At 41.8% G+C, this 144,179-nt stretch overlaps 2 protein-coding genes and 1 non-coding gene across 8 annotated transcripts; 2 read left to right on the top strand and 1 right to left on the bottom strand.

The window, feature by feature from the left end:
* Window positions 1–5,859: 5,859 nt before the first annotated feature.
* On the top strand, window positions 5,860–5,966 carry LOC112909633 (U6 spliceosomal RNA). Its single transcript, XR_003233138.1, has one exon. It is a non-coding gene; the product is annotated as a U6 spliceosomal RNA (small nuclear RNA).
* Window positions 5,967–28,623: 22,657 nt separating this feature from the next.
* On the top strand, window positions 28,624–96,453 carry NLRP3 (NLR family pyrin domain containing 3). 6 transcript variants are annotated; one of them, XM_025985586.2, is made up of 11 exons: window positions 28,624–28,707; window positions 30,237–30,466; window positions 30,619–30,947; window positions 34,197–34,295; window positions 34,780–36,553; window positions 38,651–38,824; window positions 40,805–40,975; window positions 42,529–42,699; window positions 91,985–92,155; window positions 92,616–92,786; window positions 95,772–96,453. In XM_025985586.2, the coding sequence occupies exons 3-11, from the start codon at window positions 30,671–30,673 to the stop codon at window positions 95,959–95,961; spliced, it is 3,198 nt and encodes a 1,065-aa protein (XP_025841371.1). In that variant the 5' UTR covers window positions 28,624–28,707; window positions 30,237–30,466; window positions 30,619–30,670; the 3' UTR covers window positions 95,962–96,453. The 6 variants fall into 6 exon arrangements, with proteins under 6 accessions (XP_025841371.1, XP_072617251.1, XP_072617249.1 ...); XM_072761148.1 differs by having other exon boundaries at window positions 28,680–28,707; window positions 30,619–30,851; XM_072761147.1 differs by having other exon boundaries at window positions 28,680–28,707; window positions 30,403–30,466.
* A 15,088-nt stretch (window positions 96,454–111,541) lies between these two features.
* OR2B11 (olfactory receptor family 2 subfamily B member 11) lies at window positions 111,542–112,501 on the bottom strand. Its single transcript, XM_025985598.1, has one exon. The coding sequence runs from the start codon at window positions 112,499–112,501 to the stop codon at window positions 111,542–111,544; it is 960 nt and encodes a 319-aa protein (XP_025841383.1).
* Window positions 112,502–144,179: the final 31,678 nt, after the last annotated feature.

The raw sequence follows: 144,179 nt of genomic DNA on the forward strand, positions 1-144,179 counted from the left end.
CTGTTCTCAAGGACGGAGGAGTCTCCCTAGATCCAGGCTCTGCCTCCAAACATACCATTCCTCTTAAAATGCCACTACTGTCCACTCCCAGCCACACCCCTGCCCTCACTTTGGACATGGCACGGTGCACTAAAAGGCAGGGGGTGGCAGCGTGTGATGACTTAATAGGGCTGCCGTAACAGAATACGGTAGACTGGGGGGCTTAAACCATGGGAAATCATGTTTTCACAGTTCTGGAGGCTGGAGGTTGAGCTCACGGTGTGGGCAGGGTTAGCTTCTCCTGGGGCCTCTGTCCTCGGCTTGTTGATGGCCATCCTTCTGTGTGTATGTGTATGTGGTGGTGGTGGTGTGTGTGTGTGTGTGTCCTAATGTCTTCTTATAAGGTCATCAGTCCTATCGGATCAGGGCCAGTTCAAATGACCTAATTTAACTGTAGTTACTTCTCCGAAGACCTTACCTCCAAAAAGGGTCACAGCCCAGGTCCTGGGGATTAGGACTTCAACCCAGGAATTTGGAACAGCACCGGGTCCAAGAAGGAAATCCTGGGATGCCTGGGTGGCTCAGCGGTTGAGCGTCTGCCTTCGGCTCAGGACGTGATCCTGGGGTCCTGGGATCAAGTTCCACATCAGGCTCCCTGGAGGGAGCCTGCTTCTCCCTCTTCCTATGTCTCTGCTCTTTCTGTGTGTCTCTCATGAATAAGTAAATAAAATCTTTGAAAAAGAAAAAAAGGAAAGAATAAAGCGGAGACATGTGTCCGTCTGGATACTGAAGCGTTTTAGAAAGCAGAGCTAGCACACAGGCGGGATGAGAAAAACACATCTTGATGTATAGGCAGTGATATATATGTCGTATCTTCTCCATCCATTACCTGTGGATGGGCACTCAGCTTGTAGCCACATCATGGCTGCAGTGAACCTGGGAGTGCAGACATCTGTTCACCATCAATTTCATTTCCTTTTGATATATACCCAAAGGTGGAATTGCAAGGTCACATGCCAGTTCTATTTTTAGTTTCTGAGGAACTTCCCTGCTGTGTTCCCTCCTGGATGTACTGATGTCCACTTCCACCACACTGTGCAAGGGTAACCAATTTCTTAACGCTGTAAAATCTCCACTCCCTCTGCCTTTTTTAGTCTTTCTTCTTCTTTTTTTTTTAATGGAAAGTCTATTAAAGATTTTATTTCTTTATTTGAGAGAGAGACAGAGCACAAGAGAGCATGGGGAGAGGTGGACGGAGGGAGAGAGGGAAGCAAACTCCCCCAGGATCAGTGGGAAGGTCAGGGGTAAGGGGGTGAGGGCTTGATCCCAGGACCCCGAAATCTCGACCTGAGCTGCAGGCAGTTGCATCACCGATGGAGCCAGCCAGCCACGTGCCCTCATTAGTGGTCTTCTGATTAGTGGGTTTGTGGGTACTTAAGACATTTGCATCTCTATTCCTCTCATCTGCCTTAGAACTTGAGTCCCGGTGATACCACAATGTTCACAGTAGCAATATCCACAACAGCCACACTGTGGAAGGAGCCTCGATGTTCATCGACAGATGAATGGATAAAGAAGATGTGGTCTGTATATATAATGGAATATTACTCAGCCATTAGAAAGGACGAACACCCACCATTTACATCAACGTGGATGGAACTGGAGAGAATTATGCTGAGTGAAGTGAGTCAATCAGAGAAGGACGATCATATGGTTTCACTCATATGTGGAAAATAAAAAATAGTGAAAGGGATTATAAGGGAAAGGAGGGGAACTGACTGGGAAAAATTAGAAAGGGAGACAAACCAAGAGAGCCTCCTAACTCTGGAAAACAAACAAAGGGTGAGGAAGGGGAGGTGGGTGAGGGGTTGGGGTAACTGGGTGATGGGCTCTGAGGAGGGCACTTGACAGGATGAGCACTGGGTGTTATATGCTGGCAAATTGAATCGAAATAAAAACAAATGTAAAATAAAATAAAATAAAATAAAATAAAATAAAATAAAATAAAATAAAATAAAATAAAAAACAAACAAAAGGACCTTGAGTCCTCGAGCAGAGAGGAGGACACGGGGCTCAGCAGGAGGCCACAGGGCTAAGCAGCGCTGACACAGTGGAGAGGCAGGGAGATGCAGAGGCACAAAGCATGCAGATTTGCAGAAACCCCACTTCGTCCTGTGGGTCCCAGAGCTGCAGCTGTGCCCCCTGCAATAACCTCCTTGATAATGGTTTGGAGACAAAACCTCCTCTGCTTGCTGGTTGACTGGAACTGCATGACCTAAACCCCTAACCACCACTGAATTAAGACAACCCAAACAAACCCAGCAGGCATATTTTTCATCCCTAGAGTGCATCGCGTAGAGTTTCCACGTGAAAGATAGTTCGGTGGCCACAAGCAGCTGGTGTGTGCCATGCCCTGCAGCAGCCACCCACTGTTCTCACACCCACAGCAACATCTGAACCCATTTTCCCGAATTCCAGGTCCATTTCTCTGAACAGAAAATGGACCATCTTTGTGGGATGACTCAGGCAACTTCTTTTCGTCTGGTCCTCCCTAATATATGCTCCAGATTCTTCTATAAAGTTCCAACAAAAATTTTGATTGTTTTTTACATAGGTCAGGGATAACAGGGTAATGCGTAACAGTGTGGTTAGGAGGTGAAGGCAGCAGGCGATGACTCGGGAGACATGCACTATAGATGTATACCTTTGGTTCCTAAATGTGGCCCAGAGCCTGGGGAGTCCTGGCAGCCTGTAGGGGGATCTGCAAGGTTAAAACTTCTTTCATGGTAGGGGTGCCTGGGTGGCTTAGTGGGTGAAGCGCCTGACTCTGGGTTTGAGCTCAGGTCATGACCTTAGGGTGGTGGGATGGAGCCCTAAGGCTTGGGTCTGTGTTCAGTGTAGACTCTGCTTCAGATTCTTTCTCTCCATCCTTCTCACTCTTGTTCTCTCTTAAATAAATACACAGAATCTTAAAAATATACTTGAAAAACCCTATTTTCATAATAGTATTTTTCACTCTCAGAAGGGTGCCAGGGAATTTCGGGTTGCTATATGATGTAGGATGTTGCGACACTGGATACAGAGAGAGCTGTGAAACTTCAGCTGTTTTCCCATCCGTCACACCTTCAGCAGATACGCAAAATGCAAAACAGTGTTACTCCCCTTATGAGACATTGGTTTGTTTTGGGAAACTTCTTTTTAAGAAAACTGCATTACTTAGGTTCACATGTGTATTATTGTTTTAGAACACATTAATGATTATGTGACATTTTTCTCCTTCCTAATTTATGGCACCAGAAATCCTGATGGACAAGATCCTTACACGAAAGCCCCCGGGGTGCACATTTCTGAGCGTGTAAAGGGGCCTTGTGTCCCAGTCTGCTGAGAACTGCTGCCCCAAGCGAGCCAACCTCTCCAACCTCTCCAACCTCTCATCCTTCCCGCGTCGCGGTTACACAGAGAGGCTTAGATTGGATGGTTCCCAACGTCCCTGTATTTCTGGGCGCTTGAAGGCGACGTCCCTAGGCCTGCAGGCTTGCAGTGGCCTCCTGGTGTCTGGGTGTCGGTGGGCACGACGAGGAGGTGGGTTGCGGGCCGGAGGCCCCCAGCCCCGTGCGGCTCCGCCGGCTGTGGCTTCCCCGTGCGCGTTATGGTTTGTTGTGGTTGTTGTTGCGCTCGGTTAGGAGGAACCGGGCGGGGGCCAGCGTGTCCCACAGCTGACCTCCATCCAGATCTAGGAGGACGGGGAGCCCAGGAAGGCACCGCCGGGGGTAGGTCGCAGGCTGGAGACGGCGTGGAGAAGTCAGGAGCCCCGCAGGTGCTCGTCGGGGCGCACGGAGGTCCAGCGCAGGACGCGCCTGGTGCTGCCCCCGCAGTCCTGTACGCCCGCCTGCGGGCAGCTCCCCCGAGACCCAGCACCTTCCTGGGGCATCTGGCTCCTGCCCTGCGTCCCCGCGGCTTCCAGACCACGAGGGCTCTTTCCTTGGTAAGGCCTCTGCCAGCCCCTCCTCCCTCCTCCAACACCCCTCACCCCCCCATACCCTGTTTCTCTCTTTGTCTCCGTCTCTCCCTCGGGGTGAGGCTGGGAGGTGCACGCCCCAGACAGCCGGACAGCCCGGAGCCCTACAGGCGGCAGTGGGGAGCATCTGGTCCACCCCTGCTGGACCAGGAGCGCAGAGGGCACCTGACCCAGGCAGCCGCGGCTGGCTTTGCTTAGAGTCCTGGGAGGGAGGGAGGCCTACAGAGACAGAGACAGGGACAGAGACAGAGACAGAGACAGACGCCAGGGACCGGCTCAGCCTGCTGCCTTTGACCCCCGTGCGAGATGGGGCTGCACTCAGGTTCTGGAAAGGAGAAATGCCCGCAATGTGGGCAGGAAAAGTATTGCAACAGCGGTGTCAGGCCACTTCTATTTTTTTGTCCTCCCCCCCCCCCCCACTTTTTTTTTGTAATTTGAGAATCCCAGTGCATTAAAAGAAAGGAGAAGAAATGACAAAGCAGGGTTACAAAACTGGGGTGTTTTAACGGATTACCTGGAATAGGCCCGAATTTACGTTTATTCAAGGTCCTTGGCAGGAATATTTTATCTCTATATGCACAAAAAGAAGACAGCCATGGGGCTCTCTGCTCTGGGCAGAATGTACAGTTCTGTTTCCCAGCACAGTAATCTCACTTTGGAGTCCAGATGAACTCGACACCGTGTTAATGAGGCGCCTGAGCAGCAGTTCTAGGGGGCAAAATCTTCTGATACCTGTTGTAGTGGTAAGGAAGCATTGGCAGGACTGTCATCACAGGCCCTGGCAGTAGGAGGCAGAGCTCCTGCTCAACTCTGGATACAGCAAAGAGGGCTGGGGGCCAGCCCTGAGAGCAGGGAGGGTGGCCCAGCTGGGCTGAGTGAGCTCCCCAAACCCACCTAACAGGATTCCAGCTGAAGACCCCTGGGGGCTTAGCCTTCCAGGAGGTGCTGAGAAACCTACTCAGATCCAGGGTGACCACAGAGCCAGCCAGGATGACTTAGGATTCTTGCTGGCCAGGCAGCCAGATTTCAGGGTTTCAGGGCTCAAAGGAACCCAAGTGAAGTCTAGTCAAGGTGAGACACTTTGTCACTGGTCAACATTACCTGAAAAGCTGGTGTTTTTGTTTTTGCTTTTAAAAAATCTCCTACCATACTTAGAAATACCTTGCAATGATATATTGTGTTTTGAGCAAAAAATTTGCAGAAATATGAAAAAAAACTAGAATGCTGTATTGTAGGTAATATGGCCTGGAAATAGGCCTGTGCTTAAAATTATGTGTGTGAAATATATATATGTCTATCCACACTTTTATTTTTATTTTTTTTAAGATTTTATTTATTCACGAGAGACACAGAGAGAGGCTGAGACACAGGCAGAGGGAGAAGCAGGCTCCTTGTAGTGAGTCCGATGGGGGAGACTCGATCCCAGGACCCTGGGATCACGCCCTGAGCTGAAGGCAGACACTTAACCGCTGAGCCAACTGCTCAGGCAACTGCTGAGCATTAAAAGTGCACTTTTAATTTTACTTTTATGTCTATTATTTTTTCCAGCTTTCTTGAGGTGTAGAACACATATGACAATGTAACGTCATGTAAATTTAAGGAGTACAAATTGTTGCCTGGATACATTTACATGTCACAAAATGGTCACCACCACAGTCTTTGCTAACACCTCCGTCACAGCACAGCATTACCATTTCTTTTCTTGGTGAGAATAGTTAAGATCTGTTTTTGCAGCTTTCAAATATGTAATATGGTATTACTGACTATAATCCTTGTGTGCTGTTGGTGGAAACATAAATTGTTCCAATGACTTTGGAAAAAAGAATGGAGGTTTCTCAAAGAATTAAAAATAGTATGACCACGCACTCACTTCAGCAGCACATACACTAAAACTGAAATAATGTAGAGAAGATTAGCATGGTCCCTGTGCAAAGACGACACACGAATTTGTGAAGCAGTGCATAGTTTTAGAGAAATTCTCACTCCAGTTAATTCATATATTACTTGACATTTACATGTTTCAGGGTTGGGATAAGTCAAACTCCGTTGGTCCATGTGGCCTCATGTCCCAGCACCACATCAAACATCAGGGCTATCTTTTAAGCATGAAAAAAGTAAAATAAAATGACCATATCATCTCGCTATCTCACTTCTGGGTATATATCCATGAAAACATGTTATCGAAGCAATATCTTCACCTCCATGGAGCATTTCATATTAGCCAAGATATGGAAACAACTCAAGTGTCCACCAATGGAGAATAAGTGACCTTTTTTTTTTTTAATAATTTTTATTTATTTATGATAGGCACACAGTGAGAGAGAGAGAGGCAGAGACACAGGCAGAGGGAGAAGCAGGCTCCATGCACCAGGAGCCCGACGTGGGATTCGATCCCGGGTCTCCAGGATCGCGCCCTGGGCCAAAGGCAGGCGCCAAACCACTGCGCCACCCAGGGATCCCAATAAGTGACCTTTGATCTGGTGTGAGGCTTCTAATCTCCAGCATCACAGAGGTGAGGACACTCCATGCTGCCCTGGGAATAGACAGGCATCCCCATCTGTCCTGGGATTATCCCTGTACATCCTCCCTAGCCCTGAGGACTCCCAGCCGTTTCATGAAGAGTAATCATGGGTGACATGATGATGGGGCCATGGGGGTCCTCCTACCACACACTTCTATCATCCCTCCATCCATCCGGATCCTTTTTCCAAATACAAACTGTGCTGCTTCTTACCAGCACCTGTCCTCAGAGGTGGGACCTGTTTATGTTCTGTGGATTTGAGCCTTTGTGTTCTTCACATGGGACAGAAGGATTTGTCGTCTGAAAAGACAATCCTAGACTAACTGGCAAGCTGGGGAAGTCTAGTTTAGGGCAAGAGTCCCTCCCTAATTCCCCTGCTGTCCGAAGCAGGCCACTTGCCCCAGAGTTAGTTCACCTGACACCAGTTTGCCCAATGCTTGGTCACATTTGCCCTGAAATTGAATAACTCAGACTTAGCTTTCACATATTTTAGGATAGTTTCAGCACTTTTTGTGATTTTGTCTAATCAATGGCATTTCCTATTTGTCTGCAATTTATCATTAAAAAAACCATATTCAATACATTACCTGCTTTATTCTCAGGTTACTAATAAAGAAACATACTTTTCAATACTTAATATGTGGCTCACTATATGTTCCTATTTGACCCTTCTCCTTGAGGTTTTGCTCTTCTTAAATGGGCATTAATCAGTGTTTGGGTTTACCTATTAGGATGAATTGTAGGACTGCCTAGGGCTTGCCTGCAGGAGGCCACATTCTTTTTCAACTAGTGCTTGTTTACACCTGGGTTCAGATCCTGGAAAGGGCTCAGATTTTCCTGCTGTCTTTCTGTTACTGTTTTCTAGTGTCAGTGCATTATTGTAAGAGAATTTTCCGTGTGATTTAAATTCTTTTACATTTACTGAGATTTTTTTTAATTGTCCAGAGCAAGGTCTACTTTGATAAATATCCCAATGTTCCAAGAATCCTTGAAAAAAATATGCTATTTTCGGGTGGAGTGTTGTATATATATCAATTCAATCTAAACTGTTAATTTTGGTGTTCAGTTCTTTTATGACCTTGCTGAATTGCTGTCTATTCTATTGACTCCTGGGAGTCAAAGTCCCAATTGCAATTGTACATCTATATATTTCTTTTTTTTCTTCTTTCAGTTCTATCAGTTTTTGCATTTTCTTGTTTGGAGGTTTTTTTTTAAAGTATTAATTTTTGTATGCTCTATCTTTTTTTTTTTTTCCTATTTTAGCTTTTCAATCTACCTCTCATTGTATTTGGAACTACTTTGTTGTAGACAGCCGTGGAATTGGAGTATGACAGGGTGGTAGGTGGGGTGGCTCCACTGGAACCTAGGGGTGTCTGTGTCTTGCAGTGCTATTTGAATGGATATTGCCTTCCCAAATTTCCATTTTTCAGTCACTCTCTTCCTGGTGCTTTGATGAAGGGCAAGAGACTTCTCTTGCAACTTTTTTTTTTTTTTTTTTTTTGGTCTGTTGTTGGTGGTTCTGAGTTGCAGATGTGGGGAAATCTTTTTCCTCTACCTTTTAAAGTTCTCGTTGGGGGCCCCTGTAACAAAAGACAGATTAACAAGAGAAAATATTACAGATTTATTTAAAATGAGTTTTACATGGCCTGGAAACCTTCACGAGGAAATTGAGGTCTGAGGAAGAAGTTACATCTGAACATTTTTATAAGAGGTTTGATGCAGAGTGGGAAGTCATGGAAAGATGTGAGAAGATAACAAAAGGGTATAAGCTTGGGTAACGTTAAAGATAAGACTGACAGTTATTTCTCTAGCAAAAATAGGTTCGTTCAGGAGTAGCAGAGAATTGCACTTGGTACAAATGAGCTACAGCAAAAGCACAGCGACGTCTGCCAGAGCAGAGAAGCCCTCATTCACAGGGGAAAGGGGAGGTTGTGCATTGAATTAACTGGCACTTTGAAGCACAGTGGCTTGTTTTTGGCTAAGCTGAGACAGTCTCTGGTTGGCTGGGCCACTGTTGAGGAAGGAGGGAAGTGATTGTTCCTCCTGTTGGGCCGCACAGCACAGGAGTATCCACCCCACTGAACCTTGTGACTCTGTTTTTCTCATGTTTCCCTTTATTAATGTTCACAGCCGAGGGCAAGACATTGGGCAAAACTCCACAAGGGCCAGTTCATCAATTCTTCCCTATGTGCCTTTTCTCCTCCAAGATGAGAATGCTCCTCTTCTCTGGGGACAGTGAATGCACCTGTCCCATGAGGGTTTTATGACTTGCTTTGGGGGAAGGTCAGAAATTCCTTCGTGCACCTGCTCTTTCTTAATTCCATCAGCTGACATATACATTTATGCTAAGATGCCACATTTTGGTGCAGGGTGTCCTGAACTCCAACAGAGGATTTTTTAATGCTCTATCCAGGATAGAAGGGAGGCAGTGAAGAAACCCAGGGCCCTCACTGTCCTGTACTCATGATATCTCAGGGTGGTCCACCTTCTGTAGAACTTTCAGAGACTTCCTATGCTTTTTTTATTAGGATTCTTTATTGTATAAAGGAAGACTTGGGATGGAGTTACTTCATCTTGGTTGAACCACAGGACCCACTTCAGGTTTTAAAATAACCTGTTTATTACAGTATAAGCCACTTCATTCTTTTTAGCAGCTATGCAGCATTCCATAGTATGTATCAGATTTTATTTAAATTGTAGAATAGCTTTTTATTGAAAATAAACTCTGTAACTTCCAGTGGGACTTCTATCACTCACTTTCCTTTAGGAACACCAACAGGTCCCAAAGCAATCTATACATTCACTGTAATTCCTACCAAAATACCACCATTTTTTACAGAGCTAAATAAACCTAAAATTTGTATGGAACCAGAAAAGACCCTGAATAGCCAAAGCAATCTTGAAAAAGAAAAGCGAGGTGCCTGGTGGCTCAGCAGTTGAGTGTCTTTGACTCAGAGCATGATCCCCCCTCTGGGGATCGAGTCTCACATTGGGCTCCCGGTGCGGAGCCTGTGTCTCCTTCTCCTGTGTCTCTGTCTCTCTTTGCATCTCTTATGAATAAATAAATAAAATCTTTTAAAAAAGAAAAAAAAGAAAAGAAAAGCTGGACTTCACAATTCTGTACTTCAAGTTGTACTACCAAGCTGTGATCATCAAGACAGTATGGTCTTGGCACAAAAACAGACACATCGATCAATAGAACAGAATAGAGAACCCAGAAATGGTCAACTCATCTTCAACAAAACAGGAAAGAATATCTGCTGGAGAAAAGACTCTTCAATAAATCGTGTTGAGAAAATTGGACAGCCACATGCAGAAGAATGAAACTGGACCATTCTCTTACACCATATACAAAAATAAGTTAAAAATGGATGACAGACTCAAATGTGGGACAGGAATCCATCAAATCCTAGAAGAGAACACAGGTAGTAACTTCTTTGATCTTGGTTGTAGCAACTTCTTGCAAGATACATCTATGAAGGCAAGGGAACCAAAAGCAAAAATGAACTATTGGGACTTAAGATAAAAAGCTTCTGAAGAGCAAAGGAAGCAGTCAACAAAATTAAAAGACAACCTACAGAATGGGAGAAGATATTTGCAAATTACATATCAGATAAAGGGCTAGTATCCAAGATCTATAAAGAACTTATGAAACTCAACACCCAAAAACCAAATAATCCAGTTAAGAAATGGGCAGAAGACATGAACAGACATTTCTGCAAAGAAGACATATACACCGACAACAAGCAGGCTCCATGCAGGAGCCTGATGTGGGACTTGATCCTGGGACTCTAGGATCATACCCTGGGCCAAAGGCAGGGTTTAAACCGCTGAGCTACCCAGGGATCCCCATGGCACACCTTTTGTATACATTACAAATAGAGCTGTAGGGTAGTCATAGAAATAGATATACTGGTTCAGTGATACAACAATTGGTCAAAGTGTGACAACACTCATGACAATTAACACTCCCAAAGGGTCGTGGTGGCTGTTTGACCATATTCTTGTCAACACCGTGTTTTACAAAATGTCATAATTTTTTCTGAAATGTAAAAGGGCAATTTCTTTTTTCAATTTGTAATTGTTTAAGCATATTTAAAAATACTTTTTAAAAAAATTTTACTTATTTATTCATGTGAGACACATAGAGAGGCAGAGACACAGGCAGAGGGAAAAACAGGCTCCAGACAGGGAGCCCGATGTGGGACTCGATCCTGGGACTACGGGATCACACCCTGGGCCGAGGGCAGGTGCTCAACCACTGAGCCACACAGACATCTGCATATTTAAAAATAATTTTATAAGGCATTTATATATTTGTCTTTTCAAACATGCACTGCATGTTTAAATTATTTCCTATTGAAATGTTAATCTTTATTGGGTTGAACTGAAAGAACGTTTTATGTATTTAAAAAGTGACTCTTGGGGCACCTGCTGGCTTAGTTGGTAGAGTGGTCAACTCTGGATCTCAGGGTTGTGAGTTCGAGCCCCACATTGAGGGTAAAGCCTACTTAAAAAGAAAAAAAAGTAAAAAGTCACTCTTTGTTGCTGATAGTATATTCTAATTTTGTCTTTTTTATGGCTATGAAAAAATGTCTAGTTTTATTTTATTTTTTTATTTTTAAAAGATTATTTATTATTTATTAGAGAGAGTGAGAGTGAGAGAATACAAGTAGGGAGAGGTGAGGCAGAGGGAGAAGCAGACTCCTTGCTGAGCAGGGAGCCCAACTTAGGGCTGATCCCAGGACTCTGAGATCACTATCTGAGCCCAAGGCAGATGCTTCACCAGTGGAGCCAGACAGGTGACCATAAGATAATATTTTTGTTGTAAAATAGTATCAGTGCCCCCAGATGAAACTCACAAACTGAATCATGAGGAACAAAATAAAAGTAATAAATAAAGGAAATGTCGTTTGGCTGATTCCCCAGACCCAGTGGGCCATGTCCGACAGCAGCTATGCGAGCTGGGTATTATGAACTGGTTTGCATACGTCAGTGTGTGCATCTGTACACACAACTGTGTACACACACTTCCCCAGGATACCAGTGGTCGACTATGAACGGGGGTGTACATAAAACTTTAGAAAGTGTTCTCGTTTCAAATTGTAATTTTCTCTTTCCTATAAAGTGAAATTCAAATCAATCTGTATTAATAGTCTGTATTAATTTTTTTTTTACAACTTTCTTATTTTTTTAAGTCATCTCTGACCCTAATACCCTGAGATCAAGAGTCACACACTCTTCCAACTGAGTCAGCTGGGCACCCCTATTAATGCTTTTTTTTTTTTTTAAACGATCCTAAAGTTAGAACCTTTTCTAATTAGATTAGCATGAGTGTAAGTTATGTAACTTACATTGAATATCATGGATATGCTCTAACTTTAAATTTTAAGAAGAAATACCATTGGAATTATATCGATCACAGCCGATTTTAAGAAATCTCCGTGAACTACAAAAGATCACTTTGAACATCATGTTTCTTATGATATGTATATTTTCACAAAAGTTCTATGAAGTATTTGTTTAAAACTTTTTTATCAAAATACTTGGAAAATTAGAAGCTTCTTTTTAACATGTGTTGATATGACTTGAGTTATTATTTTCAAAAATTAAGAGCCCTGGATCTACCTGTAAATCTTTTCACATCATATCATTTAAGCCTTTGTTTGTGTTATTATTATCAATTTACAACTTAGTTATTACTTAGGTTTTCTTTATTAGAATGCCATCAATGTGTCTGCTTTTATGTTTTCAAAAAAAAGAATGTTTGCATAATAGTATAAAAAATAAAATAAAATCTTTCACTGTCAAAAAAATAATAAGAAGAAAAAGAAAGAAACTACTACCCCTAGTGTGCACAAAATGAGATGGGATAAGAGCACAGCAGGACAAAAGAGGTTAGATGTCAACCTTATTTCTCCACAGAACATCAGCTGCCTAAGGTCAGCAGCTCCTGAAGAAGATCTGTCCATAGCTTTCTGGAGAAACCGGATACATCCAGTAAAGGAAATAACTTACCCTTATTAAAAAAAATTAAAATAAGCCCCAGTGTGGGGCTTGAACTCTTGACCCTGAGACGAAGAGTCAGCTGCTTGACTGACTGAGTCCCCCAGGCGCCCTGTGAAATAACTTATCCTTAAATTTGGAGTATTTTCAATAAAATGCATAGTTCCATACCCAGCTCCACAAGAGAAGCTCCTCATCCCTAGTTTATAAGGCTCACCCATACCCTCAGATCTGTAATCTATTATTTCAGTGCCTCACTGTTGGATATAATGACAATCAAGGATCTAGAGACATTTGAAGAAAACCTGCAAGATGACAGAAGAGAAAAGTGAGAGACAAAATCACACTAAGGGAAAACAGTGAACAATACATGTGTAGAGATAGCTAAACAGAAACAGGATGTTATGAAGTAAGAATCACTGGATAACTAAAACTTTTACAAGTTGAAATGCTCATAGAATTAATAAGAAAATGGAAGGGATAAAAGCTAAAGTAAATAGAATCTATTAGAAAGTAGATATAAATGATGAACAGATGAAAGAGCCTGGGTGGATCAACCCAGAAAGGCCTACAGAGTCAATCTTTTTTTTTATATAAATTTATTTGTTATTGGTGTTCAATTTGCCAACTACAGAGTCAATCATTGAGATTTTTAGGAAAACAAAGCAGAGGAGATTGGGGGAGGGCGGCACCATCAAAGAAATTACGTAGGAGGGTTTCCAGTACTGACTGGCGTTCCTTTTCACTTTAAGAGGGCTCATTGAGTATCAATGCATAAAAGATGCAATGCACATTGTTTTGAAATTTCAGGACCAGCAAAGAAATGATCCCATAAGCATGCAGAGAAGAGGAGGAAATGAGCAAAGAGAAAGAAGTCACATTTAAACTGACAAGGATTCAGACATCATTGTGTTTCTCAAAAGCAACATTGGATGCTGTAAGGATTATCAACTTAAATTTTTCAACCTGGATAAAGTATCAACATAAACACTGTCCAGCATGAAGGACTCTGGATATTTACCTGATGATCATTTTCTCCAGGAGCTTCTGCAAGGAAGTGAATCAAGAAAGAGAAAGCTATGGACCCTGAGAATGAGGGCACTGCGTCTGGTCACTCAAGGAAGAGTCGTAGGCCTAGAGAGAAACCTGTCCAAGCTATATGAGAAGAAACGAGGACCTGGATGACAGTTTTTAGGAAAATCAGACAGAGAGAGAAAGAGAGAGAAGCACTCATAGGATTCATGGTTTGATAGCACATATAATAGAATGTCCAGATACTTCAAACAAAACAAAACAAAATCATGAAAAAATGAAGGTGCTTATCAATCATGAAAAATAAGAAGTATAAGCAGATGAGCTTGGCCCAGTCCCTGGCTTTGCAGTGAAGAGTGTGAGCAAAGCCATAGGTTCGTAGACATTGAGTGGCTTGCCTTACTCTACGGTGGGATATTTTGGGAGAGCAGACAGGAGGGAAGGGAAAAATAGGTGCGAAAGATTGACATGTACATCTGTCGTAAAGAGAAGTGGACAATATCTGAAATTGAAGGATCAAGATATCACAGTATAAGCAAATTTAAAAGCAAAGATATGAAGGGAAAGGAGTGCCCACATCAATAATAGAAGGTGCCCCTGAGAGTGGGATGGGATGGGGTTTTCACCCAGGTGCACGTGATGAAAAGTCTGAATCCCACTGGCTTCATTGTCGTTGTTGCTTGCATTCGATTCAGAGGAAGGTGATCAGGTCAGGATGTCGCTGAGGCCCTAGAGTCTTTCAACTACTCGTGTGCAGTCTTCCTTAGCTTGCCGGTTTTGGTTTCATAGATTCAAGACATCGCTCGTGGCCTTGGATTCTGCAGCTGCACTCCTGGCAGGTACAAGAGGAAGGACAAAATCCAAGAGGCGCACTCCAGTTGTCTTCCTTTTTGTTAAAATAAGAATTTAAAGCAAAATAATAGTTTTATCGCTATCCTGTTACCTACATACTATGCCACTCAGCTAGTTGTAGGACACAGTTCAGAAGTTTTTAATATATTTGTGCAGTTGTGCAAACATCACCACAACTAATTTCGGAACACTGTCATCACCACAGACGTTCTTGTGGGGAACGTCCTGTCCGCACTCACAATCAGTCCCCGTTTCCTCCCGAATCCTTCATCCTGGGAAACCACGAGCACGCTTTCTGTTTCTGTCCACTTGGCCCCTGGGGACAGTGTGTGTAATTGGAATCACTGTGGTCAGCTGTGAGGAGCTTCTTTCTCTTCCTCTGTGCTGAAGAATCATGCCTGTCGTTGAGTGGTTAGTTTTCATTACTGAATAATATTCCACTTGTTGTGTTCAGCCATGCAGCCATCGACGGACGTTGGGCTGCTTCCACGTTAGGCTGTTAGGAATACCGCGAACATCCGTGTCGAAATTGCCAGCGTGGAAGTCCTGCCCTGGGTGAGCTGGGCGCAGATGCGCGGGACTCACGGGCGCAGCTTGCCATGCCAGGGCAGAGACAGGACCTTGTCCTTTGCCACTTGGACTTGAGGGGGTGAGAAGTACCGGCTTGCCGAGACAATGCGCCCCACTATGGAGACATGCAGGCAGACGAGGATGTATTTTCTTGCCCTCATTCACCCAGACTGGAGCTTCCATCCTGCCAGGAAGGGGGCAGGGCAGATAGGAGGGGAAGGAAGCAGCCACTCCTGCTCGGGGCCACAGCTCTTCACCGTTTCTGGAAGGCTTAGTAGATTTTCTTGGGTAAACGCATCTGCATTTGCTGTCTAACTTTAGGACAATTTCCAGAAACTGATTTCTGCACCCACTGGGGGCTTGGGCCCATGACCCCAAGATCAGGAGTCACACACTGGTCTGACTGAGCCAGCCAGGCGTCCCTCCAGAAACTTTCAAATGGTTGTTATTTTTCCACATTTCCCCCCTGGTGGTGGTTTTGCTTGGGAATAGGTCGGTGGGGCCCCTTATGCTACCATTCCGGAGATGGAACACCTTCCCCGCCTTGTAACACTCACGATACTTTATTAGGCCATTTATTTTTAAATCATAGTCTCAAAACCCCTTGTACTGAAACATCAAATTTCAGTGTAAAGCAAGAATGTCTGCTTCTGGCTTTGATTACCAGCAAGTATCACACAAAGCCGTGCAGCAGAAGTGAGTGTGCAAGCTTGACCTGGAGACATGCAGCTGTGTGAGGGCAGGTGGCCAGGGCAGGTGAGCCCATGGGGCTGAGACCCTGGCCAGAAGGAGTCACCGTGAGATGCACCAGCAGTCTCAGCCACTTTCCTCCTTGGGGGGTGGTGCAGGAGGCCGAACAGCATGGGGGCTAGGAGCCTGGCGTCCTCACAGGCCAGCCCTCCTGCAGCATCTCAGCTTCTCGGGGAGCACACTTCCAGTGCTCTTCCAACTCCAGTGTCATCAATTAGCTTCTTGTAAAGGTCACAGGTTAGCATCCAGGTGAGGAGGCCCTCGCAGTGAGGCCCAGCGACGCCCTGAGTGCAGGAACTTCTCTGGAAGTGGCACTTGCTAAGAGCTTTCTAAAAAGGGCCACTTGGTCATGTCTCCTAAGATGTCATTGGGCCAAGGCCATGACACATGGCTGGTCCAGTCCCTTAGGGAGGCTGAGCACAAGCAGCCTCCCCAGGGATGTGCATACCCACATGTGGAGGGGAGAGAATGGCTTAGCAAGTTTGCCAGCCATAGGAGGCTTCCACTTTAAAAGCATGTGTATGAACCATTACAGAAGTTAATTTCAAAATAGGAAAACAGGCTCAGAAAAAAATTAAAAAATAAAATAGAAACAGAAAAAAATAGGAAAACACGCTCAGGTCCTTAGCACGTCGTTTTGCAGTGTTTTCTCCTTCTGTTACGGATTGGCTGAAGTTTGCACTCTAGCAGGGTTGTTCCTTTGCTTTCCTTTTTTTTCCAAAAAGCAGGTGCTGCGACAGTGTTTTTCAGGTTTTTAATCTATGTAAAAATGTTTTCCTTGACTATTTGCTCAATGAAGGTACTGTATTGACAATTCTTGAGCCAAACTTTAAGATTCTGATTAAATGATGCCAACAAGTCAGTCATGTCCGTGGGCAGCTTGGTTGCAATGCTCTACAGATGCCTCCATCTGTTTACTTTTGCCCAGAGGATTATTCTCAGTCTTTGAAAGATACATGCAAAAGTTGTGCGTCCTTGAGACACACTGAGGCATTTCATTTCGTAGATTCAAACGTTCCTTTATTTTAGGAAGGTTTTCTTTAAGTCTTTGCTTTTATTTTCCCTCTTTCCTATTGTATCTGCTCTTGTCTTCGGGGACAAGATTGATGTACACGTTGGATCTCCTTTTTCTTCGCATCCTCACCAGCACTTGCATCTTGCGTGGTTGATTCTGACCCGTGTGAGGTAGTATCTTCCTGTGGTTTTCATTTGTGTCCCTCTGATGATGAGGGACGTGGAGCATCTCTTCATGTGTCTTGGAGAAAAATGTTCATTCAGGTCCCGTGCCCCCTTTTTGATCAGATTCTTTTTATTTTCTTTACTTTTGGTGTTGAATTACGACCTCTTTATATGCTTAGATATTAACCCCTTGTTAGATGCACGGTTTGGAAATATCTTCCCCATTCTGTAAGTTGCCTTTCATATTTTTGTGCTAAAGCTTTTTAATTTTTATTTTTTTTTATTTATGATAGTCACAGAGAGAGAGAGAGAGGCAGAGACACAGGCGGAGGGAGAAGCGGGCTCCATGCACCAGGAGCCTGATATGGGATTCGATCCCGGGTCTCCAGGATCGCGCCCTGGGCCAAAGGCAGGCGCCAAACCGCTGCGCCACCCAGGGATCCCTGTGCTAAAGCTTTTTAATGGCTGTGCCCCTTCCTGGAGGCTCTAGCGGGGAGTTCTTTCCCCGTGTATTTCAGCTTCCAGAGTCCTCCTCACATGGGATCTGAACTCCTCCCTCCACACCTGAACCGTCCAGGGTCCTCTCTCTAACTTGCTGCCAACTGACAAGCACGAGTCATGCCATCTGCTGCGTTGATGGCCCTTACCTGTGACACTCCTGGTCCCTGAGGATTGGCGCGTGGATATGGGTAGGGGGCATCATTTGCCTGCCACCTCTCTCCACATGCTTTGTTCTACGCTATTGCATTGGGTTGCTTTCCGTTATCTTCCATTGGCCAGATGCCTTTCCTCCTGAATTATGTTTGCACAGTTTTCATGATGGTTTCCTAAAAATAAAATAAAATAAATATTTTTTTAAAAGACAGGATTTTTCCTGGCCTAGCTAGCACACATCCCTGATGATCCTGTGGCTCTGTGAATTTGTTTGTTTGTTTGTTTGCTTGTTTATGTATGTATATATGTATTTAGTATGTATGTATTTATTTATTTATTTTTGGCTCTGTGAATTTGGATGTCAGAAAGTTTAATCTCACTTTTCTATAACCAATGTGGGCCATACAGCCCAGTAGCGTCCACAGGTTGCCAGCATTTGGCACCCAGAGAAGCTGCAGCCCCGCTCTGCTGGCTTGAGTGTTAAGAAGTGTTCTTAACTCACATCACACTTTCATGCCCCAGATTTTGGGTGATTTCACTTGGACTTCTCAGCTGAGCAACATCAGTGTGGGTTGGGTTCGTGTTCTTTATGGTCTCTCTGGCACTGGAAACAGACACCAGTAGCTGGTCCCTAAAGCCTGCTGGTCCTGCGGCACACGGGGCTTAGAACATGTTTGGTGGAAAGTGGACAGCGGGCCTTCTCCTTCCGAGGATGGTGGGCCTGGAGTGGCCGCTTCCACCCTGGAGACCCCTGGATCTGCTTGATTTCCCTGTGTCCCTGTGCACCCCAGCCCTAAGCTCCACATGTCCAGGGACCTGCTCATGCATGGTGACCTCATAAAGCAGAAGTCTTTTCTCAGTTTCTTTCTCATTGTCCTCGGGTTGGTTTCAGAGATGACACAACAGGAAGTTCTGCCCTCCTCAACAGGAAGTCTTTTCAGCTTTTGGCATTACAATCTTTTTATTTTTTATTTTTATTTAAATTCAATGAATTAACATATGATGTAGTATGGGCTTCAGAGTTGAGGTCAGTGACATAACACCCAATGCCCAGGCATTACTCTCTTTTTAAAGTTGCTGAAGTTCTTTAGAACAAAGAGACAGCACTCAGCCGTGTGCCATGCCACGTGATGCAGGGGTGTCTTCCCCCATGCAGCTACCTCTCTTAGGGGTGACCCACGGGGTGAAAAGATACCTGCTGTCTACTTTCCAGTCTTTTCTCTGTGCTTATGTTCAAATGTCATGTGTTCAACCCATCAGCAATTTATGTAGGGTTTTTCTCTTTTCTTAATTGTGGACAAGATGTAACACGTGAATTTATCACACAGACCATTATAAGTGTATAGCTCAGCAGTGTTGTATATGTTCACGTTATTGTGCAACCATTACCACCATGCATCTCAAACTGGACCCCTGGACCCACTCGACAGCTCCTGCATCCCCTCCCCTGGGTCCCATCACCCAGAAATGTTGGGGAGCACTCATGGGGCAATAAGCACAGTTGGAGACCCATGACAAGTGTCTCTGATGTTCATGCTTAGAGCTATTCTACACAAAGGCTTATGGACAGGGGCAAAGGCTAAATGTGAACAAAACAACTATACAAATATGAGGCTCAGGCAGTTCACATGGCCAACTTCCCTATTACAAAGCAGGAATTGAGAATTTTTTTCATGATCACCAGCCACATCTTTAATCCTTATGTCCACTGTAGAGGTCTCAAAACTGGAAAGCCATCTCAGCTGGGGAGGTGGTGGCCTTGGCGGTACAGGCCGCAGAGAAACAGAGGAAGGGCGCAGTAGCAGCATAAGGTGCTGGCACTGGGCTTCTCCCTGCAAGAGCTCACAGGCTCTGTGATGCAAAATCAGAACCATTTTTCTTAAGCCTGCACGGTTTTCATGCAGCACTGCCCCCGCCAGCCATGTCATCTTCCTGCCATGTGACTTCTTCATCAGCTATAGGTCATGGCGTGGTCCTTTTCAAGGAAAGCCTGGATGACTTGGGACCCTGTCTCCTGTCCCTTCCCTTCTTCCTGGTGGAGGGAGGACGTCCTGCTCCTGGGCAGCTGTGTTAGCTGGGCCACCAGTCTCCCTCCCTGCTGCATCTGGCACCATGTCCTCATTGACCTTGGGTCCTCTGGGATTTCTGGTAGTCTCAGAATGCACACTCCATCCTTGGCTCTGGGCCAAGTAAAGTTTTGTGTATATGTCATGGCCTGCTCACCTGGCATCTCACGTACCACTTGGTTATTTTTGAAGAGAGATTTCTCTGAGAGGTGTGTGCTCTTTTTGAGCTACATTTGGGATAGTGAGGCATGCTTTCTTCTCTGTTCAGATCTCATCTACTACTAGTAGCCTCTGTAACGCCTCATCCTGGGGATCACACCACAGGTGTATGCTTGGGCTCTGGGTCCTTACTCAGGGACTATATTAATCAGGGTTCTGCAGAGAAACAGCATTGGTAGGATGTGTACATTTATATATGCCTAAATACAGTAAACTGAATGTGTGTGTCTCCCTGAAACTCACATGTTGAAACCTAATTCCTGATGAGATGGCATTTGGAGGTGGGCCTTTGGGAGGTCTTAAGTGACTAGAATGTGCTTAGAGCCCTTGTATAAGATCTCAGGGAGAGCCCTCCCTCCTCCTGCCTTGTGAGGGCGCAGTGAAAGATGGCCTCCTATGAACCAAAAATCAGGCCCTCATCAGGTGTTAAATCTGTCGACTCCTTCATCTTGGACTACATGGCCTCCAGAACTGTGAAAAATAAATAAATAAATGCTTTTTTTTTCAGTCACCCATTTTATGGTCTGATATTTTTTATAGTACCCTGGACAGATGCAATATATACATATATACTGTACATATGCCATATTTACATATTGATCTATACTTATCTATCTATCTATCTATCCTCTATCTATCTGAGAGGATTTTAAGGAATTGGCTCATGTGATTGTGGAAGCTGGCAAATCCAAAATCTGCGGGGCAGGATGGAAGAAATGACGTTGCAGTTTTGTTTCTACCTTACAGGCAGAACTCCTTCTCCCTTGGGGTATCCCAGTTGTCTCTCCTAAGACCTTTATGGTTACATGACTTGATCTCATCTAAAATATACCCTCACAGCAGCATCCAGGCTGGTGATTGACCCAACATCAGGATACCATGGCCTGGCCAAGTTGACATGTTAAATTGCCCATTGTAGGGACTTGCCACTTCACCAATTCAGGCTAGTGTTAAAATTTTCATATTTTGAAATTGTTCTTACATTACCTCACAGTCTTCCTTGTGCGATAGTATGAGATAAAACTTATTTTCTGATTTCATAAACGCTTAGGCTAATGGGTAGCTTAATGGGTCATCATTCTAACTTGGAATTCAGAACTGGCTGAACACTCCTTATTTTGTGGCCATGTTGCTGCAGAGAAAACTATGATGAGCAAATAGTATATAAATTTATTTTTTATTGGTGTTCAATTTGCCAACATATAGAATAGCACCCAGTGAGATGAGCAAATAGTAAAGGAAGGGGAATGGCAGCCAACAGGAGAGCTCTGGAGAAATATTTCATAGTCCTTGGATGCAGACACCTGCCCATTAGCACAGGCACATTGTCAGCAATATTGTGCCTGTACTAGTGAATCTTAGCTCAGAATCAACGCCAGGAAGTGGAAACTCAGAAGAATAGTCAGATCTCAAAAATGGTATCTACTGTGTCCATCTAAGCTTCTGGGTAAAGGAAAAGGACCATTATTATTTAGAGGATTGGTATACTGATGAAGGCTGGAAGAATAGAGAAACCCAGCTGTCTGTACATTCTATTTTGAGGTGACCAAAATTCTACTAACTTGCTACATGGTTTAGATAACATTCTTTCTCTCTCTTTTTTTCAATTACAAAGTTACATATACTTATTGGGAAAAAAGTCAATTAATGAAGAAATGTACAAGATAACAGCATTCTCTATTACTATAGAAAATAAATATCCTCTGCATGCTTTAACCTCATATTTGTAGTTTCAAATATAGTTTTTCCAGATTTGTCAACATATGTATTAGTAAGTGCATATATATTTTTAAAAAAATAAGTAATATCATATATACCTTCAACAAATTGCCAAATTTCTAATAGAATAATAGCTCTGCAGGAAATTTTTAAGGTTCCCAAGCAATAGAAGTTAAGCTTCAGGCAGCCATTCCAGATAATGAGAAGAGTTAGACCAGGGCTAACAAATAAAATTCTACAATTGATACACATGTCCTATTTGGTGCTCTCTTAACATGTGGCTGTGGAACCTTGAAAATGCCACTAGTATAGCTCAAACTGAATCATTCATTTTAATTAACTTAAATTTGAAAAAAAAAACACAGAAATATAGACAATCATGAGGAAATATTATGAAAATGATATGTTAACAAATGGAACAATTTGGAAGAAATGAACCAATTTCTAGAAACATACAAACTATTGATATTGAAACAAGAAAAAAATAGAAAAATGTGAATAGACCAATAAACCAACAAAGAAATGGAATCAGTAATAATAATAATAATAATAATAATAATAATAATCTCCAAGAAACAAAAGTCTGGGGCCAGAGGGATTCACAGGGGAATTCTACCAAACATTTAAAGAAGAGTTAGTACCTCTTCTCAAACTATTCCAAAAAATAGAAAAAGAAAGGAAACTTCCAAATACATTCTATGAGGCCATTATTACCCTGATACCAAAACCAGATAAAGACCCCACTGAAAAACAGAACTATAAGCCAATATTCTTGGTGAACATGGATGCAAAATTTCTGACAAAATGCTAGCAAACTGAATCTAACAGTACAAGAATCATTCACCACGATCTCGTGGGATTTATTACTGGGCTGCAAGGGTGATTCAATATTCACAAATCAATCAACATGATAGACTACAGCAATAAGAGAAAGGATAAGAACCATAACATTTATTGATGATAAAAACCCTTAACAAAGTAGTTTTAGAGGGAATGTACCTAAACGTAGTTAAAGCCACATATGAAAAACCCACAGCTGACATCATCTTCAATGGAGGAAAAACTGAGAGCTTTCCCCCTAACGTCAGGAACACAGCAGAGATGCCCAGTCTCATCAATGTTGTTCAACATAGTACTAGACGTCCTAGCCTCAGCAATCAGACAACAAATAGAAATAAAAGGCATTCAAATTGGCAAAGAAGAAGTCAAACTTTCTTTCTTCACAGATGACTTGGTACTCTAGAAAACCTGGAAGACTCCAGCAGAGAACTGCTAGAACTCATACAGGAATTCCATAAAATCACAAGATATAAAATCAAAGAACAGAAATCTGTTGCATTTCTAACACCAACAATGAAGAAGCAGAAAGAGAAATCAAGGAATTGATTCCCTTTGCAACTGCACTGAAAACAATAACATACCTAGGAATAAACCTAACTAAAGAAGAGATCTATACTCTGAAAACTATGAAACACTTCTGAAAGAAATTGAAGATGAAACAAAGGAATGGAAAAACATTCCATGCTCATGGATTGGAAGAATCAATATTGTGAAAATGTCTGTGCTACCCAAGGCAATGTACACGTTCAATGCAATCCCTATCAAAATATCACCATTTTTTCAGAGCTAGAACAAACAATCCTAAAATTTGTATGGAGCCAGAAAAGACCCCAAATAACAAAGCAATCTTGAGAAAGAAAAGCAAATATGGTGGCAGCAAAGCTGTGATCATGCAGACAGTATGGTCCTGGCAAAAACAGACATCTAGATCGAGGGAACAGAATAGAGAACCCAGAAATGGGCCATTAACTCTATGGTCAACTCATCTTCGACAAAGAAGGAAAGAATATCCACTGGAATGAAGACTCTTCCATAAATGTTGCTGGGAAAATTGGACAGACATGTGCAGAAGAATGAGAATGGACCATTCTCTTATACCATACACAAAGATTAAACTCAAAATGGATGAAAGACCTAAATGTGAGACAGGACTCTATGACAATCCTAGAGTAGAATACAGGGAGAAACTTCTTATAAGACATGTCTACAAAGACAAGGGAGACAAAAGCAAAAATGAATTACTGGGACTTCATCAAGGATAAAAAGCTTTTGCACAGTAAACAGTCAACAAAACTAAAAAACAAGCTACAGATAGGAGAAGATATTTGCAAATTACATATCAGATAAAGGGCTAGTATTCAAGATCTATAAAGAACTTATCAAAGTCAACACTCAAAAAGCAAATAATCCAGTTAAAGCATGGGGAAAAATCATGAATAAACACTACTCCAAAAAAGACAACCAGATGGCCAACAGACAAATGAAAAGATGCTCAACATCACTCAGCATGAGGGAAATCCAAATCACAATCACAATGAGATACCGCCTCATACTTATCAGAATGGCTAAAATTAACAAGGTGGTACAGCCACTCTGGAGAACAGTGTGGAGTTTCCTCAAAAAGTTAAAAGTAGGGATCCCTGGGTGGCGCTGCGGTTTAGCGCTTGCCTTTGGCCCAGGGCGTGATTCTGGAGACCAGGGATCGAATCCCACATCGGGCTCCCGGTGCATGGAGCCTCCTTCTCCTTCTGCCTGTGTCTCTGCATCTCTCTCTCTCTCTCTCTCTCTCTCTGTGACTATAATAAATAAATAAAAATTAAAAAAAAAAAGTTAAAAGTAGAGCTAACCTATGATTCAACAATTGCACTACTGGGTATTTATCTCGAAAATACAAATGCAGTGATCCAAAGAGACACCTGCACCCCAGTGTTTATAGCAGCAATGTCCACAATAGTCAAACTGTGGGAGGAGCCTCCATATCCTTCAGCAGATGAATGGATAAAGAAGATGTCTATATACACAATGCGATATTGCTCAGTCATCAGACAGGATGAAATCTTGCCAATTACAGTAATATGGATGGAGCTGGAGTGTATTATGCTAAGTGAAGAAGTCAATCAGAGAAAGAGAAACACCAAATGATTTCACTCATATGTGGAATTTAAGAAACAAAACAAACAAGGAAAATTAAAAAAAAATAAGAGGGAGGGAAAGAAAACAAGAAACAGACTCTTAACTCTAGAGAAGAAATTGAACGTTACCAGAGGGAAGGTGAGTGGGGCGATGGGTGAACTAGTTGTGTACCTGTTGTGATGAACACTCAGTAATTGTTGAATGACTGCATTGTACCTGAAGCTAGTATCTCACTATATGTTAACTAACTGGAATTTACATAAAAGCTTAAAATAAAAAAAAAAAATCCTTAGAAAAGTGGGGGGAAAATAAATTAGAATTTCATTAGACACAGGTGGTAGTGGCTTCTGGAGGGATCGTGGAAGGCTGACAGATGCCAAGTGGCAGGCATCCCTGCAGACTAAGAATCTCTCTTCCAGGAAAGCAATGTGGCTTCTCACTGCCGGGGGTGGGGTGGGGTGGGGAGGAGTAGCGAAACTGCTACCCAGAGGTGATGATTAATGCATCATGTTGTGCCCTGCGGGTAGAAGGAGGCGGGAGCTGGGTGAGGACTTGGAGGTATACACACCCGGGGTGGAGCAGGATTTGGGGTGTCCTGCTTTGTCCTTACTGCTTGGCTTGGGCTTTCCAATATAATCTGACTTTCATTGTTTTGGGTCTTTGTCCTCATGTCTGGTGTCTGGATTTTTGGGTCAGAAAAATCCATGTGGCATTTCCTGGCTCTGCTCCCACCTGCAGAACCAGGGCTTGCCCTCCTCGCACAGCAGCAGTTTGGGAGCGCGGCTGTCTGCTCTGGCCTTCTGTGTTTCCCTGTCGCCTTCGGCCGGCTGTGGTCCCTGTAGCTTCCATCAGTCACTGGAGTCCCAGACTGTTTCCTTTGGTTCTGTTTTGGTTTCCTGTAGTTTGTTCAATGAGAAGGAATTTGTGACAACTTTGGGTTTGCCTTCTGGCGTGAGCTTTGAGTGTTTAGTGGGCTTTTCTTTGGTGCACAGCGTAAAACCGTGGTTCTCCATGCTGCTTTTGGATGAAGCTTGAACTCAAAGGAAGGTTTTACTCCTGAGACTCCTGAGACCATCCTTGCTTATTATTTTTGTCGACTCTCATATTCCCACACCGGAAAGAGAACTTGTGTCAGGACTCAGAACATGCAAAGCATCATGATTGTGTTCTTGTCTAGTTTTCACGTGTGATTAGAGCATCTTTCCAAAGTTCTGGACTGAACTTTGAACAGTGTGTCTTGCATTCCATCGGGTAGCCCACAGCCGGGAGCACGAGCAGCTGATGGCAAGGAGGAAACAGTATAGATGCCCTGAAGGCTGGAAATCACCTGCTCCTCTCCAGTATCCCGAGGATTAATGTCTCTAAGTCATTGCATCTAGTTCAACTTCATGGATTTTCAAATTATTTCCTTAATTTCCCTACAAACCAGTTACAGCGGCTTAACACGTCCAGCACCGATTCTCCCAAGTGCCAGGAAGGAGGCAAAGGGCCTGGAGCCGTCACGTGCAGCCGCTGGCAGGACCGGTTGGGAAGACAGTGTGGTGGTAGTTTCTCCTGACACAGCCCAGCCACTCCGCCGTGCCCAGGTATTTTCTCCCAGGAGACGGAAGCCTGCATAAGAAGCTGATGTGAGTGTTTACCATGGCTTTGTTAACAGTTGCCAGAACCTGAACACAACCCTGTGTGTCCAGGTTAGTGTGGGATGGCATGGTTAGTGTGGGAAATGGACAAAGTCACCATGCTCTGTGCACAGTGGTCAGTACATCCCTGCGGGGAGGGGTGGAGATGCTGCGGTGAGGCTCCAGCAGGTGGGAGTGCCTGACAAGCCTGCTGCCTGAGAATACTGTTTCTGTGACACTCTGGAGAAGCACAGCTTTAGCTGCAGAAACCAGGTCGGTGGGTGCCCAGGTCGGTGGGTGCCCAGGTAGGCAGGTGCCCAGGCCAGTGGGTGCCCAGGTTGGTGGGGCCCAGGTAGGCGGGTGCCCAGGTCAGTGAGGCCCAGTCTGGTGGGTGAGGACACAGCATGGCTACCAAGAGGGACAAGAAGTCAGGGGTATTGGAAGTGCCTTGAATGTCAGAGGTCCTGGTGGTTTGATGCCCTAGGTCCTGCTGAGAAGTCCTCCGTCTATACAGGAAGAGGGCAGGAAGTTATCCTGTGTAGAAATTCAGCTGATCCACTCACTAAATTTACACAAAGAAAAACAAGGAAAAAATACTCAGCTTATAGATTTGAAGGATAGACTTAAAAAAACAACACATTTTATTTATTTATTCATGGAGACACAGGGAGAGGCAGAGACACAGGCAAAGGGAGAAGCAGGGTCCCTGCAGGGAACCGGATGCGGGGCTCGATCCTGGGATCACACCCTGGGCCAAGGCAGATGATCAACCACTGAGTCCCCCAGGTGGCCTGTTTAATTTTTTTCTAACTCATATGAGTAATATGTATTTATTGCAACAAAATAAAATTCAAATACCCCAGAAAGATTTAAATAAAAAGAGAAAATGCACTGTCATCCTTAAGAGAAAAGTTAAAGTCCCTGGCTGCTGGTGCACTGTTTCCTTCTGGGCGTGACTGGTGTTTGTGTGTGTGGCAGGGCCCTGAGGGCCCTGAGACTCCTCGCAGAGGCGGACCAGGGCACTCACATATGCTGTCCTGCGCTGGCTGCGGCTGCAGGAGGTACCTCTATCCCCTCCATCAGGGCCTCTGCACACCGTCCAGTAACAGTGCAGGTGTCGGGATCTAACCACTGACACCAGCGTCTCTGACTCAGGTCCCTGTCATCACTTCATTTGTTCAGTCCTTGCAAGAACCTTCTGCAATGGATGCTATCGGCACAGAGAAATGGACTCGCTTCCAGTGCTGCCCCCTGGACGTGGACTCTCATCCCTCCTGCTCTAGGCCCCATGCTGGCCCGAAGAGCTGACCTCCTCTCCCTCACCACGCTTGCTCTATGTACGCGGGCCATCATCACATTGTGGTCCTGCAGCCGCCACACGTGCCTGGAAACACGGTCCCGGTGCTGCTTGGTCCTCTGGCTCCTCTGGGGCAAAGCAAGGCGTCCCTCCAGGCTGGCATTCTTGCCTGGCACCCACTGGGCGCTCCGTAAGTGCTCACAGACTAAGTGAGTCCATGAGTCTAGGAGCAGGGTTTGTGTCTGCCCCAAGGAATTGAACTTAGGATCTCGGAGAGATGGCCACACTCCCATGTCCGCTGTGGTATTATTTAGAAAAGTCAGATACGGAGACAAGCTAAGTGTCCACAAGTGGAAGAAAGGGTGAAGACGGTAGGTACACATGTCTACACCACATGCCATGGGGATTATTCAGCCACGGGGAAAAAGGACATGCTGCCATTTGCAACAACGTGGGTGGAGCTGGAGGACGTGAAGTGTGTAATATCACTGTACGTAGACTCCAAGTTCGTCAGAGTCACAGAGACAGAGAGTGCAAGGGTCAGGGGCCCGGGGCTGGGAGGGGGCAGTGGGAGGTATCGGTTGGGGGCACGCAGGCTATGTGACGCCAGAGGACTAAGTCCTGGAGATGGGCATATGGCTCTGTGCCCGCAGCTGGTCATTCTCTGCTGTGCTTGGAATACTTGCCAAAGGGCAGGTCTTGTATTAAGGGTTCTCACCATACACACTGAATAGCATTAAAACAGCAACAATAATAAAGGGGCGGGAGGAGACGTTGGGAGGTGATGAGCATGGCCTCGGCAGAGGTGAGGTTCTCACAGGCGTATCCTCAGTTCAGAAAAGCAGTTGAGGACGTTGACAGGTGGTGCACAGAGCCTTTGCCGACCAGCAGACTGTGCCTGATGGCTGGAGGGCCAGGCATGCTCCTGATGCTCTACTTGCCAGCCCCGGGGGTCCCCTGCCCCACTGTGCTCACTACCTTCACAGCCCTCTCATGGCCGCTGGGAGGCCCAGGGGGACACCCCGCCTCAGGGGCCCCCGAGAGCACGGCAGACGTCTCTGGCTATGGCCAGAGATAAGCACGCTGCTCACTGGTGTGGAAAATCCACAATCTGAGTAACTGTTAGTCTCCAACTTGGTGATGCAAGCTTGTTCACTCCATGCTGAGGCCACATCCTTCCTGCCCCTGCTGGGCTGTGACCACTATAAATTCATCAAGTTTCCTCTTGGGCTGTTTCTGAGGCTGGTGTCCGGGTGAGTCTAACTCTGTGGAGCTGCATGGCTGCAAGAGTGTGGGGAGAATGAGGAGGGGCCATGGAGAGCCGGGGGTGTCCTGGTTAGCACACTAGGGATTCTCTGGCCAGCTTCCAAGCCTGCCCTTCCACGATTCTGGAAAACCCTTTTTTGTTTTTCATTACTGGGTCCTAGGCTTGTGTGCAAGTGTGTGCGTAGGGACTGGGGAGTGGGGAGGGGGTAGGGACCGCCACCACAGCTCACACCCACCCCTGGGGCGGATTTGCCCAGCATCCCCCCAGGGAGTGGATGGAGGGGATGTAGTGGGGATGTGGATATCCTGGACACCGCAGGACACAGAAGGCAAAGGTCAGGGTAGAGCGCATGGGGCTTAGAGGCTGGGGGGCACAGAGGAGACGTAGAGTCCTGGTGTGGATGGCAAGGCCGACGGGGGTCCTGGGATGGTCCACAAAAAAGGTGGGTCTACCTGGACATGCCCCAGCCCACCGCCAAACGAATGAGGAATGGATTTGGTGGGTGCATGGAGCCAGGAGTGCAGGGCAAGATGAAGGCACAGGGGAAGCAAGCATGCTTCAGGCCTTGTGTACACACACTCTCTCCTGCAGTCCCACCCTTCCTTTCCCTCCTGTTAGCGTCCCTCATTCATGGCCTTGGGTTGATGTTGTGCTTTCCCAAACTCAGTCATGTGGCGGGATGGATCCCAAACAAAGCCAACATGCTCATCAGCCCAAATCTTGGAGACGCAGAAGAGCAAGGACACAGCAGCTGACCTTTGCTCCATGTGGAACTCTGCATCCCTGTAGAAAAGCTGAGACCCTGAGCTCTAAAAAATGGTGGGCTGTGCGTGGAAAATGCTGGGAAAGTGGTTTGTTTTTGTTTTTGTTTTTTGCCTTTTAACCACCTGTTTTATTGTCTTTGTTCTTTTCTGTGTTTTTCTGAGATACCTCGTTAAGTGATGGAAGAAAGAATCACATGCTTTTTCTTGCTATGAAAAGTAGTATTTAGGGACATGAATTCAGAAATCAGTGCCCCTGACCTAAATCCTGGCTTTGAACCCTTTTTTTTCCCTGCGAAATCCTGGGCAAGTCACTTAGTTTCTGCTAAGATTCAGTTCCTCTTCTGTAAAACGGGTCTAGGCATATGTGCACCTCCTAGGGCTTCGGGAGAGTTAGATGCACAGCACATGAGTGCGGCGCCTAGGCTGGGAGAGGCTCTCAGTCCCCGTGGGCTCTAATGATGATCACAATTGCGAATGTTGCAAGGACACCTCAGGGAAATGTATGTGGTCATCACCTCCCCCTACGCACCTCGAGCGTCACCCACTCATCGCTATCGATCAATAGATGGATGGATGCGCAATTGGAGACCTCCCCTGTCCAGGCGCGTCTGTCTTCTTCCTCCGTCCAGCCGTGTGCTGCTCTGTTACTATCGTACTTACTCATTTCCGGGGTCAAAACAGAAATAGGGAACCAGAGCCTTTCCAATGGAAGGAACTTAAAAGCCATATTTTCCATTCTGTCATTTTATAGATGAAGAAACAGAAGCTGAGGAAGACTTTGCCTCCGGCCATTCCTCAGTAACCAGTGAGAACAAAGTTCTCCCCGTGGTGCACTGTGGTGGCTTAAGGCTGCAGGTTGGGCTCACAGTATTATCGACATGGTTCCCTGTGCGGGTTTAACCTCTGTTTCTCTCCAGAGGGACACTGTTCTTCCATGGCTCAGGACAGACTCCTGAGTCAAGCCAACAGGAAAACGTTCTGGTGAGTATTTGGGTCATTTTTCAAAACCTCATTATGGTTCGATTCTCTATTTTTTCTCCTTATGTTCTGGGTTTTTCGTGGGTTCATTCTCTTTCAAGAGGGCAGACTTTTAGGAAGATTCTGCTTACCCATGTGCTGTTTTCATCATCCAGCTTCCTGGAGTGGACCTATGCCCAAGGGCCCTGAGCCGAGCTGCAGAGGAGCATGGCAAGCGTCCGCTGCAAGCTGGCTCGTTACCTGGAGGACCTGGAAGATGCAGACTTTAAGAAATTCAAGATGCACTTACAAGACTATCCTTCTCAGAAAGGGTTCAGCCCTCTCCCTCGGAGTCAGACAGAGAAAGCTGACCACATGGATCTGGCTACTCTGATGATCGACTTCAATGGTGAGGAGAAGGCATGGGCCATGGCAGTGTGGATTTTTGCTGCAATCAACAGAAGAGACCTTTATGAGAAAGCTAAGAGGGATGAGCTGGAGTGGGGTGAGTGGAAGATAGACAGCATTTTAAAAAATCGTGATAAGATACACGTGACATACAATTACCGTCTTAGCCATTTCAAAGCTATGGTTCAGCAGCATTAAACACATTCACATTGTGCAATCTCCACAACTTTTCTTTGTCTTGCAAAACTCTGTACCCATTAGACAACAATTCCTGTCCCCCTCCCCTAAGCACCTGGAACTACCACCTTCTATCCTTAAGAATTTGGCTACTCTTAGTATGGTTTATGAACAGCTTCATAAAGTATTTGTCTGTTTGTGGCTGGCTTACTTTATGAGGCATAATGTCCTCGAGCCTCATCCATGTGGTCGTATACAACATTATTTCGTTCTTTTTCAAGGTGGGATAATATTCCAGGGTATGGGTATGCCAAATTTTGTTCATCTATTCACCCATTAGTGGACATTTGGATTGCTGTTAGCTTTTGATTATTTTGAACAATACTGCTAAGAGCACAAGGGTACAAACCTCTTTGAGACCCTGCTTTCAATTATTTGGGGGATGTGTTCAGAAGTGGAATTATTGTATTATATGATGACTCTAGGTTTCATTCTTTGAGGAGACACCATGATGTTTTCCATAGTGGCTGCCTCATTTTGCACTCCCATCAACAGTACGAGGGTTCCTTTTTTTTTTTTTTTAAAGATTTTATTTATTTATTCATGGCAGACACACACACACACACACACACACACACACACAGAGAGAGAGAGAGAGAGAGAGAGAGAGGCAGAGACAGGCAGAGGGAGAAGCAGGCTCCATGCAGGGAGCCTGATGTGGGACTTGATCCCGGGTCTCCAGGATCATACCCCGGGCTGAAGGCGACACTAAACCGCTAGGCCACAGGGGCTGCCCGTGTACAAGGGTTCTAATTTTTCCTCATCCCCATCAATGCATATTTTATTTTATTTTGTTTGATAGTAGTTACTCTGATGGGTGTGAGGGGATATCTTAGTGTGGTTTTGATTTGCATTTCCCTATCGACTAGTGATATTGAATGACGTTTCATGTGCTTTTTCACCATTTGTCTATCTTTGGAGAAATGTCCACTCAACTTTTTTCCATATTTCAGCTGGGTTATTTGTTTGTTTGTTTTTGTTGTTGTTGTTGACTTATAAGGGTTCTTTATATGTCTTGGATACTAACACTTTATCATATATATGATTTGCAAATATTCCTCCCATTCCATGCTATTCTTTGATGCAATGAAGTTAGTATTTTGTTTTTTAAAATAATTCCTTTTATCATCTTGGCTTTATTCTGCCTTCCTCTTGTAAGAGGGCCATGAGAAGTTGGAGGAAAGCAGTTTGCTATTTTTTTAACCTCCTTTAAAAACGGAATTTAGGGCTTATTTACCCCTAGGACCTGTGGACATGTTGGGGGTGAAGTTTTTTGCTTTCTGGCTTGGTGTTCTGATCAAGGGAAGAGCGCAAGCAAGGGCTCAGAGGAATCTAGAAAATAACAGGATAATACGGTTGAGCTAGTGGGAAAGGGGAGTAAAAATGAATCAGCAGATCAGGAGAAGCACAGCGAGTGGGACAGCAATAAGGGCACAATGAGGGAGAGAAAATGATATGCCAGCATGAGGCAGGGGTGCATAGCAGCAGGATGTTATAAACAAATTGTATATAATAACAGAATTGTAATTGTGTCAGTAATTATATACTCACTAACCCAATTAAAGTATAATGATCACAGCTACACAAGTCATTCATTAGGTAGTTTTTATGGATTTTGGTCATTCCTCATAAAAACTCTATGAGACTGGCTTTTTTTTTTTTGTAGGCTCTACACCTCAACAGAGGGCTTGAACTCACAACCCCTAGATCAAGAGTTGTATACTTTACCAACTGCACCAGCCACATACCTTGAGGCTTTCGAAAGAACTTTCAATTTCATTACTCAATGAAATACTTTAGTCACAAAAAGACAAATGCCTTAAGACGTCATTTGTAAGAGGTACTAGAGCAGATAAATTTGTAAAGACAGGAAGTGGTAGCCAGGAGCTGTAGGCAGTGGGGATTGGGGAGTTGTTTAATGGATGTTGAGTTTTAGTTTTACAAATAAGAGATAATTCTGGAGATTGACCAACAAAGCGAAGTGAGCCTGAAAGAGGTTCTGGTTGCCCAAGGCTCTGTTTCAGTCAGAGCCCAGGCATGAATTCAACACTGGATGTGTCTTTGGCTAGAACCTGACTCTTCATCTCTATGTGCTACCTTGGCTTCTTGGGCTGTGAGATAGAAGAATGGTATCTGGGGTTAGAAGCTTTTTTTTTTTTTCCCCGAGGGGGACCAGGTTGTAGGGTTAGGCTTCAGATATGAATTAAGTCATGGTTTTGGTTTGAGTTACTGTTCAGATTTTGTTTTGTGATCAAGTTGCCAATAGCATTTGCATTCAGAATAAGTAGACACCTGCCAGGAATCTTTTATTTTGCTCTTGGGATCATGCTCATCTAAAGTTATCTCCCAAATATTTCCCCTGGTGCTTAGCACTTGTTCTGTTGTGCCTGTATTTCTCCAATGAAGTGCCTCTTTGGGATGTGTAATTTAGTGACTGTTTAGGTCTATGAATGTCAAATGTAGATGCATGTTGGAGCTTTCAAAATATAATGGTGCTGGTCCCTACCTCAGATAGAATGAAAAATAATCACTGGCAGTGGATTTTTTTTTTAAAGCTTCTTAGGTGAATCTCAAGTCAGGGATTCACTTTTAGACAAAACAGCTTGATAATTCTCAGTCTTGAAGACCCAGAATGTGGGTATGATTAATTTCAGGCATTTGGGGGCAAGGGAGGACAATCCTGTTGTCTCATAGCCTCTTGGGGGTATTTAGACATTTAGCGTGGGAGTGGCCTCAAAACAAGGACACCAGGGGAAGTTTGCCAAAGACAAACAAGGGTAAGAGAAACGTTGCCTGTCTCATGTGTTTGCTGATTGATTTCTTGGCTTGGGAGAGATCCTGAGACTGGATACAGTGGGGGCACAATGCTAGGTGGGTGAGTGACACCCATTGCTTTGAAAGTAGGAGTGCATGAGTGCCATGAACTGGATGTTCAACTGTACCCCTGTCATCTGCAACCCTGAGCTATGTTTTTGTTTGGGAGATGTCTGAGATAGGTGACTGCACTGTGCCATGTGCTGAGTACTGAGTCTCAATTACATCACCTTAGTCAGGAGTCCTGGTTTTTAACTTTGTATTTCTCCCTCCTCCCTGCCTTTTTTTCCCCCAGATAATTCACATCTGGAATGCCGAGAAGAAAGCCTTGAAGAGGAGTGGATGGGTTTATTGGGGTACCTATCCAGAATCTCTATTTGTAAAAAAAAGAAAGGTAAACAGTGGGGTTAGTGCTTCCTATTGGGTTTGGAAATCCAGTTTTGAAAGCTTGGTCATTCTGTATGTTCCTGCTCCTTGGGGAGCAAAGGCCCATTTCAGGAAATCCACTTTAGCTGAAGAAACAAACCAGTGTTCACATGGCTCCTTGCAGTCCCAGAACCAAGGGGAGGTGATTGAGTGTCTCAGGTTCTAAAAGGTATGCGCTGCAGACTACCTAGAGGAATAAGACTGAATAAAAAGGATTTTCTGGCAGGTAACAGGGCCTCTGGTACTTTGCTGTTCTTCTGCTCAACTGTGTATTTTGTTGAAGATTTTGACGGCCTAGATTTTCTGGGACGGTCCATACCCACACAGTGAAGAGAGTCTGCACCTCCTTTTTCTTAACTCTGGTCATCATTCCCTATGGACCACAGACCATTGTCAATAGCTCATATGTGCTTGGAGTTCTCCCAAAGTTTATCTTTCTGTCTTTGCCCCAGATTACTGCAAGAAGTACAAAAAACACGTGAGGAGCAGATTCCAGTGTATTAAAGACAGGAATGCCCGTTTGGGTGAGACTGTGAACCTCAACAAACGCTACACTAGGCTGCGTCTCGTCAAGGAACACCAGAGCCAGCAGGAGAGGGAGCATGAGCTCCTGGCCATTGGCAGGACTTCAGCCAAGACGCTGGATAGCCCCATGAGTTCCCTGAATGTGGAATTGCTGTTTGAGCCTGATGACCAACACTTGGAGCCCGTTCACACAGTGGTATTCCAGGGATCGGCAGGCATTGGGAAAACTATACTGGCCAGGAAGATCATGTTGGACTGGGCGTCAGACAAAATTTACCAAGACAGGTTTGACTACTTGTTTTATATCCACTGTCGGGAGGTGAGCCTCGGGACACGGAGGAGCCTGGGGGACCTGATTGTCAGCTGCTGCCCTGACCCAAACCCACCCATATGTAAGATTGTGAGCAAGCCTTCCAGGATTCTCTTCCTTATGGATGGCTTCGATGAGCTGCAGGGTGCCTTTGATGAGCATACAGAGGCTCTCTGCACAAACTGGCAGAAGGTGGAGCGGGGAGACATTCTCCTGAGCAGCCTTATCAGGAAGAGGCTGCTTCCTGAGGCCTCTTTACTCATCACCACAAGACCTGTGGCTCTGGAGAAACTGCAGCATTTGCTGGACCGTCCCCGTCATGTGGAGATCCTGGGTTTCTCAGAGGCCAAAAGAAAGGAATATTTCTTCAAGTATTTCTCAGATGAGCAACAAGCCACAGAAGCTTTCAGGCTGATTCAGGAGAATGAGATCCTCTTTACCATGTGCTTTATCCCCTTGGTCTGCTGGATTGTGTGCACTGGGTTGAAGCAGCAAATGGACAGTGGCAAGAATCTTGCCCAGACATCCAAGACTACCACTTCAGTGTATATCTTCTTCCTCTCCAGTTTGTTGCAATCCCACAGAGAGACCCAGAAGCACCAAGTCTCTGCCAGCCTCCGGGGTCTCTGCTCGTTGGCAGCAGATGGAATCTGGAACCAGAAAATCCTGTTTGATGAGTGTGACCTTAGGAATCATGGCCTTCAGAAGGCAGATGTGTCTGCTTTCTTGAGAATGAACCTATTCCAAAAGGAAGTGGACTGTGAGAAATTCTACAGCTTCATCCACATGACTTTCCAGGAGTTCTTTGCTGCCATGTACTACCTTCTGGAAGAGGAGGAACAGGGAAGGATGAGGAACCTGCCATGGAGTAGTTCCAAGCTTCCCAACCGAGATGTGAAGGTTCTTCTTGAAAACTATGGCAAATTTGAAAAGGGGTATCTGATTTTTGTTGTTCGTTTCCTCTTTGGCCTTGTAAACCAGGAGAGAACCTCCTACTTGGAGAAAAAATTGAGTTGCAAGATCTCTCAACAAATCAGACTGGAGCTGCTCAAATGGATTGAAGAGAAAGCCAAGGCCAAGAATCTGCAGATCCAGCCCAGCCAGCTGGAGTTGTTCTACTGTTTGTATGAGATGCAAGAGGAGGATTTTGTGCGAAAGGCCATGGGCCATTTTCCCAAAATCGAGATCAGTCTTTCCACCAGAATGGACCATGTGGTTTCTTCCTTTTGTATTGAGAACTGTTGCAGGGTGGAATCACTTTCCCTGAGGCTGCTTCATAACTCCCCAAAGGAGGAAGAGGAGGAGGAGGAAGAGGAGAATGAGAAGGAAATGCAACACTGTGATGTGGATCACTGTGTCCCCCTAGATCCTCATACCACCTATGCTTATCGGTAAGGAGATTTGGCTTCCGGCAGGTGTAGAATAGTAGTGCTGGTCTCCATCTTCTAGCCACCTTTCTCTGGGCACTTGCTGTCTCTCCCTGCTTCTCAACTGTCTTTAAAATGTGGCTGCCACAGCTACATAATAATGCCACCACCACTCATTTCTACCAGACACCTTCAATGACAGAGGTTGACTAGTAGGGGAAAGGAAAGTGGACAAATGGGTGAGGAAAAAGGCAATGAAGAAAATAAACAAATGATTGGTGGATGCCAAGTCAGTGCAAGGTATTCTGTGGGGTAGAGAGTTGAATAAAAATGTTGTAAACTCAAATTGCTTGTAATCTACTTGGTAGATTACATACTGAATACTAGTGCTAGTATTCAGTTAATACCCAAGGAGCAAAACAACCCCAGTGACTCTCAGGAGCACAGAAGACAGAAGGCCTTTAGTGCTGGGTGCTGAAGGGAGGCTTCTCAGAGGAGTGAGGTTTGAGCCTGCCTTGAAGGTTTGGTAGGATATGGGTGAGTGCAGGAGAAGGTAAGGGGATTTTGGCAGTGGTGTCTGGTGTCTGAGGAACAGATTAGGCAGGACACTATGGGGAGGGACATGGTTTCATTGGAAGTTATAATGAGGGAAAATTGAGGGTAACAGAGCTGGGAAGGAGAGGGTGATTTTAAGTCCCACATTATGTTTATAACCAGGAAGTCACCAACAGCACCCTCTTCAGGGTCTGTTCATCAATATTGTAGGAGATCAGAAGCCAGTTGCTGTGTCTGAACAGCAAAACAGTTCAGTTGCTTGACCTCTGAAGTCCCTGCTTGGGAACTGCCACAGCTATGGTGGGAAGGTGGATGCTCTGTGAATGCTTGGGTTTAACCTGCCTAGAAAACACTTGACATGGGACAAAATTAAGGAGAAAGGGGACTGGTCCTTCCACCAGGGATCATGACTTTTCAACTCCCTCTCTCATGCTTGGCACTGCTACCAGGACAACCTTTTTATTTATCATTCAATCATCAAGGACCACCTGCTAGGGCTTCAGCATTAGCTAAGACCTGGCCCTGCTCACAGCAACTTAAGGTTCAGTTGTGGAGACAGTTGGAAAACAAAGATGGACAGTAGAGAGAGATGGACTATGGCAAGAACATCTATAGGATGTACCAGAAACGTCTGGTGGGAAGCCCTTGACCAGCTGGCCTCTGAGAGATGGAGCATGAGAAACCCAAGTGTGGGCAAAGGGTGGCTTGAACAGAGGGAATAGTGGGTTCAGAGGGCAGAGGTGGTGAAGCAGGGTGTGTCCCTATAATGGCAAATAGTTTAGGGTAGCTGTAGAGGGTGAGAAAGAGAAAGTGAGGGAAGGAAGCATATCTGCTCTATAGGGCCCTAAAAACTATGCTGAGGAGAAACCTGACCAAGATCACACAGAGCTGTGAAGAAGGCTTGCAGAGACTCAGACTAAAACTCCTGATGAAAAGCCTGACACTCATCTCATTAGATGATAGTTACCTTCCTCTGAGGGCAAGAGCTTGCTTTGTGTGTTCCAGAACCTTCTAAAGACCAGCAGCATTGGGCATCCATCCCATGCTTGTTAGAAGTGCAAAGCTGCATGTCTAATTCTAGACACACAAAGTCAGAATCTGCATTTTAAAAAGAGCTGCACATTGGAACCACTGCAAGTCTTAAGAATATTGATGTATGTGGTCCCATCTCAGAGATTCTGATATTAGTCTCATGGTGTCACCTGGCCTAGGGATTTTTGGCAGCATAGCTAATGCTATTATGCAGCCCGTGTGAGAACTGGTCTCTGGGTCACTTAGCAGAGTGACCAAGGCCATGGGCAGGACAGCTGACTGATGAGAGAGGGAAGAGAAAGACACCTGGGGGAGGCTCTGGAGGGTGTGCAAAGGCAGCAAGTCACAGACTCATGCTATTTCCATAATAGAGTGTGCAGGATAGTCTTACCAGGCCACCCCCTCCCCTCCCGCCCCTGGCCTTTGTTATTCCTCAGTAGGCCATTTGTGGTTCTGTGAGTCAGCTCTTAATCCTCAGGAGGTCTTTGTCTGAACTGATTTTTCTTTTCTTTCTTCCTTGTTTACAATTTCTAGGTTGGTGAATTGCCAGGTCACTGTCAGCCTTTGGCAGGGTCTCTTCTCAGTCCTGAGCAGTAATTCACTGAGCCTCACTGAACTGAATCTCAGTGACAATGCTCTGGGGGACCAAGGGGTAAATGTGTTATGTGAAATGCTCCAGCATCCTGGCTGTAATATTCGGAGATTGTGGTAAGAACCTGTGTGTGTGTGTGTGTGTGTGTGTGTGTGTGTGTGTGTGCGCTCACCTGTTGCATGTATTTATGAGTGAGACAGAGAGAGGAAGACCCCAGATCAGTGGTTTATTAGTTTTCTAGGGCTGCTATATAACAAAGTACCACAAACCAAGAGCCTCAAACAATAGAAATTCATTATTTCATAGTCCTGGTGGCTGGATGTTCAAGATGAAGGTGTCATCAGGGCTGGTTTCTTCTGAGGCCTTTCTTACTGACTTGTAGATGATGGTCTTCTTCCTGTGTCTTCACATGGTCTCTGTGTTCATGTTGGCTCTCCTCAAGGATACCAGTTGTGTTGGATTGGGGCCTGTCCTGATGACCTCATTTAAAGCCTGATTTCCAAATAAAGTCACAATTCTGAAATCCTAGGGATTAAGACTTCAACATATGATTTTTTTTTGGAGAGGTGGACACAGTTCAGTCCATAAGAAGTGAGAAGGAAGAATGGATCAGAGGCCAGTTGTTTGGGAAGTTTCAAATGGGGAAGAAGGTAGGGGAAGTGAAAGGCCTGTGTTGGTGATACAACGAAAAGCGCATGACCTTCATGATCTTCCATTTCCTCACTGGCCATCCTCATAGATGAGAATTGGAGAGTTTTGTCGTATACAATGGCTGCTTGGGCTGGACCTCATGAAAATATTTTGTATAAGGGCACTTGGATGGCTCAGTGGTTGAGCATCTGCCTTTGGCTGAGGTCGTGATCCTGGGGTCCTGAGATCAAGTCCCGCATTGGGCTCTCTGTAGGGAGCCTGCTTCTTTCTCTGCCTGTGACTCTGACTCTCCCTCTGTGTCTTATTTAAGCATCTAATCACACTAGGGCACCCACCAGGGCATTTAGGTAAGGGAATGGTATAATGCAGGGTAAATTACAAATTCTTTTCTTACCTTCAAGGCTCTGGCTGGTTTTGGCTCTTTACTTGCCTCTCTGTCTCCATCCCACACCAGTCTCCTCAACTGCCCTGGTGGGTGCCCCTGTGTGATTCCAGAGAGGGAGACACAATGAGGGAGACATGGGTGATTCTGAGATATTTTGGAGGTAACCAGGGGTTTAGTTACGCATTTACTTCTGGTTGGTGTGAAGATAGTAGCAGAAAGGAAGATTGTTATTTATTTATTTATTTATTTATTTATTTATTTATTTATTTGAGAGAGAGAGAGAGAGAGAGATCACAAGCAGGGGGAGGGGCAGAGGGAGAGGGAGAAGCAGGTTCCCCACTGAGCAGGGAGCCCAACACGGACTCCATTCCAGGATCCTGGGATGGTGACCCAGCTTCACTGATGGAGCCATCCAGGTACCCCTGGAAGACTGTTTAACAGGCTCTAGGATGATGAATTATTCACCTAGAAAGGAGAATGTTGTTCTTGCTCTTCTGACAGGGACACAAAGTGTTGTTATTGGTGGTGATGGTGATAATGGTGTGTGTGTGTGTGTGTATATGTGTGTGTGTCGTTGTAAAACAAGTCAAGAACTAGAGATTCCTGCTGTTTCAGTGTAGGTGGGGGGCTGGTAATTGATCTTTAAACAGAACAATGGGAACAGGATTGACAAAGAGAAGTAGATGGGTAAAACCCTAGAGAGACAATATCCACCTGAAGGATTTTCACAGTGAGGAATGTGTGATGACGAGGTGGAACACACAGGTTCACCACCTTTTCCATTTATAAGACAGGGACATGCCATGTACACATTGGAGAGCTGACCATTATTTACATAGAGAGTTCACTGAGCCTGGGAACCAAAGTCACACTAAAACTCAGGCTGCATACAGGCATTCTGATAGGATCACACTTTCATGTAACTTTCATTAAAATTTTCCTTTTGTAATGTGAGAATGCAAATGCCCCTGTTTGGTGCTGAAAACAAGCACAGATCAGAAGGCAGTGACAGAGAAACAGCCTGTGTTCTGATGTTTCTGCTTCTGTGCTTGGCATGAAGGTTGGGGCAGTGCTGCCTTTCCTATCGGTGCTGCTTCAACATCTCCTCGGTCCTGAGCAACAACCAGAAGCTGGAGGAATTGGATCTCAGCCACAACGCCCTGGGAGACTTTGGAATTAGACTTCTTTGTGTGGGGCTGAAGCATCTGTTCTGCAATCTGAACAAGCTTTGGTGAGTCTGAACTATTTTCCTTCACAAAGCGTGAGCTGTGGCTTCGATGAGTCATGATGGGCTACAGTTTTCGCATGAGAATGGCCATCACTGTTCAGAAGATTTCCAGATGTTGATCAATAATTCAGTCAGTTATGTTTATTGTGGGAAGAGCCACATACTAAGCCTTAGGGAGGGAACTTAAAGAATCAAATCATGCTCGCTTTTAAGGTATTTACAGTCTAGCTAAGAAAGTAAAACCAGTGTGATGCATTGCTCTGGAAGAATTTTGGGAGTTGATGACAAGTTCTTGGTCTCCATGCTAAGCAAGAAGAGAGGTGCTAACACAATACAGACACCTGGTATTTTATGCAGCCTTTCATTTACTGCTTCTGGGAGACTTGAATTTTTTTTTTTTTTTTTTTTAAACATTTATTTTTTTTTTAATTTTTATTTATTTATGATAGTCACAGAGAGAGAGAGAGGCACAGACACAGGCAGAGGGAGAAGCAGGCCCCATGCACCGGGAGCCCGATGTGGGATTCGATCCCGGGTCCCCAGGATCGCGCCCTGGGCCAAAGGCAGGCGCCAAACCGCTGCGCCACCCAGGGATCCCGAGACTTGAATTTTGAAGAAGAGAAAACACTTGAAAATGGTAGTGACGATTCACACCCATTAGGAGGACTGTTATAAAACAAAACCAAACCACAAGGGTAGATGAGCATGTGGAGAAATTGGAACTATAACGCATTGCTGATGGGAATGTAAAGGGTATGGCCAGTGTGGGAAATAGAATGTCAGTTCCTCAGAAACATGACCCAGCAATTTTACTTCTGGGTAAAGAGAGTGAAGTCAGGCACCCAAATGTGTATTTGCACATCTGTGTCAACAGCAGCATTATTTACAATAGCCAGAAAGTGGAAATACCTCAAATATCCATTGATGAATAAATGTGGGTGGGATTGCGGTTGGGAGTCAGGGAATGTGGTACAGACATGCATCCATCCTTAACAGGAATTTGGACACATCCTGCAATGTGGATGAACCTGAAAGACATTAAACTAATTAAAATAAGCCATACATAGAAGAGCAGATATGTACAATCTCACTCACAGGAAGCACCTAAAATAGTCAAATTCACAGAGACAAGTGGTAGAATAGTGGGTCCCAGGGGCTGGGGGAGGGAGGTATGGGGAGTTAGTGTTTAGTGGACACTGATTTCCAGTTTGGGAAAGATGAAAAACTTCTGGAGATGGATGGGGGTCACAGTTACACAGAGAAGACACTTAAATGCTCATGAACTGTACACTTAAATTGGGTTGCAATGGTGAATGTTATGCCATGTATATTTTACACTATATGGATTAGTGCAGGGACCCGAAGAGATGTAGATTGGGCATGGGCTGGAAGGTGTTTCCTTGGTATTATGCCAAAGGAAAGGAAATAGAAAGTTTGAGTAGTTTGGATGTGCTTCCCACGTGCGGACTGGACTAGAGGCAGTGTCAGAGCCAGCGCTTCCGCGATTCACAGCTGAGATGAGGGAAGTGAATGACACTCTGCCATCTCTGTGGAAGGTTGGTCAGTTGCTGTCTCACACCAGCATGTTGTGAGGACCTTGCATCTGTGCTGAGCACCAACCAGTCCCTGACCAGACTCTACCTTGGGGAAAATGCCCTGGAAGATGAAGGAGTTGGAGTTCTATGTGAAAAAGCAAAGCACCCACAATGTAAACTTCAGAGACTGGGGTAAGTCATTGTGGGTGTCTCAGTGGAGAAGCAAACACCCCCTCCTTAGGGATGTAATGGGAAACACGATGGGGTTTGCTCTGTGAAAGTTGGTCAGATGGAATGGAGGGTAGAGAACTGAGGAGCCAGTATGTGAGGTGGTTGCAGGTGCTAGATACTACTTTCTACTGTAAGGTATTTATGACCCCGAACTGGAGATTCTTAGTGAAGGAAACTGTAGGGGTTGTTGAGCCCAGGCCCCCACTTGCTCCTCAGACACTCACACGGATAGTTACTGGCTTCACATGTGAACACTTCGAAGCACACCAGTCATTGCTGCCCAGTGAAGCCACAGCAGGAGGACAGAGTTGTGTCTATGCAGCACCTTCTTTAGTTTCTGGGGTTGGTCCTTGTTTCACCCCCCAGGGCTCTGCTGAGAGATGTTGATCTCAATTCCCCAGAGACCACACTCAAACTCTAGGCTTCTCCTCTCTTGCCTGGACGTCTCTGAATTCTGAAGAAGGATGCGGCTTCCCAGCTTCGCCTATGTAGTCATGCTGTCCCAGGAAGGGCTGCTCTGTTCATGTCCCTCTGAGAAGTATACTGCCAAGACCTGAGCCTGATACTCCTAAAGATATGTGGTGGTTTTTTCACCCCCTGTGGCAGGGCACTGTGTTGTCACAGGGGGCCCTGTGGTTTCCTTGTTCTTCTGGCAGGCACATTGCATCACAACATCATATTGGAATTCTGTAGTAAATAATAATGTGAAATTCTGGCATGTTTCCTTGCTTCCTTCCTTCCTTCCTTCCTTTCATTATTTTTAAAATATTTATCTATTTATTTGAGAGAGACAGAGAGAGCGAGCATGAGCAAGGTGCCAGCCATGGGGCTCCATCCCAGAACCCTGGGATCATGACCTAAGCCAAAGGCAGATGCTTCACTGACTGAGCACCCCAGCACCCCTCTGGCATGTTTTCTAACACTAACAACCAAATCTCTACAGAACCCAACTGCGTGTCTCACATGTCAGTTCAGATCTGACACTATATACTCAGAGTTGGCGCAGACCCCACGGGTCAAGAGCCTAGTCCTGTATGCTCCCCATGCTGGCAATGTCAGATACCAATGCAGGTAGTGGGCACAGTTCACTTGCACATCTCTCTGACTCAGCTATGAACTGGGGACTTCCGCAATCCCCTCTCAGGTTTGAAAATTTGCTAGAACAGCTCACAGAAATCAGAGAAACACAACTTACATTTATTATAAAATATATTATAAAGAAGCCAGATGAAGAGTCATATAGGCTAAGATCTGGAGCGCAGGGACTCTGTCCCCATGTAGTTGTGGTGGGCCACACTCCCAGCACACAGATGCTTTCTTCAACCTAGAAGGTCTCTGAATCTCATTATTCAGAGTTTACAGAGTTTAATCTCTGGCCTTCCTCCTTTCTCCTTCCTTGAGTTTGGTGGGTGGGGCTGAAGGTTCCAATTCGCTAATCACTTGGTCATTCTGGTGACCAGCCCCATCCTAAGGGCATCTATGGGTCTCACCTTCAGTCACCCCATTAGTATAAACTCAGGTGTGCTCAGAGGGGGCTCCTTTGAGTTGCAAAAGAGACTGCTCCACTTTGGACATTCCAAAGGTGTTAGAAGCCCTGTGCCAGAAACTGCATATATACATATTTCTGCAAACCAAACTGCAAACTATACATATTTCTCATTACGACACATAATCATGTACCTAAACATGATCTTTATATGGGTTATCTCAGCTGGCCTCATAAAGATTATGCCAAGTAGATATCAGTGTCTCCAACTTCAATAGGAAAAAATAAGGCTAAGAGAGCATAAGACATTTGCCCAAGGACACCCAGATCGGAGGCAGTGGAGCATGTGCAAACACAGCCCAGTGCAGTGCACTGCCTCATGATGTCGGGTCTGTCTAGGGGGCTTCCACGTCCTGCTTCGTCAACCTGCATGGGCCTCACCGTCAGCTCTGCTAGGTGTCCTCTTACCTTTCTTTTGATGAATTGTTTAGGCATTTTTGAATTGTGGTTCTGTCAATGTTATCTATCTACAATGTTATCTATCTACAACAAGCAAACCGTAAATGTCTTTGTTCCCATTACTGATATGAATACAAATCCATGTCAGCACCAAGACATAATAGAGCAGGGAGGGTCTTCACTGAGAAATAATCCCTTAATTCATCCTTACAAGCCACATGTGGTTACACACTGTGTTATCCTTCCACCTGTCCCATCAACCCACCCACACATGTCACTGTGCCTCTGTCCTCAAAGAACACTGTATCCAACACCTCCACATCCTCTCAGCATGATTCAACCTCAGCAATTTGGCTTCTGCAACTCTTGGTTTGTTCAAAGGTGTCCTTGGGCCTCTTTACTTGTGAGCACTCTGGGGGTTTGCCTGTAGGTGCCGACAGTAGCAGTGAGTGAGGCAGACCAAGAGTCACTGCTTACAGGGGGCAGTGCACCCCAGACAGCAGGCAAACAATGTGTAATACATCTATGGGGTATCATAAAACCTGGAGTTGATGGTGAGGGCTGCTTTCTTGGCCAGGTGGGCAGCAAATGTCTCCCGAGTGGCCTAGGATCAGGTACTAACTGCAGGGGAATTGTGAGCTCTGAAGGAGCCTGGGGAAAAGGAATACTCCAGGGAAAAAAGAGAAGTGGAGAGACCCAGAGCACAGACTCTCAGAGGGCCCTCAGTGGTGCCGGTTCTTTTTTTTTTTTTTTTGATTTGTTTTTCCCATTTTTTTTTTTTGGGGGGGGAGTGGCTCTGGTTCTGACTTGAGCAGCCTCCCCAGTCTTTACTTAACATCTGTTGCTTTTCATTTACTCATCACCTTCCTCTTGTTTTTGGAGAATTACTCAGTCTTTCCTGCTATTTCTACAGCTTCTGCTTCTCTGGGTCCTGCACTGACTTCTCTTCCTGTGGTATGGGGATTTCACCGCTGGTTTTCTTTTCTTACTGATGTGTGTACCCTCTCTGGGACCACTCCTGTGCCCCTTAGCTTCAAAAACATTGTGGATAGAGATAGCTCTGAAAACAAGTCTTAAACCCACATATGATTCATTAGCTTTTCTTTTCTTTCTTTCTTCTTCTTCTTTTTTTTTAAATAGATTTAGATGTCTTGGAGCAGTTTTAGATTCACAGCAGGATGGGGAGGAAAGTATGGGAATTTCTACATACTCTTTCCCCACTCATGCATAGATTCCCCTGTCATCAACATCACTGAACAGGGTGATACTTTCGTTATAATTGAGGAGTTGATGATACATCATAATCACACAAAGTGCACAGTTTACATTGGAATTCACTGTTGCTTATGCACATCGTGTGAGTTTGGATCAGTGTATGACCGCATGTATCTACTACTGTAGTAATACAGAAAGTAGTTTCCCTCCCCCTTTTCTTTTTCCTTACCACTTTGGATTCCTTTTTTTTCTTTTTTGTCTGATTGCTACAACTAGGATTTCCAGAACTATGTTGAATAAAAGTTGTGAGAGTGGACATTCTTGTCTTGTTCCTGACCTTAGAAGAAAAATTTTTAGTTTTTCACCATTGAATATGATGTTAATGTTATCTGTGGGTTTTTCACATAAGGCTTTTATTATGTTGAGGTATGTTCCCTACAAACCCATATTGTTGGGAGTTTTTATCATGAATGGATGTTGTATTTTGTTAAGTGATTTTTCTGCATGTATTGAGATGATCCTATGGTTTTTGTCCTTTCTCTTAGTAATGTGATGTATCACATTGATGGGTTTGCAAATATTGAAGTACTCTTGCACCTCTGAATAAATACTACTTGACCATGATGAATGATGTTTCAATGTATTGTTGAATATTTTGTTGAGAATTTTTTCATCTATGTTCATCAGTGATATTGGCCTAAGCTTCTCTCTTTCTCTCTCTCTCTCTCTTTTTTTTTTTTTTGGTAGTGTATTTTTCTGGTTTTGGTATCAGGGTAATGAATGAATCTGGAAGTTTTGTAATAGTTTGAGAATAGGTATTAATGTTTCTTTAAATGTTTGGTAGAATTCACCTGTGTCTGGACCTGGGCTTTGTTGGTAATTTTTTGATTACTGACAAAATTTCATTAATTGATCTTTTCATATTTTCTATTTCTTCCTGATTCAATTTTGGAGAAGTATGTTTCTAAGAATTTATCCATTTCTTATAGGTTGTCCAACTTGTTGGCATATACATTTTCATAAAATTCTCTTATCTTTATTTGTGCTTCTGTGATGTTAATTGTTATTTCTTCTCCTTCATATCTGATTTTATTTATCTGACTCCTCTTTATTTCTTGGTAAGTCTGGCTAAGGGTTTATCAATTTTCTTTATAGTTTCAAAGAACCAGCTCCTGATTTCAATGATCCTTTCCATTGTTTCTTTAGTCTCTATTTAATTTACTCATGTGCTGATCTTTATTATTTCCTTATTTCTACTAGTTTTGGCTTTGTTAGTTCATCTTTTTTTGCTCTTTCAGGTGTTAGGTTAGGCAGTTTATTTGAGATTTTTCTTGTTTCTTGAGGTAAGTGTGTATTGGCAGTAAGCTTTCTCTTGGAACAGCTTTTACTGCATACCAAAGATTTTGGGTTGTTGTATTTCCATCTGCGTTTGTCTCCATGTTTTTAAAAATTTCCTCTTTGATTTTATGTATGACCCATTAGTTGTTTAGGAGAATGTTGTTTAACCCCCATGTATTGATGTTCTTCCCAGATTTTTTTTTTAACACATTTTTTTTTTATTTAATTATGATAGTCACAGAGAGAGAGAGAGAGGCAAAGACATAGGCAGAGGGAGAAGCAGGCTCCATGCACCGGGAGCCTGATGTGGGATTCGATCCTGAGTCTCCAGGATCGCGCCCTGGGCCAAAGGCAGGCGCCAAACCGCTGCGCCACCCAGGGATCCCTCTTCCCAGATTTTTTCTTGTAATTCATTTCTAGTTTCATACTGTTGTGGTCAGAACAGATGCTTGATCTAACTTCAAGCTTCCTGAATTTATTGAAACCTGTCTTGTAGAGAATGTTTTCTATGTATTTGAAAGAATGTATATTCTGCTGTTTCTGGATAGAATGTTCTGTATATATCCATTAGGTCCGCCTGGTCCAATGTATTGTTCAAAGTCACTGTTTTCTCATTGATTTCTGTGTGGATGATCCATCCATTAATGTAATTGGGGTGTTAAAATCCCCTATTATTGTATCACTGTCATTTTCTCCCCCTATGTCTGTTAATAACAGCATTGCATTTTAGGTATTCCTATGTTGGGTGCATAGATATTGACAATAATTGTGTCCTATAATTAGATTACTCCCTTTATCATTATATAGTGCCTTTCTTTGTCTGTTGTTATAACTTCGCTTTAAAGTTTATTTTGCCAGATATAAGTATTCCTTCCCTGGCTTTTTTTTTTTCTTTTTCTATTTCCATGGTATATGTTTTTCCATCCTTTCACTTTTTGTCTGTAGATATCTTTAGGTCTGAAGTGATTCTCTTGCAGGCAGCATATTAGATGGGTCTATTTCGTTTTATTCATTCAGTCAACCTATGTCTTTTGATTGGAGTGTAGTCCTTTTACATTTAAAGTAGTTATTGGTGGGACGCTGGGTGCCTCAGTGGTAGAGCATCTGCCTTTGGCCCAGAGCGTGATCCTGGAGTCTCGGGATCTAGTCCCACATCGGGCTCCCCTCAAGGAGCCTGCTTCTCCCTCTGTCTATATTTCTGCCTCTCTCTCTCTGTGTGCCTCTCATGAATAAATAAATAAAATCTTAAAAAAGAAAGTAGTTATTGGTTAGCATGTATTTACTTCCATTTTGTTAATCTGGTTAACAACATTTTGTTTTCTGGTTGTTTTTGTAGTTCATTTCTTGTCCTCTTGCTCTCTTCCCTTGTGGTTTGATGGCATTCTTTAGTGTTATGCTTGAATTAATTTCTCTTTATTTCTTGTGTATTTATTATAGGTTTTTTATTTGTGGTTATCATGTGGTTCATATATAGCATTTTATGTATATAGCAGTTTATATTAAGTTTTTGGTTGCTTGAATTTGAACACATTCTAAAAGCACTATATTTTTACTCTGCATGTGATATGTATAGGATGTCATATTTTATCTCTATTCTTTCTTGTGTGTCTCTTGACTGGTGTTTGTAGATGTAATTGATTTTACTGCTTTGGATTTTAACCTCCATACTGTCTTTATAAGTGATTAATCTACTTCTTTACTGAATATTTGTTTTTATCTGTGACTATTTCCCTTTTAAAATTTTCTTATTTCTAGTAATGGGTTTTTCTTTCCACTGAAAGCATCCTCTTTAACATTTCTCATAAGGTTGGTGTAATGGTGATGGACACCTTTAACTTTTATTCATCTGGGAAATACTGTATCTGTCCTATTCTGAATGATAATCTTGCCAAGTAGACTGTTACTGGTTACAGAGTTTTCCTTTCCAGCATTTTGGATGTATCATGCCACTATCTTCTGGTCTGCAATGCTTTTGCTAAAAAAATGTAAAATTCTTTTGATCATACCTAAAAAATTTTTTAGTTTAAATTCAATTTGACAACATATACTATTACACCCAGTACTTATCTTATCTTAATGCTTGTCACCCATTACCACACTACCCCATCAACGTCCCTCCAAAACTCTCAGGTTCTTTCCTAGAGTTCAGAGACTCTCATGGTTTGTCTACCTCTGTAATTTTTTGCCACTCAGTTTCCCTCCTTTCCCTTATAGTCCCTCTCACTATTTATTATATTCCCTTATATTCACTCATAAGTGAAACCATATGATGATTGTCCTTCTCCGATTGACTTACTTCATTCAGGATCATAACCTCCAGTTCCATCCACATCAAAGCAAATGGTGGGTATTCATCCTTTCTTTTTTTTTTATAATAAATTTATTTTTTATTGGTGTTCAATTTGCCAACCTACAGAACAATACCCACTGCTCATCCCATCAAGTGCCCCCCTCAGTGCCCGTCACCCATTCACCCCCACCCCGCACCCTCCTCCCCTTCCACCACCCCTAGTTCATTTCCTAGAGTTAGGAGTCTTTATGTTCTGTCTCCCTTCCTGATATTTCCCACACATTTATTCTCCCTTCCCTTATATTCCCTTTCACTATTATTTATATTCCCCAAATGAATGAGACCATATAATGTTTGTCCTCCGATTGACTCATTTCACTCAGCATAATACTCTCCAGTTCCATCCACGTCGAAGCAAATGGTGGGTATTTGTCGTTTCTAATGGCTGAGTAATATTCCATTGTATACATAAACTACATCTTCTCCATCCATTCATCTTTTGATGGACACTGAGGCTCCTTCCATAGTTTGGCTATTGTGGATATTGCTGCTAGAAACATTGGGGTGCAGGTGTCCCGGCGTTTCATAGCATCTGAATCTTTGGGGTAAATCCCCAGCAGTGCAATTGCTGGGTCCTGTGGCAGATCTATTTTTAACTCTTTGAGGAACCTCCACACAGTTTTCCAGAGTGGCTGCACCAGTTCACATTCCCACCAACAGTGTAAGAGGGTTCCCTTTTCTCTGCATCCTCTCCAACATTTGTGGTTTCCTGCCTTGTTAATTTTCCCCATTCTCACTGGTGTGAGGTGGTATCTCATTGTGGTTTTGATTTGTATTTCCCTGATGGCAAGTGATACAGAGCATTTTCTCATGTGCATGTTGGCCATGTCTATGTCATCCTCTGTGAGATTTCTGTTCATGTCTTTTGCCCATTTCATGATTGGATTGTTTGTTTCTTTGCTGTTGAGTTTAATAAGTTCTTTATAGATCTTAGAAACTAGCCCTTTATCTGATACGTCGTTTGCAAATATCTTCTCCCATTCTGCAGGTTGTCTTTGAGTTTTGTTGACTGTATCCTTTGCTGTGCAAAAGCTTCTTATCTTGATGAAGTCCCAATAGTTCGTTTTTTTCTTTTGTTTCTTTTGCCTTCGTGGATGTATCTTGCAAGAAGTTACTGTGGCCGAGTTCAAAAAGGGTGTTGCCTGTGTTCTCCTCTAGGATTTTGATGGACTCTTGTCTCACATTTAGATCTTTCATCCATTTTGAGTTTCTCTTTGTGTCTGGTGCAAGAGAGTGGTCTAGTTTCCTTCTTCTGCATGTGGATGTCCAATTTTCCCAGCACCATTTATTGAAGAGACTGTTTTTCTTTTTTTCTTTCTTTTTTTTTTTTGAAGAGACTGTTTTTCTTCCAGTGGATACTCTTTCCTGCTTTGTCAAATCTTAGTTGACCATAAAGTTGAGGGTCCACTCCTGGATTCTCTGTTCTGTTCCATTGATCTATGTGTCTGTTTTTGTGCCAGGACCACACTGTCTTGATGACCACAGCTTCGTAGTACAACCTGAAATTTGGCATTGTGATGCCCCAGCTATGGTTTTCTTTTTTAAAATTCCCCTGGCTATTTGGGATCTTTTCTGATTCCACACAAATCTTAAAATTGTTCTAACTCTCTGAAGAAAGTCCATGGTATTTTGATAGGGATTGGATTAAACTATAAATTGCCCTGGGTAACATTGACATTTTCACAATATTAATTCTGTCAACCAATGAGCATGGAATATTTTTCCATCTCTTTGTGTCTTCCTCAATTTCTTTCAGAAGTTTTCTGTAGTTTTTCAGGTATAGATCCTTTACCTCTTTGGTTAGGTTTATTCCTAAGTATCTTATGCTTTTGGGTGCAATTGTAAATGGGATTGACCCCTTGATTTCTCTTTCTTCAGTCTCATTGTTAGTGTATAGAAATGCCCCTGACTTTTGGGCATTGATTTTGTGTCCAGCCACATTGCCGAATTGCTGTATGAGTTCTAGCAATCTTGGGGTGGAGTCTTTTGGGTTTTCTATATTCAGTATCATGTCATCTGTGAAGAGGGAGTTTGACTTCTTTGCCAACTTGAATGCCTTTTATTTCTCTTTGTTGTCTGATTACTGAGGCTAGGACTTCTAGTACTATGTTGAACAGCAGAGGTGAGAATGGACATCCCTGTCGTGTTCCTGATCTTAGGGGAAAGGCTCTCAGGTTTTCCCCCATTGAGAATGATTTTTCCTGTGGACTTTTCCTGGATGGCTCTTAAGATGCTGAGGAATGTTCCCTCTATTCCTACACTTGGAAGAGTTTTGATCAGGAATGGTTTTGATCAGGATGCTGTATTTTGTGAAATGCTTTCTCTGCATCTCTTGAGAGGATCATATGGTTCTTGTCGTTTCTTTTTTTGGTGTGATTTATCACACTGATTGTTTTATCAATGTAGAACCAGCCTGGCATCCCAGGGATAAATCCTCCTTGCTCATGATGATTAATCTTCTTAATGTATTGTTGGATCCTATTGGCTAGTATCTTGGTGAGAACTTTTGCAACCATGTTCATCAGGGATATTGGTCTGTAATTCACCTTTTTGTCTGGTTTTGGGATCAGGGTAATGCTGGTCACATAGAAAGAGTTTGGAAGTTTTTCTTCCATTTCCATCCTTTGAAACACTTTTGTAGAATAGGTATTATTTCTTTTTTAAATGTTTGATAGAATTCCCCTGGGAAGCCATCTCTCTCTGGACTAGTTTCTTGGGAGATTTCTCATTGCTGCTTCCATTTCCTTGATGGTTGTTCATCTGCTCAGATTTTCTATTACTTCCTGTTTCAGTTTTGGTAATTTGTAGGTTTCCAGTAACACATCCATTTCTTCCAGATTGCCTAATTTGTTGGCGTATAGTTGCTCATAATGCGTTTTAAAAATCATTTTTATTTATTTGGGATTGTTTATGATCTCTCCTCTTTCATTCATGATATTATTAATTTGTGTGTTTTCTCTTTTCTTTTAAATAAGTCGGGCCAGGGGTTTCTCTATCTTATTAATTCTATCAAAGAACCAGCTCATGATTTTGTTGATCTGTTCTACAGTTCTTCTGGTCTCTATTTCATTGAGTTCTGCTTGAATCTTTATTATTTCTCTTCTTCTGCTTGGTTTAGTCTATACTTGCTTTTCTTTCTCCAGCTCCTTTACGTGCAAGGTTAGCTTGTGTATTTGAGATCCCTCCACCCCCGTTTTTTGAGGGAGGCTTGTACTGCAATGTATTTCCCTCTTCAGACCACCTTTGCTGTATCCCAGAGATTTTTATCAGTTGTGCCTTCATTTTCTTAGTTTGAATGAATCTTCTTAATTCTTCTTTAATTTTATATTTGACCCATTCATCCTTATCAGGATGCTCTTTACCTCCATGTGTTTGAGTTTCTTCCAAATTTCTTCTTGTGACTGAGTTCTAGTTTCAAAGCATTGTAGTCTGAAAATATGCAGGGGACAACCCCAGTCTTTTGGTACTGGTTGAGACCTGATTTATGACCCAGCATGTGGTCTATTCTGGAGATGGTTCCATAGGCACTTGAGAAGAATGTGCATTCACTTGTGCTTGGATGGAAAGTTCTGTATATATCTGTTAAATACATTTGGTCCAGTATATCATTTAAGGCCTTTGTTTCTTCGGTGATGTTCTGCTTAGAGGATCTGTCTTTTGCTGGAAATGCCATGTTGATGTCTCTTACTATCGATGTATTACTATGTAAATATCTCTTTATGTTGGTTATTAATTGATTGATATACATGGCAGCTCCCACATTAGGGGCATCAGTATTCATGATTGTTGTGTCTTCTTGTCGCATATACCCATTAAGTATGATATAGTGTCACTCGCCATCCCTTATTAGAAAATGTAATGTATCTGATATGAGGATTTCTACCCATGCTTTTTTTAATATAAATTTATTTTTCATTGGTGTTCAATTTGCAGACATATAGAATAAGACCAAGTGCTTATCCCATCATGTGCCCCCCTCAGTGCCCATCACCCAGTACCCCCCCCCCACCTCCTGTTCCACACCCCTTAGTTCCTTTCCCAGACTTTGGAGTTTCCCATGTTCTGTCTCCTTTCTGAAATTTCGCACTCATTTTTTCTCCTTTCCCCTTTATTCCATTTCACTATTCTTTATATTCCCCAAATGAATGAGATATAATGTTTGTTCTTCTCTGATTGACTTATTTCACTCAGCGTAATAACCTCTGGTTCCATCCACGTCGAAGCAAATGGTGGGTATTTGTAGTTTCTAATGGGTGAGTAATATTCCATTGTATACATAAACCACATCTACATTATCCATTCATCTTTCCTATTTTTTGAAATGATTGAAAATTATTTTTATTTTATTTTATTTTTTTAATAATAAATTTATTTATTATTGGTGTTCAATTTGCCAACATGCAGAATAACACCCAGTGCTCATCCCGTCAAGTGCCCCCCTCAGTGCCTACCACCCAGTGCCTCCACCCCCCACCCACCTCCCCTTCCACCACCCCTTGTTGGTTTCCCAGAGTTAGGAGACTTTATGTTCTGTCTCCCTTTCTGATATTTCCCACCCATTTTGTCTCCCTTCCCTTCTATTCCCTTTCACTATTATTTATATTCCCCAAATGAATGAGAACATATAATGTTTGTCCTCCAATTGACTCATTTCACTCAGCATAATACCCTCCAGTTCCATCCACGTTGAAGCAAATGGTGGGTATTTGTCATTCTTTTTTTTTTTTATTTGTTTATGATAGTCAGAGAGAGATAGAGAGAGGCAGAGACACAGGCAGAGAGAGAAGCAGGCTCCATGCACTGAGAGCCCGATGTGGGATTCGATCCTGGGTCTCCAGGATCGCGCCCTGGGCCAAAGGCAGGCGCCAAACCGCTGCGCCACCCAGGGATCCCCGGTATTTGTCATTTCTAATGGCTGAGTACTATTCTATTGTATACATAAACCACATCTTCTTTATCTGTTCATCTTTCGATGGACACTGAGGCTCCTTCCACAGTTTGGCTATTGTGGACATTGCTGCTAGAAACATCGGGGTGCAGGTGTCCCGGCGTTTCATTCATCTGTATCTTTGGGGTAAATCCCCAACAGTGCAATTGCTGGGTCATAGGGCAGGTCTATTTTTAACTCTTTGAGGAACCTCCACACAGTTTTCCAGGGTAGCTGCACCAGTTCATATTCCCACCTACAGTGCAGGAGGGTTCCCCCTTCTCCACATCCTCTCCAACATTTGTTGTTTCCTGTCTGTTAATTTTCCCCATTCTCCCTGGTGTGAGGTTGTATCTCATTGTGGTTTTGATTTGTATTTCCCTGATGGCAAGTGATGCGGACCATTTTCTCATGTGCTTGTTGACCATGTCTATGTCATCCTCTGTGAGATTTCTGTTCATGTCTTTTTCCATTTCATGATTGGATTGTTTGTTTCTTTGGTGTTGAGTTTAATAAGTTCTTTATAGATCTTAGAAACTAGCCCTTTATCTGATACGTCATTTGCAAATATCTTCTCCCATTCTGTAGGTTGTGTTTGAGTTTTGTTGCCTGTGTCTTTTACTGTGCAAGAGCTTCTTATCTTGATGAAATCCCAATAGTTCGTTTTTGCTTTTGTTTCTCTTGCCTTCATGGATGTATCTTGCAAGAAGTTACTGTGGCCAAGTTCAAAAAGGGTGTTGCCTGTGTTCTCCTCTAGGATTTTGATGGAATCTTGTCTCACTTAGATCTTTCATCCATTTTGAGTTTCTCTTTGTGTCTGGTGCAAGAGAGTGGTCTAGTTTCATTTTTCTGCACATGGCTGTCCAATTTTCCCAGCACCATTTATTGAAGAGACTGTCTTTCTTCCAGTGGATAGTCTTTCCTCCTTTATCGAATTAGTTGACCATAAAGTTCAAGGTCCACTTCTGGGTTCTCTATTCTGTTCCATTGATCTATGTGTCTGTTTTTGTGCCAGTACCACACTGTCTTGATGACCACAGCTTTGTAGTACAACCTGAAATCTGGCATTGTGTAGCCCCCAGCTATGGTTTTCTTTTTTAAAATTCCCCTGGCTATTCGGGGTCTTTTCTGATTCCACACAAATCTTAAAATTGTTTGTTCCAACTCTCTGAAGAATGTACACGGTATTTTGATAGGGATTGCATTAAACGTGTAAATTGCTCTGGGTAACATTGACATTTTCACAATATTAATTCTGTCAACCAATGAGCATGGAATATTTTTCCATCTCTTTGTGTCTTCCTCAATTTCTTTCAGAAGTGTTCTGTAGTTTTTCGGGTATAGATCCTTTACCTCTTTGGTTAGGTTTATTCCTAGGTATCTTATGCTTTTGGGTGCAATTGTAAATGGGATTGACTCCTTAATTTCCCTTTCTTCAGTCTCATTGTTAGTGTATAGAAATGCCACTGACTTCTCGGCATTGATTTTGTATCCTGCCACACTGTCAAATTACTGTATGAGTTCTAGCAATCTTGGGTTGGAGTCTTTTGGGTTTTCTAGGTAGAGTATCATGTCATCTGCGAAGAGGGAGAGTTTGACTTCTTCTTTGCCAATTTGTCATCCATGATTTTATTAATTTGAGTCTTTTCTCTCTTCTTTTTAGTAAGGCTTGCTAATGATTTATCTGTCTTATTAATTCAAAGAACTTTCAAAGAACTAACTCCTGGTTTTTTTTGATCTGTTCCACAGTTCTTCTGGTTTCTATTCCATTGAGTTCTGCTCGAATCTTATTAACTCTCTTCTTATGCTGGGTGTAGGATCTATTTGCTGTTTTTTTCCCCAGCTCCTTTAGGTCCAACGTTCACTTTTGTATTTGAGTGCTTTCCAGTTTTTGGATGGATGCTTGTATTGCGATGTATTTCCCCCTCAGGACTGCTTTTGCTGTATCCCATAGATTTTGGATGCTTGTATCTTAATTCTCTTAATTTCCAGGAATCTTTGAATTCTTCCCTGATTTCCTTGTTGACCTTTTCATCTTTTAGCAGGATGGATCTTAACCTACCCTTCTTTGAAATCCTTCCAACTTCTTCTTATGATTTAGTTCTTATTTCAAAGCATTATGGTCTGAGTATATGCATGGGCAGATCACAATCTCTTGGTATTGGTTAAGACCTGATTTGTGACCCAGTATGTGGTCTATTCTGGAGAAAGTTCCATGTGCACTGGATAAGAATAAGCATTCAATTGTGTTTGGATGTAAAGTTCTGTAAATATCTGTGAAATCCATCTGGTCCAGTGTATCATTTAAAGCTCTTGTTTCTTTTGAGATATTGTGCTTAAAAGATCTGTCGATTATAGAAAGCATTGTGTTCAAGTCATCAAGTATACGTTTCTTATTATCGAAGTATGTCTTAACTTTGGTTATTAATTGATATACTTGCAGCTCCCACATTCGGGGCATAAATAATCATGATTATTAAGTCCTCTTGTTGGATAGATCCTTTAAGTATGACATAGTATCCCTCTTCATCTCTTATTACAGTCTTTGGGAGAAACTTTAATTTATCTGATATATGGATGGCTACCCCTGCTTTCTTTTGAGGACCATGTGAATGGTAAATGGTTCTCCAACCTTTTATTTTCAGGCTGGAGGTGTCCTTAAGTCTAAAATGAGTCTCCTGTAGACTGCAAATAGATGGGTCTTGCGCTTTTATCCAGTCTGAATCCCTGCGCCTTTTGATGGGGTCATTAAACCCATTCACATTCAGAGTTACTATTGAAAGATATGAATTTAGTGTCATCATGATACCTATTCAGTTCCTGTTTTTGTGGATTGTTTCCTTTGACTTCCTTTTTCTTTTAAAGAGTCCCCCTTAATATTTCTTGCAGAGGTGGTTTGGTGGTCACATATTCTTTCACTTCCTGCCTATCTTGGAAGCTCTTTATCACTCTTTCTATTCTGAATGAGCGCCTTGCTGGATACCGTATTTTGGCTGCTTGTTCTTCTCATTTAGGACCCTGAATATATCTTGCCAGCACTTTCTGCCTGCCATGTCTCTGTAGAGAGGTCTGCAGTTATCCTAATACTTCTCCCCATAAAGGTTAGGAATTTCTTGTCTCTTGCTGCTTTAAGGATCATCTCTTTTTCTTTGGAATTTGCAAGTTTCACTATTAAATGTCTAGGTGTTGAGTGGTTTTTATGATTTTAGGGGGGATCTCTCTATCGTCTGGATCTGAGTACCTGTTTCCCTTCCCACGTTAGGGAAGTTCTCAGCTCTGATTTGTTCAAATACACTTTCTGGACCTCTGTTCCTTTTGGCGCCCTCGGGAACCCCAATTAAATGTAGATTTTTCCTTCTGAGACTGTCATTTATTTCCCTTAACTTATCCTCATGATCTTTTAGTTCATTTTTCTCTTTTCTCCTCAGTTTCCTTGTTTCCATCAACTTGGCTTCTATGTCACTCACTTCTTCTTCTACCTCGTTAACCCTTGTTGTTAGGACCTCCAGTCTTAATTGCATCTCATTTAATTGATTTTTAATTTCTGCTTGATTAGATCTAAATTCTGCATTCATGAAGTCTCTTGAATCCTTTATGCTTTTTTTCTCCATCCCCCAGTAGCTTTATAATTGTGCTTCTGAATTGGCTTTCTGACATTTGAATTTTAATCCAAATATTGTAACTGTGTGGGAGAGAGGACTGTTTCTGATTCCTTCTTTGTGGTGAGTTTTCCTTTTAGTCATTTTGCTCAGTGCAGACTGGCCAAAAACAAGTTGTACTCGAAAAGAGAGAAAAAGAGAGAAGAAAAGGAAAAAAAGGGGGTTGGTGGGGGGAAACAAACAGAAAACCAAAAACAATGGGGAGTACCCTCTGATTTTATATACTGTAAATCCCTCTATTTCCCCTGGACCTTTCCGGTGCTGTTTGTTCAATAACTTGCTTTTCCACTGTCCTTCTAGCTGGTCTTCTAGGGGAGGGGCCTGCTGTGCTGATTCTCAAGTGTGTGCCTCTGGGGGAGTTGCACAGCCCCTTGCCAGGTGCAGGGCTCAGTGTTAGCTGTTTATCCTGTGACTCCCCTGCTTAGTCCCAGGTACAAGGCAACAGTAGGAGGAGGAAAAACAGTAGTGGTGGCGGCCAGCTCACCAGCCCTACAGTCAGATCCTGCAGTAACTACTGCAGCTCCTAGTAGTCAGGGTCCTGGATGTTCCGGGATGGGGAGTGCCGATCTGCACAGCTTGGGGCTGCCCAGCGGCAGGAGCGTCCTTGCTGTCCTTTGTCCTCCTGGCCTCTGCCTGTCCCAGGGGAGCGGCAGATCTTGTGCTGTGTCTCCCAGCACCCTGGGCTCCCAGGCCTCCTCGGCTGGAATTGCTCCCTCCCTCCTGGTCAGCACAGCCCCCTCCACGCAGAGCCCCCACCTGAGCCGCCACCTGAGCTGCTCCCAGGCTAGGCAGCCCCATCTGAATGGAGCTTCCGTGTTGAGCCGCTGCTTGGGGCTGCTGCCTGAGCTGGTCCCCGGGGGCCTGCAGGGCATGCACTGCAGCACTTTAGGGAGCTTGGCCGGCAGTGTGTAGAGTGCTCTCCCCTGGGGCGCAATTCCTCTGTTAGTGCCCCTGGGATCCTGAGGGCATCCCTGCCCCTCCTGGGATCCTGCCTGAGCTCCCTGTGAGCACCTTTCCATCTGGGAAGATTGGTAAAGCTCCTGCTTCTCTGGGACTGGGGTCTACTGTCCTGGCAGCACTGCCCCCATGGCCTTAGCCTGGCTCCTCGTGGGAGCCCCTTCCCCTTGGATGCTTTTTTATTTATTTTTTTCCTCGTCTTCCTACCTTGTTAGAAGTGCAAACTCTTCTCACTGTAGCATTCCAGCTGTTGTCTCTTTAAATCTCAGGCTGAATTTGTAGGTTTTCAGGATGATTTGAAAGTTATCTAGGTAATTTGTTGGGTACAGGTGACTTAGGGACCCTACTCTTCTGCCCTCTTGCCCCGTCCCCCCAGTCACATATTCTTTCCGTTTCTGTCTGTCCTGGAATCTTTATCTATCCTTCTATTCTGATACTCTGGCTGGAAAAAGTATTCTTGGTTTCACGTTTTTCTTGTTTAGTACCTGAAAAGATTATGCCAACTTCTGGCCTGCCAGGTCTTTGTTCCAAGGTCTGCTATTGATCTAATATTTCTCTCCATATCCATATAATTCAGGAATCTCTTGTCTTTTTTTTTTAAATTTTTATTTATTTATGATAGTCAGAGAGAGAGAGAGAGAGAGAGAGAGAGAGAGAGAGAGAGAGAGAGGCAGAGACACAGGCAGAGGGAGAAGCAGGCTCCATGCACCGGGAGTCCGATGTGGGATTTGATTCCGGGTCTCCAGGATCGCGCCCCGGGCCAAAGGCAGGCGCTAAACTGCTGTGCCACCCAGGGATCCCAGGAATCTCTTGTCTTGAGCTACTTTCACTATTTTCTCTTTATCTCTGAAATTTGCAAGTTTCACTCTTATATACCGAGTGTTGATCAATTTTTGTTGGTTTGGTGTATGCCGGGTCCTTTATACATCTTGGATATGAATGCCTGATTCCTTCCCTAGATTAGGTAAATTCTCATCCAAACATACTTTCTCTTCCTCTCCCTCCACATCTTCTGGAATCCCCTAAGATGATATTATTCTTTCTCAAACTATGACATATTTCCTGGAGCCTCTCATCATGGGCTCTTAATTTGTTTTCTGTGTTTTCCTTATCTTCCTTCCTTTTCATCAACTTGTCTTCTATGTCACTCAGTCTCCCTTCTGCCTCATTAACCCTAGCTGTTAGAGCATCCAGTTTAGACTGCATCTCAGTTAAATGCATCTCAGTTAATGGTTAGACCTCATTTCTGCAGTAAAAGAATCTCTAGTCTTTTATGCTTTTTTCAAAAGCCACCAGTAATTTTATATTTATAACCCTAAATTGTATCTCTGCCATCTTCCTTAAATCAATATCCATTAAGTCTGTGGCAGAGAATTACTTCCAGTTCTGTTGTGATGAATTCTTTCTTCTAGTCATTTTGTCTAGTGCAAAGTGGATGTTTGAGTAAGCAGAGTCAAAAATATCGACCATGACCTAAGTAAAATACAACCTAGACAAATCTGAAGAGGTAAGGGACCAGAGAATAAAAGAAAAAGAGAAAGAAAGACAGCAAAAGTGAAAAACTAATAAAAATAGTAAAAATTTAAAAAGATGAGGAAGGAAGTGGTGAGGGAGAGAGAATATAAGCTCACAGAGTGGACTATCATGGTGATCTTCCTGGTTCTGAGTGTATTTTGGTCTGTATGTTAGAAGGTATTAAATTCCTTCCTCTAAAAATTCCTCCTATAAAAAGCAAAACTTATATGGAGAAATAACAGGAGCAGCAACAACAACAAAAATGTGAAGAAAAAAGAGGGGAACAGAATGAAAGAAGGATAAAATCTCACAGAATTGACCAACACAGTGCTCCACTGACTCTGATTGTATTTTTGTCTGTATGTTAGGAGGTACTAAATTCCAGATTTATAAAACACAACACAACAAAACAAAACAAAACCCTCACCCACCCCAAACTTAAATATCTACAAAAAATTAAATTGAATATGTTGAAAGGAAGCAACAAATGAAGAATATATCTATGACATATAATTATAAGAATATGAAAGTCAAAAAGGAAAAAAATTAAAAACAGTTGATAAAATATTGTAGTTAAGACAGGAAAAAAGAAAGAATGTTGGAAATTTTTAATTCAAAAGATAAAGAAATCTTAAAAAACAAACAAACAAACAACAAACCCTAGTTTGTTGAAAATATACTATTTTCCCTCAGTCCTGGAGCTTTCCAGTGTGGTCAGTAAATTTGCTCTTCCCTTGTTCTTTCAGCTGGTCTTCTGGGAGGGGTCTGCTGTGCTGATTGCTGATTCTCAGGTGTCTGAACCTGGGCAGAGATGCCACGTTCCCTGTCAGGTTTCCGGGCTCCATATCAGCTGTTTTTCCTCTGAAGTCTTTGTTTCCTGGAGGCCTCACCTCTCCAGGGTGAGAGGAGAAAAAAAAAATGCCAGCAGCCAGACCTCCAGTCCCAGAGCCAAGAGCTCCCTGCGTGTGCAGAACTGCAGTCTCTCAGTGCACACTGGCTCAGATCTTCCTCAGGGAGGGCCTGGTAGTACTGCTTCCCACAATTTGAAGGTGCTGGGTGGCGGGAGAGCTTTCACGTCTTGTGCTCTCACCAGCTCCTCCTCTCCTGGAGGAAGTGGAGGATAGCCTGCTTCTCTCCACTGCTGGGCCCTGGGGCAGAGAGCATTCACCTGCTAGAGTGTGCACCCTCTCCACCTCTCCCAGATGCAATCAGAGGTTTGATGCATTCTAGTCCTTCACCAGGACCTTGGCAGCCATCCCCCGATCCGACCATGGTTTGTGGTTTATGGTGAAAGCTGAGTTCTCTCCCAGCCTCATTGACCCAAATCTGTTTCCCACTGAAATGTTCAGGAATTTTGCAGCTTAAGCACCTGTGAACTTTCTGTGCCTCTGGGAATATTGAGACCTCACTGCCCCTCCTATGATTCTGCCCTATTTCACACCTGAGCACTTTTCAGGCCTGGAAGCCTCTCTCAGGAGCAGATTTCTAAGAGTTCTGATTGTACGCCCTAGGGCTGTATCACTTTCTGCAGTGGTTTACAAAAGCTCCCCCCCTCAATTTATCTTCTGATATATCCCCTCCTTTCTTTTCTTCGCACTCCTACCTTGCCAGAAGCGATCACTTTTCTCTCTGTAGTGTTCCAGCTGCTCTTTCTTTACATTTCAGGTTGAATTCATAGGTGTTCAAGATGGTTTGAAAGTTATCCAGCTAAATATGGGGCACTAGATGAAACAAGGACTCTTACCCTTCCTTCATCTTGCCTACTCCTCTTCTCATTACTTTTTTATCATTTAAATTATTGTATATCTTTGTATGAACCTCTTTAGCTTCATCTTTTCTTAATTTGTGTATCTTCATGACCATTACTTTGAATATTTATCAGATATATTGCTCATCAATGTTTTATTTAGCCCTTTTCCTGTAAAGGCTTAAAGGGCCTTTTCTTGTTCTTTCATGTAGGACCTATTCCTCTATCTCTTCATTTTGTCAGACTCTCTGTTTGTTTCCAAGTATTAAAGAGATTGGCTAATCTCCTGGTCATAAAAATAGTGCCTTTGTACAGAAAAGATTTCGGTTATCCTTGACGCAATGCTCCTGGTCAACAAAATCAGACAGTCCTGGGGTATTGTCCTATGTGGGCTGCATGTACTTTTTTTGTGGCTGCTATGGGCAGGGGGTGGAGTTTAGTTCCTGCCCTTTAATGGGGCTTTTGAGGCTGCTGCAGGCTCATAGGTAGGTGGGGGCCACAACCAGGCTAGTTGTCTGGATGTAGCCTCTCTGCCACAGATGTTGCTGCATGGAATGGTAAGGCATTCTTCATGTGTATGCAACTAAAAGGCTAAGCTGCCAAAAATGTGGGCACACTGGTGTGTGGGGTTACCCCCCTATCTTCCTGGGGCAGGCGTCCCCCTGGAGTAGTGCAGGTCCCTACTGGGGCTGCTTGCTGGTTGTGCTGGGGTGGAAGTCACATTGGATGGTCACTTGCTGAGATGGATGATTTAGCTGTGGTGGTTCTGCAGGGGAACAGAGAGCAAGACATGGAGCAATGGCAAGAGAGGTGGGGGATGTTAATGCTGGCTCCAGCAAACTTCCAGCTGTGTAGGCTCAGGGAGGAAAAGAGAACTGATTCCCACTAACACTTTGATTCTCAGAGACATCTTCTGAAGACCACCACCTTTCCAGCATGTGATCTGAGATTAGGAAACAAATCTCTTGCACATACCCCCCAGGCATGTTTTTTTTCTATTTTTAGGGATATTTAATTAATTAATTTATGTTAAAAAGAGGTGAGGGACAGGAGAGGTAGAGACTCCCCACTGAGTGTGGAGCCTGACTTGGGGCTCAGCCTCACAACCGTGAGACCATGACCTGAGCTGAAACCAAGAGATTGATGCTTAACCTACTGAGCCATCCAGGCCCCTCCCCTTCAGGCACTTTTCAGTGGTTGCTTTTGTGCTGTTTCTTGGGCTAAATTATTTATTATGCTGGCTATTTCTAAAAATATTTTTTAGTTGGGGCACCTGGGTCGCTCAGTTGGGTAAGTGTCTGACTCTTGATTTCTTTCTTTTTTTAAAGATTTTATTTATTTATTCATGAGAAACACACACAGAGAGAGGCAGAGACACAGGCAGAGGGAAAAGCAGGCCCCATGCAGGAAGCGAGACATGCGACTCGATCTTGGGTCTCCAGGATCAGGCCCTGGGCTGAAGGCAGTGTTAAATCGCTGAACCCCTGGGCTGCTCTGACTCTTGATTTCTGCTCAGGTTATGATCTTATTAGTTGTGAGATTGGACCTTGGATTGGGCTTTCCACTTAGTGGGTCGTCTACTTGGGGTTTTCTCTCCATCCTCCTCTGCCCCTTCTCCCTCTTGCACTCCTTCCCTTTCTCTCAAATAAATAAATACATAACATCTTTAAAAAATATATTTTTAAGTTTTTTTTAAGTAATCTGTACACCCAACACAAGGCTCAAACTCATGAACCTGAGATCAAGAATCACACACTCTTCTGATTGAGCCAGCCAGATGCCTCTGTTATGCTGGCTATTTTAGCAATTGTTATGTGGAGCACTGGCTCCACATAATTTTTTATTACCCCAGATCTCCTAAAGTTGAGTCTGCTGGGGCACCTGGGTAGCTCAGTGGTTGATATTCTTCAGCTCAAGTCATCATCCCAGGTTTCTGGGATCGAGTCCCACATCGGGCTACCTGCATGGAGCCTGCTCCTCTCTCTGCCTCTCTTTCTGTGTCTCTCATGAATAAATATATAAAATCTTAAAAAAGGTGGAATCTGCTAATTTTTAAAGTGCCCAGAGCTAAGTTCCACTGTCTTTCAAGTCAGATGTTTTGGGGGCTTTTCTTCCCAGTTTGGGTTTCCATGCTTGTGGTATGCCTCTCACATGGGGTAGGACTTGCCAGGCATGTGGTTCTTCATTGTGCCCCCACACCTGCTATCTAATTCATTGGCCTCCTCCCAATGGATTGTCTTTCCTGTGTTTCCCAGTTGTTTTCAGAGCTTCAATTGCATAGATGTAGCTCTTGCTGTGCTGTGGGACAAGATGAACTCAGGATCCTCCTACACCATGATCTTTTAAAAAAGTTTTTATTTCCATTCCAGTTAGTTAACATATAGTATAATATTAGTTTTAAGTGTGCAGTAATAGTGATTCACCACTTCCATACAGCAGTCAGTGCTCCACATAACAATTGCTCTCTCTCATTCCCATCACCTATTTCACACATCGCTTCACCCACCTCCCCTCTTGTGACCATCAGTGTGTTCTCTATAGTTAAGAGTCTGTTTCTTGGTTTCTCTTTGTCTCTCTTTTATCCCTCTGCTCATTTATTTTGTTTCTTAAATTCCACACATGAGTAAAATCACATGGTATTTGTCCTTCTCTGACTGACTTATTTCGCTTAATATGATATGCTCTAGGTCCATCCATATTGTTGCAAATGGCAAGATTTTTTCTTTCTGATGGCTGAATGTATATATATATATATATATATATATATATATATATATATATATACACATATATATATACACACACATATATTGTTGCAAATGGCAAGATTTTTTTCTTTTTGATGGCTGAATGTATACATGTATATACATGTATATATATACACATTCACACACACACACCACATCTTGTTTATCCACACATCAGTTAATGGACATTTGGACTGTTTACATTATTTGGCTATTGTAGATAATGCTGCTATAAACATTGGGGTGCATGTGTCCCTTTGAGTTAGTTTTTTTTTGTATCCTTTAGGTAAATACCTAATAGTGAAATTGCTAGGTCATAGGGTAGCTCTATTTTTAACTTTTTTGGGGAACCTCCACACTGTTTTCTATAGTGGGTGCACCAGTTTGCATTCCCACCAACAGTATAATCCTCCACATCTTCACCAACAACTTTTTTTCTTTTGTTCATTTGAGCCATTCTGACAGGTGCGAGGTGATATCTCATTTTGATTTGTTTTTCCCTAATGCCAAGTCTGTTAGCCATGTGTATGTTTTTTAAGGAAAAAATGTTGATTCACATATTCTTCCCATTTTTTAAAGATTTTATTTTATTTTATTTTATTTTATTTATTCATGAGAGGCACAGAGAGAGAGAGAGAGAGAGAGAGAGAGAGAGACAGAGGCAGAGAGAGAAGCAGGCTCCATGCAGGGAACTCGACGTGGGACTCGATCCCGGGACTCCAGGATCACGCCCTGGGCTGAAGGTGGCACTAAACTGCTGGGCCGTCAGGGCTGCCCTTCTGCCCATTTTTAACTGGATTATTTGTTTTATGGGTGTTAAGTTTGATAAATTCTTTATAGATTTTGGATACTAACCCTGTATCTGATATGTCATTTGCAAACAACTTCTCCCATTCTGTAGGTTGCTTTTTAGTTTTGTTGATTATTTCTTTTTTTTATGTTTTTTTTTTATTTTTTTAAAAATTTATTTATGATAGTCACAGAGAGAGAAAGAGAGGAGAGACACAGGCAGAGGGAGAAGAAGGCTCCATGCACCGGGAGCCCGACGTGGGTTTCGATCTCAGGTCTCCAGGATCGCACCCTGGGCCAAAGGCAGGCGCCAAACCACTGCGCCACCCAGGGATCCCCCTGTTGATTATTTCTTTTGCTATGTAGAAACTTTTTATTTTGATGAAGTCCCAATAATTCATTTTTGCTTTTATTTCCTTTGGCTCAGGAGACATATCTAGAATGAAGTTGCTGTGGCTGATGTCAAAGAGGTTACTGCCTGTGTTCTCTAGGATCTGGATAGTTTCAAATCTCACATTTAGGTCTTTTACCCATTGTGAATTTATTTTTGTGTATGGTGTAAGAAAGTGGTCCAGTTTCATTCTTTTGCATGATGTTGTCCAGTTTTCCCAATGTTTTTCCTCAGTGGTTATTCTTTCCTGCTTTGTTGAAGATTAGTTGAACATAGAGTTGTCTCTGGGGTTTCTATTCTGTTCCATTGATCTATGTGTCATTTTTTTTTGTGCCAGTACCACACTGTCTTGATGATTACAGGTTTGTAATACAGCTTGAAGCCCAGAATTGTGATGTCTCCAGCTTTGCTTTTCTTTTTCAAGGATGCTTTGGTTATTCAGGATCTTTTGTTTGTTGTTCTTTTGATTGTTCTATCTCTGTTAAAAAAAAAAGCTGGTGGTATTTTGTTAGGGATTGCATTAAATGTGTGCACTCCTTTGGGTAGTATAGACATTTTAACAATATCTACTCTTCCAATCTATGAGCATGGACTATCTTTCCATTTCTTTGTGTCTTCCTCAATTTCTTTTGTAAGTTTTTTTTTTATGGTTTTCAGAGTACAGAACTTTTACCTTTTGGATGCAATTATAAGTGTATTGATTCCTTAATTTGTCTTTCTGATGATTCATTATTGATATATAGAAATTAAACAGATTTCTGTACATTGATTTTGTATTATGCAACTTTACTGAATTCATGTATCAATTCTAGCAATATTTTGGTGTAGTCTTTTGGGTTTTCTTAATAGAGTGTAATGTCACCTGCTTTTAGGGAAGATTTTGCTATCTCCTTGACAATTTGGAAACTAACTAACTTCCTTCCTTCCTTCCTTCCTTCCTTCCTTCCTTCCTTCCTTCCTTCCCTCTTTCTTTCTTTCTTTCTTTCTTTCTTTCTTTCTTTCTTTCTTTCTTTTCTTTCTTTCTTCTTTCTTCTTTCTTTTTTTTCTTCTTTCCTTGATTGCTGTGGCTGACTTCCAGTACTACATTAAGTAACAGTGGTGAAATTGGACAGACCTGTCCTATCCTGACTGTGGAGGAAAAGCTCTCAATGTTTCCCCATTGATGATGATATTATCTGTAGGTTTTTCATATATGACCTTTAATATGTTGAGGTATGTTTCCTCTAAATCCATTTTGTTAAGTGATTTTATCATGAATGGATGTTGTATGTTGTCAAATGCTTTTTCAGCATCCATTGAAAGGATCATGTTTTTTATTCTTTCTTTTATCAATGTGATGTAACAAATTGGTTAATTTGCAAATATTGAGGAACTCTGGCAACCCAGAATCAAATCCTACTTGATAATGGTGAGATTGATATTTTAAAATGTGCTGTTGGATTTGGTTTGCTAGCATTTTATTGAGAATTTTTACATCCGTGCTCATCAGGGATATTGGCTTATAGTTCTCTTTTCTAGTGGAATATTTATCTGATTTGGTATCAGGGTAATGCTGGGTTCATAAAATGAGTTTGGAAATTTTCCTTCCATTTATATTTTTGGAATAGTTTGAGAAGAAGAGGTGTTAATTATTTAAATGTTTGGCAGAATTCACCTGTGATGTAATCTGACTCTGGACTTTTTGTTTGTTGGTGATTTTTTGATTACTGATTCAATTTCTTTGTTAGATATCAGTCTGTTCAAGTTTTCTATTTCTTCCTGTTCAGTTTGGGTAGTTTATATGTGTGTAGGAATTTATCCATTTCTTCCAGCTTGTCCGAGTGGTTGGCATAAAGCTTTTCATAATATTATTCTCTTATGATTGTTTGTATTTTTGTGGTGTTGGTTGTGATTTCTCCTCTCTTGTGTATGAGATTATTTCTTTGGGTCCTTTATTTTCTAATTATTATTATTTTTTAAAGAACCAGGTTCTGGTTTCATTGATCTGTATTATTGTTTCTTTTAAGTTTCTATATAATTTATTTTGGCTCCATCTTTATGCTTTCCCTCCCTCTGCTGGCTTTGGGCTTTGTTTGTTGTTCTTTTTCTAGCTCCTTTAGGTGTAAGGTTAAGTTGTTTATTTGAGATTTTTCTTGCTTCTTGAGATAGGTCTGCATTATTGTAAACTTCCCTCTTAGAACCTCTTTTGCTTTATCCCAAAGGTTTTGGATACTTGTGTTTTCATTTTCATTTGTTTCCATGTATTTTTTAGATTTCATCTTTGATTTTTCCATTTGACCTATTTATTTTTTAAACATGTTGTTTAACCTCCATATTGTGATCTTTCCAGGCTTCTTTCTTGTGATTGACTTTTGCTTTCATAGCATTGGGTCAGGAAAGGTACATGGTATTATTTCAATCTTTTTGTATTTTTTGACATCTGATTTGTGATCTAATATGTGATCTATTCTGGAGAATATCCCATTTGAATTTAAGCTTGTGTGTTGTGCTGAGGATGCAATGTCTGACTAGATCTGTGAAGTTCATCTAGTCCAGTGTGTCATTCAAAGCCATTGTTTTCCTTGTTGAATTTCTGCTTAAGTGATGTGTCCATTGCTGTAAGCAGTGTGTTAAAGTCCCATACTGTTATTGTATTATTAGCAGTTTCTTTATTAATTAAAAAACATTAATCTATGTTATAGATTGTATTTATGTTCAGGTGCTCCCATGTTGGGTGCGTAATATTTATAGTTTTTAGATATTGAATGATTGTCCGCCTTCATTATGACTTAGTGCCCTTCATTATTTCTTGTTACAGTCTTTGTTTTAAAATCCAGGGGTCCAATATAAATATTGCTATGCCAGTTTTTTTGGCAACAATTTGAGTAGTAAATGTTTCTCTATCCCCTCACTTTCACTTGGCAGCTGTCTTTAGGGCTAAAATGAGTCCCTTGGACTCTAGAACAAACTAACGGTTACTAGAGGGGAGGTGGGCAGTGGATGGGGCTAAATGGGTGATGGATATTAAAGGGAACACTTGTTGGAATGAGTATTGGCTGTTGGATGTAAGTGATAAATCACTAAATTCTACTCCTGAAGCCAATATTACACTATATGTTAAGTAACTTGAATTTAAAAAATTTAACGGGGATAAGAAAAATTCGAAAAAAAAAATAAAATGTGTCTCTTGTAAGCAGTAAAAAGATGGATCTTGCCTGTGTGTATGTGTGTGTGTGTGTGTGTGTGTGTGTGTCTGTCTGTCTGTGTGTTTATCCATTCTGAAAATCTTTGTGTTTTGATTGGAGTATTTAGTCACTTACATTCTATGTAATTATTATTATTTTTTAATAATAAATTTATTTTTTATTGCTGCTCAATTTGCCAACATACAGAATAACACCCAGTGCTCATCCTGTCAGGTGCCCCCTCAGTGCCTGCAACCCAATCACGCCCACTCCCCGTCCTCCTCTCCTTCCACCACCCCTAGTTCATTTCCCAGAGTTAGGTGTCTTCATGTTCTGTCTCCCTTTCTGATATTTCCTACCCATTTCTTCTCCCTTCCCGTCTATTCCCTTTCACCATTATTTATATTCCCCAAATGAATGAGAACATATAATGTTTGTCCTTCTCCGATTGACTTATTTCACTCAGCATAATACCCTCCAGTTCCATCCACGTTGAAGCAAATGGTGGGTATTTGTCATTTCTAATGGCTGGTAATATTCCATTGTATACATAAACCACATCTTCTTTATCCATTCATCTTTTGATGGACATCAAGGCTCCTTCCACAGTTTGGCTATTGTGGACATTGCTGCTAGAAACATCGGGGTACAGGTGTCCCAGCGTTTCATTGCATCTATATCTTTGGGATGAATTCACAGCAGTGCAATTGCTCGGTCTAGGGCAGGTCTAATTATAACTCTTTGAGGAACCTCCACACAGTTTTCCAGAGTGGCTGCACCATTTCATATTCCCACCAACAGTGTAAGAGGGTTCCCTTTTCTCCACATCGTCTCCAACATTTGTGGTTTCCTGCCTTGTTAATTTTCCCCATTCTCACTGGTGTGAGGTGGTATCTCATTGTGGTTTTGATGTGTATTTCCCTGATGGCCAGTGATGTGGAGCATTTTCTCATGTGCATGTTGGCCATGTCCATGTCTTCCTCTGTGAGATTTCTGTTCATGTCTTTTGCCCATTTCATGATTGGATTGTTTGTTTCTTTGCTGTTGAGTTGAATAAGTTCTTTATAGATCTTGGAAACTAGCCCTTTATCTGATACATCATTTGCAAATCACTTCTCCCATTCTGTAGGCTTTGAGTTTTGTTGACCTGTATCCTTTGCTGTGCAAAAGCTTCTTATCTTAATGAAGTCCCAATAGTTCGTTTTTGCTCTTGTTTCTCTTGCTTTCGTGGATGTATCTTGCAAGAAGTTACTGTGGCTGAGTTCAAAAAGGGTGTTGCCTGCGTTCTCCTCTAGGATTTTGATGGAATCTTGTCTCACATTTAGATCTTTCATACATTTTTAGTTTATATTTGTGTATGGTGAAAGAGAGTGGCCTAGTTTTCTTCTTCTGCATGTGGATGTCCAATTTTCCCAGCACCATTTATTGAAGAGACTTTCCTCCAGTGGATAGTCTTTCCTCCTTTATCGAATATTAGTTGACCATAAAGTTGAGGTTCCACTTCTGGGTTCTCTATTCTGTTCCATTGATCTATGTGTCTGTTTTTGTGCCAGTACCACACTGTCTTGATGACCACAGCTTTGTAGTACAACCTGAAATCTGGCATTGTGATGCCCCCAGATATGGTTTTCTTTTCTAAAATTCCCCTGGCTATTCGGGGTCTTTTATGATTCCACACACATCTTAAAATAATTTGTTCCAACTCTCTGAAGAAAGTCCATGGTATTTTGATAGGGATTGCATTAAACGTGTCAATTGCCCTGGGTAACATTGACATTTTCACAATATTAATTCTTCCGATCCATGAGCATGGAATATTTTTCCATCTCTTTGTGTCTTCCTCAATTTCTTTCAGAAGTGTTCTGTAGTTTTTAGGGTATAGATCCTTTACCTCTTTGGCTAGGTTTATTCCTAGGTATCTAATGCTTTGGGTGCAATTGTAATTGGGATTGACTCCTTAATTTCTCTTTCTTCAGTCTCATCGTTAGTGCATAGAAATGCCACTGCCTTCTGGGCATTGATTTTGTATCCTGCCACGCTGCCAAATTGCTGTATGAGTTGTAGCAATCTTGGGGTGGAGGCTTTTGGGTTTTCTATGTAGAGTATCATGTCATCGGCGAAGAGGGAGAGTTTGACTTCTTCTTCGTCAATTTGAACGTCTTTTTGTTGTCTGATTGCTGAGCGAAGACTTCCAGTACTATGTTGAATAGCAGTGGTGAGAGTGGACATCCCTGTCTTGTTTCTGACCTTAGGGGAAAGGCTCCCAGTGCTTCCCCAGTGAGAATGATATTTGCTGTGGGCCTTTTGTAGATGGCTTTTAAGATGTTGAGGAATGTTCCCTCTATCTCTACGCTCTGAAGAGTTATGATCAGGAATGGATGCTGTATTTTGTCAAATGCTTTCTCTGCACCTAATGAGAGGATCATATGGTTCTTGGTTTTTCTCTTGCTGATATGATGAATCACACTGATTGTTTTACGAGTGTTGAACCAGCCTTGTGTCCTGGGAATAAAGCCTACTTGGTCATGGTGAATAATCTTCTTAATGTAACAGGACTGTTGTATCCTATTGGCTACCATCTTGTTGAGAATTTTTGCATCCATATTCGTCAGGTATATTCGTCTATAATTCTCCTTTTTGGTGGGGTCTTTGTCTGGTTTTGGAATTAAGGTGATGCTGGCCTCATAGAAGGAGTTGAGAAGTACTCCATCTCTTCGTATATTTCCAAACAGCTTTAGTAGAGTAGGTATGGTTTCTTCTTTAAACGTTTGATAGAATTCCCCAGGGAAGCCATCTGGCCCTGGACTTTTGTGTCTTAGGAGGTTTTTGATTGCTGCTTCAATTTCCTCCCTGGTTATTGGCCTGTTCAGGTTTTCTATTTATTCCTGTTCCAGTTTTGGTAGTTTGTGGCTTTCCAGAAATGCATCCATTTCTTCTGGATTGCCTAATTTATTGGCGTATAGCTGCTCATAATATGTTTTTAAAATCGTTTGTATTTACTTGGTGTTCGTAGTGATCTCTCCTTTCTCATTCATGATTTTATTAATTTGAGTCTTTCCTCTCTTCTTTTTAATAAGGCTGGCTAATGGTTTATCTATTTATTAATTCTTTCAAACAACCAACTCTTGGTTTTGTCGATCTGTTCCATAGTCCTGGTCTCGATTTTGTTGAGTTCTGCTTGAATCTTTATTTACTCTCTTCTTCTGCTGGGTGTAGGATCTATCTGTTTTTTTTTTCTCTAGCTCCTTTATGTGTAAAGTTAGCTTTTGTATTTGAGTTCTTTCCAGTTTTTGGATGGATGCTTCTATTGTGATGTATTTCCCCCTCAGGACTGCTTTTGCTGCATCCCAAAGATTTTGAATGGTTGTATCTTCATTCTCATTAGTTTCCATGAATCTTTTTAATTCTTCCTTAATTTCCTGGTTGACCCTTTCATCTTTTAGCAGGATGGTCCTTAACCTCCACGTTTTTGAGGTCCTTCCAAACTTCTTGTTGTGATTTAGTTCTAATTTCAAAGCATTATGGTCTGCGAATATGCAGGGGACGATCCCAATCTTTGGTATCAGTTCAGACCCGATTTGTGACCCAGTATGTGGTCTATTCTGGAGAAAGTTCCATGTGCACTTGAGAAGACTGTGTATTCAGTTGAGTTTGGATGTAAAATTCTGTAGATATCTGTGAAATCCATTTGGTCCAGTGTATCATTTAAAGCTCTCGTTTCTTTTGAGATGTTGTGTTTAGAATACCCATTGAGTGTAGTAATCGCTAGATTGAAGTCACCAAGCATAAGTGTATTATTATCTAAGTATTTCTTCACTTTGGTTATTAATTTATTGATATATTTGGCAGCTCCCACATTCGGGGCATATATATTGAGGATTTTTAAGTCCTCTTCTTGGATAGATCCTTTACGTATGATTTAGTGTCCCTCTTCATCTCTCACTACAGTCTTCCAGGTAAATTTTAGTTTGTCTGATATATGGATGGCTACCCCCTGCTTTGTTTTGAGGACCATTTGAATGTTAAATGGTTCTCCAACCTTTTATTTTCAGGCTGTAGGTGTCCTTCTGTCTAAAATGAGTCTCTTGTAGACAGCAAGTAGATGGGTCCTGCTTTTTTATCTAGTCTGACAGCCTGCGCCTTTTGATGGGGTCATTAAGCCCGTTCACGTTCAGAGTTATTGTAGAAAGATATGAGTTTAGTGTCATCATGAACTGAAGTTCCTGTTTTTGTGGATTGTTTTACTGAACTTCTTCTTAAAGGGGAATTGTAAGAGTCCTCCTTAAAATTTCTTGCAGAGCTGGTTTGGAGGTCACATATTCTTTCAGTTCCTGCCTGTCTTGGAAGCTCTTTATCTCCCATTCCATGCTGAATGAGAGCCTTGCTGGATAAAGTATTCTTGGTTGCATGTTTTTCTCATTTAGGACCCTGAATATATCTTGCCAGCCCTTTCTGGCCTGCCAGGTCTCTGTGGAGAGGTCTGCTGTTACCCTTATACTCCTCCCCATAAAAGTCAGGGATTTCTTGTCTCTTGCTGCTTTAAGGACCTTCTCTTTATCTTTGGAATTTGGAAGCTTCACTATTAGATGTCGAGGTGTTGAACAGTTTTTATTGATTTTGGGGGGGGGGATCTCTCTATTTTCTGGAACTGAATGCCTGCTTCCCTTCCCAGATTAGGAAAGTTTTCAGCTATTATTTGTTCAAATACATATTCTAGACCTCTGTCCCTATCACCACCCTTGAGAACTCCAAGTAAACGTAGGTTTTTCTTCCTCAGGCTGTCATTTATTTCCCTTAATCTATCCTCATGGTCTTTTAATTGTTTGTCTCTTTTTACCTCAGTTTCCCTCTTTGCCATCAACTTGTGTTCTATGTCACTCACTCGTTCTTCCACCTCGTTAACCCTCGTTGTTAAGACTTCTAGTTTGGATTGCATTTCATTCAATTGATTTTTAATTTCTGCCTGATTAGATCTAAATTCTGCAGTCATAAAGTCTCTTGAGTCCTTTATGCTTTTTTCTAGAGCCACCAGGAGCTTTATAATAGTGCTTCTGAAGTGGCTGTCTGACATTGAATTGTAATCCAAATTTTGTAACTCTGTGCGAGAGAGGACTGTTTCTGATTTTTTCTTTTGAGGTGAGGTTTTCCTTCTAGTCATTTTGCTCAGTGCAGAGTGGCCAAAAACAAGTTGTATTGGGTAAAGGAGAGAAAGAGAAGAGAAAGAAGGAAAGAAAAGAAAAAATCAAAAAGGAGGAAAAAAATTTAAAAAATGAGAAAAAAAAGAGAAAAAAAGAAAGAAAGGAAATAAAAGGGGTGGGGGAAGCAAACAGACATCAAAAAGCAAAAAAAAAGAAAGAAAGAAAGAAGAAAGAAAGAAGAAAGAAAGAAAGAAAGAAAGAAAGAGAAAGAGAAAGAAAGAAAGAAAGAAAGAAAAGAAAGAAAGAAAGAAAAGAAAAGAAAAACAAGGAGGAGTATCCTCTGATTCTTTATACTGTAAGTCCCTTGACTTCCCCTGGAAGTTTCCGTGCTGCAAGCCTCCGCCCGAGCCCCCCCGAGCTGCCCCGGGTCCCGCCGTGCGCGCTGCAGCCCTTAGGGAGCTCGGCGCACTCTCCCGGGGCACAGGTGCCTGTTAGTGTCCCCGGGAGCCCGAGGGCATCCCCGCCCTCCTGGGTCCTGCTCCACCTCCCTGCGGGCCCCTTTCCGCGGGGAAGGTTGGTGCAGCTCCTGCTCCTCCGGGACGGGGCTCTCCTGTCCTGGGGACACTCGCCCCGGCCTCAGCCCGGCTCCTCGCGGGGCCCCTCCCCCTTGGAGGCCTTTTGTGTCTTTATTTCTTTTTCCCCGTCTTTCTACCTGCTAGAAGCACGAACTCTTCTCACTGTAGCATTCCAGCTGGTCTCTCTTTAAATCTCAGGCCGAATTCGTAGGTTTTCAGGATGATTTGAAGGTTCTCTAGGTAATTTGGTGGGGACAGGTGACTTGGGGACCCTCCTCTTCCTCCATCTTGCCCCTCCCCCCTCTTCCATGTAATTATTGATAGATACATATTTATAGCCATTTTATTACTGGCTTCATTATTATTATTGGAAAATTTCTTTGAGCTTTTCTTTTCTTTGCCACTTTTGGTTTCTCCTTTGTCCTCAAAGAATCCCCTTTAATATTTCTTGTGGCGCTGGTTCAGTGGTAACAAACTACTTTCATTTTTGTTCGGGAAACTATCTCTCCTTCTATTCTGAATTATAGCCTTGTGGACAAATTCTTCTTGGCTGCTGATTTTTCCCATTTAGCACATTGAGTATATCATGCCACTTTATTCTAACTTGCTAAGTTTCTGTTGAGAACATCTGCTGCTAAACTTATGGATCTTTCCTTGTAAGTTACGAACTTCTTTTTTCTTGCTGCTTTTAAGATTTTTAAACATATTTTGCAGATTTAATTACAATATGCTTGGTGTTGGCCTGCTTTTGTTGATTTTAATGGGAATTCTCTTGTTTTCTGGATCTCGATGTCTGTTTCCTTCCCCAGATTAGGGAAGTTTTCACCTATTATTTTCTCAAATTAATTTTCTGTCCATTTTTCTCTCTCTTCTCTCTTTCTTTCTCTTCAAGGACTTTGATAATACAGATGTTATTATGATTGATGGCAGCAACTGAGTTCCCTAAGTCTATTCTTATTTTACAGAATTCTTCATTCTCTTTTTTGTTCAGCTTCATTATTTTCCGCTATTTTGTCTTCTGTGCCACTAATTCATTCCTCTGCTTCTTCCAGCCAGCTACTCATTTCACCAAGCCTGTTTTTAATCTCATTTGTTGCATTTTTTATCTCTGATTGATTTGTTTTTATCTCTGTGGTAAGGGTCTCACTAATGTCTTCTTTTCTCAAGCCCAGTGAGTATCCTTATAATTGGTTCTTTCAATTTTCCACCACAGATATTACTTAAATCGATTTTGAATAGATCTCTGGCCATCTCTTATCTTGTCTTTCATTTGGAATAAATTCCTCCACCTTGGCATTTTGCCTAAGACTGCCCTTTTCTCCATGTTAGAAAAGACTGTTGTGTTTTCTCCTCCTGGGAGTCATGGCTTTATGAAGAAGAGTCATGTAGTGTCCAGTACCTGGTCCTCCAGGGAGTGTCTCTGATGTGTGTTGTGTATTCTTCTGCTGTGTTTTGACCTCTCTGTCTTCCAGGCCAGTCATCTGCAGAGGCTCTCCTTGCCCGCTGTGGACATATTTGGTCCCTGGCTTGCATGTGGTGAATTGTAACTAGGTGTGCTCTGGTCTGCTTGTGATATGAGACCTGACACCACTTCCATGAGTTCAGGGGGCCCTGCAGAACTCTCTGGTCAGGAGATGGTGTGGACAGGGATTTGAAGAGGGGAGGGGCCCACCATGCTAAGACTGAGGCAATCTTTCCTGAGAAGGGCAAGTCACATCAGACCACAAGGGTGTGGGGCTTGCAGTAAGCAGATTGGTAAACAAGTGTAGGTGTTGCACTTTCTGCAGGTGGCTCTGTGTTTGTGCTGAGGGATGGAGGGGGAAATGGCACCAGCCAGCTCTTTGTTCCTGGAGAGGTGTCTCCTTGAATGCTGTCAGGGAAGCCCTCCAAAAAGAGGAATGATCTCCCCCACTGTGTGCCCCAGGTGTGTTCAGATCACTGTTTCAATGCCCTCTGCTCCTGTGTTTTTTGCCTGTCTTCGCTCCAGAAGTAGGTAGCACCCTCCAGGCTGTATTCCAGCCAAGCCTGCTGACTTTTAAAACTCCAGGATTTAAGCTCTGCTGGTTTCAAGAACTCACAACTTCAGCCTTTCTCATTTTTCAAGCCAAATGAATGCGGCGGAGGTGTCCTCTTTGTGTATTTCCTTATGTACTCCTCTCTTTCTCACCCTTCTCTGTGACCATGAATCCCTCCCCACCATGGCATCTGTGATCTGTTTCTCCCCTAAACCACATCTCTGATCTTCCTACCTTCTTCAAAGTGGTCTCTTCTGTCTCTTTAGTTGTGTAATGTGGTCTGCCAGTCTTCAGATTGGCTTCTGGGGTATTTAGGATGATTTGATAGTTATCTAATTATGTTCATAGGAAGAGAGGAGCCTACTGTCCTCTTACTCTGCAGCCAGTTTCTGAATTTCTCCTACTCTGTCATCTTATTAAATCTCTTGCTTTCAGGTTTTCATATTTATGAATAGAGGTGGGATACACATTTCTGTGGCAGTTTTTGCATGGAAATAAGTTTTCAGCTCCTTAAATATCAAGGAGTGAGAGCACCTGGGTGGTCGAGTGTCTGCCTTCAGCTCAGGGTGTGATCCGGGGGTCCTGGAATTGAGTCCTACATTGGTTTCCTCACAGGGAGCCTGCTTCTCCCTCTGCCTGTGTCTCTGCCTCTATGTGTGTGTCTCATGAATAAATAGATAAAACCTTTAAAAAGTATATCAAGGAGTGCTATTGCTGCATCATATATTAAAGGATGTTTAGTTTTGTTAGAAATTCAAACATGCCTTCCAAAGAGGGTGTAATAGCATCTTGCATCCTTGACACCATGAGTGAACACTCTTGTTGCTCCGTATCCTCACCAGCATTCAGCATTGTCAGTTTCCTATTGTGGCAATGGTAATATGTGTGTAGTCATATCTCATTTTTATTTGAATTTGCATTTCTTTGGTGACTTATGATGTAGAGTGTATTTTCATAAACTTTTTGGTCACCTGTGTGTATTCTTTGGTAAGTGTCAAAGTCTTTGGCCCATTTTTAAATCATGTTGTTTATTTTCTTATTGGATTTTATGGGTCCTTTGTATATTCTAAATTGCAGTCCTTTATCAGATATGTCTTTGGAAATATTTTCTCCCAATATGGCTTGTCTTTTTATTCTCTTGGTAGCATCTCAGAGAAGATAATTTTAATTTTTATAAAGTCCAATTAGCAATTATTTTTTTCCTGCATTGTGCTTCTGGTATTGTATCTAAAAAGTCATTGTTAAACACCAAATAATCTAGATTTTCTCCTATGTTATCTCCTAGATATTTTATAATTTTGCATATTACATTTAGATCTGTTTTGAGTTAATTAAAAATATTTTTACATGTGCAGTGCATTAAGGTCAGGGTCTAGAGTATTTTTTTCTTTTTCTTTTTTAGCATGTGAATGTCTAGTTGTTCTAGCACCAGGCATTGAATGGCTAACTTTTGTCCGTTGTCTTGGCCTTGCTCCTTTGTCAAAGATCAGTTGACTATGTTTATGTGGGTCTATTTCTGAGTTTCAAATTCTGTTCTGTTGATCAATTTGTCTGTTACTTTGCCAGTACTGCACTGTCCTCATTATTATTGTTTTATAGCGACTCTTGGAATTCAGTGATACCGGTTCTCTGACCTCATTCTTTTCCTTCATAATTATGTAGATAATTATGGGTCCTTTTTTTAAAAGAATATTTTATTTATTTATTCATGAGAGACACACAGAGAGAGTCAGAGAGGCAGAGGGAGAAGCAGTTTCCCTGTGGGGAGCCCTATATGGGACTCAATCCCAGAACCCTGGGATCATGCCCTGAGCGGAAGGCAGAAGCTCAACCACTGAGCCACCCAGGCCTTCCAAGAGAGCTAAATTCAGCTGGGGTTGAGTATTTTTCTTTTCTAAGGCCAATTAGGCTCTAATAATATCTTATCAGGTTAGATCCGATTTAACTAGTTTTTCTCATTAAGAATTAGCTTTATTAAGAAAAGCAGAGCAACTGGCGATATTTTAAAGTGGTCTTCTCTCCCCTCCTCATGAAGCACAAAGTGATTTTGCTCTGATACTGTGAGAATATGGTTGAGCCCCTAGAGATAAAACTTAGAGAAGAAAGGAGACTCCCCTATGACTGGGTTCCTCTGGTGTTTTTATCTCTCAGACTTGTCTATACCCAACATCCAATGATTTATCAATTGTAGTCAGGCTTCCTTATCTGTGTACTGATTCCCATGGTGGTTTCAGCTTGTAGGGCTCTGATCCAGGCAGTTATGGTTCCCTTCTGTCTCCAATTTTGGGGGCAGCAGATTGCCCTGTGACCACTCTCTCTTGTGGACCTAAGGATGAGTTGTTTAGTAGCTCATTCAGCTTTTAACTTGCTGTTAAGATGAGTGGTGGGTTCTCAGCTTTCTACATGCTGGATTGAAACTGGAAGTTCTGCATGTGGGTCTTTTATTACAAAAGTAAGACATGCTTAGTGTGTAAATATCAAATAATATAAATGCATGAATAAGAAGCAAAAGTTCTTACTCGGCCCACTTTTGAGAGAACCATTTACAAGGAACTGATGAGCAAAGCTTCCAGACATTCTACTATGCATTAACATTTACCTGTCTGTCTGTCCATCCACCACCCATCTTAATACACCCTGTGAATTGGTTTTCTAGGGCTGATGTAACAAAGGACCACAAAATGGTTATCTAAACAATACTCATTAATTTTTCTCCAGCTTTATTGAGCTACCACTGACACACAGCAGTGTATGAGTTTATGGTCTACAAAATAATAACTTGATGTACCTATATTATGAAAGGATCATCATAATGAGTTAGGTTAGCATCCATCACCTCATTTACTTACAAAAATATGTTTTTTCCCTTGTCAAGAGAACATTTAGGATTTACTTTCTTAGTAACTTTGAAAGATATCATACAGCAGTATTAACTATAGTCATCATGTTGTACATTACAGGTCCAGCACTTATTTATAAATAGAATTTTGTCCCTTCCACCACCTTCATCATTTCCCCACACATCTGATAATCACAAATCTAATCTCTTTTTCTGTAAGTTTGGTTTGAGTTTTAATTTTTTTTTTACAATTTGATATATAAGAGAGATCATGACTAGTTTCACTCTGTGTAGTGTCCCCCAAGGTCCATCCATCTTGTAGCAAATTGCAGAATTTCTCTCTTCTTTATGGTTGAGTAGTGTTCAATTGCATGCATAATCATATCTTCCTTATCCATTCATCTTTTGATGGACAATTACATTGTTTCCTTGTTTTGGCTGTTGTAGATAATACTGCAATGAACATGGGGTGCAGGTACCTCTTTGATATACAGATTTCATTTGAGAAATTAGTAAATCATGGTAGTTGTATTTTTAATTTTTGGCCTCCACATTGGTTTCCACTGATTGTACCAATTTTCATTCCCACCAGCAATGCAAAAGGACTTCCTTTATTTCACATCCTCCCAGCATTTGTTATCTTTTGTCTCTGCTATGATAGTCATTTTAGCAGAGGTGAGGTGGCAATCTCATGGTATTTGTGATTTGCCTTTCACTAATGATTAATGATGTTGATATTTTTAATGTTTACATGTTTTAGATATTAACCTCTTATCAGATATATCATTCACAGTTTATTCTACATTCTGTAGATTGCCTTTTCATTTTGTTGATCACCTCCCTTTCTGTGCAGAAGTTTCTTTTTTTAAAAAAATATTTTATTTATTTATTCATGAGAGACACAAGGAGAGAGGCAGAGACAAGGCAGAGGGAGAAACAGGCTCCATGCAGGAAGTCCAGGATCACGACCTGAGCCAAAGGCAGACGTGCAACTACTGACTCACCCAGGAGTCCCTGTGCAGAAGCTTTTTAGTTCATTGGAGTCCCACTTGTTTGTTTTTTATTTTGTTGCTTGTGCATCAGACATCATATTAAAAAAAATTCCTAAGACTTACATCAAGGAGCTTTTTCCCCTTGTGTTTTCTTCTAGGTGTTTTATGGTTTCAGGTCTTATATTTAAATCTTTAGTTCATTTTGAGTTAATTTTTATGAATGGTATCTAGCTTTGTTTTTTTTTTACATGTTAATATCTAGTTTTCCAAATAACATTTGTTGAATAAACTGTCTTTTTATTCCTGAGTAATCTTGGCTTCCTTGCTAAGTGTTAGTAGACCATATATACATGGCTTTATATCTGGGCTCTTGATTGTGTTCCATTGACCTAGGTGTCTGTTTTTATGCTAGGACCATTCTGTTTTTGTTTTTTTTAATTGAAAATTTTATTTTTTTAAAGTTCTTAAGTCTTTAAATATTTTTAAGTATACATCAAAATGTTATGAGCACACTAAAAAATACATAAAGAATTTTATGGACCTGAAGTAACAAAATATATTTAGCTCTATAAAAAGTACACAGTGTAAAACAAACAAACAAACAAAATCCCATAAATTTTCCTTTTTACCAAATATAATTTGATTCCCCCCAGAAGTTTGTTTTATTTTTTTCAGGCACTTTCTTTAGTGTTTTATTGTTACGTCTATAGATGAGAGAAGGGGCGCACTAAAATGCAGACACACATATACATACTCATGTCAATTTACAGTGTGTACACACCAAACCCAAATGCCTTTCAGGTAGAAGAAGTGGAAGAACCATCATCCTGTTATATTTTATTTTATTTTATTTTATTTTATTTTATTTTATTTTATTTTATTTTTTTTATTATTTTCATGTTTTTATTTTTTTATTTTTTTGTTTTTGTTTTGCTTTTCATTTTTTTAAATAAGAAAAAGGTTTTATTGGTGTTCAATTTGCCAACATATAGAATAACACCCAGTGCTCATACCATCAAGTGTCCCCCTCAGTGCCCGTCACCCAGTCACCCCCACCCCCCGCCCACCTCCCTTTCTACCACCTCTTGTTCCTTTCCCAGAGTTAGGAGTCTCTCATGTTCTGTCTCCCTTTCAGATATTTAGTACCATTCTGTTTTGATCACTACATCTTTATATATAGTTTGAAATCAGGAAGTGTGATGCCTCTAGCTTAGTTCTTCTCTCTCAGGACTGCTTTGGCTATTTGGGATCTTTTGTGCTTCATACAAATTTTAGTATTTGTTTTTTACCAATTAAAAATGGAGTTTTCAGCCATTAGAAATGACAAATACCCACCATTTGCTTCGATGTGGATGGAACTGGAACGTATTCTGCTGAGTGAAATAAGTCAATCGGAGAAGGACAAACATTATATGGTCTCATTCACTTGGGGAATATAAAAAAATAGTGAAAGGGAATAAAGGGGAAATGAGAAAAAATGAGTGGGAAATATCAGAAAGGGAGACAGAACATGTAAGACTCCTAACTCTGGGAAAAGAACTAGGGGTGGTGGAAGGAGAGGTGGTCGGGGGGTGGGGGTGACTGGGTTGACGGGCACTGAGGGGGGCACTTGATGGGATGAGCACTGGGTGTTATTCTATATGTTGGCAAATTGAACACCAATAAAAAATAAATTTATAAAAAATGGAGTTTTGATATGGATTGTATTGAATCTATAGATGGCTTTGGGTAGTATGGACATTTTAACAATATTAATTTTTCTTTTTTTAAATATAGTTCCCTTTTTAATGATTTACTTAATTTGTAGAGACAGAAAGAGAGCATAAGTGGGAGGGGCAGAGGGAGAAGGAAGGAGAATCTCAAGCCCATACCGTGCTGAGTGTGGAGCCTGACATAGAGCTTGATCTTATGACCCTGAGATCATGACCTGAGCCCAAACCAAGAGTCAGGCATATAACTGAGTACACTACCCACGTGCTCCAATAATATTAATATTTCTAATCCATGAACAAGGATTTCTAATCCAAGAAAAATCCATTTATTCGTGCCTTATTCGATCTCATAGTTTTCAATGAAGATCTCTACATTCCTTCTTTAAATTTATTCCTAAATATTTTATTGTTTTTGATATTATTGGAAATGAGATCCTCTTTTTAAATAAATCCCACTTGGTCATGGTGAATAATCTTCTTAATGTGTTGTTGCATCCTACTGGGTAGTATCTTGCTGAGAATTTTGCATCGGTGTTCATCAGGGATATTGGTCTATAATTCTCCTTTTTGGTGGGGTTTTTGTCTGGTTTTGGAATTAAGGTGATGTTGGTCTCATGGAACGAATTTGGAAGTACTCCATCTCTTTCTATCTTTCCAAACAGCTTTAGTAGAATAGGTATGGTTTCTTCTTTAAACGTTTGATGGAATTCCCCAGGGAAGCCATCTGGCCCTGGACCTTTGTGTCTTGGGAGTTTTTTGATGACTGTTTCGATTTCCTCCCTGGTTATTGATCTGTTCAGGTCTTCTATTTCTTCCTGTTCCAATTTTGGTAGTTTGTGGTTTTTGAGAAATGCGTCCGTTTCTTCTAGATTGCTTAATGTATTGGCGTATAGCTGCTCTTAATAAGTTTTTAAAATCATTTGTATTTCCTTGGTATTGGTGGTGATATCTCCTTTTTAATTCGTGATTTTATTAATTTGAGTCTTTTCTCTCTTCTTTTTAACAAGGCTGGCTATGGTTTATCTATCTTATTAATTCTTTCAAAGAACCAGCTCCTGGTTTTGTTGATCTATTCCACAGTTCTTTTGGTCTCTATTGCATTGAGTTTTGCTAGAATCTTTATTAACTCACTTCTGCTGGGTGAGGGTTTTATTTGCTGTTCCTTCTCCAGCTCCTTTAGGTGCAAGGTTAGCTTTTGTATTTGAGTTCATTCCAGTTTTTGGATGGATGCTTGTATTGTGATATATTTTCCCCTCAGGACTGCTTTTACTGTATCCCAAAGCTTTTGAATGGTTGTATCTTCATTCTCACTAGTTTCCATGATTTTTTTGTAATTCTTCTCTAATTTAATGGTTGACCCTTTCATCTTTTAGCAGGATGGTCTTTAACCTCCACATGTTTGAAATCCTTCCAAACTTCTTCTTGTGGTGTATTTCTAGTTTCAAAGCATTATGGTCTGAAAATATGCAGGGGATGATCCCACTCTTTTGGTATCAGTTAAGACCTGATTTGTGACCCAGTATGTGGTCTATTCTGGAGAAAGTTCCATGTGCACTTGAGAAGAATGTATGTTCAGTTGCGTTTGGATGGAAAGTTCTGTAAATATCTGTGAAATCCATCTGGTCCAGTGTATCATTTAAAGCTCTTGTTTTTGGAGATGTTGTGCTAGAAGATCTTTCAATTGTACAAAGCACCATATTCAAGTCTCCAAGTATAAGTGTATTATTATCTAAGTATGTCTTAACTTTGGTTATTGATTGATTGAAATACTTGGCAGCTCCCACATTTGGGGCATAAATATTCATGTTTGTTAGGTCCTCTTGTTGGACAGATTATTTATGTATGATACAGTGACCCTCTTCATCTCTTACTACAGTCTTTGGGAGAAACTCTAATTTATCTGATATGAGGATGGCTACCCCTGCTTTCTTTTGAGGATCATTTGAATGGTAAATGGTTTTCCAACCTTTTATTTTCAGGCTGTAGGTGTCCTTATGTCTAAAATGCATCTCTTGTAGACAGCAAATAGATGGGTCTTGCTTTTTTATCCAGTCTGAAATCCTGTGCCTTTTGATGGGGTCATTAAGGCCATTCACATTTAGAATTACTATTGAAAGATATGAATTTAGTATCATCATGATACCTATTCAGTCCCTCTTTCGGTGGATTGTTACCTTGGACTTCCTCTTCTATTACAGAATCACCCTTAGTATTTCTTGCAGAGCTGGGTTCATGGTCACATATTCTTTCTGTTTCTGCCTATCTTGGAAGCTCTTTATCTCTCCTTCTATTCTGAATAAGAGCCTTGCTGGATAAAGTATTCTTGGCTGCATGTTCTTCTCATTTAGGACCCTGAATATATCCCACCAGCCCTTTCTGGCCTGCCAGGTCTCTGTGGAGAGGTCTGTTGTTAATCTGATATTTCTCCCCATAGAAGTTAGGGATCTCTTGTCACTTACCACTTTAAGGATTTGCTCCTTAGCTTTGCAATTTGCAAGTTTCACTATTAAATGTCGAGGTGTTGAACCTTTTTCTTTTTTCTTTTTTTTGCTTTAGCAGGGATAAAGCATTAAGGATAATGCTTTTCTCTAGAGCCACCAGTAGCTTTATAATTGTGCTTCTGAATTGGCTTTCTGACATTGAATTATAATCCAAATTCTGTAACTCTGTGGGAGAGAGGACTCTTTCTGATTCTTTCTTTTATGGTGAGTTCTTCCTTCTAGTCATTTTGCTTAGTGCACAATGACTAAAAACGAGTTGTACTGGAAAAAGGAAAGGAAAAAGAGAAAATAAAAGGGGGGAACAAAAAAGAAAAAACAAGGAGGGGTATCCTCTGAATCTATATAGTGTAATTCCCTAGACTTCCCCTGGAACTTTCCAGCACTTCTTTATCAAGAACTTGCTCTTCCCCTGTCCTTCCATCTGGTCTTCTGGGGGAGGGGCCTGCTGTGCTGATTCTCAGATGTGTGCCCCCAGCTGAGCTGCCCCACCCCTGCCAGGTACATGGCTCAGTGTGAGCTGTTTTTCCTGTGAGGACCCTGCTCCCTGGCGGCCGTTCAGTCCCAGGCACAAGATGACACCAGAAGGAACAACAACAGTGTTGGCGGCCAGCTCTCCAGCCCTGGAGCCAGCTACCGCAGTAACTACTGCAGCTCCCAGTCTGCAAGGGCCTGGATGCTCCGGGGGCTGGGGGGGCACCGATTTGCACAGCTTAGGGCTGCTCGGTGGCAGGAGCATCCTTGCTGCCCTGTTTCCTTCCAGCCTCCGCCTGTCCTGGAGGAGCACTGGATTCTGGGCTGTGTTCCCCGGCACTCTGGACTCTGGGGCCTGTGTCGCTGGAATCACACTCTCTGGAATCACACTCTCGGGCTGTGAAGCCCCCTCTGCACAGAGTAGCCACCTGAGCTGCTCCTGAGTCCCCACTGGGCGCAGGCTCCAGCCCTTTAGGGAGCTCGGCCTGCAGTGTGTGGTGCTGTCCCCTGGCATGCGCTTCCTCTGTTAGTGACCCTGGGAACCTGGGGGCATCACTCCCCTCCTGGGATCCTGCCCGAGTTCCCTGAAAGCGCCTTTCCATCTGGGAAGATTGGTAAAGGTCCTGTTTCTCCAGGATGGGGCCATCCTGGGGGCACTCCATGTGCGCCTTACCACAGCTTCTCCCGGGGCCCCCTTCGGTGCTTTTTATTTATTTTTTCCATCTTCCTACCTTGATAGAAGCGTGAACTCTTCTCACTGTAGCATTCCAGTTGTTCTCTCTTTAAATCTCAGGCCGAATTTGTTGGTTTTCAGGATGATTTGAAAGTTATCTAGGTAAGTTGGTGGGGACAGGTGGCTTGGGGACCCTAGTCTTCCACCATCTTCTGTTGAATTTTGTTAAGTGTTTATTCTGCTTCTACTGAGAGGATCAAATGAATTTTATATTTCATTTTATTATTGTTATTTATCACATTAATTGATTTGCATATGTGAAACCATCCTGGCATCAGGGATAAGTCCCACATGACATGATGAATAACCCTTTAAATGTGTTGTTGAATTCAGTTTACTATTATTTTGTTGAGAATTTTTGTTCTAAATTCATCAAGAATATTGGCCTGTGGTTTTCTTGTAGTGTCCTATCAATTTTGGTATTAGGATAATAATAATCTAAAAATAAGTTTAGAAATGTTCCTTTCTCTGATTTTTTGGAAGAATTTGAGAAGGATTGCTGTTAATTCTTTATTTTTTAAAATAATATAGATAATAATAATATATAATATAATTTTACAATTATAAGTAAGTATGAAGACCCAATATGATGAAGATCCAATAGTTCATTTTTGCTTTTGTTTCCCTTGTTTCTGGAGATACACTTAGTAAGAAGTTGCTGTGGCTGAAGTCAAAGGAATTGCTGCCTATTTTCTTTTCTAACATTTTGATAGATTCCTGTCTCACATTTATGTCTTTCAACCATTTTGAGTTTATTTTTGTGTATGGTGTGCGAGAATAGTCCAGCTGCATTCTATCAGTGGCTGTCCAATTATCCCAACAGCATTTGTTGTTTTTCCATTGGATATTCTTTCCTGCTTTGTTGAGATGAGTTGACCATAGAGTTGAGAGCCCATTTCTGGGTTCTCTGTTCTGGTCCGTTGATCTATGTGTCTATTTTTGTGCCAGGACTATGCTGTCTTGGTCATTACTGCTTTGTAATATAGCTTGAAGTTGGAATCATGATGCCCCCAGCATCAGTTTTCTTTTTCAGGATTGCTTTGTTATTCATTGTCTTTTGTGGTTCCATAGAAATTTTAGGATTGTTTGCTCTAGCTCTGTGAAAAATGCTGGTGGTATTTTGATAGGGATTGCATTAAATGTGTAGATTGCTTTGGGTAGTATAGATATTTTAAATAATGTTTGTTCTTCTGGTCCATGAGCATAGAATTTCTACCCTATTTCTTTATGTCCTCTCAATTTCTTTTGTATATGTTCTATAGTTTTTAGAGTACAGATCTTTTACCTTTTTTGGTTAGGTTTATTCCTAGGTATCTAATTGGTTTTGGTGCAATTATAAGTGGGACCAATTCCTTGATTTCTTTTCAATCAATGCTACTTCAATGTTAGCATACAGAAATGCAATGGATTTCCATACATTGATTTTGTATACTGTGACTTTACTAAATTTGTTTATCAATTCTCACAGTTTTTTTAGTGGAGTCTTTCTTATGATTTCTTCTTAAATTTATTTTGAATTTGTTGCCATGCTGGTATATACAGATCTACATATTTGGATTTAATATTACATAGTATGCATTATAGTATTTTATTTAGGTTTTCATTGAATGATAAATCTTTGGATGAAGTTCTTTTTTTACAATTATAAGTAAGTATGAAAAAACAAAGTATATATATAACTTTATTTATGTGTGCATAAAATTATTTCTTTCTTTTGAGGTAGATACCTACAAGTATAATGAATGAGATAACACTTTTAGGTATTTTACATATTGCTAAATATGGCTAAATGTCTTGAATTTAGGCCTTTATCTCTGGTGGCATTTTGCACCACTCTCCCCCCACACCAATATTACATAAATACCACATGGTGGGCATTTGCAAAATTCTTTAATTCTTGTAAGAATTAAAGGGTGCTGAATTAAAAGAATTAAAGGGTGCTGCCCACCCTCATCTTTTGTTCCCTTCTTATCCTTTCTTTACTGCCTTGTTGAACAGTGGGACTTTCCAGGGGGTTGATTAGCCAGTAAACAGGAAAATATTAGGTTTTCTTTACTTTCAGTTCCCTCTACCCCCTTCTTTCCTTTATACAACACCAGAGGAGTTTTCTAAAATGTTGATTTGAGGGATTCTTGTGTGGCTCAGTGGTTGAGTGTCTGCCTTTGGCTCAGGCCATGATTCCTGGGTCTTAGGATTAAATCCTACCTCAGGCTCCCTGCAGGGAGCCTGCTTCTCCCTTTGCCTATGTCCCTGCTTCTCTTTCTTTTTTTTTAAATAATAAATTTATTTTTATTGGTGTTAATTTGCCAACATACAGAATAACACCCAGTGATCATCCTGTCAAGTGCCCCCCTTAGTGCCCCTCACCCATTCACCCCCCACCCCCACCCTCCTCCCCTTCCACCACCCCTAGTTCATTTCCCAAAGTTAGGAGTCTTCCATGTTCTGTCTCCCTTTCTGATATTTCCTACCCATTTCTTCTCCCTTCCCTTCTATTCCCTTTCACTATTATTTATATTCCCCAAATGAATGAGAACATATAATATTTGTCCTTCTCCGATTGACTCATTTCACTCAGCATAATACCCTCCAGTTCCATCTACGTTGAAGCAAATTGTGGGTATTTGTCATTTCTAATGCCCGCCTCTCTTTCTTTGTCTCTCATGAATAAATAAAGTCTTTAAAAAATAATAAAGTGTAGATTTGGTAATATTGAGGTATTTCTTAAAAAACTTCAAAAGTTCTTTGAAGTCAGAGTGTACTTGCTGTGTCTTAGCATATTACACAGAGCTGTCCCTGATCACCTCTAGATCACTGCCTTTGCCATACCTTTTACTCCATTTTAAGTCATATTGAATAAGTCTTAGTTCTAAAAAGTTGACCTCTTTCATCCTTCCTTCCCTTGCTTATCACTTTCTTTTTGCTTGGTATGCAAAATACTCTCCCATCCTCACAGTCCATCTAGGAAGCTCCTTCTTATTTTCAAGTAATTTCCTTGAGTCTCAGATTTTCCATTTAAAAATAAGGATGAAAGCAATCATGCATATATATTGGCTAATTGAATTTAAATTAAATAAAAAAGGAATTAGCGTTAGGGAATTTTATGAACTATATTTTCACTTATTAAAGGACACTTTAAGCTGAAAAATAAAATAAAAAAATCAAAACAAAACAACAGCTCCATCTTGGTTTTATTATTTTTTTTTTCCATCTTGGTTTTATAGTAAATCTATGAGATAATCTTACTTAAAGTCATTATTTCAGCCAAGCATATAGTAAACACTTAAAAAATGTTAAATATTCTTCCTCAGTTTTCTTTTGTGACACATTTTTATAATGTAAAGTATATCAGTACATTTAAAAAACACATTAATTTGACAATAGAGTACATGGCAAGATATCTGTGCTCAGTGAATGTAGAACTGAGTTGAATGGATTGGTTGAGACCAAGAGAAATGATGGTTACAGCCCTCTAATCAAGTGGTTGTTTGATTGCCTAAATATTTCATCATGCACCCCATGAATCCATCACTCAGTCTCAATGGTTATTAACATTTTGATAATTCAGATGTGACTTATTCTTAACAAAACCACCTTGTGCTTGTAACTGCTGCATTTCATGGTGCACTGTTCCTCAAATACTAGTTTCATAATCATTTCCAGTCATTTTATGGAAATTATGGCAGAGGTTTCCATTTTGTATCCTGCAAAATATTTTTTCCTTTCCTTTAGAATGACATGTTCAGTCTTCTGGAATGATCTTTATCTTTGCTGGTGTCTTAGTCTGTTCAGGCTGCTGTAACAAAAGTACCATAGTCTGAGTGACTCAAACAACAAACAGTTATGTCTCACAGTTCTGGAGGTGGAAAGCTGAAGATCAAGGTGTCTGTAGATCATCTGGTTCCTGGTGAGAACTCTCTTCCTGGCTTTCAGACACCCATCTTATTGTGTCCTCACATGGCAGTAGGGGCAAGGGAACTCTCTAGGGTCTGTTTTATCACGGCCCTAATTCCATAATGAATACTCTGTGTTCAAGATCTGATTACCTCTCAAAGGCTGCACTTGCCTACTATCACAATAAGTATTAAGATTTCAATATGATTTTGAGAGGACACAAATATTTGGTTCATAACAGCTGATAATCTTGCAAATTCCTTCTGTATCCTAATTAAGGACCACCTGATGAAATTGTTCCTAGCTGGAAATAAAGTTATTACTAGAAGCCCTTTAAAACTTGCCTTGGTTTTTTTTTTTTTTTTTAAAACTCATCCATCTTGGGCTTTATTCTCCTCTTTGTCGTGCTTATTCTTTTTTTTAAAAATTATGATTCATCCTTGACTGGGGAGATGGAAAGCACTGTGTAGATAAGTACTTCTGCTTTCTTTTGATCACCTGCTGGTACTACTTTCTATGTGTCTGTTTTTCCTGATTCTAAAACAGCTTAGAGCTTAAAAACATAACATTGTTAAGAATTCTGGCAAGAAGAATTTGATTGCATGAGATGTTGTTAAGTCAAAGTTTTGTTGAAGGTCTAGCATATGTGGCTTTCTGTGTATGTGTACCACCTTCTGAGCTTCTATGCTAGAATGATGCAGCTCTCTACCTCAGAGCATCATGCTCCTGTTGGGTGATAGGATATATTCACCTTGACCCAAGTGCAGCACACCAAACATCTCAATCCCTGAGTGTAATTAATGAGTGTAATGCAAATCTAGATCTCTGCTCCAAGAGACCCCTTCCAGTGAAGAAGGAAGAGTGATATGGATAGAAGGGACACAGAGGAGCAATGACCCTATAAGGCTTACGTCCAGGTCCCCTCTCCACTAAACACGTGCTCTTTGACCTTAAGAGAAACATGTGATTTGATAACCTCAGATGTGTAATCTGTAAAAGATATATAATAGTTACAGCTGCACTGCCACCTCGCTCAGTTAGTGTGAGAATCAAATAAGGCAAGTGCCTGCATTGTTATAGGAATTAACAGTGGAGGATAATCTGGGATTTGTTTTTTGTATTAAGATGTGGTGGTAAGGAGCATGCATAGGAGAGGGAATATGTGTAAGAAAGAAGAAGAATGTGGAAGGAATCTGGATCAGTTTGCTTTTGCTCTGTCTCTTCTAATGATCCCAGCAAGACATCTGCTGTGACCATTACTTGTCTCTCTTATGGGTCCACAGGCAGAGTCATGCTCTCCTAAGATTGTATGCAAGATGCTGGCTCCTGCCCTTGAAGTTGAAGGATGCAACTTTTTTTTTTTTTTAAGATTTCATTTATTTGAGAGAGAGAAAGAGTGAGTGAGAGACAGCACCAGTGGGCAGTGCAGGAAGACAGAGGAAGATGCAGACTCCCCACTGAACAGAGAACCTGACTCAGGGCTTGATCCCAGAACCCCAGGATCACAACCTGAGTCCCCCAGGTGATGCAAGGATGCACCTTTTTAGATAAGATGAGATTCCTGTGGCAAGATAGCTGAGCCATGTTCAAGGAAGGCTGAAAATTGAAGGCTTGTTCTTGTTCCTTCTCCAGGTTGGTGAATTCTGGCCTCACACCAGGTTGCTGTCCAGCTCTGGCCTCCATGCTCAGCACTAACCAGAAGCTCACACACCTTTACCTACGGGGCAATGCTCTTGGAGACACAGGGGTGAAGCTACTCTGTGAGGGCCTCTTGCACCCGAACTGCAAGCTTCAGATATTAGAGTAGGTCTCATAGCTAATTACAATGATGGTGATGCATGGTGGCTAATGTGGGGGTATGATAATGGGATGACTTGTATCTGAGAAGTGATGGTGTCCTCTTGAGGTTCAGCTTATTTGAGGATCCTGAGACTGAGAGGACTTCTACTTCTTGTAAATACTGGATTTCCCTTACCACAAAAGAATAGGGTGATTGGCACTGTGTTTTAGGGAAACTTGAAGAGAGGCATAGAATTTGGCAAAAATCAATTCACAATTACTAATTTGATCTTCACAATCTAGTAGACTGGAAAAAATACTTTCATCTGAAAAAGGGGAGAAAAATAACCATGGGCACAAAAAGTTATTCCAAGTTAGTTAATACTGCGCTTTTTGTGCATTTGAAACATTGCAAGCTGAGAGCTTGTGGAGTTGGGGGGATGGTGAACAGGGCATTTTTTCTAAATCACCCTCTTCCTTGCAGATTGGATGGCTGTAGCCTCACCTCACACTGTTGCTGGGATCTGTCCACGCTTCTGACCTCCAGCAAGAGCCTCCGGGAGCTAAGCCTGGGCAGCAATGACCTGGGAGATCTAGGGGTCATGCTGCTCTGCGAAGTGCTAAAACAGCAGGGCTGTATCCTACGAAACCTGAAGTAAGTGTGCTCTGCACAGACTCACGTGGCAGCATTCAGAGTCCCAAGGACAAGTTGATCAGTTATCAAAACCCCAGATGGTTTCATCTGTACTCAGACTGAGATTGAGCCTGAGCCTTTTGTCCCAGACTTTTTTTTATAGGGTATGAGTTATGAACCAGTATTTAACTTTATCTGGACAGTCAGAATAATTAACATTCAGTTGGGTGTGAAAAGTTTCCATTCATGTTCCCCAAAAAACACAAGTCCCAATGAAAGTGGAAGACTAGGACTATATGGCTCTTTAAGTGACCATACGTACTTTGAGAATGAGAGCATCCGTGGTTCATCTTAATCGCAAAGGTCTTTGCACAGGGGGGTGTTCTGAGGATTTCTAAGTGGGAAAAGAGAGTTCCAGAAACATGAAGTTTAGAAGTTCCATGAACCAGCTTATGTGCATTGTGTTGGGTTTCATTATTAGTGATACCACCAGATATTCATTACCTCTCCAGTAAGAGCTTCCTAATGAGTCCTGTACGTTTGTCAGCCCTGACGATCACATTCTCCACAGAAGACACTCCCTTCACTTAGTGTTAGGGGTCACACCTTCTTCACAGTGGATTTCTTCCACTTCATTTGCTGTTTCTGCTCAGTCTCCTTTGTGGATTCTCTTTATCCTCCTGACCTGCACATGCTGAATCCTCAGGATTCAATCATTGGGTTAATTTTTCTTCTCTATACTTCATCCCATGTTGACATCGTCTAGTCTTCTGGCTTGCTTTACCATATATATGTTGTGTTACCCAACTTATACCTACATGAATTCCATGTCCAAGTGCTAGTCTGACCTTTCTGTTTGTATGTCTAATAAACCTTCTAAACTTTACATGTCCAAATCCAAACCGCATTACCCCTTCTGCGAAAAAACTGATTTGTCCCCATCTCAGTCAATGGTTACTCACTGTTAATTTCTCAAGCTAAAAAAAAAAAGAAAAAAAAAAGAAAAAATAAAACCTGTGTCATCTTTGACACCTCTTTTTTGTTATGCACATGTCCAACTCATTGGTGTGCCCTGATAGGTTTCATAACATACCTGTTATTGACCTCTTCTTGCCAGTTTTGTGACTCCTACCCTGGTTCAAGCCATTGTGCCCTCTTGTCTGGAATGTTCTGGTGGCATTCTGCATCTATTATTATTATTACCATGGCAGATGGAGGGTGCAGCTAAAACATGAACAAGTAATCATATCTTTCCTACCAAAATGGTCTAGTGACTTCCTGTCACATTTAAAGCAAATTGCACAAACTCATGGCAGTGCGCACGGCCCCCTGTGATCTGGCCCCTGCTTCTTATGCAAATTCATTTTCCTTCTGCTCCACTCATACTGATCTCCTTGTAGTTTTGCAAAATTACTGTCACCCCCAGAACCTTGCACTTCCTGTTCCCTCTGCTGGACCTCTCTCCCCTTTGACATTGGTGTCTTGTTCCCATGTGTCTTTAAATTCTCTGCTGAAAGGTCTTCTAGATATCTGTCTCTGATCATCCTACTGAAAACAGCAGTCCAGCATATCCTCATCCCCTTTTCTTTGCTTATTTTCTTCCATAGTGTTGATCACCATTATACAAACATGCAATATCATTTTCTTGTTTATTTATTATCTATATCTTACTCAAATAATATAAATTCTATCAGTCCTGGGACTTCTAGTTCATGACCTCAAGGCTGAGAACCAACTGGAATGCAGGTTCGCTTAAGCAGAAGTATGCATCAGCATTGCATCATTAAGCAGACAGTGGAGCACATGTGCTGCAGGAAAAGCCAAAATTCTCAGAGCTAAGAAAATAGAGGGACAAAGGGAAGGATAGGCCAGGATGAAGCTGGGACATTTCTGTATGTGGAGTTGCTCACCCAGTCCTGAAGGACTCTCTGGAGATGAGGGACAGGCTTCAAATAGACTGAGGAACCTCTATGCAGTCAACATGTCTTATCAGCTCAACACACATTCATTTCTCACAGTTTTCAATACGGAATGCCTAAGATCACAGTGCCAAGAGATTCAGATTCTGGGGAGAGCTTTCTTCCAGGCTTGCAGATGGCTGCCTTCTCCCTGTGTCCCAACATGGCAGAGAGAGACAGAGACAAGGACAGGGAGACAGAGTGTGTGCTGTGGCTTCTCTTATCATAGGGGACTGATCCCATCATGATGACCCACCCCCATGATCTCATCTAACCCTAATTTATTTCAAAGGCTTCTTTCCAAATACAATCATATGGAGGATTAGGGCTTCGATATATGAATTTTGGAGAAACATAATCAGTCCGTCACACAAGCAAATCAAGATTGTTAGAAATGATGCAGGACAAATGGAATGATTTCTTAGCTAAGTTGTAAGGGAAACTTTAAAAAAAAGAGAGAGAGAGAGAGACAATAGGGAAGAAATTGTGTATCAAAGAAGATTTGAGAGACATACCGAATAATTGCAGTGTGTGAACTTACATGGCTGCTGATTAAATGAACATAATATAAAAAGTGTATCAGCCAGTTGAGGAAATTTAAACACTGATTAGATATATATGTTGATATTAAAGAATCACTGTTAACTTTTTAAAGTGTGATAATGGAATTGTGGTTGTGTTTTTAAAAAGCGTTCATTTAGTGTCGTATAGTGAAATATTTACAGATGCATGCAATGTTGTGTTTGTAATAATCCACTGATGTGAGGAGTAGGTGGGTGAGAGATGAAACAAGTTTGGCCATGAGTTGTCAAGTCTGGGTAACAGGCCTAGGGGTTCATTACTATTCTCTGTGAATGTACATATATTTAAACATTTCCAAACTTGAAGGTTAAAAATATAACCGGAAAACATGAGGCATGAATTATAGCATTGGAGAGTTTAGGAATGTGTTAGGTTAAGGGAAATAAGGAGATGAGACTTTTAAGGCAAACACTCTGAGAGTGTTTTTCCAAGAACATAATGCAAGGCTCTTGATTTCCTCTTGCAGGTTGTGTGAAATGTATTTCAATTATGATACAAAATGTGCATTAAAAACACTTCAAGAAGAAAAGCCTGAGCTGACCATTGTCTTTGAGCCTTTTGGTAGTGACAGAAGCAGGCTGCCAGATGCCAGCGTTTGGGCTCCCTGCCATCTAGGTGTCCACAAGTGGGAGCGAGCACTCCTCCATCCAGGGTGAAGACCATCTCTCGACGACTCCCCTGGTCCAGGGTGGGATGCCAAATCTTGCTGATGGTGCCTTTGTACAGAGAATGTGAACACCCCCTTTGTCCCAGTTTGAAGACACAGGACAATCACATCATCCAAATGAGGTGGTTCTCAGTATAGAACCTTAGTCAGATATGTTCCTTTTGGTGACCTCATGTAACTAACTCATTTAATAAAGCACTTTTTCTGTTTCTTTTTCGCTTCTTACTCTCTCTAAATCCCCTTTCCCCCATATCTTTTTTACCCATCTTTGTTCTGTTCACTTTCACACATCACCACTCCTACTATCTTTCCCTTAACTGACTGTAACAGAACAAGTAAACTATATATTATGTTGCAATTTTGTGACAATGACTTATTTATTTTTGGTTTTTGTAACAGTTTTATTTTCTAATAAAAGAATTCATGTTTATTGTAGATAGTTGAAAATTCAGAAAATATAAGACCTTTTGGTATTTATTGATTTAAATTGTTTTTTTTCCCTTAATTTTAAAAGAAATTGGCTAGAAATCTTTTTTACTATAAACTACTGTAGATAAATTAAATTGCTTTATGCATTTAAAAAAATGAGTGGGAAATATCAGAAAGGGAGGCAGAACCTGAAAGTCTCCTAACTCTGGGAAACGAACTAGGGGTGGTGGCAGGGGAGGAGGGCGGGGGGTGGGGGTGAATGGGTGACAGGCACTGAGGGGGGCACTTGACGGGATGAGCACTGGGTGTTATTCTATATGTTAGCAAATTGAACACCAATAAAAAAATAAATTTATAAAAATAAAAAAAGATAATCCTAAAAAATAAATAAAAAAATCTCTTTGCCAAATGACTTAATAGTAATAGATGAAGAAAAAAAATCATCTTACCCTGACTCTAGTGGTTGAAATTGCAGCTCTGCTGGGATAGAAAATTGAAAATCATGCAAAAGAAGGTTTTAGAGTACATGGAGCCTATACTAATAAATAGAAGTATTATGTAGAAAATGCATTTTACCTTCAATTGTAAGAGTTTATCTTGGGTTTATCTGACTTCAGGAGCAGTTCATCTGCCATACTTCATATTGATTAATTGCTTTTCTATGCATGGGACAACTGTTGAACCACATGGGATTGTTCAGGATGGAAACACTCTTTCCTCTGTTAAATGAGGCATCCAGAGTTCTGCTGCTCAAAGCACTGCCTGCCAACTGTTGATATAAGAAACTTGTGCAAGAATGTAGATCAATCACATTACTAAGCATGCTTTTTAGATAAGCTGATTTTTTTTTCTTGGTAAGAATGCCTCAATAAAGGAAACAGTGTCTGATTTATATTTTGTTGCAAGCTTTTTTTCTTGTCTAGGACCAGCTCTTGGGAGTAACTCTGATCTAGATTTTTGTTTTCTGCATCTTGGTGAAGTGAGCTATTACACACTGTCTCCCTGCCACACACGCATTGACATACAGGGTAAAATGTAATTAAAACACAGTTATTCTGGAAAGAGAAAAACTTCTGGGCACCAGGAACTTAAAACTGAATTGAGAGTTTACCAATCACTCACCCAGAGGAATATCTGGATAAATAAAAATGCTACAATATGACTATTAATTTGGAAGAAATCCACGAGGCTTCCTACACCAGTAGAACTCAAAAAATAAGGAAAGTTGCTGGATAGAAGATTAATATACAAACATCAACAGCATGCAACTGGAAAAAAATAATTCTTTCCAACTATCATAGTAAAAATTGTATCAAGTATGAAGCAAATGGATGAGTGCTAAACTCTAAAGGGATGTGAAAGAAGAGCAGGTACTTACATATTTGGGGAGTCTCTCTCCACAGTTGGCTAATCAGTTGTGAAAGAAAAATATTAACTATGTAAGGAACAGAAATTAGATAGCATCCTAACCATCTCATAAAAGGTATCAATGGAGGCAAATGGATGTTTCCTTTCTGGTGAGATGACTTAAGAAGGGATTGCTATCCCTGGTGAATAATTGCAGCACAGGATGTATACGCAGAATCTTGTCATTGGGAAACACTGCACCAATTCCAGATGAGACAGTACAATTGAAAAGAGGAATTCTATCTGAAGAGGGGACTGTCATCGTCAAGAACATCCATGTCATGAGAAAATGCTCCACATCACTTGCCTCAGGGAAATACAAACCAAAACCACAATGAGATACCACCTCACACCAGTGAGAATGGGGAAATTAACAAGGCAGGAAACCACAAATGTTAGAGAGGATGCAGAGAAAAGGAAACCCTCTTACACTGTTGGTGAGAATGTGAACTGGTGCAGCCACTCTGGAAAACTGTGTGGAGGTTCCTCAAAGAGTTAAAAATAGACCTGCCCTATGACCCAGCAATTGCACTGGTGGGGATTTACCCCAAAGATTCAGATGCAATGGAATGTTGGGACACCTGCCCCCCGATGTTTCTAGCAGCAATGTCCACAATAGCCAAACTGTGTAAAAAGCCTCGGTGTCCATCGAAAGATGAATGGATAAAGAAGATGTGGTCTATGTATACAATGGAATATTCCTCAGCCATTAGAAATGACATATACCCACCATTTGCTTCAACATGGATGGAACTGGAGGGTATTATGCTGAGTGAAGTAAGCCAATCAGAGAAGGACAAAAATTATATGTTCTCATTCACTTGGGGGAATATAAATAATAGTGAAAAGGAATAGAAGGGAAGGGAGAAGAAATGGGTAGGAAATATCAGAAAGGGAGACAGAACATGAAGACTCCTAACTCTGAGAAACGAACTAGGGGGGTGGAAGGGGAGGTGGTCAGGGGGTGGGGGTGACTGGGTGACGGGCACTGAGGGGGGCACTTGATGGGATGAGCACTTGGTGTTATTCTATATGTTGGCAAATTGAACAACAATAAAAAATAAATTTATATATATAAAAAAAGAACATCCATGTCAGTATTGATAACAGGTAATTCTTGGGAGGGGGGTGGTTATTGGATTGCACTCTATGGTATTCATATTCTTTTTCTTTTTTTTAGATTTATTTATTTGAGAGACAGAACTCAGGAGAGTGGGTGGAGGGAGAGAGAATCTCACTTAGACTGTGTGCAGAGCACAAAGCCTTGCACACAACCCCGAGATCATGACCCGAGTCAAATCAAGAGTCATCCTGTCACCCAAGTGAACCACCCAGACACCCTTATCATTCTTATTCTTGTATCTTTTCTGTACATATGGCATTATTTCCTAATTAAAAGTAATAAAACAATAAAAAATAAAAATGCTTAATAGCACTCCTAAGCACCTGCAACTTAAAATGTAATAAAATCCTATTAATTATAGCAATAAAAACTATCAGATACCTGGAATAAATATATCAAAAACTGTACAAAAGTTATACAAAAGAGACCTAAATGAATGGAGAACTATTCATGGATGGGAAGGTTCCGAGCTCCACTGCCTTTCCATTGACAAAAATGCAGCGCAATTGCAATTAACATACTAATGGGGATTTTAATAGAATTGAGCAAGATGATTTTGAAAATGTATCTGGGAAATAGTGGGGCAGAGTATAGAGGGAAATTTTGACAACCTAGTAGGATCTGCTTCACCACATATTCTGGTGCTATAATTGGTCTACGTATTAGAGGCAGGATAGAGTTCATGTGCAGGTGTAGAAACGCATGGAAACGCAATCTGTGGCACTGAAAATGATGAAGGAAGGAAGGTCTAGTCCAGGAACCTGGCTTTGACGAATTGCCATACATGCAGGAACACTATTTCTCATACAAATAGCTTCCAGGAGTGATAAAGACACTGTTTTTTTTTTCAATAATTTTGATTTTATTGTTTTTTCTTTTTTAATTTTTCATTTCAAGTTTTTATTTAAATTTCTGTTAGTGAACATGCCTTGTAATATTAGTTTCAGGAGTAGAATTTAGTCCTGAAACATGAACATACAAAACCCAGTGCTCATGACAAGTGCCCTCCTTAAAGCCCATCACCCATTCAGCTCACCCTCCTGCTCACTGACATCCATCAACCCTCAGTTTGTCCTCCAAAGTTAACAGTCTGTTTTATGCTTTGCTCTTTTCCCTCCATATGTTCATCTGTTTCATTTCTTAAATTCCATGAGTAAAATCAGATGTTGTCTTCCTCTGATGGACTTATTTGACTCTAGTTTCATTCATGTCATTGCATATGCCAATATTTCCTTTTCTTCTTCTTTTTTAAAGATTTATTTATTTATTTATTTTTTAAAGATTCATGAAAGACACACAGAGAGAGGCAGAGACACAGGCAGAGGGAGAAGCAGACTTTCTACAGGGAGCTTGATGTGGGACTTGATCTCAGGACCCCAGGATCGTGCCCTAAGCCAAAGGCAGACATGTAACCACTGAGCCACCCAGGTGCCCTCAATCTTACTTTCATGTTTGCCAGCTGTGTGATCTCGGATGATTTACTTAACCTCTTTGAGTCTTAGATAAAGTTAGGAATGATAATACCTGCCCTACAGATGAAATGAGGTAGTACCAGGTCCCATTCCCGACCTGTGTATGTGCTCAGGTGAATGATAGCTGCTGCTAGTACTGTATGAGCATGAGAGATGGCCGTGGGAGCGGGGAAGGTAGGTTTAGGAGAGGACCTAGCAAACTGGCGGAGACTCAGTAGGGCACAGGAGGCCCAAACGCTAAGGGGCCCAGAGTAGAAACTGTATTGATAGCAGAATGCAAAGCAGGATCATTTGAAATAGTCCTCAGGATGCCTGGGTGGCTCTGTGGTTGAGAATCTGCTTTTGGCTCAGGGCATGATCCCAGGGCCCTAGGATCGAGTCCTGTATCGAGCTCCCCACAAGGAGATTGCTTCTCCCTCTGCCTGTGTCTCTGCCTCTCTCTTTGTGTCTCTCATGAGTAAATAAATAAAATCTATAAATAATAAATACATAAATACATTTAAAAAAGCAGGATCATTTGAAATCCAGATGTTTAATTGGATTTCTCTGAGGGTGACTCACCGCCTTTGATAAATGCTGTTGCCCTCATGAGGGCAATTTGACATCCATGATTTACATTTCCAAAGTTGCTAAGAATTGGGAACAGCACCAGCGGTCAATGACAGGTGTTTGCAAGGCTTTCTTTTCCTTTTTCTTTTTAAAGAAATGCTGCTTTCTTGGACAAGCGGTTGCCTTTCAAGTCTGGCATGCAGACCTGGTGGAAAGCTGTGACGCAACAGCTCCAGATGGTGTCCTCAGCCTCCCTCTCTGCACATCAGACTCAGTTGTCTAACTGGAGCAACACAGTGGCCATGTAGGGAATGCAGCCTGAGCAGGGGCAGGCCCATGAGGCCTCAGGTCTGCCAAGACCTCTGGAGAAAGTATAGATTATGGATTTCCTTCAGTCTGTGCCTAGTGGGAGCCAAGCATGAAGGATGCAGGAAACCAAGGTCCTGGGGCCTTGCAGGTTTTTGAACCAGAGATCTCTGTGAGCTCCTGCCCGAAGCTGACCTCACCCTGCTCCTGTGTCCAAGGCACTGATTTTTGGAGACTGTTGAGCTCGTAGGACATACTGCAACCCTTCAGCTCTGGTGTTGACCTTCCAGCATCAGGAACACACTGATGCGCTGCTCATGGGGCCTCGGGGCCTGGATGTCTCCCCTCTGTCCCACCACACCTGTGCTACTCTGTTCCAGCTGCAGTTCTCATGCTCCAGGCTGGCATAAATTGGGTCCCCCAGGGATGCTCTTCACGTCCCCCATGGTTGGAACTTCTAGTTCCCTTTATATGAAGACACTGTAGTGAATGACATGAGGCTTCTGTACTCACTGTTGGAGGTAAAATAAAAAATGTGTATATTTGATCCTTGTTCCCAGTGCTTGGCACAGAGCTTCAAAAACCCTTTGGATTTTCGGAGTGTTGGGAAAAAGCCCCTTTCAACCAGACCTGGGTCTATGCTAATGTAACTCATGTGGTATCTTTGCAGGGTTTCAAGGGAGGGGCTGGTCCACCAGAAAGACTAAGCACTGAGGACCTTCAGTTTCATCTCCTCCACCTCTGGGGAGGGCACAAGGGATGGACTGGGCCAGTCACAATGTCACAAGTACATGCCTGTGTGATAAACCCCCATGAGAACTCCAGGCATCCAGGTCTCACAGAGCTACATGCACTGATGTGCAGGAAAGTGATGCACTCTGCCCCTGAGGGTGGCGCCTGGAAGCTCTGCATTCCCTTCCCTGTAGCTGACCCCACCCTGTGCATCTCTCTCATTTTGGCTGTTTCCAAGTTATGTTGGGCATGATAAAGTGGTAATCACAGGCATAACATGTTTCAATGTGCTCTGTGAGAGCTCAGAATTTATAGGTAAATCATTCAAAACTGTAAGTGGCCCTTGAGATTTGCCACCAGCCTTTGAAGTGGGAGGGGGGGGGTCCTGTGAGTTCTGTGGTAACTCCTCAGCTAGTGTCTATACTGGATTGCATGATCGGACACCTGACTGGGGTGAATAATTGGTCAGCAAGCATGTAGGGTCCCAAGCACTCGCCTCGTTGCCATGGGCTAGTCACTCTACTCTCTGTTTTGTGCAGAAACTCGAGGGATGATTATATGTGTGTCATTTTCTTATTTGAGATTTAAAAAGCCTACTATTGCATTCAGAGCACTGCGTGGGGTACAATGAAGTTTATTTTCCTCTCACCTCTCATCACCTTTGAGGGGCAAATTTCAGGAGCAGGGTCACGGGTTAAAGGCTCAGTTTCAGTTTCCATTCTAGTGGGCAATGTTCTCCAAGGATTGGGGGACTTTGTTGGGAATGGGACCCCTGGAGCCCAGCTCCCAGGGTAGAAAAGTTCATTCTGTGACCATGAGTGGAAAAAGGCATCTGTTTTCGACTTTGTGGTACGTTGTTTAGCTGTGCTGAGAATTACCTTAACGTGAGCCTCATTGGGACTCAGGGCATCGCTGCCTGGAGCACAGGAACGGCTCTGGCAGCAGGAACTCCTTTGCATTAAGTGCCTTTCTGCCCTGAGACTGTGCGAGGCATTCTAACTAAGGAGTTGTCAGGTAGGAGTCCTGCCTTTCGGTAACTGGAGCAGTAATGGCAGCATCTGAGTGACATACGGGTGTCTCAGAGCACAGCCAGAAACAGAGCCTAGACCAGTGTTTTTTTTTTTAATTTATTTATTCATTCATGAGAGACACAGAGAGAGGCAGAGACACAGACACAGACACAGATACATACACAGACACAGACACAGACACAGGCAGAGGGAGAAATGACTCCATGCAGGGAGCCTGATGTGGGACTCGATGCTGGGCCTCCAGGATCACGCCCTGGGTTGAAGGCAGCGCTAAACTGCTGAGCCACCCAGGCTGCCCTAGACCAGTGTTTTAGCTGAGGGAACTTAATGTAAGGACTGTCAGTTAGGGCTTGGCTATCAGAGGAGAACGAGGACGTAACGTGTCTCGGGCTGGGTGGGGGGGGGGGCGTGAGATCAGCAAATGATAGCTGGCTTTACCAGAGCAGGTGTTTGGAGGAGGGCTGGAGGGAATGCCTCTGGACTGTGGGGTGTCCACCCCTGAAGGCCGTAAAGGCTGAGCTTGCAGGTGTGCAGAGGGGACTCAGCCGTGGCCTGGCGGGAGGCAGGCTTGCGGAGAACATGTGGATGGGCAGACCGCAGCCGGCAAAGAAAGTCCTGTCTCCCACAGCCTGGCTCCCACTGGACGTGCTCCCAGGATGCAGCCGACTGAGAGCGTCATTTTTGTTGCCCAGGCTCCAACTTGTCATCATGAAGCAGAGTGTGTATAGGGCGCTCAACTTGATGTCCAAAGACCATAGCCACAGAGCTGACACAGTACTGTTTAGTAGAGAGCATGGGTGTAAAAAAAAAATTTTTTTTTTTTTTGAGAATCAAGTGTGTGTGTCAAGAGATGATTAAATGAGGTGTTGGAAGTTAGGAGTAAGGAAACAGGAAACAGGGAGAATTTTTTAAAAGATTTATTTATTTATTTAAGGGAGAGGGAGAGAGAATCTGCAGCACACTCTCCGTTGAAGAATCCCAGGACCCTGAGATCATGACCTGAGCTGAAACCCATGAAACCCAGAATCAGACATGTAACCAACTACCCAGCACCCCACTATGAGGATTTTTGACAATTAATTACAGTTTGTCAAGGAAGGCTTTGTGCACTATTGGGGGTTGGGAGCTGAATGGTAGATGGTACATATGTATTGTCTATGGAAGGACACTTGGATTGCCTTTGTGTCCTGGTTGCTGTAAATAAGGCTGCACTACACATAGGGGCACATATATCCTTGTGAATTAATATGCAGCCATGAAAAAGAATGAGATCAATTCATAACAACAAGAAGGGACCCACAGAGCACTCGGCTAAGTGAAATAAGTCAGTCCGAGGAAGACAAATATGAATAATTTCACTTATGTGCAGAATATAAAAAACAGAAACAGAATGGGAGAAGATATTTGTAAATGATGTATCAGATAAAGGGCTAGTTTCCAAGATCTATAAAGAACTTATTAAACTCAACACCAAAGAAACAAACAATCCAATCATGAAATGGGCAAAAGACATGAAGAAAAATCTCGCAGAGGAAGACATGGACATGGCCAACATGCACATGAGAAAATGCTCCGCATCACTGGCCATCAGGGAAATACAAATGAAAACCACAATGAGATACCACAAATGGTGAAAATTAACAAGACAGGAAACAACAAATGCTAGAGAGGATGTGGAGAAAGGGGAACCCTCCTGCACTGTTGGTGGGAATGTGAACTGGTGCAGCCACTCTGGAAAACTGTGTGGGGGTTCCTCAAAGAGTTAAAATAGACCTGCCCTACGACCCAGCAATTGCACTGCCGGGGATTTACCCCAAAGATACAGATGCAATGAAACGCCGGGACACCTGCACCCCGATGTTTCTAGCAGCAATGTCCACAATAGCCAAACTGTGGAAGGAGCCTTGGTGTCCATCGAAAGATGAATGGATAAAGATGATGTGGTTTATGTATACAATGGAATATTACTCAGCCATTAGAAACGACAAATACCCACCATTTGCTTCAACGTGGAAGGAACTGGAGGGTATTATGCTGAGTGAAGTAAGTCAATCGGAGAAGGACAAACAGTGTATGTTCTCATTCATTTGGGGAATATAAATAATAGTGAAAGGGAATATAAAGGAAGGGAGAAGAAATGTGTGGGAAATATCAGAAAGGGAGACAGAACATAAAGACTCCTAACTCTGGGAAACGAACTAGGAGTGAAGGAAGGGGAGGAGGGCAGGCGGTGGAGGTGAATGGGTCACGGTCAATGAGGGGATCAATCGATGGAATGAGCACTGGGTGTTATTCTGTATGTTGGCAAATTGAACACCAATAAAAAATAAATTTATTATAAAACAACAACAACAACAAATGAACAAAGAAAAAGAGAAGAAACAAAACACAGACTCTTAACTACAGAGCCCAAACTGCTGAGTACCAGAGGGGAAGAGCAATAGGTGATGGTGATAATATAATGCTCACTTTGCTGAGCACTGAGAAAGGTATGGACTTGTTGACTCACTATGGGGCACACCTGAAGCTAATACTGCACTACATTAATTATAATGCAATAAAAAATAAAGAAAGAAAGATATGGTCAAATTTGTGTACTTAACTGATCATTTATTTTTAAAAACATCTGAGGATGGTTAATGAGGAAAACATGAAAGAGAGTAGTAATTCTTTAAGATTATTTAAAAAATGGATACACTTGACTTTGCTTTGTTTTTTTAAAGATTTTATTTTATTTATTCATGAGAGACACACAGAGAGAGAGAGAGAAGCAGAGACACAGGCAGTGGGAGAAGCAGGCTCCATGCAGGGAGCCCAACGTGGGACTCGATCCTGGGTCTCTAGGATGAGGCCCTGGGCTGAAGGCAGCGCTAAACTGCTGAGCCACCTGGGCTACCCTGCTTTTGTTTTTTCAGAAGATTTTAGTTATTTATTCATGAGATAGAGAGAGGCAGAGACACAGGCAGAGGGAGAAGCAGGCTTCCTGCAGGGACCTGAGATGTGGCTCTGGATCCTAGGACCCTGGGGTCACAACCTGAGCCAAAGGCAGATGCTCAACCACTGAGCCACCCAGGTGACCCTTGATTTTTTTTTTAAATCATGAAAACATGGGGGTGGTATAATTAGATGTTTGGCTCTGCTAAATAATTAATGTCAGAAAGAGTGCCAAGAAAGATGAGAGTAAATGTTCTCTTTTACATACATGTCCCAATGACTGATGACCCTGTAACAACACAATCTGGTCAATCAACTACCTAAATCTAGTTTTTTAATTAAAAAAAATAGAGTATTTTAATTGACCTAACATGGCGGAGGCGTGGTGGAAGAACAAGTGAGTGACATAGAAGACAAGTTGATGGCAAAGAGGGAAACTGAGGAAAAAAGAGACAAACAAAAGATCATAAGGATAGATTAGGGGAAATAAGTGACAGCCTGAGGAAGAAAAATCAATGTTTAAATGGGGTTCCCAAGGGCGCTGAAAGGGACAGAGGTCCAGAATCTGTATTTGAACAAATCATAGCTGAAAACTTTCCTAATCTGGGAAGGAAAACAGGCATTCAGATCCAGGAGATAGAGAGATCTCCCCTAAAATCATAAAAATCGCTCAACACCTCGACATTTAATAGTGAAGCTTGCAAATTCCAAAGATAAAGAGAAGATCCTTAAAGCAGCAAGAGACAAGAAATCCCTAACTTGGGATGGGGAGAAAGATCAGATTAACAGCAGACCTCTCTACAGAGACCTGGCAGGCCAGAAAGCTTCCAAGATAGGCAGAAACTGAAAGAACATGTGACCACCAAACCAGCTCTGCAAGAAATATTAAGGGGGACCCTGTAAAAGAAAGAGGAAGCCCAAAGAAATAACCCCAGAACAGGGACTGAATAGGTATTATGATGACACTGAATTCATATCTTTCAATAGTAACTCTGAACATGAATGTGCTTAATGACCCCAACAAAAGGCGCAGGGTTTCAGACTGGATAAAAAAGCAGGACCCATCTATTTGCTGTCTCCAAGAGACTCACTTTAAACCTAAGGACACCTCCAGCATGACAATGAAAGGACCATTCAAATGGTCCTCAAAAGAAAGCAGGGGTAGCCATCCTCATATCAGATAAATTACAGTTTATCCCAAGGACTGTAGAAAAGATGAAGAGGGACACTATATCATATTTAAAGGATCTATCCAACAAGAGGACTTAAGAATCATGAATATTTATGCCCCTAATGTGGGAGCTGACATGTATATCAATCAATAACCAAAGTAAAGATATAGTTAGATAATACACTAATACAGGGAGACTTCAACATGGCACTTTCTGCAAATGACATCACCAAAGAAACAGAGCTTTAAATGATATACTGTACCAGATGGATATCACAGATATTTACAGAACTTTACGTCCAAATGCGACTGAATACACATTCTTCTCAAGTGCACATGGAACTTTCTCCAGAATAGACCACATACTGGGTCACAAATCACGTCTCAACCAATACCAAAAGATTGGGATTTTCCCCTGCATATTTTTAGACCACAGTGCTTTAAAGCTAGAACTCAATTCACAAGAAGAAATTTGGAAGAAGCTCAAATACGTGGATATTAAAGAACATCCTGCCATTTGCTCAACATGGATAGAACTAGAGGGTATTATGTTGAGTGAAGTAAGTCATTGAGAGAAGGACAAACATTATATGGTTTCACTCATGTGGGGAATATAGAAAATAGTGAAAGAGATTGAAGGGGAAAGAAGAGAAAATGAATGGGAAAAAACAGAGAGGGTGACAAAACCTGAGAGATTTCTAACTCTGGGAAATGAACAAGGGGTAGTGGAAGGGGAGGTGGGTGGAGGGATGGGGTGACAGGGTGACAGGCACTAAGGGGGGCATTTGATGGGATGAGCACTGGATATTATACTATATGTTGGCAAATCGAACTCCAATAAAAATACACAAAAAATTTTAATTTATTATTAATAAATTTTCAACTACCTGAATCTTTTACAAACACTATTTAGTGTGTGAGATACCTTTATTGACCAAAGGCAGATCCTCTACGGTGTCAATGAAATTTTTAGAGTGTTATTATCAAGTTTTCTTGAGGAAGATCTTGGCTTTCTGTTGAAGAGCCCTCTACTCAGGTGGACACCTTGAGAAGGTGGATGCCAGGCCACGTTGACTATAGCACCCAATTAATGACGATTACAGATCCTTGCTTGAGTTTTAACCAGTTATCACATCGATTCTCGTGATCATGCATCTAATTATCACAAGAAACCATTTAAAAGATCTTGTTGCTAAAAGCTGAAGTGCAGTAAAATAATTAAAAATGTTACCTTTCTTGCAAGAGTAGTTTAAACCTATCAGAAAGATTCTAGGATTTTTGCATGTTGCAAAAACAGTGTCTTTTCCTGTTGGAAACCTTTTGTGGCTTCAGCTTGGTAACACTGGGTCTGGTGTGGATGAGAATGGATAACTACCAACCCATAGAATTAGGAATTTGTGCAAATGGTAAATAGAACATTATGATTATCTTAAGTTATATTAAACATCTCCCATGTTTTTCTTTTTGACATTATAAAAAAACATTTTAAATATCCTAGATATGTTTTGAAGATAATGCCAATTTTGAATCTTCACTCGTGGCCAAGGAATTCAGAGCTTTCCAGTTGACTTTGGCATGACGAGTATTTATCAGGAGCTGCCCTGGGTAAAGGACAGGGCCAACTCTTTGAGTTGGAAACACAATATTAAACAGGTAAGATGAGTATAACATTCGCCAAAGGTAATTGAGTTTATTCACCTTAAAGAATAAAAGTCTTTCCGCTATTGTCACACAAAGTCTAAGTTACTACGGATTAGAACCTAGCAGCTGTGGGTGTCAATCCCAGCATGAAGACCAAGTCTACGTTGAGCTCTCTGCCGTCTTGCACTGTGGGCATCACTGCACCCATGCTCTGTCCATCTGAAAGCCTCCCGGAGAAACGGCAGCTAAATGATTGCTAGCCTTTGCATTTGACAAACTAGCAGAGACCTTTTATATCTACATGCTACGTGATAGATAATTTCAGCTAGCCAGATATTATTGTGTGTGTGAGGTTCATAAAGACTTTTCAGTTGTTTATTTCCATTTACCAACTGAAATTTTGTTGAGTGTGTGAAGTTATTTTTTTTTTTAATGTATAGTGATAGGATGTTGCACTGAGGCAATTGATCATGGAGCCTAATAAAATTAATTTGACAAACCCCACCCTTCCCCCAAAATAGTCTATCATCACAGTACAGACCAATAGATTTCCAAAACTTTCCTGGCAAAGTGGCATTTTTGGAAGAGTACCTGAAAAGCACACACCCTATCCTGTTTTCTTCTTGAGTGTTTCTCACACTTTTCCACAAAGTACTCAGAAACACAGAGGAAAGTGAATTTCACGAAACTTACCATAATATATAGAGCAGCACACCAAAGCATGCAGAATATTTGAAGTCTTGGGTTGTATGATAAAAATTAATCTACATTTTTCTATCTGTTATGTCAGTTTATTATAATGGAAATGCTTTCCTTTCATTATCGGTTCAATTATTTAAATATCTTTTCATGTGTCAAAGACTATCCATGTTTCTGGAAAGTTCACCCTGTTTACTTTGTGCTTTCATGTAACTCTGATGTGGACTCTTCTAGCGGTCCCCAGTGTTCCAGCTGCCTGCCATACCATCTCCAAACCCTGTGGCTTAGGAAAACAACTGTTTTATTAAATCTCACCATCTTGTGGGCTGGGAGTTTGGGCAGGGCTCAGCTGGGAGGTTCTTCTGCTCTGTGCTGTGGTACCAAGGTCACCAGGCATAACTGAACTCATGGGCAGGCTGGGAAGGAGGCACTAGGATACCTCCTCTCAGATGTGGCAGGACTGGGGGAAGCCTGGTGGAGGCCTGGCTGCAGGTGAGAGCATCCACCTATAGTCTCCTCAGCATGGCCACTTTAGGGCTAACAGCCTTTTCACCTGGTGGCTCACAGACCCAGAAAGACTGTATTAGCTTGACACCAGCAGATTTCTTATGGTCTCACCGTGGAAGATCTGAAATAGCATTTTTACCTCTAGCCACCTATTTTGAGAAACAGTCCACAGTCCTTTCAAATGTGTTCTAAAATCAGGTCGTATCACTACATAGCTAGACAGATGGACTAAGGTCTTCACGTCTATGCTATATTGCTTTCCCTGAACTCTGTCTTGGACCTATGCCACTAGGAAAAGTCAGAAGAGGAGGCTTTTATATATCAGTATGCATGTCACTAAGGCAGTTCTAAAGGGCTATCTGTTATTACTCAAGGGCTGCTGTAGCAGCCCAGGGAAATGGGAATAGTAATGGTTCTTTCACATGCTATAGTTTTGTAATTTATATTTTCTTTTTGCTCTTTACTGTGAGAAAAACTTCTTTAATTTTCCTTTTGTCCTGATTGTCATACATTTGTTGTTGTTCCTATATTTTCTCTGCTAGGTTATGTTAGTGTCTGGCATATGTGTGGCATCAGGATGAAAATGTATAAATTAAATATAAATAAATACAAAACATAACAAAAACGCAAAAAAATATAGAGTCCTAGCATCGTGGCTCTGTTCTACTAAATGAGGCAGCCAGTATGGACTTTGAGCTGGGCTCAATTCCTCAGGTACTAGAGTAGCTATGGCCAAGTTGTGGCAACCTCTCCAAGAATCAAATTCTTAAACGACAAAGGAAAAATATAAAAGTGCTTACATCATTTTAAACAAGATGGCACGCATAAGCACACTTAATCTAGTACCTGCATCTTGGGGGCCTTGTTAGTTGTTGCAATGACCTTGAACTTGTTATTTAAGGTCTTAGTGTCCTTTGCTTTGACTGTATTTATATATCTTGTATTCTCAACTAGAGCATTATTTGTTTTTTTAGATATGCTATTTTGGTTTGTACCCATAAACCTAATATAGAGCCTTATGCATCCATAATGAATATGCTTATTTCTAACCAATGGAGGGGAAATTTCCTAAAGAAGAAAACTTAGACTTTAGAAAAAAAAAAATCATCTAAAGAAGAAAGTAATCCTCTTTGTTTTTGGAAAAATAAAGTTATATAGAATTTATGGAATTCAAATATAAGGAGACAAATTTATTATACATAATATCAGATATTGATTCAGTTTCACATTATACATAGATAGAAGTAATGAAAATGGAAGAGGGAAGATTGGAAAGAGACAAATGGGAGAGAAATAAGAAAAAAAAGGAAGATAAAAGGGGCAAGAATTAGGAAACTAGAAATGAAATAATTTGACACATGCTTATTGAACACCAATTCTGTTTAAATGATTCCCCAAAACAAATGGCCTCTCAGAACAAAGACTACTGGGAGAAGTGGGATTTTAGGCACCATGACCACACAGAAGGTGAAATGTTGGGACAGGGGCTTGAGGGGCTCTTGAATCTGTCCTAAGACCTGTGTTGTTTGGGTGCCCAGGCTTCTGTCACCCATGGAGACAGTCACATCTCAGAGCCTCCTGCAGAACCTCCAGGTCCTTGACAGGAGTCTCCTTAGAGCTCTTTTCACATCCTTATTCCTCAGGGTGTAGATGAAGGGATTGAGGGTGGGGGTGATTATGGAATAGAAGAGGGAGATAAACTTACCCTGCTCTTGGGAGTAGCTGGAAGGGGCCTGTAGGTACATGTAGATGGCAGGCAGGTAGAAGAGGGAGACCACCACCAGGTGAGAGGAACAAGTCCCGAAGGCTTTGCGCCTTCCCTGGGAGGACTGGATCCTGAGCACCGCACGTGCAATGAAGCCGTAGGAGAGAAGAATGAGAGCTAGGGGCACCAGCACGAAGAAGGCCACAAGTACAGCCAGCATGGCATCGTTCATGGTGGTGTCAGCACACGACAGCTTGATCATGGCTGGCACCTCACAGAAGAAGTTGTTCAGCACCTGCCTCCCGCAGAAAGGCAGCTGTACTGTCAGGACCACCTGAACAAGGGAGTTTCCAAAGCCACTGAGCCAGGCCACAGCCACGAGCTTCTGGCACAGAGGGTGGTACATGATAATGGCATACTGCAGCGGCTCACAGATGGCTACGTAGCGGTCCAGGGCCATGGCAGCCAAGATAATGCACTCAGTGCATCCCAGCCAGTGGAAAATTGCATACTGTACTGTGCAGCCACCGAAGCTGATGGTCTTCCTGGTGCTGCCCATGTTGACCAGCATCTGTGGGACAGTGGTGGTGGTGTAACAGAGGTCCAGGAAGGAGAGGTGGCTGAGAAAAATGTACATAGGGCTGTGGAGTTGGGGGTCCAGTCTGGACACCAGGATGATGGCAATGTTCCCCAACATGGCCAGAAGGTAGGACACCAGCAGGACCACATACAGAGAGAATTCCAGCCATGGCCTGTCAGAAACACCTAGAAGGATGAAGTACTTGGGGGGACCCCCCAAGAAGCTCTGGTTTTCACCTCTCATGCCGAGACATCCTCTGGTGCCTGTGATGAGTCAAAGCGAACAGAACCTGAGAACAGCAGTTTTCCTCATGGATGATATAACAGAGTTGCATCCTGTATCACCTCCATGGAGACCCTGAGATGCAGGGAAGTCAGAACCAAGAGGCAGAGCAGCTGCCCATGTGTTTGCTCTGCCTCCTGCTCTATGACCTTGACTATATCATTTAATCTCTGAACTTCGGTTTCTCCATCTGTGATGTGGGGAGAAAATACTTGCTTCAACTGTCAAGTTCTGGGGCTGGTAGGGTGGCATGGTGCTTGGGGAAGTGTACCAAAAATAAACGAGAATTTTCTTCCAGTTTGGTCAAAGTCTGTTGTATCTTCTACCACTATTACAATATTTGATTTCTCTCTACAAACTCATGAACAGGGAATTGATCATTTTGGTTTTCTTGCTTTGCCTTTTGGAAGTGGTGGTAGAAGGAGGATGAGAAATAGCAGAAAGCAAGAGAGGAACATGCTCGACTTACCTGCTAAGGTTTACATCTGGCTCTGTCACCACGAAGAGGTGATCTCTGGCTTTCTGCACATGCTGGTCTCTGTCTCAAGGCAGCTCCCACATAGGCAGAACTCTTATGCACTTTGCAGTAAAAAAAAAGGAAAAAAAAGGCACAATCCAAGATCCTCTGAGACCCTGGAGTGAAGGAGCTAAGTCACTTTAGCTGTTGACTTGGTCATGACACCTAATAAGATCCCAGAGTGTCGGGTTTTAAGCAGAATGAGAAAGATCTGGACCATGTAAGAACTGCAGTCCCTGGAGTTGTCTCTGAAGGGTCAGATTACTTCCAGAGCTCACATTTATTGGGCAGTTTTAGTGACATTTATGTTTCTTGAACAATTTTTTTTTTTTTTGCCAAGCACTGCTTCTTATCACAATAAAAAATTACAGCTGATTTGGTTTTTGGATTCTGTAGCTTTTAGGAAGCAGTTGGGTTGCCACCTGCTGATTCATGGGTCCTTTCCACTGAACTCCACCAGCCCCCACCTCCTACGCTCCTCCCAGGACTGCACACCCTCAAGTTCATGACGGTGATATGGTGCATGATAGGACCGAGAAGAAATTAAATCCTGAGTACAGGTTATTTATGAAGGATTAGTTCTAAGTTTCTTATTAGGTGCTTTATGCATAAACTATGAAATTCATGGAGATCTATTCAGCACTGCTTCAATAATGAAGTGCCACCCTCCCCTCCAAGTCCTGCATTCTTAAGAATCCTGATATTCCTTGAAAACAGCTCCACCTCTGGGGTTTCAATGGATATGTATGTGCAAACTACCTTTCTCCCTTTGTTGTCTCAAAACTGCATACTGTTTCCAACATTCTGGTGGAACAGCCAGTTATTACACTGCTCCCACTATTCTATGGGAAATACTCCTAGGGAGACTCTTATAGAACACAGTTGTTTTATCTCTAATGGGAGCTCAGGACACCATTTTCGATTCAGTGATCTGGGTGGGGCAAAATTGGGTTTGTTCACCTTTCAAGATCACACCATTTCCTTTCTTAGATTTCTGATTCCAAAGTGTCTTCTCAGAGTCTACACCAGATGAGAAAAGAAGCATTGCAAGGATAGTGAGGAAAGATATACAAGGATGGCGAATTGAGAAAGATAGAAGGTAGGTATGGGTCACACCTCATAATGAATGCAGATTATTAAACACTCCCTCTGAGCCAGATGCTGTGGTTCCTTAGGACTTTTCTGACTCAGTGAGGGGGATGTTTTTACCCCCATTTGCTGTTGAGCAGAGTGGCTTGGGGAAGACAACTGTTGTACTGTAGATTGCTTACATAGCAACACGTGGTAAAGCCAAGACTGAAAGCTAACCTCTCGCTCTTAACACTATTCTGTTTAGTACTTTGCTTTTTTAAAAGCAGGGACAGCATTCACACACATCAGTGAGACAGTAAAGCATGACAGAAACAGGAGAGTAATGTCATCCAGGAGAAAAGGGTGAGGGGAGACACTAATTTCCAGGTCAGTGTGCTGGGCATGCATGGACACACATACCCAGTGGGCTGACTGCAGAGCTGTGCATCAGCCCAACCTTGGCCCTCTTCTCTCTGCATCTGATGCCTTGTGGTCCTGCCCTGTCCACTTGGAACTGTTTTGCATCTGGACCTCCTTGCCCCTTCTATCACCCAAATAGAGGTGTTCCCCAGGGCACTGCCTTGCCTCCCTGGATGAACCCAGTGATTTCCATGTCTACCACAGTCACACTCAGCAGAGTCCTTCCAGACCTGTGTCTCTAGCTGTCACTTCCTCCCTGACGTCTAATCTTTTTGACACCAGTCATGGGAGCATCCCTAATTTACCTAGTCAGCTGTTCTTCCAACTTTAGTCCAGCACCTTCCTTCCTATTCCTGGCTGCCTCTGCACCCTGACTTGCAGTGCTCAGCATATTTCTGATAACATTCCTCATTGGCCATATGTCACCAGCAACATTGTCCTATATTGCCTTCCTAGCCTAATGTTGCAGCACATGCTATCTGTGTCTCTGCCTCAGCTGTCCTTGGCCAGAACCATCCCCTGGACCCCTCTTATCCACTCATTACTCACGTTCACAGTGGAGTTGTCTTTCTAAGATTCAGGTCTCGAGAGCAGAAATACCGTTAAGTCTTCCAGTTACCTAGGAATGAAACAACTCGACAGTTTTGGATGGCCCATGGAAATGCTACATAGTGTCCTGTCAGCAACCATCCTTCCTGGAAAGCAGCTTTCTACTACCCTCTGACCTCCTTGCCTTAGACTCTAGATCAGTGTACCTGTGGAGGCTCATGGAAATGCGGCCTACTGCACTCTGAGAAACAAGGATTCCTTGCATGCAGCTTCTGACAACGTCTAACATAAGGGAGTTAGAATCTAAGACAACAGTTGCTGTGGAGGCCAATGGAAATGCACTGTACATAACTCCAAGACACAAGGATTCCTTGAAGGCAGCTCTCAACTTTTTCTCTAAGAAAAAAGAAGCCTGGGGACAACTGGGTGGCTCAGCGGTTGGGGGGCTGATTTCAGGGGAAATGATCTCGATCTCCCAGGATCCAGGATTGAGTTCCACATCCGGCTCCCTGTAAGGAGCCTGCTTCTCCCTCTGCCTGTGTCTTTTCCTCTCTCTCAGTCTGTGTCTTTCATGAATAAATAAATCTTTAAAAATAAAAATAAATTAAAAATAAATAAGTCTTAAAAAATACTGAGCTGCAGTAGAACTGAGGTTCCGGGTCCTCACATACTATGAGCAACATCCTCTCTTCTAATGAGTACTGGACAGCTGGTCTGCCTATAGCTTGAAGTATACAATTTTACACATGCTGCTTAATAAATGGCTGCTATACATCGACTCACTCGTCCTCCATCTCATGTTCCCTTACTGTCCACTAACCACCTACTTCCATGGCTCTTTGGCTTCCTCAGAGGGCTCCATTAAGGAATGGAGGCTTTATTAGCTTGTGGAGGTCTTAGCTGGGGAGGGGTGTTCAGGGATGGAGTCATTGGGAATGCTCTTTTATTCTAGGAAGACACAACCTGTTTGCTCTGAGTAGGCTGCTGAGACCTTCTCCTCACCTGAGTTTCACCCTCTGAGCAAGTGTGGAGATATTATTCTCAGGCAAGAAGGAGAATCTGCTCACTGGGGATATTCTGCTTTCTGGACTTTTTCTGGGTAATGAGGAGCTCTGCGGATCTGCTCTAGCCATGGTGCCTGGAGGGCCTGCAGAGACTCTGATACCGTGGAGCAGCTAGCTCTTATGTTTATGCAGTAGAGATTACTTCTGAAGATACGTTTCTTAGGTTACAAGCCATCCCTGTGTCATGCACCCTACTTTCAAAATTACCCCGAGGTTACTCTTGACCTCATTCCTTCCATTCATTTCTATAAGGGCTCTGCTTTTTCTCCCCAGACACTGAGAGTAAAACCTTGTCTCCCTCTGCTGAGAAGTTACCCCTGATGTTTTGGTTAATTAGTGTCTGAGGGGTTAGCTGGTAATTGATGTAGTGTGTGAGCTTGGAATATCTGCAATTAATGGCAAATCTTAGAAGGCCAGAAGGAATAAGCCAATAATAAGGAATGAGAACTGTATTTTTTAACTCTTTTGGGCAGGTGTGGCCATAAAGTCAGAGTGGAAAAGTAACTTGTGGAGCATGTATTTCAGTTAGAGTGTGGCCAAGGCACAGGTTCAACCCCATGGTCAGTCACTCACTGTTTGTGTGTCTCTGAGAAGATTACCTAACCTCTCTGTGCTATACTCATGTGACCAGGAAAGTGTAGGAAGCCATAGTCCTTACCTTCATAGTTTGTTGCAAGTTAAAATGAGTTGGTTTTGTTTGTTGGTTTGGTTGTTTTTTAAATATTTTTTTATAATAAATTTATTTTTTTATTGGTGTTCAATTTGCCAACATATAGAATAACACCCGTTGCTCATCCCATCAAGTGCCCCCCTCAGTGCCCATCACCCAGTCACCCCCACCCCCCACCCACCTCCCTTTTCACCTCCCCCCCCCCCAGTTCGTTTCCCAGAGTTAGGAGTCTCTCATGGTCTGTCTTCCTTTCTGATATTTCCCACTCATTTTTTCTCCTTTCCCCTTTATTCCCTGTCACTATGTTTTATATTCCCCAAATGAAGGAGACCATATAATGTTTGTCCTTCTCTGATTGACTTATTTCACTCAGCATAATACCCTCCAGTTCCACCCACGGCAAAGCAAATGGTGGGTATTTGTCATTTCTAATGGCTGAGGAGTATTCCATTGTATACATAGACCACATCTTCTTTATCCATTCATCTTTCGATGGACATCGAGGCTCCTTCCACAGTTTGGCTATTGTGGACATTGCTGCTATAAACATCGGGGTGCAGGTGTCCCGGCATTTCATTGCATTCGTATCTTTGGGGTAAATCCCCAGCAGTGCAATTGCTGGGTCATAGGGCAGATCTATTTTTCACTCTTTGAGGAACCTCCATACAGTTTTCTGGAGTGGCTGCACCAGTTCACATTCCCACCAACAGTTCAAGAGGGTTCCCCTTTCTCCACATCTTCTCCAACATTGGTTGTTTCCTGCCTTGTTAATTTTCCCCATTCTCACTGGTGTGAGGTGGTATCTCATTGTGGTTTTGATTTGTATTTCCCTGATGGCCAGTGATGCAGAGCATTTTCTCATGTGCTTGTTGGCCATGTCTATGTCTTCCTCTGTGAGATTTCTGTTCATGTCTTTGGCCCATTTCATGATTGAATTGTTTGTTTCTTTGCTGTTGAGTTTAATAAGTTCTTTATAGATCTTGGATACTAGTCCTTTATCTGATACGTCATTTGCAAATGTCTTCTCCCATTCAGTAGGTTGTCTTTTAGTTTTGTTGACTGTATCTTTTGCTGTGCAAAAGCTTCTTATCTTGATGAAGTCCCAATAGTTCGTTTTTGCTTTTGTTTCTCTTGCCTTCGTGGATGTATCTCGCAAGAAGTTACTGTGGCTGAGTTCAAAAAGGGTGTTGCCTGTGTTCTGCTCCAGGATTTTGATGGACTCTTGTCTCACATTTAGATCTTTCATCCATTTTGAGTTTATCTTTGTGTATGGTGCAAGAGAGTGGTCTAGTTTCATTCTGGAAAGGAGGGTCTTAAATTAAGTTTAGGTAATAAGTGCTTTCAAATAATATCCTGGAAAGAAAATAAGGTGTTAGTATTAAACTGTTTCAAGCCTATTAGTTAACTGGCATCTATAGATCTTCATTACAAGAGATCAAAAGTAGGCATCACTCAACAAAGGGAGTTGTGCAGAGCTCTGGCAAATGTCTAAAACAAGCTTGGTGAGGACGTTATGTGCTTTTGATCCCCAATAAGTGGGGACTACCTTTGTACTCTACTCTTGATTCAAACTTTCATTCAACCCCTGCTGTATGTTAGATATGCCTTGGGAATTTAGAGCCTAATATTTATTGGCTAGTATATAATAGAAATCTGTCTCAAATCTTCAGAAGCATATAGTGAAATAGAGAAATTAGACAAATGAGGGAATTCGTTTATACATATTTAGGAAACATAAAGGCATATTGAATCATATCTGTCATAAATTAATTGAAAGAAGTGTAAGAAATTTGTTATGAGGATGTTTCCTTTTTCTTCTTTCTTTCTCTTTTTTTTTGAAATATTTTATTTTTAAGTCATCTCTACCCCCAACATGTGTCTTAAACTTACAAACCCAAGATCAAGACTCCCATGCTTCACTGACTGAGCCAGCTAGATGTGCCTTTAATTGTTTTTTTAAATGAATAATTGAAGATGGATGGTGAGGACACCAATGAGGTAAGAATATGATAAGTTATAGATAGGATGATAAAGTATTTGAGAAAGGAGAGATCACCTGAGATGCTCAGAGACAGGAGAGATTACAATGATTTGGATATGAGATGTGATGAATCCAATGAATTCTTATTTAAAAGTGTTGTTGGGATCTGTACAAAATCTTTTCAGCAATTTTTCTCAAATGCTCTCTGATAAAAGGGAGCTTTTATAGAATGGGATTTGAAGAGAGAGTGTTGCTTACCCTTCTACAGATGTGTAAACTCATTCTTCCCACCAAGAACAAGACATTTGGGGAGGGTCAAAAAGGAGCAAGATTGGTCCACTTGAGATTTTAGACCTGAGCACTTTCTAGCTGGAAGTTTCTCTAAACATTGGGTGGTTGACATTGAGAGAGATGGGGACTCTTTCCTTGGAGATTGTGGACACTCATTTGGAAACAGACCTACCAGTATTTACTGAGTTGTGCATGTGGTTGGCCCAGGAGATAGAGAGAGATTATTTGGCCTTTTTTATGACTTCCATCCTTTTTAGGATTTTACCTCACTCTGGAATTGTAGGATCCTCTTTCACGCTTTCTTCACATCCTTGTTTCTCAAGGTGTAGATGAGTGGGTTGAGCAGTGGGGTGATAAGACAGTAGAGGAAGGACATTAACTTGGCCTGGGTTCTATTGGCAGGAGGCTGGAGGTACAAGTAGAATGCTGGTACAGGCAGCACCTGCCAGTTGCACACACACCTGGGGCTGTATGATGAGAGTGTACTGGAGAGGCCTGAAAATAGCCACATAGTGATCAAAAGCCATTACTGCCAACAAGGTACATTCAGTGCATCTTGTCCAGTGGAAGAGATAGGCCTGGGTGATGCAGCCCCAGGAAGCAATTGTCTTCTCTGGCCTCCCGAGATTGGCCAGCAGCTGGGGTACTATGGTGCAGGTGACATGAGGTCTAGCACAGAGAGATTGTCCAGTAAGAAGTACATGGGGGTCTGGAGTCTGCATTCCACCATGGAAAGAAATATGATAGAGCAAAAAAAAAAAAAAAAAGAAAAGAAAAGAAAGAAATATGATGGAGCTGTTCCCCATCACGGTAAGGATGTGAGACACCAGAACCACTCCAAAGAGGGGCATTTCTAGCCATGGATAGTCTGAGAAGCCCAACAACACAGTTGTGCTGGGGAAACACATTTTTTCCTTCCATGGTACCCACCTTATGTCTGACTGGAGGGAGAGACACACACAATTTAGAGGATGGGCATGACTGTTGTGTTTCAACAAACACCATCCTGAAAACTTCAACTATGTTGGGAAAATCTTTCTAATTGTTATGAGAAGTTCTTAAAAGATGGGTGTAATTCTGTATAAATACTGCTTTAGCAGTTGGTACTGAAGTAGGGATAGGGTTGGGATATCCTAAATATGATGAGAAACTCTTCCTTGAGCCCAGTCAGCCCAAGTGTTTATGACATATTTCTCTCATGGCAAAAAGAAAGTGGCATGCAACCCTTTGAATCTGGCACATTTCTTTAAAAAGAAATGAAAGAAAACACTATCTGATTCTTTTTCTTCAGTCCAGTTAGGTTAAATTTCTCTCTGTGCTCAACTCTGTTGTATAGTGTAGTGGTTGAGTGCAGTGAATACTTGAGTCTCAGTCACTTGTGACATGGCCAAGTCACTTAACCATTTCACATTTTGGTTTACTCATTTAAAAGTGAGCACAGGGACACCTGGGTGGCTCAGCAGTTGAGCGTCTGTCTTTGGCTCAGGGCATGATCTGGGGGTCAGGGATCGAGTCCCACATCGGCCTCCCCACAGGGAGCCTGCTTCTCCCTCTGCCTATGTCTCTGCCTTTCTCTGTGTGTCTCTCATGAATACATAAATAAAATCTTAAAAAAAAAGTGAGCACAAAAATAGTCCTCATCTTACATGATTCTTTGAAAAACTTAAAAAGAATTTTTATATAAATAGGTCTGCCTGTATCTATCATCTATCATCTATCTATCTATCTATCTATCTAATCTATCTATCATCTATTTCTATTATCTATCTCTATTATCAATCACCCATTAATGTCATCTATCACTTATTATAATGTATATATATATATATTTATAACCTATCTGTAATGGATATCTATCATCTATCATCCATTTATGTCATCTATCTATCCATCATCATCTGTCAACCTAGTATCTTCTCTTCATCATCCTATATCACACAATGAGGTCTACAGAAGTGTTAGCCACTGTCATCTCTATCTAACCCCTCTTCTGTGTCTATGCCTGTGCTCCGTCCTTCTCTCTTCCTTTCTCTCTCTTCTTTCTTCTGTTTTCCTTTCTCTCTTAGTCTCTCCCTCATTCTGTGCGTGTGTCTGTCTCTCCCTTTCCACATCCTGTTTCTCTCTCCCAGTCTATTAATAAAGCACAGTGCTCTCATGCCATCAAGAAAGGGACATTTAATCCTTTCAATGTGGTACATTTCTCTCAGAAAAGTCTTCAAAGGAATCACTCCATCATGTTTCCTTTTAGTTCAGTCCAGTGAAGAACCTTGGATGCTTGGATAGACAGGATAGAGTTGGAGGGTGATTACAGCTACATAACAGTACAGACTCTTTCTCTGGGGAGGAGGCCGTCAGCTGGAGTCTTGTTTTGTGCAATTCTGTTTCCTCTTCTTTCTTCTAACTCTGGTCTTCCTAGTTTTCGGTAATTTTACTGTTTATTCTTTCATCTTTCTCTCCCTTGTTTCATCTTTTCCTTCTTTTCATTTCATCTTTTAAATTCCCCATTGTGTTCCGCAACATTCTTTCCAAAATGGTGTTGTCTCCAATCTTATCTGTAGGCTATGAATTTTCAAAATGCATAATTTCATTTTCAAATCCCTATCTTTTATAGGATTTTTTTTGGAGTGTCCCACCAATATCTGAAACTTAGCACTTCCCAAACTCAGCCCACCATTACTCAGTTGTGGGGTAAGCTTTTACCCTCAATTCTTTTATCCCGCGATGCCATCATGATTGTTTTACCCTTCAATAAGTTGCAGTTGTCCTTGGAATAGGCCAGAGGGGCAGGTACTGTATAGTGTTTAGAAACCCTGAGTGCCATATTGCTACACTGCATTCCTCTCACTAATCTGATCGTACTTCTCATACTACCTAATTTTCATTTTATATTAAAAATTTTAGAAGGATGGGCCCTGACACAGAGTTGTCATATAACAATTGCAAGTTATCACAGAAGTTTTTTAGGATAATTTTTTTTGCAAGACTCACTGCATTTTTTGGAAATAAGGTAAATTTAGATTGGAGAGGGGAAGACACACTGAAAAAGGTGTATAGATTCCTTTTTCAGAAGTAAAACTCTGGGTGACTGTATTTAGTGCCTCCTGAATTGATCTTCCTTCACTTGTGGCTCCAGTTTCAGTATTTAAATAGGATATGAAAATATAAAAATAATAAAAATAATAGGATATGTCTACTGATGAGTCTTCTGTATTCGTTAAAACAATGAACCTGTAATAGCAACTACATATATCTATATATCGGCTTCCTGATTCTGCAGGTTTCATTTATTTACAATTTTAGTTACTGTTTTTTGTTTTTTTTTTAATTTAATTTTTTTATTATTATAAATTTATTTTTATAGGTGTTCAATTTGCCAAAATACAGAATAACACCCAGTGCTCATTCCCTCAAGGGCCCCCCTCAGTGCCCATCACCCAGTCACTACCACTACCCCTTCAACCTCCCCTTGCACCACCCATAGTTTGTTTCCCAGAGTTAGTAGTCTCTCATGTTCTGTCTTCCTCCCTGATACTCCCCACTCATTTTTTTCTCCTTTCCCCTTTATTCCCTTTCACTATATTTTATATTCCCCAAATGAATGAGACCATATAATGTTTGTCCTTCTCCGACTGACTTATTTCACTCAGCATAATACCCTCCAGTTCCATCCACGTCGAAGCAAATGGTGCGTATTAGCCGTTTCTAATGGCTGAGTAATATTACACTGTATACATAAACCACATCTTCTTTATCCATTCATCTTTTGATGGACACCGAGGCTCCTTCCACAGTTTGGCTATTGTGGACATTGCTGCTAGAAACATCGGGGTGCAGGTGTCCCGGCGTTTCATTGCATCTGAATCTTTGGGGTAAATCCCCAACAGTGCAATTGCTGGGTCGTAGGGCAGGTCTATTTTTAACTCTTTGAGGAACCTCCACACAGTTTTCCAGAGTGGCTGCACCAGTTCACATTCCCACCAGCAGTGTAAGAGGGTTCCCTTTTCTCCGCATCCTCTCCAACAATTGTTGTTTTCTGCCTTGTTAATTTCCCCATTCTCACTGGTGTGAGGTGGTATCTCATTGTGGTTTTGATTTGTATTTCCCTGATGGCAAGTGATGCGGAGCATTTTCTCATGTGCATGTTGGCCATGTCTATGTCTTCCTCTGTGAGATTTCTGTTCATGTCTTTTGTCCATTTCATGATTGGATTGTTTGTTTCTTTGCTGTTGAGTGTAATATGTTCTTTATAGGTCTTGGAAACTAGCCCTTTATCTGATATGTCATTTGCAAATATCTTCTCCCATTCTGTAGGTTGCCTTTTAGTTTTGTTGACTGCATCGTTTGCTGTGCAAAAGCTTCTTATCTTGATGAAGTCCCAATAGTTCATTTTTGCTTTTGTTTCTTTTGCCTTCATGGATATATCTTGCAAGAAGTTACTGTGGCCGAGTTCAAAAAGGGTGTCGTCTGTGTTCTCCTCTAGGATTTTGATGGAATCTTGTCTCACATTTAGATCTCTCATCCATTTTGAGTTTATCTTTGTGTATGGTGTAAGAGAGTAGTCTAGTTTCATTCTTTTTTTTTAATTTTTATTTATTTATGATAGTCACAGAGAGAGAGAGAGAGAGAGGCAGAGACATAGGCAGAGGGAGAAGCAGGCTCCATGCACCGGGAGCCTGATGTGGGATTCAATCCCGGGTCTCCAGGATCGCACCCTGGGCCAAAGGCAAGCGCCAAACCACTGCGCCACCCAGGGATCCCTAGTTTCATTCTTATGCATGTGGATGTCCAATTTTCCCAGCACCAGTTATTGAAGACAGTGTCTTTCTTCCAGTGGATAGTCTTTCCTGCTTTGTTGAATATTAGTTGACCATAAAGTTCAGGGTCCACTTCTGGGTTCTCTATTCTGTTCCATTGATCTATGTGTCTGTTTTTGTGCCAGGACCACACTGTCTTGATGACCACAGCTTTGTAGTACAACCTGAAATCTGGCATTGTGATGCCCCCAGCTATGGTTTTCTTTTTTAAAATTCCCCTGGCTATTCGGGGTCTTTTCTGATTCCACACAAATCTTAAAATAATTTGTTCTAACTCTCTGAAGAAAGTCCATGGTATTTTGATAGGGATTGCATTAAATGTGTAAATTGCCCTGGGTTACATTGACATTTTCACAATATTAATTCTGCCAATCCAGGAGCATGGAATATTTTTCCATCTCTTTGTGTCTTCCTCAATTTCTGTCAGAAGTGTTCTATAGTTTGTAGGGTATAGATCCTTTACCTCTTTTGTTAGGTTTATTCCTAGGTATCATATGCTTTTGGGTGCAATTGTAAATGGGATTGACTCCTTAATTTCTCTTTCTTCAGTCTCATTGTTAGTGTATAGAAATGCCATTGATTTCTGGGCATTGATTTTGTATCCTGCCACACTGTCCAATTGATGTATGAGTTCTAGCAATGTTGGGGTGGAGTCTTTTGGGTTTTCTATGTAGAGTATCATGTCATCAGCGAAGAGGGAGAGTTTGACTTCTTCTTTGCCAATTTGAATGCCTTTAATGTCTTTTTGTTGTCTGATTGCTGAGGCTAGGACTTCCAGTACTATGTTGAATAGCAGTGGTGAGAGTGGACATTCCTGTCTTGTTCCTGATCTTAGGGGAAAGGCTCCCAGTGCTTCCCCATTGAGAATGATATTTGCTGTGGGCTTTTCGTAGATGGCTTTTAAGATGCTCAGGAATGTTCCCTCTATCCCTACACTCTGAAGAGTTTGGATCAGGAATGGATGCTGTATTTTGTCAAATGCTTTCTCTGCATCTAATGGGAGGATCATATGGTTCTTAGTTTTTCTCTTGCTGATATGATGAATCACATTGATGGTTTTACGAGTGTTGAACCAGCCTTGTGTCCCGGGGATAAATCCTACTTGGTCATGGTGAAATATTTTCTTAATGTACTGTTGGATCCTCTTGGGTAGTATCTTGTTGACAATTTTTGCATCCATGTTCATCAGGGATATTGGTCTGTAATTCTCCTTTTTGGTGGGGTCTTTGTCTGGTTTTAGAATTAAGGTGATGCTGGCCTCATAGAAGGAATTTGGAAGTACTCCATCTCTTTCTATCTTTCCAAACAGCTTTAGTTGAATAGGTATGATTTCTTCTTTAAGCATTTGGTAGAATTCCCCTGGGAAGCCATCTGGCCCTGGACTCTTGTGTCTTAGGAGGTTTTTGATGACTGCTTCAATTTCCTCCCTGGTTATTGGCCTGTTCAGGTTTTCTATTTCTTCCTGTTCCAGTTTTGGTACTTTGTGGCTTTCCAGGAATGCATCCATTTCTTCTAGATTGCCTGATTTATTGGTGTATAGCTGTTCATCATATGTGTATAAAATCGTTTGTATTTCCTTGGTGTTGGTAGTGATCTCTCCTTTCTCATTCATGATTTTATTAATTTGAGTCTTCTCTCTCTTCTTTTTAATAAGGCTGGCTTATGGTTTATCTATCTTATTAATTCTTTCAAGGAACCAACTCCTGGTTCTGTTGATCTGTTCCACACTTCTTCTGGTCTCGATTTCGTTGAGTTCTGCTCAAATTTTAATTAACTCTTTTCTTCTGCTGGGTGTAGGATCTATCTGCTGTTTTTTATCTAGTTCCTTTACGTGTAAGGTTAGCTTTTTTATTTGAGCTCTTTCCAGTTTTTGAATGGATGCTTGTATTGCGATGTATTTCCCCCTCAGGACTGCTTTTGTTGCATCCCAAAGATTTTGAACGGTTGTATCTTCATTCTCATTGGTTTCCATGAATCTTTTTAATTCTTCCTTAATTTCCTGGTTGACCCTTTCATCTTTTAGCAGGATGGTCCTTAACCTCCACGTGTTTGAGGTCCTTCCAACTTTCTTGTTGTGATTTAGTTCTAATTTCAAGGCATTATGGTCTGCGAATATGCAGGGGACGATCCCAATCTTTTGGTATCATTTCAGACCCGATTTGTGACCCAGTATGTGGTCTATTCTGGAGAAAGTTCCATGTGCACTCAAGAAGATTGTGTATTTAGTTGAGTTTGGATGTAAAGTTCTGTAGATATCCGTGAAATCCATCGGGCCCAGTGTATCATTTAAAGCTCTTGTTTCTTTGGAGATGTTGTGCTTCGAAGATCTATCGAGGGTAGAAAGAGCTAGATTGAAGTCACCAAGTATAAGTGTATTATTATCTAAGTATTTATTCACTTTGGTTATTAATTGGTTTAAATATTTGGCAGCTCCCACATTCGGGGCATATATATTGAGGATTTTTAAGTCCTCTTGTTGGATAGATCCTTTAAATATGATATAGTGTCCCTCTTCATCTCTTCTACAGTCCTTGGGATAAACTGTAATTTTTCTGATATGAGGATGGCTACCCCTGCTTTCTTTTGAGGACCATTTGAATGGTCCTTTCATTGTCATGCTGGAGGTGTCCTTAGGTTTAAAGTGAGTCTCTTGTAGACAGCAAATAGATGGGTCCTGTTTTTTTATCCTGCCTGAAACCCTGCGCCTTTTGTTGGGGTCATTAAGCCCGTTCATGTTCAGAGTTATTATTGACAGATATGAGTTTAGTGTCATCATGATATCTATTCAGTCCTTGTTTTTGTGGATTGTTCCATTGAACTTCCTCTTAAAGGGGAATTTTAAGAGTACCCCTTACAATTTCTTGCAGAGCTGGTTTGGAGGTCACATATTCTTTCAGTTCCTGCCTGTCTTGGAAGCTCTTTATCTCTCCTTCCATTCTGAATGAGAGCCTTGCTGGATAAAGTATTCTTGGTTGCATGTTTTCCTCATTTAGGACCCTTTTCTGGCCTGCCAGGTGTCTGTGGAGAGGCTGCTGTTACTGTAATATTCCTTCCCATAAAAGTCAGGGATTTCTTGTCTCTTGCTGCTTTAAGGATTTTCTCTTTATCTTTGGAATTTGCAAGCTTCACTATTATATGTCGAGGTGTTGAATGGTTTTTATTGATTTTACGGGGGGGATCTCTCTATTTCCTTGATCTGAATGCCTGTTTCCCTTCCCAGATTAAGAAAGTTTTCAGCTATGATTTGTTCAAATACATATTGTGGCCCTCTGTCCCTTTCGACGTCCTCGGGTACCCCAATTAATCTTAGATTTTTTTTTCTGAGGCTGTCACTTATTTCCCTTAATCTATCCTGATGAACTTTTTTTCTCTCTTTTCCTCAGTTTCCCTCTTTGCCATCAACTTGTCTTCTATGTCACTCACTCGTTCTTCCACCTCATTAACCCTCGTTGTTAAGACTTCTAGTTTGAATTGCATCTCATTCAATTGATTTTTAATTTCTGCCTGATTAGATCTAAATTCTGCAGTCATGAAGTCTCTTGAGTCCTTTATGCTTTTTTCTAGAGCCACCATTGGCTGTATAATAGTGCTTCTGAATTGGCTTTCTGACAATGTATAGTAATCCAGATTTTGTAACACTGTGGGAGAGAGGAGTGTTTCTCAAGTGAGTTCTTTTTTTAAATTAATTAATTTATTTATTATAGTCACAGAGAGAGAGAGAGAGGCAGAGACATAGGCAGAGGGAGAGAAGCAGGCTCCATGCACCGGGAGCCTGACGTGGGATTTGATCCCGGTTCTCCAGGATGGCGCCCGGGGCCAAAGGCAGGCGCCAAACCGCTGCGCCACCCCTGATTCTTTCTTTTGAGGTGAGGTTTTCCTTCTAGTCATTTTGCTTAGTGCAGAGTGGCCAAAAACAAGTTGTATCGGGAAAAGGAGCCAATGAGAGGAGAGAAAGAAGGAAAGAAAAGAGAAAAAGAAAAAAGAGAAAAGGAAGAAAAAAAGGAAAAAAAGAGAAGAAAAAGAAAGAAAGTGGAAATAAAAGGCGTGGGGGAAGCAATCAGAAATTAAAAAAAAAAAACCACAAAGAAAACACAAAGAAACAAAAACAAACAAAAAACAAATAAACATACAAACAAACAAACAAAAAAAAACAAAAACCACGGGGGAGTATCTTCTGATTCTGTATACTTTAGTCCCTTGACTCCCCCTGGAACTTGTCCTTGTAGCTGGTCTTCTGGGGGAGAGGCCTGCTGTGCTGATTTTCAGGTGTTAGCACTTGGGGGAGCTGCTCTGCCCCTGCCTGGTGCAGGGCTCAGTGGGGGTTGTTCACCCCGTGAGGCCCCAGGAGGAACAACCCCAGTGGCGGGGCCAGCTCTGCAGCCCTGGAGTCAGCTCCTGCAGTAACTGCGGAGCTCTGTCTGCAGGGTCTGGAGGCTCCGGTGCGGGGCCGCTGATCTGCTCAGCTCGGGGCAGGAGCGTCCTCGCTGTCCTGGGCCCTCCTGGCCTCTGCCTGTCCCGGGGGAGGCAGGATCCTGGGCTGTGTCCCGGCGCCCTGTGCTCCGGGGCCTGCGCTGTTGGATTCGCGCTCCCGCCCCGCAGCCCCCTCGCGGAGCCGCCGCCCGAGCCCCTCCGAGCTGCTCCGGGTCCCGCCGTGCGCGCTGCAGCCCTTAGGGAGCTCGGCGCACTCTCCCGGGGCGCAGGTGCCTGTTAGTGTCCCCGGGAGCCCGAGGGCATCCCCGCCCTCCTGGGTCCTGCTCTAACTCCCTGCGGGCCCCTTTCCGCCCGGGAAGGTTGGTGCAGCTCCTGCTCCTCCGGGACGGGGCTCTCCTGTCCTGGGGACACTCGCCCCGACCTCAGCCCGGCTCCTCGCAGGGCCCCTCCCCCTTGGAGGCCTTTTGTTTCTTTATTTCTTTTTCCCCGTCTTCCTACCTTGATAGAAGCATGAACTCTTCTCACTGTAGCATTCCAGCTGTTCTCTCTTTAAATCTCAGGCCGAATTCGTAGGTTTTCAGGATGATTTGGAGTTTATTATGTAATTTGGTGGGGACAGGTGACTTGGGGACTCTATTCTTCTGCCATCTTGCCCCTCCATCCTGTTTTGTTTTTCTTGTGAACTTCCCTCTTAGAACTGCTTTTGCTGTATCTCATAAGTTTTGGCATCCGTCTCTGTGCATTTGGTCTGCTATAACAAAATGCTATAGGGGCACCTGGGTGGCTCAGTGGTTGAGCATCTACCTTTGGCTCAGGATGTGACCCCAGGTCCTGGGATTGAGTCCTGCATCAGGCTTCCCACAGGGAGCCTGCTTCTCCCTCTGCCTATGTCTCTGCCTCTCTCTCTGTGTCTCTCATGAATAAATGAAGAAAACAAAAAATGCTACAAACAGAATGCTACAGACTGGGTAATGTATTAACCACACATTTACTTCTCACACTTCTGGCTGTTGGAAGTCTCATAGCAGGGTGCCAGCATGGTTGATTGAGGATTCTTTTCTGGCTGCAGAGTTCTCATTGTGTCCTCACCTGCTGGAAAGGGCTAAGGAGCTCTGTGGGGTCTCCTTTAGGAGGGCCCTAATCCTATTTTTGGAGGTTCCACCCTCATAGGTTAACATTTCCCAACATCTACACCTCCTAATATCATCATGTTGTGGGGATAGGACTTCAAAAATGCATTTTGGAATAATACATTGGCTGAAATAGAATTCAGAGTGGATGAAATATCTAAATGTGAAACAGGAAACGATCAAAATCCTAGAGGAGAACACAGGCAGGAGCCAACCTCTTTGACTCAGCCACGGCAACTTGTTCCTAGACATGTCACTGGAGGCAAGGAAGCAAATGCAAAAAATGAACCATTCAGACTTCATGAAGATAAAAAGCTTCTGCACAGTGAAAGAAACAATCTAAAACTAAAAGGCAACCTGTGGAATGGGAGAGGATATTTGCAAATGACATATCAAAGAAAGGAAAATCAAAAGGGAATAAAAAATATACAAATGAAAATAATGCTATGGTCTCATGTTTGTTTCTCCTCCCACCAAAAAAAAAATTCTAATGTTGGAGACTAATGCCCAATGTGATTGCACTAGGAAGTGGAGGCTTTAGGGTTTTCAGTTATTCTAAGGTTTTTTTGTTCCACTCTGTAGCTGAAACTCCTTAAGTGGACTCCGTAGTTCTCAAGAATCTGTATTTGTTTGTGGATAGCTTCTGATTGTTGATCTTTGTGGGAAGAATGCATCTTGGCTCTCCTACCCAGCCATCTTGGTGACATCACTTGGTTTTGCCTTACCCATTTGGATTAATTAGGTGTTTTTATTGTTGGTATTTAAGAGTTATTTATGCATACTGTAATATTTTCTCCCAGTCTGTGGCTTGTATTTTCATTCTCTTAATGAGATCTTTTACTGAATGAAAGTTTTAATTTGGATTAAGCCCAATTTACTAGTTTTTCATTTATGGACTGTACTTTTGTTACCAAGTGTAAGAACTTTCTGTATGATCTGTCATCTGTTTGTATTTGAGTTTATAATCTATAACTTTTGTATAAGCTGTGTGTGACTTAAAAAGACTTTTTTTTTTTTTGCCTGTGAATGTCCAGTTGTTTTAGCAACTCTCACTGAAGAGGGTACTTTTTCTCCATTGATTTGTTTTTTCATTTTTGTGAAAAATCAGTTAGCCATGTTTTGTATCAGCCTATTTCTTGGTTTTCTATTGTGTCTTATTGATCTCTGTGTTTATCCCTTCTCTAATAATTCCTAGAGTTCGTTACTATACCTTGAATAAATCTTGATATCAGGTAGACTGATTCTTCCCATTTTATTTGTTTCAAAGTTGTTTTGGTATTTTGCCTTTCTAGTTTAAGGATTACATCCAAAGATGACATTGAAAAATGAAGAGGCATGCATCAAATTGGATAAAAATATTTGTATATGCATAACTAGTAAAGAGATAATAGCCAGAGCACATTAAAATTTTCTACACTATTTGTAAAATAGTCCCTATTGGACGCCTGGGTGGTTCAGTCAGTTAAACATCTGACTCTTGATTTTGGCTCAGGTCAGATCAAGTCTCACATTGGACTCCATGCTTCAGCATGTATTTTGCTTGAGACTCTTTTTTTCCCTTCTGTCCCCCTGCACTCTCTCTCTAAAAATATTCTACAAATAGATAAAGAAACAGGAATGTAGCAATACAATAGAGTAATGGGCAAAATACTTAAAAGCTATTAAGTATTAAACTTTAATACCTATTAAAAGAGGATGTACAAATGGTGAGTATAGGAGAGGATGTGCTACTCATTAGTAATCAGTGACATATATCTTAAAACACACTGAGGTGCCACTAACATGTACGTGGCCTGAAAGTTAAGCCTTGACAAATACCCATTGGGGGAGAAGAAGAGCACAGGAACTCCACTCACTGTTGGTAGGAACATGATTTTTAAGATAGTTTGAAAAAAAACTACTGGGCATTTTTCTTAGTAAATTTGAACATATGCATTTTCTAAGATCATGAGTTTACTCTTAGGTATATATTTATCAGATGTAAGTGCACATCTATATCAAAAACTATGTACAGTAATACTCATAACCTTATTAGTAACCATCCCAGACTGGAAGCAACTTGATAACTATCCACAAGGACGTGAACAAATGAAATATGTTGTATTCATGAAAAGGATACTATATACAATGAAAATATTCATGAAATAGATACTATATACAATGAAAAGCAAAATCAAGCAAAATAATATAGAAATAAAAATATAAGTGCTGTATGGTTACACTTACATAAAATTTAAAAGAAAGAAAAACTAGTCTAATAGTGTCACAGAACAGATAACATTTGCTTTTGAGGGGGTGAAAGGGAATGGTTCATGAAGGGGCTTTGGGGTGCTGGAAATTTCTTTTTTACCTCTCTCAATCCCTCCCTCCTCTCTTTCTCTCTTTCTCTTTCTTCCCTTGGGTGTTTAAATGGGGGTGTCCACTTTATGATGTAAGCCTATTTCTCTATGTATGACACATTCTAATGAAAAAGTTAAATATAGGATTTTAAGTATGTATTACCTCTATTTCTTTGCCCACTCTCCCAAGAGAATGCAGGAAGAATGAATGAAAAAGAGAATGGAGAAGTGAGAGGGAGATGTAATTTTGGGGATGAATTGAGTCAGAATGGTATTACAGAGGCAAACAAGATGCAAAAGAGAATGTGATTAGCAATAACTACAAAAACCAATGTTTAGGATCTACTGATGGGTCATCAAAGAAAGTCATAATCCATTCTCATTTCTAGATGCCATCTTGGATGTCAAGAACTTGGGTTCTTGGAACTCGGCTTCTCCCCAGTGAGCACCATGTGGGAGAAGGCATAGCTTGGTCCACCTTTATCACCTTTTTCTTTATGAAGATTAGCCCAGACTAAAGCACAAAATGACTTAGCAGTGATTGATAACTAATGGGATTTTCACTATGTGTGAGCATTGTGAGAAACATTTTATTTTTCTTTACAATTTATTATTTATTTATTTATTTATTTATTTATTTATTTATTTATTTATGACAGTGAAAGATAGCAGGAGGAGGGGCAGAAAGAGAGGGAGAACCTTGAGCAGCCTCCCCACTGAGCATGGAGCCTGACATGGGGCTAGATCTCACAACCCCAAGATCACAATCTGAGCTGAAACCAGGAGTCATGACATCTCTAACCAGCTGAGCAACCCAGGTACTCCTTATGAGAAATATTTCACATGGAATTATGTTGTCATCTCATTATCACAACAATCACTTGAATTACGTTTTATTAATGTTTCCATCTTACTGACAAAAATGGAAACTTAAGGAGGTTAGACAACTTGTCAAAATTATAAAGCTATTGAGAAGAAAAGCTGGAACTGAAACCCCAGTTGGTCCTTTTTTAAAGCTTTTACAGCAAAATAACCAAAAATTGTTGGACAATTTAGCTGTTTCACATTATTCTTCTCTTAAGGATATTCCATCCTGAGCTAGGGGGCTTCTGTGACCTTTTGCTGATTACCTTCCTTCTCAACTAACCAGGTTTTCCAGGTAGAGGCATGAGGTAATGCTCTCTTTATGAGTTGCTTCAAAATCTTCCTCTTTTCAGGAACATCTCAAGAAAAGGAAGTAGTAATTTATAGCTCACTCTATTAACTTACATCAACTGATATTAACTGATATTCTCCCCAAGACATATATAAGAATCTTTGAATTTAGAGTTGATAAAAATACACTTCATACTTCAAACCACACAGAAATCTCACATGGATAATAAAATTTCCCAATACAATCTGTTTAATTGATCCAATTTAAATCTTTCTTTCTGATATATCTTTAGGTTATTATTCATACATTACAATATCACTTAAAGGAGGCTTTAAGGGTAAAGAGATATGGGCATAGAGCAGTGGTTTTCAAACTTACCATTCTTGGGCCCCACCTGGAGACTCTATTAAAATACATATTCTTGAGCCCCATTCAGAATTTCTGATTCAGCAACTTTGAAATGCAGCTCAGGAATTTGGAATTTTAGGGACTTCTGGGTGGCTCAGCAGTTGAGCATCTGCCTTCAGCTCAGGTCATGATCCCGGGTTCCTGGGATCGAGTCTTACATCAGGCTCCCGACAGGAAGCCTGCTTCTCCCTCTGCCTGTGTCTCTGCCTCTCTCTCTGTGTCTCTTGTGAATAAATAAATAAAGTCTTTAAAAATAATTTGGAATTTTATCAATGAAGTTGCAGGATACAAAATCAACATACATAAATCAGTTGCAGTTCTATATACTCACAATAAAATATTTCAAAAATAAATAAAACAACCCCACTTACAATAGCATTAACAATAATAAAACACTGAGGAATAAATGTAACCAAGATGGTGAAATATCTGTATCCTTAAACCATAAGAAATAAAATAAATTGAAGAAAATAAAAATAAAGGGAAAGATGCTATCTTTCCACAGTAGAATTCATGGTTCATGGATTTCAAGAATTAACACTATTCAAATGTTTGTATTACTGAAAACCATCCATAGATTTGATGCAATCCCTACTGGAATTCCCATGGAGTTTTGCACAAACAGAACAAACAATCCTAAATTTATATGGGAGCACAAAGGGCCATGAATAGCCAAAGCAATCTTGAGAAAGAGGAACAAGCCTGGAGGCATTACACTTACTGATTGTAAACTGTATTAATAAAAATGGTACAGCATTGTTGTAAAAATAGACACATAGACCAATTGAATATATTAAGAGCCCAGAAATAAACATCTGCATGCACATTCAGTTGATAGTTGACAAGAGAGTAAAGGATATTCGGTGGGGACAAAAGATAATTTCTTCAATAAATGGTGTTCAGAAAATTGGGTAATCATATGCAAAAGAATGGAATTGTATCTCTAACTTACACCATATAGAAAAAAATAGCTTGAAATGGATTAAAGACATAAAATGGGAGACCTGACACTATAACATTTTTATGAAAAAACATTAGGAAAAATTTCCTTGATATTGGTCTTGACGATAATACTTTTTGGATATGACACTGAGTGCATCAGTGTCCTTGAGTGGCTCAGTCGATGAAGCGTCTGCCTTTGGCTAAGGTCATGATGGAGCTTGGGTCCTGAGATGGAGCTCATATTAGACTTCCTGCTCAGGGGGAGTCTGCTCCTCCCTTTCCCCCTGCTGCTCCTCACCACTCATTTTCTCTTTCTACCAAATAAATAAATAAATAAACTCTTTTTAAATAAGAAAGCATAAGTAACACGGGCAAAATCAACAAGTGGAACTACATCAAACTGAAAAGCCTCTTCACAGCAAAAAGAAACAATCAATAGAAAGAAAAGGCAACCTACAGAATGGAAAAAAATATTTGCAGACATTTACCTGATGAGAAGTTTATATTCAAAATATATAAGGAATTCATACAAAAAAATCCAAAATGCTTCCCCAGAACCTCCAAAGACAAAAAGCAACAAACAAAAAGCCAAATAATCTGTTTAAAATATGTGCAGATGGTCTACCTGAACAGACAGTTTTCCAAAGAAGACATCCAGATGGCTGACAGGTGCATTAAAAGGTGCTCCACATCACTTATCATGAGGGAAATACACATCAAAACCATGAGACACCACCTCACACCTATCAGGATGGCTAAAGTCACAGAGACAGGAGGTAACAAGTGTTGGAGAGGATGTGGAGAAAAGGGGGCCCTCATGCTCTGTTTCTGGGAATGCAAACTGGTTCAGTTTCTACAGAAAACAGTGTACAGGTTTAAAAAAATAAAAATAGAGCTATCATATGATCCTTTAATTGCACATTCGTGTATATATCCGAAGGAAATGAGATTGCTACTCAAGGAGAAATCTACACATTCAGGTTTATTCCAGCTTTATCCACAGTAGACAGAACGTCGAAACAACTTGACTGTTCATCAGTGGACAGATGGTCTATGTATATGGAATGCAATATATATCCCATTCTAATAATATTCTGTTATGTAATATATAGAGAGTATCACATAATTACACAATGGGATACTATTTGGCCATTAGAAAAAGGGAACTCCTGCCAATGTGACATCATAGATGGACCTTGAGAACATTATGCCCCATGAAATCAATCAGGAAGAGAAAGACAATGCATGATCTCACTTACATGTGGCATCTAAAAAGCAATGACAACAAAAGCCATACTCTAGAAACAGAGGCAAAGAAACAGCAAGGGGCATTGGGTTGGGATGGGGGAGAAGGACGTAAGCCAGAGAGTACAGTTACCCCTAAAACATGAATAACTTCTGGGGACTCTAATATGGAGCACGATGACTGTCGGTAACAAAACTGCATTGCACTTTAAAGATGCTACGAGAGTAGAACCACACACAGGCACATAAAGTTAATCATATGGGAGGATGGAGGTACCAGTCAACCCCATTGTGGTCACCGTTTCACAGTACATACATATGTCAGGTCATCACGATGTGCACTCCAAACTTGCACATGCTTTATGTCAGTTATATCTCATTAAACCTGGAAGAGAAGGGAGGCAGGGCAAGATGGCAGAAAAGTAGGGTCCCCAAGTCACCTGTTCCCACCAACTTACCTAGAGAACTTTAAAATCATCCTGAAAAACCTACGAATTCGGCCTGAGATTTAAAGAGAGAACAGCTGGAATGCTACATTGAGAAGAGTTTGCGCTTCTATCAAGGTAGGAAGATGGAAATTAAATAAATAAATAAGCATCCAAGGGGGAGAGGACCCCATGCGGAGCCAGGCTAAGGCCAGGGGGTGAGAGCCTCTAGGACAGGAAAGCCAAGTCTCGGAGAAGCAGAAGCTTTACCAATCTTCCCAGATGGAAAGGCACACTCAGGGAGCTCAGACAGGATCCCAGGAGGGGCAGGGATGTCCTCAGGCTGTCAGGGCACTAACAGAGGAAGTGCGCCCTGGGGGAGAGTGTGCCACACACCGCAGGCTGAGCTCCCTAAAAGGCTGGAGCCCCTGCCTGGTGGGGCCCCAGGAGCAGCCCAGGCAGTGGCTCAGGCGACAGCTCCACGCAGAGGGGACAGCACAGCCCCGAGAGCTTGATTCAAGCAGTGCAAGCCCTGGAGCCCAGGACACCAGGGAACACAGCCCAGAATCCGGCGACCCCCTGCGAAAGGCGGAGGCCAGGAGGACACAAGACAGCGAGGATGGTCCTGCCACCGAGTGGCCTGGAGCTGGGCAGATCAGTGTCCCCCAGGCCCCTGGACCTTCCAGGCCCCTGTGGCCTGGGAGACAGCGGTAGTTATTGCAGGAACTGACTCCAGGGCTAGAGAGCTGGCCACCACCACTGTTGTTCCTCCTGGTGTCACCTTGTGCCTGGGACAGAGTGGGGCCGCCAAGTAACAGGGGCCTCACAGGATAAACAGCTCCCATGTGCACCTGGCAGGGGCAGGCAGCTCCGCAGGTGCACACCCCTGAGAATCACAGGAGCAGGCTCTTCACCAGAAGACCAGCTGGAAGGACAGGGGAAGAGCAAGTTCTTGACCAAGCAGCACTGGAAAGTTCTAGGGGAAGTCTAGCGACTTACACTATATAGAATCAGATGATATATCTGTTTGTTTTTCGTTTGTTTCCCTTCCTTTTTTTTCTCTTTTTCTTTCCTGTTTCCAATACAACTCATTTTTAGCCACTCTGCCCTGAGTAAAATGACTAGAAGGAAGGACTCCCCACAAAAGAAAAAAATCAGAAACAGTACTCTCTCCCACAGTTACAGAATTTGGATTACAATTCAGTGTCAGAAAGCCAATTCAGAAGCACAATTATAAAGCTACTGGTGGCTCTAGAAAATAACATTATCCTTAATGCTTTATCCCCCCTAAAGCATTATCCCCCCTAAAATCAATAAAAACTCTTCAACACCCCAACCTTTCATAGTGAACTTGAAAATTCCAAAGATAAAGAAAAGATCCTTAAAGCAGCAAGAGACAAGAGATCCCTAACCTTTATGGGGAGAAGTATTTAGGTTAAGAGCACCTCTCCACAGAGACCTGGCAGGTCAAAAAGGGCTGGCATGATATATTCAGGGTCTTAAGTGAGAAGAACATGCAGCCAAGAATACTCTATACAGCAAGGCTCTCATTCAGAATAGAAGGAGAGATAAAGAGCTTCCAAGAAAGGCAGAAACTGAAAGAATATGTGACCACCAAACCAGCTCTGCAAGAAATATTAAGGGGGGATCTGTAAAAGAAAGGGGAAGTCCAAGGGAATAATACACAAAAACAGGGAATGAATAGGTATCATGATGACACTAAACTCATATCTTTCAATAGTAACTCTGAACGTGAATGGGCTTAATGATCGCATCAAAAGGCACAGGGTTTCAGACTGGATAAAAAAAGCTAGACCCATGTATTTGCTGTCTACAAGAGACTCATTTTAGACAGAAGGACACCTAAGGACTGAAAATAAAAGGTTGGAGAACCATATACCATTCAAATGGTCCTCAAAAGAAGGCAGGGTTAGCCATCCTCATATGAGATAAATTAAAGACTGTAGTAAGAGATGAAGAGGGAAACTATGTTATACTTAAGGGATCTATCCAACAAGAGGACCTAACAATCATGAATACTTATGCCCCAAATGTGGCAGCTGCCAAGTATATCAATCAATTAATAACCAAAGTTAAGACATACTTAGATAATAATACAGTTATAGTTGGAGACTTGAATACAGCACTTTTTATAATTGATAGATATTCTAAGCACAACATCTCCAAAGAAACAAGAACATTAAATAATGCAGTGGATCAGATGGATTTCACAGATGTTTACAGAAAGTTATATCCAAACGCAACTGAATGCACATTCTTCTCAAGTGCACAGGGAACTTTCTCCAGAATAGACCACATACTGGGTCACAAAGCAGGTCTTAACTGACACCAACAGATTGGGATCATACCCTGCATATTTTCAGACCATAATGCTTTGAAACTAGAACTAAACCACATGAAGAAGTTTGGAAGGATTTCAAAAACGTGGAAGTTATAGAATTTCCTGCTAAATATGAAAGGGTCAACCAGGAAATTAGAGATGAATTTTAAAAATTCATGGAAACTAATGAGAATTAAGATACAACCATTCAAAATCCTTGTGATACAGCAAAAGCTGTCCGGAGGGAGAAATACATCGCAATACAAGCATCCATCCAAAAACTGGAAAGAACTCAAATACAAAAGCTAACCTTGCACCTAAAGGAGTAGGAGAAAAAACAGCAAATAGATCCTACACCCAGCAGCAGAAGAAAATTAATAAAGATTCGAGCAGAACTCAATGAAATAGAGACTAGAAGAACTGTTGAACAGATCAACAAAACCCGGATTTGGTTCACTGAAATAATTAATAAGATAGATAAACCATTAGCCAGCCTTATTAAAAAGAAGAGAGAAAAGACTCAAATTAATAAAATAATAAATGAGAAAGGAGAGATCACCACGAATATCAAGGAAATACAAAACAATTTTATAAACTTATTATGAGCAGCTATACGCCAATAAATTAGGCAATCTAGAAGAAATGGATGCATTTCTGGAAAACCACAAACTAACAAAACTGGAACAGGAAGAAATAGAAAACCTGAACAGGCCAATAACCAGGGACGAAAGTGAAGTAGTCATCAAAATCTCCCATGACGAAGAGGTCCTGGGCCAGATGGCTTCCCAAAGGAATTCTATCAAACGTTTAAAGAAGAAGCCATACCTATTCTACTAAGGCTGTTCAGAAAGAAAGAGATGGAGGACTTCCTAATTCATTCTATGAGGCCAGCATCACCTTAATTCCAAAGGCAGAAAACGACCCACCAAAAAGGAGAATTATAGACCAATAACCCTGATGTACACAGATGCAAAAATTCTCAACAAGATACTAGCCACTAGGATCCAACAGTACATTAAGAAGATTATTCACCATGACCAAATGGCATTGATCCCTGGGATGCAAGGCTGGTCAATACTCATAAAGCAATCAATGTGATCGATCATATCAACAAGAGAATAAACAAGAACCATATGATTCTCTCAATAAATGCAGAGAAAGCATTTGACAAAATACAGCATCCATTCCAGATCAAAACTCTTCAGAGTGTAGGGATAGAGGGAACATTCCTCAGCATCTTAAAAGTCATCTACAAAAAGCCCACAGCAAATATCATTTTCTTTTTTATATAAATTTATTTTTTATTGGTGTTCAATTTGCCAACATAGACTAACACTCAGTGCTCATCCCGTCAAGTGCCCACCTCAGTGCCCATCACCCAGTCACCCCCACCCCCTCCCACCTCCCCTTCCACCACCCCTAGTTTGTTTCCCAGAGTTAGGAATCTTTCATGTTCTGTCTCCCTTTCTGCAAATATCATTTTCAGTGGGGAAACACTGGGAGCTTTTCCCCTAAGATCAGGCACATGACAGGGATGTCCACTCTCACCACTGCTATTCAACATAGTACTGGAAGTCCTCGCCTCAGCAATCAGGCAACAAAAAGAAATAAAAGTCATTCAAATTGGCAAGAAGTCAACCTTCCCTCTTCGCAGATGACATGATAGTCTACATAGAAAACCCAAAAGACTCCACCCCAAGATTACTAGAACCCATACAGCAATTTGGCAGTCTGGCAGGATACAAAATCAATGCCCAGAAGTCAGTGGCATTTCTCTACCCTAACAATGAGACTGAAGAAAGAGAAATTAAGGAGTCAATCCCATTTACAATTGCACCCAAAAGCATAAGATACCTAGGAATAAACCTAACAAAAGAGGTAAAGGATCTACACCCTAAAAACTGCAGAACACTTCTGAAAGAAATTGAGGAAGACACAAGGAAATGGAAAAATATTCCATGCTCATGGATTGGAAGAATTAATATTGTGAAAATGTGAATGTTACTCAAGGCAATTTACACGTTTAATGCAATCCCTATCAAAATACCATGGACTTTCTTCAGAGAGTTGGAACAAATCATCTTGAGATTTGTGTGGAATCAGAATAGACCCGGAATAGCCAGAGGAATATTAAAAAAGAAAACCATAGCTGGGACAGTACAGTGCCAGATTTCAGGTTGTACTAAAAAACTGTGATCATCAAGTCAGTGTGGTCCTAGCACAAAAACAGACACATAGATCAATGGAGCAGAAGAGAGAATCCAGAAGTGGACCTTCAACTTTATGGTCAACTGATATTTGACAAAGCAGGAAAGACTATCCACTGGAGGAAAGACAGTCTCTTCAATCAATGGTGCTGGGAATATTGGACATCCACATGCAGAAGAATGAAACTAGACCACTCTCTTTCACCAGACACAAAGATAAACTCAAGATGGATGAAAGATCTGAATGTGAGGCAAGATCCCATCAAAATCCTAGAGCAGAACACAGGCAACACCCTTTTTGGACTTGGCCACAGCAACTTCTTGCAAGACACATCCATAAAGATAAGGGTAACAAAAGCAAAAATGAACTATTGGGACTTCATCAAGATAAGAAGCTTTTGCACAGCAAAGGATACAGTCAACAAAACTCAAAGACAACCTACAGAATGGGAGAAGATATTTGCAAATGACGTATCAGATAAAGGGCTAGTATCCAAGATTTATAAAGAACTATTCAACTCAACAGCAAAGAAACTAACAATCCAATCATGAAATGGGCAAAAGACATGAACAGAAATTTCACAGAGAAAGATATACACATGGACAACAAGCACATGAGAAAATGCTCTGCCTCCTTGGCCATCAGGGAACTACAAATCAAAACCATAATGAGATATCATCTCATCCCAGTGAGAATAGGGAAAATAAACAAGACAGGAAACAAATGTTGGAGAGGATGTTGAGAAAGGGCAATCCTCTTGTACTGTTTGTGGGAATATGAACTGGTACAGCTGCTCTGGAAAACTGTGTGGAGGTTCCTAAATGAGTTAAAAATTGATCTGCCCCTCGACCCAGCAATTGCACTGCTGGGGATTTACCCCAAAGATTCAGATGCAGTGAAATGCTAGGACACCTGCTCCCCGATGTTTATAGCAGCAATGTCCACAATAGCCAAACTGTGGAAGGAGTCTCGGTGTCCATCGAAAGATGAATCGATAAAGAAGATGTGGTATATGTAAACAATGGAATATTACTCAGCCATTAGAAATGACAAATACCCACCATTTGCTTCGATGGGGATGGAACTGGAGGGTATTAGGTTGAGGGAAATAAGTTATTCGGAAAAGGACAAACAGTATATGGTCTCATTCATTTGGGGAATATAAAAATTAGTGAAAGGGAATAAAGGGGACAGGAAAGAAAATGCGTGAAAATATCAGTGAGGGTGACAAAACATGAGAGACACCTAACTCTGGGTAATGGACAAGGGGTAGTGGAAAGGGAGGTGGGCGGGGGATTTCGGTGACTGGGTCATAGGCACTGAGGGGGGCACTTGGCGTGATGAGCACAGGGTCTTATGCTATATTTTGGCAAATTGAACTGCAATAAAAATTTAAAAAATAAAGCTGGAAGAAATGAAGGTGCATTTAATAGACAAAAAATAGTATTTGGAATTTTAACAAACTGCGAAGTTAGCTGATAACGCTGATCTTAGGCTTCCACTGGCCTGGATACAATAAGTACTTGCCTGTGTTTTGTAGCTTCCTATAAGAAGAGTCAGGACCAGGCTGAGTGGCCAGGTATCAGACAATTCCCTGATGTTTTCTTTGTCTCATTATTGTTATTACTGTTCAAGGACCAAATGATATCTAAAATTCCTGTAAGTTTTTTTTTTGCTAAAGAATTTTTTTCACATATTTATGAGAGATACAGAGAGAGGCATAGACACAGGCAGAGGGAGAAGCAGGCTCCATACAGGGGGCCTGATGTGGAACTTGATCCCAAGGACCCTGGGGTCATGCCCTGGGCTGAAGTCAGATGCTCAACTGCTGAGCCACCTCAGCATCCTTATAATTTCTAAATATGTATAAGATTGTACTTTTAAGAATTTTACATTTGATAACAGGAATCTTAAATACTTAATTGCCAAGATCTCACATACGTACCCAAATGGAAACAAATATAAGTGTCCAAATGCCCGGATGCAGACTGCACAGGAATTAAGCAGACTCATTGACAATTTTAAGACTGTATCAAAATTGTTGGTGCCCAAAGTTCAACTATTTTATGTGAATCTCAATCTATTTATACAAGGAAATAGCATAGACCAAGTGTTGTGGATTATTCCAGGAAAAAAAATATAGAGCTACACTTAAACATGTACACACAAATCCACAAATTTAGCCCAGACTTTAGAATGATGAAAAAAATTAGCAATATTTGTTATCTATGTGAAGAATGTAGGTTACTATTCTCCAGTTGCCTAATAATGTGTTTAAAAGATTCATATAATGCTGAAATAAGAGAAGATAATTTATGGCTTGGATAGCCGCCAGGTACCTGAACATCCCTTTTCTGTGACAGACTTCACTGTGATGGAATTTACCCCTTTAATAAAGGGAAATACCGAATCAAGGAATAAATGCCCAACTCCAGTGCTGCAGAAGGAAAATGTGTCATATCAAGATTCAGATGCAAAAAATATCTCCAGTTCTAGGTAGGACTACTGATTTCCAAAGTCCATGAACACAAGGGATCTTGTACAGCAGACACATATTTTTATTCCTTTTAAAAAAAGTTTTATTTATTTTTATTTTTTTATTCCTTAGAAGGAGGGCTTGAACTTGAGATTTGCAGGTGGAAAAGCCACAGCTTGTATCTAATTGCTGATTACCTTCCACCTCAGTGAGCATCAGTTGCATTTTATTCGATGTCACAGAGTGTAAGTTCAGAAGGTCTGAGGGAGCTGATCCTCGGTTGGGAGTCACCACCCACTGGTGACCTGACCCTGAGGAAGTCACAGCATATCTGGAGATTCAACCCTTTATATGTAATATTAGAAGTTACGCTTTTTGAAGGTGTGTGCAAGACTGTTTTTAGTCGATGAAGTGTGAGCAGCTCAGACCCAGTAAAATCTGATCTATTCCATGTTTTACTTCTCAGAGATCCCTGTCCTCATGCAGTGGGTAGCACCACTGCCAATTTAATGAACTACAAGCTAAATAAATGGTCTCAGTCAGATTATTTTTGCCAGTTGAGTAGAAGGCTAACATTTCCATCGAGTGTTTGGGAGTCTGAGAGGCAAGAAAAGACAGCCTTGGCACCTGGAAAGACATATGCACAGTGACTATAAACAGGGCAGATGGACATGGTCAGGTCATCTGAGCTAGACTGGACTGGCCCAACAGTGTCCTGACCATGTGGCGCCCTGCACATAGAAGGGGGCCTCTCTACTGCGTGTAGTCGAAGAAGTGAAGCTGCTCTTGGTGTCTCAACAGGGCAACGCAGGCCCAAGAGTGTCCCCTAACTCCATTCTTTCCCATGGCAGAGGGCACAGATCCAACTATTTGGAGTTGCTTGTCTCCTTACAGTTTCATGGTCTTCATTCTCTGAGTCCAGAACCAAATGAAGAAATTGATCTACATGTATTTTTACATGAAACTCAGAAATCAATTCTCTCTTCCAGAAAACCTGAGTTCCTTGTTTGAGAACTTTCCATGATGCCCTCTGGAGGCCTTTCTACCTGGGAAGTGGGACAAACCTCTGTATGACAACCCCAGTCCCTAATGCTCTAGCTCTGTAAACAAGCTGTTATCTGCCCTCAAGCCCCCAGACTATTCCAAATTCCCAAGGTGACA

Source organism: Vulpes vulpes, chromosome 6 (genome assembly GCF_048418805.1).
Source record: "Vulpes vulpes isolate BD-2025 chromosome 6, VulVul3, whole genome shotgun sequence".
NCBI classification, from domain to species: Eukaryota; Metazoa; Chordata; class Mammalia; order Carnivora; family Canidae; genus Vulpes; species Vulpes vulpes.

Coding starts and splice junctions, on each gene's coding strand:
- NLRP3 (XM_025985586.2), top strand. CDS start 30,671: ATGGCAAGCGTCCGCTGCAAGCTGGCTCGTTACCTGGAGGACCTGGAA. Junction 42,700..91,984: donor TGTAAACTTCAGAGACTGGG/GTAAGTCATTGT, acceptor TTCCTTCTCCAG/GTTGGTGAATTCTGGCCTCA. Junction 92,156..92,615: donor TGCAAGCTTCAGATATTAGA/GTAGGTCTCATA, acceptor TCTTCCTTGCAG/ATTGGATGGCTGTAGCCTCA.
- OR2B11 (XM_025985598.1), bottom strand. CDS start 112,501: ATGAGAGGTGAAAACCAGAGCTTCTTGGGGGGTCCCCCCAAGTACTTC.